The following is a 143,996-nucleotide window of genomic DNA, read 5'->3' as shown; positions in this document are numbered from 1 at the left end:
GGGCAGAGAGAGAGGGAGACACAGAATCGGAAACAGGCTCCAGGCTCCGAGCCATCAGCCCAGAGCCTGACGCGGGGCTCGAACTCACGGACCGCGAGATCGTGACCTGGCTGAAGTCGGACGCTTAACCGACTGCGCCACCCAGGCGCCCCCCTAGTGGGTATGTTCTAAAGGCAGTTGCATGTGCTACTTTATATTCCTGAAGTGGGATCTTAATTAGAGTTTGAGTTATGAAATCAACAGTAAGGAGATAATAATAACTATAGTCATAGAAGTGTAAGAATATTTTTATAAAATATATGAAAGGTAAGGGGGGAAAGAAGGAAGCTTGGGTCAGAACATCAAGTAAAACAAAAATATAAGTGAAAGATGAAGACAGTGGTCATGTTAAGTATAATGTAGCAAGCCAAAGAGTGATACTAAAGGATGAGAAACTTGTGAAACATGGTGTAATCATAATTTAAAATGTTGAGAAAAGCCTGTAAAAGGTGAGGAGAAATAGGTATTGAACTTGTTTGAAAATTAAGAAAATGAAAACTTTGGTGACTTTGGGAAGAGCAGCTTGTATCAGGTAGGGGTGTGGGATAGAAGGCAGATAGATTTAGGTTGAGAAATGTATGGAAAATGAGAAAACCAAGACTCCAAGTCTAGGTAATTCCTTTTGAGAAGTTTTGATAAGCAAAATTAGTGTGGAAGCAGGAATGGGAGTAATGGAAAGAGATGATTTTTTTCTATGTTTAATATATTTTAAAGATTTAACAGGTTTGTATACCTTTTTTTAATGGGGATAATATATATGGCTTATAAAGAGGTGGAAGATGAATACACAGAAAGAAGAAAGAGGAGTGGAGAAAAATCTTTAAAGATGGAAGAGTTCTGCACAAAGCACAAATAAAAAGGTCAGTCTTAGGCAAAAAACAGACTACATCTGTTGTAACTGGAAGAGGAGAAAAGGATCATTATGAATCAGTGTCAAGTGAGTTCAAATCTGGAGTCTTCTGCTTTCCCTGTGAGAGGGAAGGAAGGAAGGAAGGAAGGAAGAAAGGAAGGAAGGAAGGAAGGAAGGAAGGAAGGAAGGAAGGAGTGAAGGAAGGAAGGAAGGAAGGAAGGAAGGAAGGAAGGAAGGAAGGAGTGAAGGAAGGAAGGACACTTAGAATGAGGTCTAAGAAGTAGAATTGAAGGTTTGAGGTTTGAAATTGAGAATTTGAAGGTTTGGGAAAGACATGGCATTTTTATATCAAGAAAAACAATAATCTGTTCCAGTGATGGAACTTTACTTGGAACATGCCTTTCTTGCTTATAAATGACCTGGGACATTTGGTCACAAATGTCAGCATCTTCTAGGCAAACTAATTAATAATGGCCATATCTCTGAATAAAAAGGTCACAAAGGAGCCTTTCTCTAAACAGAATAATACCAAGGGGATCTATTCCCTCCACTGACAGATGGATGAACCCAGGCTTAGGAACTGGCTGCTTGCGCCTTGGATGAGTAGCAGGGATTTCAGCACTTCAGTCTCCTCCTTGCCCCAACAGCTGGCTATCATTGTGCACTGATCAAACCGCACAATAAAAATCCTCAATGGTCTCCATACTTCATTTTCTCTAGCTGGCTAAACAGTCTCAGTTTCTAGAACCAGGCTTCAGCCTAGGTGACAGTTTACTCTCTTAACTGACTCATTTTTTATCCAGGTGGTTTTCTGTCAAAATCAATCTATTTTACTGGTCATCTGGTCACCAACTTCAATCTATTTTATGTGATAAATAATTCCTGGAATGAAGAGGTAGATTTCATGTTAACATAAGATTTTTCACTACTGACAGGAAACCAGTGTTAAAGATTTTCAATATGTCATCTACCTTGTAATATAGCGAGTAAAACAGTGCTTGGCATAATATATTTAATCATAGTTTAGTGGCTGACAGTTTTTGGTATCAACTTTAGATTCTTATTTCTCAGGGATACTCTCTCAATATTTCTTAGTATTAGCCTTCATTTTTTTTAAAGGAATGATGAAAGGTTAGGTCTTCTAGCATAACTTGTGGATAAACTGTCATTTCACATCTTTTCCTTTACTTTTATATACTCCTCAATGCGTACACCATAATGTATAAAAAATAATAAATTTGTAGTCCAATTTCCTTTGCTAGTCTTCACTAAATGTTAATGTATTCTTATTTTCTTTCTTTAGTAATTTTTGTATTTAAGAGGTCTTATTTTGATTTTGATTTTGGCAATAAGGTATGAAGGTAGGAGAAAAATATGTTATCTTTAAATATAATAAATCTACTAAAAATACTGAAAACAACTTTCAAAGGACATACTTTTTAAAGAACGTTAGAGGAATTTTTTTTTGGCCAAATTGAAAAATGCCATAAAGGACAATGTTAAATAAGTAAGTATACTTATAAGTAAATACAAATTTAAGGGGTTTCAACATATACTGAGATGCTGATGGACTTTGGGGATGATTTTAGGCATATTCAAGGTGAGAACACTAGAAGCTGTGAGAAACAGAAGATTTAGAGCAATTCAAGATTTTGGGAAAGATATTTGGCTAATGATGGGATAATCAAGAAATTCACTGGAATACTTAACAATGCAGTGCAGAGTGGGCCATGAGAGGCTAGAAGAAGGCATTTTCCTGAACAGAATTCTTTTAGAGCTTAAATATGGTCCACTTTATTTCATAAGGCCAGGAACATCCTTTACTTTATCAAAGAAGGAATGGAAATTGGCTTTAAGATTATTCCTAATAGGTTCTGTGTCCAGAATATGGGCAAATTGAGTTCAAAGTTCAGCAGATTTAGGAAGGCATGAGAAGGAAAGTAAGCAGCAGGGATGCTAGCTAGTAAATTAAGGAAAATAATCAAATTTGTAGGCACTGTTTTCTTTCTTTAATGTTTCTTTGTTGTTTTGTTTTGTTTTGTTTTGTTTTGTTTTGTTCTTACAGTGGGAGAAACATATGCAATCTATGGTCTTAATGCAGTAAATACTTTGGAGAAGTAACCTGTTATTAGCCAGGATGAGGCAGGGCCTAAATGATTAGGTTTTTTCACAAAGACTGAAGATATCAACTAAAGACATTTTTAGAATTTTCATTACAAATAAATCTAGGCCAGCTTGCCCAACTATGTATAATTAACTCTAACTGATATGTTTTTAAATGGTGTGTTTTCTATTGTACCTTACTATATTTAATCAAACATGCTATTCTGAATGCTTCAACTTTATTTTCTATAATAAGAGTGTTGATTTGTAAATTCAGAAATAAACCTATACATTTTTGGTCGATTGATTTTTGACAGAAATGTCAGGAAAATTTAAAGGAGAAAGGATAGTCTTTTCAAGAAATGTTGCTGAGACAACTGTGTACCAACATGCCAAATAAAGGGTCCCCCTTCGTTACACCATACACAAAACTAATTCAAAATAAAGTATAGACCATATGTAAGAGTTAGAACTAGAAAATTTTTAGGAGAAAATATAGAAATAAATCTTTGTGATCTTGGGTTAGGCAAAACCTTAAATAAAGTAAGGAAAGGACAAATGACACAATAAAATAGATAAAATGGACTACATCAAATTTTTCAAAATTTTGTTCTGCCAATAACACTGTCAAGAAAGTGAAGGGCCATCTGGGTGGCTCAGTCAGTTAAGCGTCCGACTTCAGCTCTGGTCATGATTGAGATAGGGTTCTGTGTGGACAGTGCAGAGCTTGGAGCCTGTAGCCTTCCTGCTTTGACTTCTGTGTCTCTTTCTCTGCCCCGCTTCCACCCCTACTCACACTGTCTCAGTCTCTGTTTCTCAAAAATAAATAAACATTAAAAAAAGGGGGGTGCCTGGGTGGCTCAGTCAGTTAAGCATCTGACTTCGGCTCAGGTCATGATCTCACAGTTGGTGAGTTCGAGCCCCACTTCGGGCTCTGTGCTGACAGCTCAGAGCCTGGAGCCTGCTTAGGATTCTGTGTCTCCCTCTCTCTCTACCCCTTCCCTGCTCATGCTCTGTCTCTCTCTGTCTCAAAAATAAATAAAACATTTTTTTAAAAATTTAAAAAAACATTAGGAAAAAACCGTTTTGTTTTTTTTTTTTTAAGAAAGTTAAAATACAAGCCATGGAACAGAAGAAAATATTTGTAAACCATAAAAGACTTTTATAAAAACTGACTTCTATCTAGGATTTAAAAACACAATACCCCTACAACTGAAAAATAAAAAGAAAATCTAATTTAAAATAGGCAAAAAATATGAATAGACATTTCTCTAAAGATGATATATGAAGAGACAACAACCATGTGAAATACACTTAATATCTGTCATCAGGGAAATACAAGTGAGACAAGAAAGATACACCACTTCCCACCCAGTAGGGTAACTATAACCAAAAAGGCAAGAACAAGTATTAATGATGATGTGTGGAAATTGAGACCCTCATACAATGTTGGTGGGGATATATGATTGTGTAGCCACTTTACAAACAATTTGACAGTTTCTTAAGATGTTAAACAGAATTTACATATTAACCAACAAACTCACTCTGTGAAATAAATTAAAACATATATCCACACAGGGGCGCCTGGGTGGCTTAGTTGGTTAAGCATATGACTTCGGCTCAGGTCATGCATAATCACACAATCAGTGATTTGAGCCGCTAGGGCTCTGTGCTGACAGCTCAGAGCCTGGAACCTGCTTCAGATTCTCTGTCTCCCTCTCTCTCTGCCCCTCCCCTGCTCATGCTCACTCTCTCTCTCTCAAAAAATAAACATTAAAAAAATTAAACAAACACATATATCCACACAAAAATTGGTACATAAATGTGTGCTGCAACACTGTTCACAATGGCTAAAAAGTGGAAACAATCCAAATACTCATCAACTGATAAATGGATAAATAAAATGTAGTAGATCTTCATGACATATGAAGTTGCAACCAAATAAACTTACGCTGTAGATATTCCCATACAATGATTTCATATGTAACCAACTAATATTCTTTTCATTTCAGGATAAAAAATTTCCAATCAAGCTGAACTACTCTGCTAACTTGTTTGGGCTTTTCTAATTTTTTAAATTATATAAATCAATGAGATCAAGTATTGTGGCCTCTAGCTGTTCTGCTCACATATATGCATAAATTATTGCTAACTGCTTCCCTCAAATTTAGATATTTTCAAGTGCAGCTGAGCAAGGCAAAGATTTAAACTGTCTTCAGTGAAGGTAAAATTGCTTTGGTTACATGGCAGGTTAGTACAAGAGGACACAAAAACTTGGGCAACTGAAAATGATAAAAGTGTTCTTTGATACAAAGTTAGTTAAAATATAAAATTTACTTAATATATCTTGTATCCTCTGTGCCTGTTAAATACTGAGGCAAGATGCAAAGCAAATTCATGAAATTACTTGAACTTAAGTAATTTAGCTAGAAATAAAGCCCATCTTTAAAACATTTTGCCTATTTGACAAACAATAAATCTATATTTTGCAAAAATTAACTATTTCCATGTTCTTCAAATAGCAAACACTAAGTCAACATGACATTAAGATTTAATCTCATATGCAAGCAAGAGAAAGAAAGCATAAATTCCACTAATAGTCTGTAAATTAAATAATAGGTTGAGGGAATTTTGATATTTAAATGAATAAAAATATAAATCTGACTCTATAAATATCTCTTTTCATTCAACTTTAATTACAAAAGATGTAAATAATAATGTTATATAACAATTGGATATATCTGCTGATTATAGTTTATCATACTAATTAAAATCAGAACGATAGTTGTTTAGAAAAGTTATAATCACAATAAATTTTTCTTTTCTGATGTTCACCAGTATCAAAGCAAGTTATATAATGAAAATATTAATAAATTTACATTTTTTAAAACGTTTACAGTTTAAATCTTATTTAACCAACATGATTAAGCAAATATATTTACTGAGCAATTGTTAAACATAGGATATAATAGTAGGGAGAAAAAATGCATAAAACTAAGACCTTTAGGGATTTATAATCTAATTGTGAGATGAGAGGATTACACCCATATATACAAATGCAAAGAAATTTAATTGCCAAAGAAGTAGTCCAAATATTAGCCTGGTAAAAAGATGGAAAAATCTATCTTGTTTAAGAATGATAAAAAATAAATAAATAATACATATAAGGTAGTATTTGAAGAGGTTCTGTCCATTTATCTGCTTATTTAAAATACAGAGGCAAAAAAACTCAAGAAAACATACTTTCATAGATAATGGTATGTTCACTGTCATTTGAATCATAATGCTATCTAATGCTCTCTCTAAAGTCAAAGAAAGCCATAATATGTATCTCTCTGATGTCACAGGATTGAAACGCTTCTACTGGAAGTTGAAAGATCCTGAGTTATTTAGAGGAAAGAAAACACGCTACCTGACAAAAGACATTAACAGTTCCCATTCCACAGCCTCCTTATGTTCTGCTTTTACCTATTTCCCCAGTGTGATCCCTGAATGAGGTTTTATGCCTTGATTGCTTTGTTCTCTTTTGACCTCTCTTCATATCCAAATTTCAATCTTTCTTTTTTTTTGGTGTTTTAAGCATTTTATTTCAAAAGCATGCATTATAAATGATATGTGTGACTTGCTTATTAATGAATAGTGTGTGACTTGTTCATAACAAGTCATTGATTTGGATGTTAAATAATTTTAGCATTTTATAGAATTCCAACTTCATAAAATGTATTTTGCCTATAAAAACACTCCTAAAGAAATTGGATTTGAGCAATTATATTAAAATGTAAGAGGTTCTGTTTTCCTATCACAGTCTTTATTTCTTCATTTCTACCCTCACTCGTATTTCATATATTTTGAAAAAAATTTCCAGTCCTGGTAGGATTTATGTTGAATCAACAACACTCCATCCCTTATGTGAACAAAGTTACACACTCAAGGGTAAGATGCTATGGTTAGGTAGCAATCTATGCTGAAAAACAGAATACAATTAAAGTCTTAATGTGGTTGAAAATACATAAGATAAAATATATATATTAACACCTTATGTAAGCATCATATATGTATATTATATATATATGATAATATCTTATATACAACTCTAAAACCAATATTAATTTTCCTTCAAGTTATTCTTCCCAACAATTTAATTCATTTTATGAATTTTTAGAATACTTACCATCACCCTGATGAAAACAGGGCCAGGCAAGTGATATCTTTGTTGCTACTGAGAGAAAATTCAGTCTTTCATTGTCTATGGTCATATATTATATGAGATCAGATTTTTGTCTGAATTAGAAAAAAAATCTGGTAAATATTACTATAAATCTACATCAATACAGATTTCAATTAAAATTTTAACCTTCATGTATCGATTATGAATTGGAATTTTATGGATAGAGACATGTATTTGAATTAGTGGCAGCTTAAATGGCTCATGGATCTTGTAAGACAACTGTGCCTTCTGCATCTCAAAAAACTAGTTTCATTTCTCAGGGGTGTAAATGAATGGAAATAGTGCTAACTAGTAGTGTTTTGATCATCTTTATTAAACTAGAATAACAGATTTTTATTCATTTTTTATTTTAAAGTTTATTCCTTTATTTTGAGAGAGAGAGAAAATGGGGCAGGGGCAGACAGAGACAGAGAGAGAGAATCCCAAGCAGACTCTGAGATGTCAGCGCAGAGCCCGATGCAGGGCTCCAACTCATGAACCCATGAGATCATGAACTGAGCCAAGACCAAGAGTCAGACACTTAACCTGTTGAGCCACCCAGGCAAACCTAGAGTAACAGATTTAAAATTAATTAACTAAAAAACCAAAAATTTGTTCTGTCCTTCAATATCCTGAGCATCATTTTGAGTACTAGAAATACACAGAAATTTACTATCTCTTAATAAAGCTTTCCACATTGTGAGATATAATAAAAGTACTTTATATTCCACAAAGTAGTTTAATGAGGATAAAAGCAATATAAAAATGTATTCATAAATTCAATCTACAAATATTTGTACACACAAATTACAAATTAGGTATACAGTGGTATATAATACAAACAAATGTCCTTTCTCAGGCTGCTTCCTTAATGAATAAAATAGGTATGTCAGATCAGGCCAAAAAATTGGAATGATAAATCATGAAGTATTTTCCTAGATTTATTGATATATAAATGTCAGCCAAAGGTGTACATGTTGATTAGATATACTTACATATTGCTAAATAATTACCACAACATTAGTTGACATCTCCAACACATCACAAAATTATAATTTATTTTTTGTGGTGAGAACATTTAAGATCTACTCTCTTTAACAACTTTCAAGTACAGAATATAGTTTTATTAATTATAATTATGTTTTACATTAGATCCCAGAATTAATTAAACTGTACCTTAAACTGGAAGTCTGTGCTCTTTGACCAAATCTCCCCATGCCCCTCATTCCCTAAACCCTGGTAACTACCATTCTAGTCTCCATTTCAGCTTTTTTAGATTTCACATAGAAGTTATATCATACTTTGGTATTTGGTTTTCTATGTCTGGCTTATTTTATTTAGCAAAATGCCCTCAAGGTTTATCCATATCAGAAATGGCTGGATTTCCTTTGTTCTTAATGAGGGAGCAAAAGGCAAGCTGAGGGCAAAGCTCAGGCTAACACCCTGAAACCCCCCTCCCCAGGTGGCCTATGTGTGACATTCCTCAGGCACTCCTGGCTGCCCAAGAACAAAGGAAAGGGAAAAACAAGTGGTTACTGATACAGATCACACTCATGCAGGACATGAGTTTGCAACTATCTTAATGATTTACAAGAAAAAAAGCAGTTTTATCAATAAATAGACCCCCAAGAAACCTATAGACTCATTCCTGGATGCCTAACATCACTCTCCTATCCATAGGAGAGAAAAACTTTTATCATCAGTCACACCTCAGAACCCCAGTACAGTTCTTTCTGCCCACAGTTCTTGTCCCTGTGCTATAATAAAAACACTTTTTGGCACCAAAAACACTCAAGAATTTTTTCTTGGCCGTTGGCTCAGAACTCCACTACTTCAAATTACTTCATGGCTGAATAATATTCCATTGTGTATACACATATTCCACATCGTCTTTATGCATTCATCCACGGATGGACATGGAGGTTGTTTCTGTACCTTGGTATTGTGAATAATGCTGCAATGAACACGAGAGTGCAAATATCTCTCTGAAATCTTGTTTCCATTTCCTTTGGATTCTACCCAGAAGTGGCATTGCTAGATCATATGGTTATTCTACTTTTAAGGTTTTGAGGAATCTGTATACTGTCCCATAAAAGCTGTCCCAATTTATATTCCCACCAACAGTGCCCTTTTCTCCACACCCTCACTAACTGGTTATCTCCTGTCTTTTTTGATAGCCATTCTAACAGATGTGAGGTACCTCACTGTGGTTTTGGCTTGCATTTCTCTGATGATTGGTGATATTGAGAACCTTTCCTTGTAACTGTTGGCCATTTGTACATCTTCTTAAAAAAATTCATTCCTCTTCTGCATTTTTTAATCAGATTTTTTTGCTACTGACGTAACATGAGTGCTTTATGCATTTTGGATATTAATCTCTTATTGGACATATGGTTTGCAAATCTTTTCTCCCATTCTTTAGGTTTCCTTTTCATTTTGTTGATAGCTTCCTTCTCTGTCCAGAAGCTTTTCAGTTTACCATAGTCCTTCTTGCTTATTTTTGCTTTTGTTGCCTTTGCTTTTGGTATCAAATCCAAAAACATCATTTCTAAGATTGATGTCTAAGAGATTACCCACTGTTTTCTTCTACAAGTTTTATGATTTCAGGTCTTACGTTCAAGCCTTTATCGACTTTGGATCTATTTTTGTGTCTAATGTATAACAGGGTCCAGTTTCATTTATTCCCATGTGGTTGTTCAGTTTTCTCAACACCATTTATTGAAGAGATTGTCCATTCTCCATTGTAGGTTTTTGGCTTATCATAAATTAATTCACCATATATTTGTGGGTTTATTTCTGGGCTCTTTATTCTGTTCCACTGATCTGTGTATTTGTTTTCATAACAACACTAGATTTTTTTTGATGACTACAACTTTGCAGTATATTTGGAAATCAGAGAGCATGATGCTCCTGGCTTTGTTCTTTCTCAGGACCATTTTTGCTATTTGGGTACTTTTATGTACCCATTCAAGTTTTAGGATTGTTTGTTCTATTTCTCTGAAAAATACCATCTGGAATTTTGGTAAATATTGCACTGAATCTGCAGACTGCTTTGGGTAGTATGGGTATTTTAAAAATATTAATTCTTTCATCTATGAACATGAAATACCCTTCCATTTATTTTTGTCTTCTTCAGTACTTTCGTAAATATCATAATGTTCAGTGTACAGGTCTTCTACCTCAGTTAAATTTTTAATTATTAGTTATTTTAATTTTTGATGCTATTGTAAATGGGATTGTTTTCTTAAGCTCTCTTTCTGATAGAACATTGTTAGTACATCGAAAAACAACAGACTTTTGTATATTGATTTAGTATCCTGCAACTTTACTGAATTTATTTGTTCTGACAGTTTTTGGTGGAGACTTTAGGGTTTTCCATATATAATACCATGTCATCTGCCAACAGAGACAATTTAACTTCTTCCGTTCTGATTTGAATGCCTTTTATATCTTTTTCTTGGCTAATTACTCTGGTTAGGGCTTCCAGTACTATGTTGGAACGAAAGTAGCAAGAATGGACACCCTTGTCTTGTTCCTGATCTTAGACGAAAAGCTGTCAGCTTTTCACCACAGAGTATGAGGTCACCTGTGGATTTATCATATATGGCCTTTACTATGTTGTGATACATTCCTTCTATGCCCAGTTTTTGAGAGTTATAATCATGAAGGGTTGAAGATACGTTGAATATTGGCTAATAAAAGAATTTAATTAGAGATAACTAATGTGTTATTGATTTAGAAGACTTGCCAGTGGCACTGTTTACTAATGTGGAGTGACTATGGGACTGGTAGGTTAGGGAGTAATTAAGTTCTGTTTTGGCAATGTTAATTTGAAGATGCATATTTATACATCAAATTAGAAATGGCAAAAAACAGACAAATTCTTCAGAGTTCTTAATAAAAATGAGGATAGACTATACACACTGGAAATAATCTCTTCTCTAATGCTGGTATGAAATTATCCACAGTGGTATTTCTTCTGAATATATTTCAATATAAAATGTTAGACAAATGTATTTTTGAAAGATCTAGCTGGAGAACCACTTTTTTTTTCTTTTATTTTAAACTGTATTTTGGCCATTTCAGTGGCTTTGAGCATAATATAACTCAACATAGAAAAAAATTCTAAATTTCTCCCCAAATACACTTGTTACCTATTAAATAACACACATTATTATTAAAATTATTTTATGTAACAATGTGAGGACATAAAAAATGATGACACAATGGATAGATAAACCTTAATATTTTCAGGGGATCCTGGGAAGATGGTGGTGTAGGAGGTGCGCTGGGCTCACCGCGGGTCCTGCTGATCACTTAGATTCCAACTACACCTGCCCTAATAACCCAGAAAACCGCCAGAAGATTAGCAGAACGGAGTCTCTGGAGCCAAGCGCAGACGAGAGGCCCATGGAAGAGGGTAGGAAGGGCGGCGAGGAGGTGCGCGCTACACGGACTGGTGGGAGGGAGCCAGGGCAGAGGGGCGGCCTGCGGCCGGCCAGGCAGAGCCCCCGAGTCTGGCTGGCAAAAGCAGAGGGGCCAGACGGAGTGTGTTCCGACAACAAGCGGGACTTGACATCTGGAAGGTTATAAGCTAACAGCTCTGCTCGGAGAACAGGAGGGCTGGAGGACAACTGGAGGGAGAGTTGTTGAGCCCCGGACAACAGAGCGCAGCTTGGTGGGGAACGAAGGCGCTCCTCAGCACCATCTCCCTCGCCCATTACCTCACCCATCGCCAGCCAAAATCCCAAAGGGAACCAGTTCCTGACAGGGAACTTGCTTGTACCACGCAAACACCCAACACTGTGCTTCTGCGGATCCATCCCTCCAGCGGGTCTGACTCCCTCCAGGTGCCGCAGGGCCCCTCCCGAAGCAGATCTCCCAAGGAAAAGCAAGCTGAGCCTGCCCCTCCCGCCCCTGTGGACCTTGCCTATCCACCACAGCTAATACGCCAGATCCCCAGCACCACAAGCCTGGCAGTGTGCAAGTAGCCCAGATGGGCCACGCCACCCCACAGTGAATCCTGCCCCTAGGAGAGGGAAAGAGAAGGCACACACCAGTCTGACTGTGGCCCCAGCTGTGGGCTGGGGGCAGACATCAGGTCTGACTGAGGCCCCGCCCACCAACGCAAGTTATTCAAGACAGCACAGGGGAAGTGCCCTGCAGTCCCACACCACTCCAGGGACTATCCAAAATGACGAAACGGGGGCGCCTGGGTGGCTCAGTCGGTTAAGCGTCCGACTTCGGCTCAGGTCACGATCTCGCGGTCCGCGGGTTCAAGCCCCGTGTCGGGCTCTGGGCTGATGGCTCAGAGCCTGGAGCCTGCTTCCGATCCTGTGTTTCCCTCTCTCTCTGCCCCTCCCCCATTCTTGCTGTGTCTCTCTCTCTCTGAAAAATAAATAAACGTTAAAAAAAAAATTTTTTTTTAAAAATACAAAATGACGAAACGGAAGAATTCCCCTCAAAAAACGTCCAGGAAATAACAACAGCTAACGAACTGATCAAAAATGATTTAAACAATATAACAGAAAGTGAATTTAGCATAATAGTCATAAAATTAATCGCTGGGCTTGAAAACAGTATAAAGGACAGCAGAGAATCTCTTGCTGCAGAGATCAAGGGATGAAGAAACAGCCAGGAGGCGCTAAAAAATGCTATCAACGAGTTGCAAAATAAAATGGAGACAACTACGGCTCGGATTGAAGAGGCAGAGGAGAGAATAGGTGAACTACAAGATAAAATTATAGAAAAACAAGAAGCTGAGAAAAAGAGAGATAAAAAAATCCAGGAGTATACGGGGAAAATTAGAGAACTAAGTGATGCACTAAAGAGAAATAATCTACGCATAATTGGTATTCCAGAGGAGGAAGAGAGAGGGAAAGGTCCTGAAGGTGTACTTGAAGAAATCATAGCTGAACTTCACGGATCTGGGGAAGGAAAAAGGCATTGGAATCCAAGAGGCACAGAGAACTCCCTTCAGATGTAGCTTGAGTCGATCTTCTGCACAACATATCATAGTGAAACTGGCAAAATACAAGGATAAAGAGACAATTCTGAAAGCAGCTAGAGATAAACGTGCTCTAACATATAAAGGGAGACCTATAAGACTCGGGACCGATCTCTCTCCTGAAACTTGGCAGGCCACAAAGGAATGGCAGGAGATCTTTAATGTGATGAACAGAAAAAAATATGCAGCGAAGAATCCAGCAAGTCTGTCATTTAGAATAGAAGGAGAGATAAAGGTCTTCCCAAACAAACAAAAACTGAAGGAATTCGTCACCACTAAACCAGCCCTACAAGAGATCCTAAGGGGGACCCTGTGAGACAAAGTACCAGAGACAACACTACAGGCATGAAAACTACAGACATCACAATGACTCTAAACCCGTATCTTTCTATAATAACACTGAATGTAAATGGATTAAATGCACCAACCAAAAGACACAGGGTATCAGAATGGATAAAAAAACAAGACCCATCTATTTGCTGTCTACAAGAGACTCATTTTAGACCTGAGGACACCTACAGATTGAGAGTGAGGGGATGGAGAACTATTTATCGTGCCACTGAAGTCAAAAGAAAGCTGGAGTAGTCATACTTATATCAGACAAACTAGACAAGACTTCAAATTAAAGGCTGTAACAAGAGATGAAGAAAGGCATTATATAATAATCACAGGGTCTAACCATCAGGAAGAGCTAACAATTATAAATGTCTATGCGCCGAATACAGGAGCCCCCAAATATATAAAACAATTACAAATATAAGCAACCTTATTGATAAGAATGTGGTAATTGCAGGGGACTTTTAACACTCCACTTACAGAAATGGATAGATCATCTAGACACACGGTCAGGAAAGAAACAAGAGCCTTGAATGATACATTGGATCAGATGGACTTGACAGATACAGTTAGAACTCTGCATCCCAAAGCAACAGAATATACTTTCTTCTCGAGTGCACATGGAACATTCTCCAAGATAGATCATATACTGGGTCACAAAACAGCCCTTCATAAGTTTACAAGAATTGAAATTATACCATGCATACTTTCAGACCACAATGCTATGAAGCTTGAAGTCAACCACAGGAAAAAGTCTGGAAAACTTCCAAAAGAATGGAGGTTAAAGAACACCCTACTAAAGAATGAGTGGGTCAACCAGGCAATTAGAGAAGAAATTAAAAAATGTATGAAAACAAACGAAAATGAAAATACAAAAATCCAAAGGCTTTGGGATGCAGCAAAGGCAGTCCTGAGAGGAAAACACATTGCAATCCAGGCCTATCTCAAGAAACAAGAAAAATCCCAAATACAAAATCTAACAGCACACCTAAAGGAAATAGAAGCAGAACAGCAAAGACAGCCTAAACCCAGCAGAAGAAGAGAAATAATAAAGATCAGAGCAGAAATAAACATTACAGAATCTAAAAAAAAACTGTAGAGCAGATCAACGAAACCAAGAGTTGCTTTTTTGAAAAAATAAACAAAATTGAACAGACACATAACCAGCGAATAAATTGAATCGGTCATCAAAAATCTCCCAACAAATGAGAGTCCAGGACCAGATGGCTTCCCAGGGGAGTTCTACCAGACGTTTAAACCAGAGATAATACCTATCCTTCTCAAGCTATTCCAAAAAATAGAAAGGGAAGGACAACTTCCAGACTCCTTCTATGAAGACAGTATTACTTTGATTCCTAAACCAGACAGAGACCCAGTAAAAAAAAAGAACTACAGGCCAATATCCCTGATGAATATGGATGCAAAAATTCTCAGTAAGATACTAGCAAATCGAATTCAACAGCATATAAAAAGAATTATTCACCATGATCAAGTGGGATTCATTCCTGGGATGCAGGGCTGGTTCAACGTTCGCAAATCAATCAATGTGATACATCACATTAATAAAAGAAAAGAACCATATGATCCTGTCAATCGATGCAGAAAAGGCCTTTGACAGAATTCAGCAACCTTTGTTAATAAAAACCCTCGAGAAAGTCGGGATAGAAGGAACATACTTAAAGATCATGAAAGCCATTTATGAAAAGCCCACAGCCAACATCATCCTCAATGGGGAAAAACTGAGAGCTTTTTCCCTGAGATCAGGAACACGACAGGGATGCCCACTCTCACCGCTGTTGTTTAACATAGTGTTGGAAGTGCTAGCATCAGCAATCAGACAACAAAAGGAAATCAAAGGCATCAACATTGGCAAAGAAGATGGTAAGCTTTCACTTTTTGCAGATGACCCGATATTATACATGGAAAATCCAACAGACTCCACCAGAAGTCTGCTAGAACTGATACATGGATTTAGCAAAGTTGCAGGATACAAAATCAATGTACAGAAATCAGTTGCATTCGTATACACTAATAATGAAGCAAGAGAAAGACAAATAAAGAAACTGATCTTATTCACAATTACACCAAGAAGCATAAAATACCTAGGAATAAATCTAGCCGAAGATGTAAAAGATCTGTATGCTGAAACTATAGAAAGCTTATGAAGGAAATTGAAGAAGATATAAAGAAATGGAAAAACATTCCGTGCTCATGGATTGGAAGAATAAATATTGTCAAAATGTCAATACTACCCAAAGCTATATACACATTCAATGCAATCCCAATCAAAATTGCACCAGCATTCTTCTTGAAACTAGAACAAACAATCCTAAAATTCATATGGAACCACAAAAGGCCCTGAATAGCCAAAGTAATTTTGAAGAAGAAGACCAAAGCAGGAGGCATCACAATCCCAGACTTTAGCCTCTACTACAAAGCTGTCATCATCCAGACAGCATGGTATTGGCACAAAAACAGACACATAGACCAATGGAATAGAATAGAAACCCCAGAACTAGACCCACAAGCGTATGGCCAACTAATCTTTGACAAAGCAGGAAAGAACATCCAATGGAAAAAAGACAGTCTCTTTAACAAATGGCGCTGGGAGAACTGGACAGCAACATGCAGAAGGTTGAAACTAGACCACTTTCTCACACCATTCACAAAAATAAACTCAAAATGGATAAAGGACCTGAATGTGAGACAGGAAACCATCAAAACCCTAGAGGAGAAAGCAGGAAAAGACCTCTCTGACCTCAGCCGTAGCAATCTCTTACTCGACACATCCCCAAAGGCAAGGGAATTAAAAGCAAAAATGAACTACTGGGACCTTATGAAGGTAAAAAGTTTCTGCACAGCAAAGGAAACAACCAACAAAACTAAAAGGCAACCAACAGAATGGGAAAAGATATTTGCAAATGACATATCGGACAAAGGGCTAGTATCCAAAATCTATAAAGAGCTCACCAAACTCCACACCCGAAAAAAAAATAACCCAGTGAAGAAATGGGCAGAAAACATGAATAGACACTTCTCTGAAGAAGACATCTGGATGGCCAACAGGCACATGAAAAGATGCTCAATGTCGCTCCTCATCAGGGAAATACAAATCAAAACCACACTCAGATATCACCTGACGCCAGTCAGAGTGGCCAAAATGAACAAATCAGGAGACTATAGATGCTGGCGAGGATGTGGAGAAACGGGAACCCTCTTGCACTGTTGGTGGGAATGCAAATTGGTGCAGCCACTCTGGAAAACAGTGTGGAGGTTCCTCAGAAAATTAAAAATAGACCTACCCTATGACCCAGCAATAGCACTGCTAGGAATTTACCCAAGGGATACAGGAGTACTGATGCATAGGGGCACTTGTACCCCAATGTTTATGGCAGCACTCTCAACAGTAGCCAAATTATGGAAAGAGCCTAAATGTCCATCAACGGATGAATGGATAAAAAAATTGTGGTTTATGTACACAATGGAGCACTACATGGCAATGAGAAAGAATGAAATATGGCCCTTTGTAGCAACGTGGATGGAACTGGAGAGTGTGATGCTAAGTGAAATAAGCCATACAGAGAAAGACAGATACCATATGTTTTCACTCTTATGTGGATCCTGAGAAACTTAACAGAAACCCATGGGGGAAGGGAAGGAAAGAAAAAAGACAATAGAGTGGAAGAGAGCCAAAGCATAAGAGACTCTTAAAAACTGAGAACAAACTGAGGGTTGATGTGGGGTGGGTGGGAGGGAGGGAGGATGGGTGGTGGGTATTGAGGAGGGCACCTTTTGGGATGAGCAATGGGTGTTGTATGGAAACCAATTTGACAATAAACTTCATATATTGAAAAAAAATAAAATAAAATGCTCCTTTATGTAATAAAAGAAACTGTAATATTTTCATACCAAATATATATATATATATACATATATATATATATACGTATATATATATATATATATTTAATGCTTTCTTAGATTTTGATTCTATTTGAAATGACAGAATTTTGACCCTACAATTGGCATAGATTTTAGTACTGTAAATTCTACTGGAAGTAATAATTATTGGTATAAAATACAGTCATGTTCCTTTAAATAGGATCAGAAATCTAATGACTAAATTGTATAAAGTTCTTTTACTGCTTCCAAATATTGTATCTCATTTCTGCTCTGCATTTTAAGTGTGGCTTCCAAAGCATGATGGAATATGCACGGTATGAAAATAATGTGGATATGATGATTGCCTTGCCTGCTAAATATGGTCCATTTATAGTCTCATAATTCAATGCATTTTCCGTGGAATTTGCTGTGTTATAACTCAGCATTAAGCTCTCAAATCTTATCAAGTATCACTATAAAAATCATCCATATGAAAATCATTTTTCATGGTCTGTAATACTATTAGTTTCTTCAATAACAGAAAATGTGTGAAAGTATCAATTTTCTTTTCTTCTTCTAATCTCTGAAATACTCAGAAAGAAAAAGCAAACAAATGCCATCCAATATATTAAAATTTGCTGAGTAGCTTTCATATTTGCATTCTGAATTTCACTATACTATGTTTTATTCATTTGTTTACTCTTGATGCTATAGGCTTATCAAGGACGCTAAATATGTGGAGATATATATCTCAATACTTTTTGATACTCATACTTCTTGAAAAGTTCCAAAGGAATGTCCATATCTGGAAAATTATCTATAAAGTTGTGGTCATGTAATTCAAGGTGGGAAAAAACTTACTGTCAATGTCACCTTTTTGACCACAAAACTGCTTTTTCCAGTACAAGTTGGAAATATAGTCTAAAGTCATAAAAAAATGACTTACAAATGGAAGTCATTTAAATAGTTTAAGTGTAGAATCTTTATTTGTAGCAGAGAAAATTTTTGATGATATTAAGAATAGAGTTAAACTGGAAGCATAAATATTCTAAGTTGGAATGTGTCCAGAGATAAATCCATCTGAGCAGTCTGCTCTGGGCACCAAAACAATTAGCAACTGCATATACTCACTATTAGCTTATATTGCTTATAAAATCCCCTCTCTCCAATATTGTCTATAGCCTTTGTAGGATTTTGGAGTCCAACATAAATATTGCTTTTTGTATTTGGTGTTTTGTTTCTTTTTTTAATTTTTTTAATGTTTATTTATTTTTGAGACAGAGACAGACAGAGCATGAATAGGGGAGGGTCAGAGAGAGAAGGAGGCACAGAATCTGAAACAGGCTCCAGGCTCTGAGCTGTCAGCACAGAGCCCGACGCAGGGCTCGAACTCACGGAGTGTGAGATCATGACCTGAGCTGAAGTTGGCCGCTTAACCGACTGAGCCACCCAGACGCCCCTGTATTTGGTGTTTTTAGGGATCCATATCAAAGCAGAGCCTGAGAATAAATAAAGGAAAAAAAAATAAGATAAAGAATGAAAAGCTATATGAGAGTGATTTATTGAAGTTAACTCTGAAGCCAACTGATGCTTAATTTCTGTTTGAGAGCTTCAGAGAGTAAGATGCTTCATAGAATTATCAACCTAAGGATTGCCTTTGACAAGTATTTGTCCTCCACAGCTTCTTCTCTCTTAAGACTTTCCTCCAGAGGTGTTAACTCAAGCATACATGTAGAAAACAAAAGTGCAGGAGAAAGGCATGTCACAGTCTCTTTAAAAGACTTAGTAATGAAGGATTCGTGAAATAATCTAGCTGCAACTGGCCCTAAGGCTTTAATATTCATCATCTCCGTGTTCTACCACTTATTCTAGATTTTCCTCACCTTCACTCATGCATATCTGATAAGAGGACTTCTGAATGTTTCTGTACCATATGAGAAATATCAGCAGAAAAGGTGAAGTTACAAGTGGCATATGCTTGAAGTGAGATACTTAAAAACTATCCCCTGCAGCCACATCTGAAATTAGACATAAGGTCTAATGGTGTATATGAGAGTAGTAGAAGCATTGAATTAATTAGGAATGGCCTTTTGTGGTTGCATTTATAATTTATCAAGGCTTTCCAAGTTGCTTGGTTAATAGAGTAGTACTATTTCTTATTCAGCATTTTACCCTTAGTGTCTTATAGTTTGGGGACTTAGTAGACAGTAAATTAAGTCTCGAAAGAACACACAAGTGATGATATCTTCATAAATACCTAAAATATCCTTCTCTCATATCCTATGTCCTTCCATTCCTGGCCATTCTACTTAAGAAATAGCTTCCCAGTCAATCCTCTCCCTTTTATTACCTTGTTGTACACTCCTGGCCATGCTGTTTGCATTTGCCACCAAATCTAAATACCAGGTTTCAGGGAAAAAAATAGGACATAGAATCATATACACAGAATTGGATCACGTCCATCCTTCCGTAAAATAATCTGTATCCTCCTTATTCTTTACAGTATGAAATATCAACAACTCTGCATGATAAATTCATCCACAATCTAGAGATAATCTATAACATCCCCTCATATGTCAAATCATATTCCAACACCCTATGTTCCAGCACCACAAAACAAGCACACTTTTTTTGAAAACATCATACATTTTTGAACTTCTCTTGCTGTTGTTCACTGCCTAGAATGTTTTTCTCTCCCTTCTAAGTGTGAAAAACACTACTAAAGAATCTAGGTTAAAAGTTATTTTGTGAAGTGTTCTCTTATTTCCTTAGGAACAATCATTCATGCCACTGGCATTACAGTATCTAAGCCTCATTATATATAATTACACAAGTCTCATTATATAAGTTTCTTCTGTGGAATACACATGCCATTTTTCCACAAGTCTGAGAACTTCTTGAGGCCAGGAAACATTTTTCCTGATATCCTTAATATTATGCTAACTCATAGGAAAAATATATTTCTTGGTTAAAAAGTAAGGAAAGGAGGAAGGAAGTAGGTAAGGAAGGAAGGCAGGGAGGGAAGATGGAAGGAGAGAGAAAATGAAAAACTAAACTCCATAAACTTCCCCATAAATATCCCTTGGTCACAGATGCAATCTATATATGTGGCTACCTCATTCACACACATTTTTAAATCTTTCGATCTTTTCATACAAGAAGGTCATACAGAACATTCTTCTGGCCTCAAAGGTAAAGAAAGTCATCCTCTGCATTTTCCAAATTCTCCACACAATATGAACACAAACAGATGGTTAGCACTGGAAACTGTAACCTACATCCCATGACAGGGATTAATGGAACAGCAGACAGCTGGGAACTAAGGCTCATTGTGCACAGTGAAGGAATGCCCTGGCCAGAATTTTTTCTTTTAATCTTCTGAGCATTGCTCTGAGCACTACACCACTGTGGACATCTGGTATAAAAATGACAAGAACACTTTAGATGGTTTAGCCTTTTGTCTGTGCTGTAATCATCACACACACACACACACACACACACACACACACACACACACACCCTAAACACATCAGCTCTTATCCATTTTGTTAAGAAAGGATGCTTAAAGAGAAAGCTGTGTTCTACCATATGGTGGTCCTGTGGCACCTGGATTCAAACATGCTCTTTCTTAACCTACTCTCTGCTCTGATCTCTAAATGGCCCTTTATCCTAGACTGAATGTTAAAGTACTTCTTTTATCACATAGTAGGACTTCTGGCTCGATTAGGACTGATCCCAGACTGAAAACTGAGACCTATATTTTTCTGACTGAATTTCCTGGTTGTGTTCTTTACCTGTATATCTCTGCTTATCTACTCAGAATGTACCAGTGTCCTCTTTCTCTGAACTAACCTAAGATTTCAGGTGACATCTTCTAGATCTCACAATGACCACTACCACCATCCTAACTAGTCAATCTCAGACCTCTGAAAATTTGATCTTCCTCCTACAAAACCTCATACACAAGTGATGATGGAGTCTTATTAATTCAACCTTCTAAATATTCAGCAGCTCTGTGACCCACTGTAACTGCCTTTACTAAAGGCCTTTTTAAAAAAGAAATTCAGCTTATCTGATGGCTGGCATAATGTAAGCAATCAAATGTGGGGAATAAGTGTAGGAATTCCCTGCGCTTGCACCAATGGGTTAACAAGGCTTTGAGCAGAAAGTGGCCACAGGACAAAGCATCCAAGAATAGGTAAACAGCTGAACAGAGCGAGAATAGGTAAACAGGTAAACAGGGCTAAAGACAGGTGCAGCAGGGTGAAATTGCCCAGAGCTAATTAGCAAAACGGAAGTGCCTTGTTGACCTTGTGGTAGCATGCTTTGTCTGTCTTAGCCCCTAGGCAAGTTAAGATAAACAGACATAGTGCCTCACACCTGCCATAAACAGCCATCAGTTCGGTGCCAGGATTTTGTATTGACCCAAACACCTAACACTGCATATCTTCAAAACCCCCTTTCTCTCATACACTTGAATTAATGGTCACTGTGACATTGTCTCTTTCTGCATGTCCATCATGTTTGTAAGCCTTCTGATCTTAATAAATATGGAGCAAGGACCCTTATTGGGACTCTGCTCTCCTCCCAGACACTAGCCTCTCTCGCATTCAATTCTGTGTCCTCTCTCTTGCTGGACATGAGAGAACTCCAGACTCAAAGTCTGTGACATTCAATAAGTGTTTGACAAAGGAATTGATTAATAACACTAAAGCAGAGTAGTTTATCTTCATGACTCCAGAATTACCACACTCAAATCCACACACAACCTTTCTGTCAGTGTTAGTTCCAAAAGGAAAAAGAACATAATAATTTTTCCATGATCCTATTTTCAATAAATTGAAATCCAAACTCCTCTGAATGGCATCTGGGGTTACTTGTCACCTGAGCGCTGCTTATATTTCTTGCTTTGTCTTTTGTAGCCTCCACATAGTTGCAATTGCTCTTCCTTCCAGGGATTCTTGTTACCCAGTGAAATTGTATTTCATTCTTTAGGACTAAGTTCCTCAAATACAACTTATTTTAAAACATATTATTTACAGAAGCACTGATTATAATGCATTGTCCCCCAATTAAATGTAAGCTCATTGAATTAATGATTGCCTTTTTGTCTAATAATCAGCATAGCACCTGGAACACTGCAAGTATTCAAAATGCTTAAAATAAGTTGTATCCATATTTCTCATCTTTATGTTATGCTTTTCATTTGTCCTCAGAGACAACCCTACCGAACCTTACAAATATGCCATATTCTCCACCGTGTCTCTTGGCCTTTGCTTGCTTCTAGCTTAGCATATCATACTTCAGGGTTACAACAACATACCCTTCAAAGGCTAATATTTGAGATTTCTCAAGTTTGCACAAACCTTTTCCTTCATTCCTATTATCTAATTCTGCATTGGCATGAGTTTGGACACTGGAAGGGAGACTGGTTTCCTTTCACAGATCTTCAAAACCATGACTTTGAATATCCTCTCAGTGAAATATCATTTTATATGTATACAACATAAAAAGTCAAGAGAAAAGAATATATCCCTTGTTACTTGTTCATAATTGAGATAATCTCCAGTTTACAAACAGCATTATAGCGTTTTTAAACAACCTAGGACAATGCTTGTAAATCCCTATTTTTACTCCTTCATACAAAGAATAAAATCTAAAGGGTTTCTCAGGCTTGGCCACAAAGGGTAATATAATTTTTAGAAGTAAACCAGAGTAAACTAGCCATTAGCCTTTTCATAGATAATTCTCGAATGAAAGGAGAGCGTATTTTTTATAGAACCTCCAACTTGTGCCAGACAACACACGTATATATCACAAGCATGATCACTCAGTTAAAGGGAAAAGTCATTTGTTGAGTTACCTAGTAGGAGTGAGGTCTCATGATAGGTGCAGGAACAAAAATAATAAAAATAAAAAGAGACTACATATGAGCCTTTAGGAAGAACACAGTCTTCACAATACTCATTTGGGACAGGTAATATTATATCTTCACAGAAAATAAATGACAACTGAAGCCAGAAAGGTCATGATGGAAACCCACATCTGTTGGTGTCAACAATCCTCTGTTTTGCAAGTCATTTTCCTGCACCCTAGGGAAACATGCAAACATGACCCGCTCTGGTTAATCCAATAGGAATCTCCTGAGAGAAAACAAAACAAAGTTTAACTTAACACGTAGGTAATAGGAAGTAGTGAAAGTTTTGTTCAAATATGCAGTGTGGGCTTCTGAAAAATAGCTAATAGATTAATTAGCAGTGAAGATTCTGAAGAAAATACGTGAGGTTTATTTAGACTTAAAAGTACAGCAATTTTCTTTGTCTGACAATGATATTGGGGACAGTGAGTTTTACTTTGAAAGAAGGAAATCACAAGACACACAATGGCAGATTCTTTTAGTACTTCTGGATAAAAAAAAAAAAGAGGGTAAAAGATGGTTTCCTCAAGGTAAGTGATAAGAGAAAGGATATACAAAACATCCAGTCTTTCTGAGTATCACAAAATGAAGAGATTCTGCAGGAAAATTGAAAAGCTGAACTTCAAGGGAACCCTCTTTCTTATAACCAAAATATGAAGCCTTTTCAGGAACACTAAAGATCCAAGAATTTAGGGTAAAAGAGAGCATAAACTTTCCCTTGGAAAAGTTCTCTCTTCACCTACAATCTTTTATCTTTCTCCAATAATATGCAGGCATTATCTGTCCTCCTTAGTTTCTCCCAAGTGTTTCCTCCTCAAATGATTTCAGTGAGAGCCTTCTCCCCAGGAGTCAGAACAATCTCTTTGAACTACTTTTCTCTTTCATATTCACCCTACACACTGCATTTAGATTTGTCTTCTAAATCTTTTACACACATCAAATGATACTCCGGGATCTTATAACTATTTTCACTTCAACAAGTAACTTATCTTTTGCAGATATAGACTAGTACTACATTTAAACTCAATGGCATGCTTTAGGTTATTATTTACAAAGTGGAATGGAAAAAAAAGAAAAAAGAGGGTGGCAGATTTTTCTTTACTGCTATTAAACAATAGTTGAAGAAAACAAAGAGAACTGATTAAGAGTATGCATATTACAGTCTTAAATGCTTTCTAGGGGAGGTGTTCAATCAAATAGGATTCTCTCTTCTATCTTATTATTTCCAACACAATTGTTTCCTTTCCCTCTGTCTCCACTTATGCCCTGATATTCAAATCCTAAATATATTTAAAAGTAACTTGTAATCATTTCAAGCTATTTTTCTCCATTTCTGATCCTTCACTGCTACGTCTTTCAGAATGACAGTTACAATGTAAGCCCGTCTGTTCTTTACTTTAAAATTTGTTGATTTTTCATTTTTATCATTGAAATACATAGTTCAAAAAGTCCTAAAATTTAAAAATCATCGATACCTTACCCCACTCCTTCAACCTGCGAAGTACACTATCTATAGTCAACCACTTTGCATTGTCTGGATGTTTCTCCTGTTATTTAGTTATTAACGCTACATAATAGATACTACTTGGTTTTCTAATATTATACAGTATCTAATATCTTCTAAATATAAAAGAAGGAAATTTGGTTCTTTTATATCATTGTCTCCTTTTCCCCAAAACACATGACCCCTCTGTTCTCCTCCTCATGTTAGGTTAAAATTTATGGTTAAATCAAATTTTAATATCTTAATTATTTTACCAGTACATGTTATTCAATAACAACTTATATCATATAACACAATTTCATTTTCCTTCTTGTCCATCATCTTTTCTCTGAAGTTACCAACTGCTTCAACTTTAACTTAGTTTTTTTGTTTTGTTTTGTTTTCTTTGTTTTACTCAAATACCAATCAATAATCACAGGACTCACCTAACATAGTCAGGCACAGAAGGTAATTGATCCATTGCTTTTTTTCTCCTTAGAGCAATCTTGAGGAACACTTTACCTTCCTACTCCAATTGTATGACTTACCTCTCATTTTGTACCTTCTCTTCACCGTTAAGAGTAGGAATCTCTTTACTTCTCTCTTTATCATCTCTCCTTTTCCTAGATATTATGTCTGTCTTCTTTCTTCCACTCCTCTCTCTTCCCTTCTCTTCCCCTCTTCCTTCCTGTCTTACTATTATTATCTCTCATTTTTGGATCACATTCTATGGTAGCTTCCTTATACATGAAGGGTAATTTTTCAAGTATTCCACTTTTGAAATACCATGTTCCTACCCAAAACCCATAAGTGAAATTTTAGCTTGGTATGTAATTTTCCCAGAAATTTAATGGAATTCCCTTATTTTCTTCTATATTTTAATAGTTTTGTTATGAAACCTAATGCCATTTGATTTCTGATCCCTTTCTTCATGAGCCTGAATTATCAAAATAGACTTTATCCTTCCTTCCTTTACTTTGGACTTTTCAATCAGTGATTTTGCTAAAGTACAAATTTAATCATGTCACTCTCTAGTTGTCAGAATCATCTGTTCTTAGAAGAAAGCATACACTCCTTGGCATTTCTGACATAATTATTTATATTCTACCTCACCAGCCTCATTTCTTCCCACTCAAATCTTATACTTCATGCCCTGAAATACTATCTATCTTATTTCAGCTAGCTGAATATATGTTTTCTTTCACATTTTGGTTTTTGTATATGTAATCCCTCATCCTACAATACTTTCTGATTCACTCTTACCTTTAACTTCTATTCACCCTTCAGGTTGTAATCAATACTTGGTACCTCAACCTTGTGATAGCTTACCACATACATCTCTAAACTAGAAATTAGCACACTGAATTGTATTTTTCTGTTTATGTCTGTTTTTTCCCCCAGTAAGTTAACAATTTCTTTAGATAAAGACTGTGACTCATTTGTCATTTTCTTCCAAGTTCCAAGAAATGCCTGGATGTGAAAATATTTTTTCTTTTTTAAAACATTTTCTTTTAATTAAATGGATTCATACCTTTTTTCCAAGAGCCACTTCCACCCCCAGCCTGGCATGGTATCATTTCCTTAAATTTTTATCACTTTCTTATTAAATGCACACTCACAACTTACAACTATTTGAGATAAATATACATGTATCATATTTTACCTTGTACTAAACTTACTATTGAGTACACATAATTAACTAATTATCAAACATGATTTTTTTTAGCATAAAATCTTGCACCTACTAGTGACACATTGAGTTGATCTTTAAAAATTAATAGAAAGGAGTAAATAAGATATTCCCTCTTTTTTGCTACCAAATTGCACCATTCACTTGGGGAAATTGGTGTAGATCGATGTAAAAAGCTCTTGAGTAGCAGTGGCACTCTGCAGTTGTCTACAAATATATAGGACATTAATAAGTCAGGTGTGTGAAACTCAATGAAAGCCAATATTAGCAAATATGTCTGTTAAATATATTTCATTTAAAATTTTCTTCAGATAATTTCTCATCAAACTACAAAGATAAGCACAGAAGCTTATTATCCATTTTGGAAAAACAGATGCCATAAAAAGCAAGAACAGAGGAGTACAGCAATTTTGTTAAATAAGACATCTAGCAAAGAATATTCCATCTGGGATTTAATTATCAAAAGATTATGAGATATAAGACTTCTAGAGCACTCTGCCAGAGTGTTTCTTAATAAGTGAGAACAAGAAAAAAAAGAACAAATTCTCCCCATTTTAAAAAACACTAGTTATTTCTTAACTATTAGGAAAAGGAAGAAAAATAGATGAATTATAATTTGATTCAGATTTTATGTTCTAACACTGAACTTCTCTTGTTGAAAAATGTTAAGACTCTCTTTAAAACTTACAATGTTTTTACTAAAAAACAAACAAAAAACTCTTTATCAACATGCCGATAATGTATCTCTGTGAGTTCTCTAAGGCCCGTCACACCTAAAACTATCAGTGGAAACTTGTAACACTTCAATATAAGTTTATTATCCTTGAAAGTAGCCTAGAATGTGAGTTGAAAATAATAAGCTTCTTGGAAAAATGTATTTTCTTTTACTGATACAGGATTGAAAACATGAGAAGACCCTTGAGAAACTTCATATCATGCTAATAGAGACAATGAAGGGCAGAGGTTACAGGTGTAGACACTAGATCCCCACTAAGAAGGTTCTTATCTGAGATTGATAGACACCAGGGTTAGTCATGAACCTCCCTGTATCACATCCTCTATATCCTATAAAATAAGAATACCACTACCTCACGGGACTTTTTGCAGGGTTAGACGGGTAGGAGACACAGTTCAGATGGTAGCAATGACCCTTTTAGTACATGGCCATGCTTTGGAATAGAGGCCATCAGGTGAACTGTGGACCTCAGCAGGATGGTTTAAACCCAACGTTTAAGCTGTTTATTCAGACAGTTAATCATTTCAGAGGAAACAGTGATCAAGATGCTTCGCATATTCTGATGTTTTGGTTTTAATGACAAAATGACAAACTTTTATACAACCTCTGGAGAGGTCTCTAAGAAATGCATACTGACCTTATCAGTGTATCTTTGCAGGTTAAGAATTACTAAGACAAGACTCTCTCCTCATCTCAGAACCAACATAACAAGAGCAAAGACATTTATATTTTCTTAATACCAGTGGATCTATCACAGGGAAAAGTGCTACTTGCATGCTCTGTTGGTAGGTTAAAAACAATTAATACTTTCTTCCTAAAAACATATTATACTGCTCAGGTTTCCAGATGAGTATATAAGAACATGTTTAATCCATAAAAAATGGAACTATTATATACCAGCAATAATATTACGTGTTTCTATTTTATAGCTTTTTTTAAGTACCTTATATTTTATACACATTGACCAGTAAGCCATTATTTAATATTTTATATGAAAATTTATGAGCCAAAATTCTAATAAAATAAAAATGATTAGTATTTTATTCTAAAGGATTATATATATATGTATATATATGTATATATATATACATATATATATATATACACACTATAATTTCATTCTATTTGCTTATTTATCTTTTTTTTATAAAAGTTCTTTTAAGAGATACAACAAAGATACATAGAATACAGCAAGAGAACTAATTAGTAGACAGAAAATTTTACTTAAAATTTTGACTTTGTACATATGTTTCCCTCACCCTGATAAACTCTTTGCCTTACTTTTACCTTTACCTTCAGGTTCTAGTTGAGGCTGAGTAACTTGCATTATAACAGGCACCACATACATATCTAAACTAGAAATTAACTTTCTTGATGAAGCTCTACCACCTGACAGTTAACAACAAATAAATAAATAAACAAAACTCACAACACAATGGAAAACTAAATTTCTAATAAAATATCCTTTCAGAATTTGGAAGGAGTTTCCAGTAATTATAATTATCAACACCGTGGGGCTGAGTTGGAAATTGAGAAATATATCAATACCTTCCTTATGGCATGCCCAATTTTTAGGTCAAAATGAAGGCTCCATGCTTGGTCTGCATGAAATAGAAAAGTAACAGCCATCTCCCTTTCAGGATGATGCCACTGTTTAAGGTAGACAGATGCACTGCTGCTTCAACCCTCATTTTCATCATGGTAACACACTGAGTTACACATTATAAAGGCATATTATTTCTAATAAACACCACTCTTTTTGGCAGAAACAAGAAGAAATCTGTTGGCAAAGCATGCTAGGAGTTTTAATTTTGAAGACACTTCATTAGTTAAAAGTGATGGAGAACGAGGCTGTTGGCGAAGAAGCCTTATACCTTCATCTACTAGAATAAAAGCGCAACGCTGTATTACATAAGACAAAAGTCTACTGGACTTAGGGTTTTCTGCTGCATTTTAGCCACCACTGTAGCTATAAATCTCAGAAAAAGATTCAATCGTCATCCCAGTGTCATTCAGAAAAGCTACTAAATTATTAAGTAATCATACCATAGATGCCAAAATTACAGCCAATATACTAATCAATTTAATTCCTATATACTAGTTGCAAACAATCTTAAATTTAAAAATGCAATTTATAGCAACCTCAACCATGATATACTTGTCAATACATTAACACAATATTTTTAAGACCTGCACGCTGAAAATAGCAAATTATTGTGACGAGGAATTGAAAACCTAAAAAAAAGAAAAAAAATACATGAGCTATCTTTCCTGTATTGAAAGACAATACTTTAAAGACATTTACTCTTGGGGCACCTGGGTGCCTCAGATGGTTAAGCCTCTGACTTCTTAGGCTTAGGTCATGATCTCAGGGTTTGTGAGTTCCAGCCCCCCATCAGGCTCTCTGCTGTCAGCACAGAGCCCGCTTCATATCTTCTGTCCCTCTCTATCTCTCTGCCTATCCTCCACTCATGCTATGTCTCTGTAAATTTTTTTTACAAAATTAATTTAAAAAATAGACATTTACTCTTTAAATTGCTCTATATTTTCAATACAATCATATTTTTATCTGAATATTCTGTGGAGACTGGCCAGCTGATTCTACAATTTACATGGAAATCCAAAGGACTGAGAGCAGCTAATAAAATTTTGAAAATAAAGAGCAAATATTGAGTACTTAAACTAATTTCAAGACTTTAAAATCTACAATAGGCAAAACAATATGGTATGGATATGGACAGACATTTACATCAAAGGAGTAGAAGAGGGTCCAGAAATATATCCACACACATCTGTGGTCAACTGATTTTCAACAGAATAAAGGTAATCAATACAGAAAAAATATTCTTTTCAATGAAGAGTTTTGGAGTGTCTGGGTGTTCAGTTTACGATGGCCTGCAGTTTTTCTCACAGTTCGGATAGGGTTATGCATATTGGCAGCAATGCCACAGAAATGGAGCTGTGCTCTTCTCATGGCATCCTATGAGTATAGTGTCAGTACATCTTCCCACCTTGATCAATTGGTGTGAATAGTGTCTGCCTGAATTTATTCACTATAAAGTTGTACATGTTTGCCTTTAACAAGTACCTTTCAGGGAGATACTTTAAGGCTATGTGAATATTCCATTTCTCATCACAATTCTTCCAATTAATTTTAACATCCATCCATCTTGCCTGTAACATATTACTGCAGGGTTTTCTTTATGGTGATTTTCTTATTAACCTCATTACTTCCATATTTAATAATTAAGAGTTTACTTTAGGGAAAAGAGATTCTTCCCCATTTTTTTATTTATATAAGGATAACTAAGTGGTGTTTATCTTATAAGAATCTAATATTATAATTATTAATTTTTTGATCCCATTATTCCAGCTTCGACCACTGGAAACTTCCAGGTTGATTCCTGTATCTTTTCAACATGCCCCCATCATTTCTGAGCACTTTCTTACTTGCTGGCCCCATAAGATGTTTCAGGTTCATGGTGGACTTGCCCTGCCCTAGGACTGAAACTAAGTATTTCTTCAAAGAATCATGGCACTTAACAGGATTATGGTGTTAACAAATACAACCAGGGTCCTACATTTATTTATTGCTTCTGAGGTATCACTGCATTTAGTCTCAGCAGGTAAAACTAGGGCATATATGTATGTATGCTAACACATATTTATACATCTATTTTATCTTGGTAATTAATATTTATATATTAAAAAATAGACAAACCTGTATTCATACCAGTACTGACAATACCAATGTAACTCCACAAGGTTTATTCTACTCTTCCATCTTTCCACTTGTTCCCTGGAAATGGGAAAACTGGCTCTCATTAGCCATAATACATTTTCTTAATAATTTAATCATAGTTGGGGCGCCTGGGTGGCTCAGTCGGTTAAGCACCCGACTTCGGCTCAGGTCATGATCTCACAGTCCGTGAGTTCGAGCCCCTGTGCTGACAGCTCGGAGCCTGAAGCCTGCTTCAGATTCTGTGTCTCCCTCTCTCTCTGCCCCTCCCCTGCTCATGCTCTGTCTCTCTCTGTCTCAAAAATAAATAAACACATTAAAAAATAATTTAATCATAGTATACACATAAACTGGTTTCAGGTATGCTCATATCCCTGTGAGCATCATATTTACTAACTACAGTACATATTGTTTTGGGTTCATTTTCCTCTGACTTTACAATATACAGTAAAAATATTTTCCAACATCACTTTTTCCTCCCCAACCCTTTGAATATAATGATGTTATTCAGTTACAAGATTGACTTGTGTGTTACAGAGTTCATCCCATTTGGGCTTCCTCCATAAACTGGTTAATTTTCATTATTTACTTTGGGATATATGACACAATACCATGGTTGTAACAACCAGAGATATAAAGAAGAAACTCCAAGAGGTGTCTCCACCTTCTCACGTCTGTTATCTCATTCTTGTTTCTCCACTATTTCCATCCATCCCTGACAACTCTCTGTAGGTAATTAATATTTAAAGTTTCTGATATTTTTCTTGCATTCTTCTGAACAATATCACTCATACTACTTTGTAGTTTTCAGTGTATAGATTTTGTGTTTCGTGTGTCAAATTTTTATTTCTAAGTTCTTTTATGCTATTATAAATAGAACATTTAAAAATTTGTCTTTAGATTTTTTTGTTTATAATAAAGACAATTGATATTTTGTATATCAATCTGTATTTTTATAAATATACATGATCTTAAAATCATCTAAAATTCTAGTAGCTATTTTGTAGATGCCTTAGTAGTATCTACTTTCATAATTATATCACCTGCAAATAAAGTTTTATTTCTCCTTTCCAACCTGTCTTTTCCTTTTTTGCCTTACCATACCACCTAAGATTTCTAGTAAATCATGGCACAGAATTGGTACAGGTGCAAACACTTGTTTTATGAAATCTCTGGATTGTGTTTTGTTCTTTTAAATATTACTGGTTTTAGTAAATAATTATCTTGCCTGGATTTCAAATATGAAATATCTTCCCCAATAATGTAAAACTACAGATCCTTACTCTGTTTTTTGTTTATTTGTTTAAGACTAGCCCTCCTAGCTGTCTCTCCTGTGTCTATATTGTTTACCAGTCAGTAATTTCGGCAGTGATTATGCAAAACATTAATGCCAATAAGGCTTCCAACATACATCCTCTGAGTTGATTGTGGGTTAAGGGTCACATTCAATAGTTCAACAAGTTTGCAAATTTCCTCAAGCTTCCAATTTTCTCTGTGTTATCTGGGGTCTCCACCCTATATCCAGTTACTAGTTAGCCAGAGATATATAGAGAATTTATTAACTCACTTTCTATGGCCCTTCCAAAATAATGTTTTAGCTGCTCTATCAGACACACTGAAATGAGTCTATCCCCTCCAGCCAGAAAGAGGGCATGTTTCTGAACCCGAGCTGGGAGTAAGGTAGCAAACTGAGAAATCATCAAGACAAGAGAGCCACAAACATCTCACCAGCAGTTTTCATATGTAATTGCTTCTCAACTTCTTGTCACCTTTGGTTGATTTCTAGTGCACTGATTTTTTTTTAATTGTGTCCAGTTTTACACTTCTTTTGAGGGATTTGCTCCACTTCCTCACACTTCCACTATTTTTAAATCAAAGAATTGTGTTCATTAATAGATAACAATAAGAGAATAAAGAGAAGATATGTGTAACATATCCAACCAAGGACTTACTCAAATGTAGTTCTGCCTAATATGGTGGGACCACAAGAAAGAGAATAGTTGTAACATTACAGCCCCACTCATGATGTCCCTGAAGGATAATGGAGAAGAGAAATCTTTTCTGTGTGCAGATATCTGACAAATAATCTGGTGTTTACATTAAATTTGCCTTTAAGACAAAATGACTAGAAGTACAGATTTATACTGGTTCATTTTCTAGGTGGTAACTATATTATTCAGGGTTCTCTAGAAAAAAAGAACTAATAAAATGGGTGTGTGTATGTGAAACACACAGATACATATATGGAGAGAAAGAGAGAGATTTATTTAAGGAATTGGCTCACTAGATTATGAAAGTTGGCAAGTCCAACATATGTAGGGAGAGTGGACAGGCTGGATTCCCAGAAAGAGTTAATTTTTCAAAATTGAGAGAAGGTCAGTTTTTGTTCTTTAAAGGCCTTCAATTCATTGGATAAGGCCCACCCTTGTTACAAAGGGAACTACTTCCCTCAAAATCACATTTAACCTATTTAATGTTAATCTTATCCAAAAAAACTCCCTCACAGAAATATCCAAAATAATGTTTTTCCAAATATCTGGGTACTATGGCCTAGCCAAATAGATGCACAAAAATTAACTCTTACAATAAGAGACATGTAAGTGATGTAACTGAAAATTTGGTAACAAGTAGGTCTGAGGAAGAGATATTTTGATAGATTTTTAAGAATGAGTAGCAAGGTATTTACACCCATATAAATACACTCAAACTGGCAACCCTGCAGAGGTAGGTGTTGATAATCTTATAAACAAGATGAGCCCGAAGACAGCAGCATAGGCAAACAGCAGTCAAAAGTGGCAAGTTTATTAAATTGAAATTCTTCATAACAGAAGAAGGAATGTTTATCCTCAGTGGACTAAACATTTTCTGTAGTTTTAGGGGGTTTCCAGATTGCTCTTGAGAACCACCTTCTTTAATGCTTCTGACTGACTTCATTGGTCACTTGCAAAGTGTTGTGTAAACCTCTCTTTTCCTGTATTAAAGTCCTTATACCTAAAATAAATAGCCCTGCCTTTGATTTTTTTCCTCTTATGTGTCCTTTTCCTGTACTTTTCTTTTTTATATAGTAGTTATTTATTTATTTATTTAGAGACAGCACATGTGCGCAAGGAGGGGGAGGAACAGAGAGAGAGAGAGAAGGAGAGAGAATCCCAAGCAGGCTCCTCACTGTCAGTACAGAGCCTGACTCAGAGTTTGATCTCACAAACTGCAAGATCATGACCTGAGCTGAAATCAAGAGTCTGATGCTTAACCATCTGACCACCCAGGTGCCCTTCTGTACTTTTCTTAAACTTTCTGCATTGGAGGCATCTCTGCCAAATGAGAAGAATGTGAAAGGAAGGTGACATAGCTGGTCCTGTCTGTAAGCCATCAGTATCCATAGTCTTCTAAAGAATTTTAGTCAAGACCTCAAATGTTTTCTAAATAATTCTCTAATTTTATTGAAAATTTTAGGCATTTCTCTTAATTACAGAAGATTTAGAAGAACTTTAATTAAAAAAAAAAAAAAAGCTTCAGTGGGGCTATATTCAACTGTATGACTTCTTTTGTAATCATTGTTTTTTTCACCAGACACAAATATTTGTTTTTGCCATATAGCTAGATAGATACAGTTTGCAACTAGGGGTAATTTTGCCCTCCAGAGAAAAATTTAGCAATGTCTAGAGATAGTTTTAATTGTCAGAATTAAGGATAAAAGGGTTGTGCTACTGGCATATAGTAGGCGGAGGACACAGATGCTGTTAAACATCATACAGTGCAAAGGACAGCCCCAAGACAAAGCATTCTCCTGTCCAAAATGTCCATAGTACTTAGGTTGAGAAATCATAACCTAGATTCTTACAAGGATGATATAATTATTCCTAATTTAGGGATAATTAAACTAAGGTTCAGTGAAGATAACTTATGATCTACAGTTATACAACTACTAAGTAAAATAATCAGACTTTTGTTCTTTTCACTACTGGATTACATCTAAACCTACTATTAAGGAAGGTTGTTTTTACCAGCTGCTAAGTGAGAAAATTTTAGAAATGCCAGACTTCACACTATATTTAAAGTGCAAAGGATAAGAGACAACTTGTGCTGCAACCTTTGAAAACTACATGTAGTCTTGCCCATAAAAATGCTTTCTTGCCAGTGATACAGAATAATTTTCACTTTCAGACCTATTTTTCTGAACAGAATTATCTGGTTCAGTGTAGAAATACCCTGCATAAGTAAATGAATGTATTTTGTGACACAATTTTATCCTTGGAAACTAAACTTTATATCATTCTCATGTGTCCTACAAATTAATGATAATCGTTTTGTAATGATCACTCTAAAATTAGTAACATGTCTATACATATTTTCTAGATATTCCATATATATTCTTGTAATGAGCTGAATTGTGTCTCCCCAAATTTCATATGGTACAGTCTTTAATCCCTAGTACCTCAGATTATGACTGCATTTGGAGATGGGCCATTAAAGAGGTAATTAACTTATACTGAGGTCATTAGGGTGGGCCCTGATCCAATTCAACTTATGTCATGGTAAGAGGAGGCTGGGACATAGAGACACAGAGGAAAGCCCCTGTAAGGAGACAGAAAGAAGATGGCTGTCTATTGGAGGAGAGAAGCATCAGAAGAAACCAACCCTGCTGAAGCCTTGATCTAGGACCTCTAGCCTCCAGAACTATGAGAAATAAATTTCTGTTGCTTAAGCCACCTATTTTGTGACTTTATTATGGCAAACCTAGCAAATTAATCCACTCCCCAACAACACTTTACAGATCCATTTATACTTTAGATGAAATACGTGACTATTAGCACATTCCCAAATAATCCTACATAATTTTCCTCACTCTCATAATCATTGTCTCCCATTCACAAAACCCCAGCATGTTGTCTGTTGCCAACTAACATCAGCAACATTGGAAAATGGCAAAATCGGTAACCATCAGCCATGTTTCTGTGCTAGTTGACCCTTAGGTCAAAGACAAGCAGATGTTTAAATGAAGGTGGAAAGAGTAATTTTTCCTAATAATTAGCAATAATCAGTATAAAACCTCAAAGAAAAATGACTCTGTGACTCAAGACAGGCTCTGGAATTAATATACCACCCTCTAAGTGGCAAATGATCACTAATACTTGTTCTACCAAAAATATCTTTTCTTCATCAGTATCTTTGTCTTTTAAGATTTATTAAAAGAGTGAAATGGACTTTTGAACTATTACAGACAAAGGATAACCTCTAGGCTATTGGAACTAAAGAGTATCTTTTTGTTTTACAAAAGTGTTTTTTTTTTTTTAAAACTTTTATTTTAATAGGATTTTTTTTTTTTTTTCTAAAATTTAATTAGTAAGACAATATTTTATGACTGATACATTTACTGTATCTAGTACTTTTTGAAAACAAATTAAAAAGTTTAGACAAAGTAACTTCTAGTCACATAGAATGTTTAAAATGTTAACTGTGAATAAACCAACTGATAACTTTAGAATGACAATTAAATACTAGTTGCATGAATTTTCTTGGTATGTTTTAGGTTAGAGCTTATGTGCTTTCTATACAAAAAAAAAAAAAATTACTTCCTGAGTTTGAGTAATATACCAGCTCATGATTGTGAAATGAGTCAAATTGTTGCTAAACCAAAATTAGAAAGCTATCAAATGTACTTTGGAATAATATGACAAACCATCACTTAATCTGGCATAAGCAAAAACTGGTATAAGAAAACAAATTAATACTGGACAAAACTCATAGTATATCTAAAAACTAATTTTATTCAGAGACTTACATATGTCCAAAGTCTTTATGTGACACCGTCCAAAAAACTGCCTAAGTTTTCCACAAAATCTTGCTATTTCCACAAGCTCATTTTAAACTCTCATTCAGTATATATTCAGTATCTGCCAACAATTTCTCCTCCCTGTAAGAGGGTAACTGCATGTGATTTTAGATGGTATTAACATTCAACACTCTCCTGTATTCTTTTTACTCATTTCCTTCTCCTAAGATACAGTATTCAGGCCTCCCAAGTGCCAACACTTGACCTCGTCCAAGTCAGATTTAAAACATGTCTTCCACAACAAACATACCCACCCCTATTTTCACAATTTCAGTCACTTTTTGCCTGGTTATATTTTCTACTTCTGTAACTTCTCTATTGCCTCTCAAATTTCTTCTCATTTTTGTAACTGATACCACAAGACACTTAAGGCCAAGTTTTCTCTCATAAGTCAAATACAGTCTAACATTTTTTTTTTTTTTTGAGAGAGAGAAGGAGAAAAAGAAAGAGAAAGAGAAAGAATCGTAAGCAGGCGCAACATCCAACATGGAGCCCAATTCAGGATTCGATCTCACCACCATTAGATCATGACCTGAGCTGAAATCAAGAGTCAGACACTCAATCAAGACAGCCATCCATTTGCCCCATCTAACACTAAATTTCATACATTTGTGGTATCAGAAATAATTTTCAACTCAAAACATTCATGCCATGAAAAGAATAAAAATGGCATAAATTCTCCTCCATTACAAATACTAACTAAAGACTATAAAAATATAACCATGCCAACCACCATAATTATAACGTTTTTAGTATTTCAGAATTTCACTAATCTGATTATACAATATTTGGTACCTAAAAATACTTCAAAGCTTATTAAAAACAAATGAAAAGGCTACTTGTTTCAGCTTATACGGTATTAATTAAGTAGGAATGAGCATTGTTTCCATCTCGACAGAAGGAAAAAGCTAGAGAAGCAAAAATTAACGATTTTCATTTAACCAGTCAAGGAACTGGAGTTACAGGGAAAATAATAAAGAATCCAACATGTACAGCCATGATGACTGGTGATTTCCAAGTATTAAGTCCGTTTGCATAAGGAATCAACCTGAAAGTGAGCCCTTCTTCAGAGCCACTCCAGAGAACAAATCCAAACTGGAGGGGCTTCTTGCCCAAAACTCAATGACTGGTGAGTACAATCATGTGGCCTCCTAGGAGTCTACCTGCAGCCACATGAACACCCTCCACCAAAGGCCATAGGCCAACCTGCCACTTCTCCCTGGCCTTACTCCATGCCATCGATGAGGCTGTCTTCAAGTACATCTGTGAGACCTGCACGATCCAGGCAGGTTGGAACTGTGTTAGCATGGAGCTAGCCCTTCCCAAGGGACCTGTCAGCTATCCAAGCACATCTCTTTCCTATTTCAGGGAACAGATCTAGCTTATCAATCCCTACAGGGGCAAAGAGATAGTCCAGAACTTCATGGTGCTGATGTTTGCCACCAGGATCTTTGGCCCCATTTGGAACTAGAGTAACATAACTCTTACCTGCAAGGTGTCTTTCAGCATTGAAGGCCACAGGGGGCTACTTCGATGCCCTTGGCATCATCCTGCCCGTGACGCAGAACCACCTCCTACGGATGCTGTATGTGGCAGCCACGAGGAAGCCTGACTCCACCAACTCAGAGGACCTCCGCAATGAGAAAGTCAAAGTGGAAACGTATCTCATAAGTACTGGAGAACAATGCGGTCCTGTACACGTGTGTGGGGAACCCCACGGAGAGATGAGGCCATCAAAGGGTACTTGGACGACTCCACAGTGCACCGTGGGTTCACCATTTCCACCTTCGCCATGTAGAGAACAAAGAGGTAGGACGCTTTCCCACCCTGTGGCAGATTCCCCAGTGAGCACAAGGCTGAAGGGCGGCAGCAGTTCCGAAAGGTAGCCTACAACAGCTTCTAGCAGCACTACAAGCCCAGGGAGGCCACACACATCAAAACGATGAAGAAAAAAGCCGAGCAGGTTCTTTCAACCCCGAGGAGTAGGCGCTGGACCAGACTTTCGGCAGGAACCTGAAAAGCCCGAACGCGCCTGAGCCCTCCTCCTGAACGGCGTCTGTGGGGCCCTCCTGGCACCCCCCCCCCCCCCCCCCCCCACTTTCCGTGCAGTGAATCGCTCCGGAGGCCGGCGAGTCTTCACGCCACTGCCGCACAAGGTCGCAAAAGCAGCCCCGGCCCATCGCCTACATTTTTGGCAGCCGAGGCCTGCAAACAGAGGCTGGTGGACGGCTGGGCTTTCAGTACTCGGACACCTCCAGGTAAGTTCATGTGCACAAGTTTCCCTGCCCCCTCGTTGTATTTGTCTGTCTGTGTCCTTCTTACTTTCCTACCTCCAAACCCCACTTTGAGAAGACTTCAGGACCATGGGTCTCAGCCTCATATTCAAAGCCCCTGGCCAACCCTGCCTGCCCCTTGCAGCTGCTGCCCAAGTCCAATTACATTCAACTACTGAGCACTGAGATTGGTGCCAAGACTGCCCCTGCCGGCTCAGCCTGAGCCAGTCTTCGCCCACGGGACTAAGCCCCAATGGAAGGAAAAAGAAGAGAAGCCCTTCCGTCTATCCCAGGCTTCTCGGCCAGAACAGGATGAAAGAAGCAACAGGCAGGGATAGTGGGTGGGGCTCAGTGGGGCAGTGGCCAGCTCACATCCCTGTTGGCTGTGGGCAAGCTCCTCAGAAGACTAGGGAAGAGGGGAGAGCATCCACGTGAAGGCACTTACCAAAGGTCCTGAGAGGACTCCTGGAGCCACCGCAGCCTCAGTACCACACGGTATTCCTGATGACTAGTTGGAAAAGATCTTCATGCTGTCCAGCAATCCCTGTGTCTGGGGCTACCTGGATATCTCTCTGACCCAGCAGCTCCCTGCCACCACTCCAGCCTTCCACTCAGTCGCCACCCCCACCTCATTCCAGATATAGGTGGCCCCCTTGCTGCTGGAAAAGCAGAAGCAGTCGCTGGAATGCCCCCTTTCAATCCTTGACGTTAAATCCACACACTGAAAAAAAAGCAAAACAAAAACAAGAGCAAAAACAAACAAACAAACAAAAAAAAACACTTTTTTTCTTAAATATAGTTTCAAATAAGACCTATGCAACTGTAAAATATAACTTTTAGATGGAAATCTGTGTTGGTTTTAACAGGACCTCCCCAGGTGTAATCTGAAACCAGCCCCTGTACTCAGAGGGCAGGGAGAGACCTAAGAAACAGGCAGGTCAGTTCCTAGTTAGTAGATGGCAGTTTTAATAAGCAAAGGGAAGTTACATAGGAGACTTGTCTTGGGTGGCAGCAAGCAGATCCTTGCACCGTTCACCAAATCTTAGTTTATATAAAGGCCTTAACTGGATTCAGTTATGTATGTCATGCAGCTATTCACACTACATCTCTCTCTCAAGGCTATGTCCTTGGAGCAACCTCTGGGAGTGGGAAAGGCAAGGAGAACTCACATCCCAAGGACAGGAGAGAAAGTGAGGAGCCTTGGAGTGCCTGGGTCCAGTTCATGAGTCAACTGGAGGTCGCATTTTTTCAATGACCTTCCCCAACAGTCTGCAGGAAAGAATAGAACCTGAGCATTTGCTTACCTTGGGTGTGTGTCACCAGATACCATATTCATCCATAAGAAGTTTTGGTTAGAAAATTTTTAACAAATTGCTAAGGATGAATGTGGAGTAGCATAAAGGTATAAAACCCTTAAGGGCATGAAGATACAGGGCAGTAAACACCCTCTCGCTTTTTCTCCAGGACCCCTACCACTCACTCATGGGGAAGATGGAAAGAATCAGAGACAGTTCCCTATGGTGCTGGCTGGGAGAGGAGGACAGAAGGCCCTGCAGAAACTTCACAAAGAACACCTTTATAGAACACAAACCTTAATCTGCAGGGAGTAAACAAACAAAACAAAATACATAAAAACTGTAAACGTAGAGTACTCATGGAAACCCATTGCTGCTGGGAGAGACAAACAAGGGGAAAAAATATCTATTCCTGGGGAAGAGCAGGGATATTAGACCCAGCCTTGCATTAGTTTGGAGTAGGGACAAAAAGACCAGGGGGGAGAGGGGTGCTCCTAGACTTTTACCTATTTTCACAGTGCCTACCCAAGACTGAGGTTTTTCATATGAGAGTGTCCTCACTGCCACACTAATAAGAATCAAGTAAAAGTAAGAATGAAAACAACTAAAAATTTCTGCAAGAGCTTCTTTTGCAAAGAAATAAAAAGGGCAGACCTAACATGTAGGGGAGAGACCCAAAGGAATGCAGAGAGCGTTAACTGAGATAAATCCTCTGATATATTATCCCATATCATAGATACAAGATGCCACTATAGAAATGTAAGGTATCACTGTGGGGCACTGAGAGTGACCACAGAAACAAATAGTTAAAGCTCAGTCAATTCCTGACTAGATTAACACAAATCCCCACATTAAAGACAGCTGAAGAAAGAGCTCATCTAGAAGTAGAAAAGTATTAATCTCAATATTTACCATTTTGCAAAACATGTTGAATTTCAACAAGAACAACGTTATAAGGCATACAAAAAGCAAAAACACAATGTAAACAAGAACCAATTACAACACTGATGTTTAAACACTTAAGGAATTTAAAATAACTATGGTTAATATATTTAGGGCTCCAATTTCAAAGGTAAGCACCTCCATGGGGAGATAGTTAGTTTCATCTACTGGAAGGAAACTATATGAAAGAAGCAAATGGAAATGCTAGAAATCAAAAACAATGATGTGGGGATGAAGAAGAGATTTCTGATGGGTTCATCAGAAGACATGATATAGATGAGAAAACAATAGAATTGAAGACACACCACTGGAAATTATCCAAACTGAAATCAAAGAAAAATAAGTCAATAAGACAGAACAAATTATCTACAGTTCTAAGACAATTAACAAATTAGCATGGGTGTGATCAGAATCCTAAAAAGAGAAATGAGAAGAGATGGGGTAGAAGATATTTTTGAGGAAATAATGGTCAGATTTTTCCAAAATCAAGATCACAAACTACTGATATAAGAAGACTGAAGACACAGAAATGGGGGGAAACAAAGCTACCATATAGGCATAACATATTCAGACTTCTAAAAATGAAGACATAAAAGGAGACAAAAATGATTCATTATGTACAGAAGAATAAAGATCATAATACGGTAAACTTATCACAAACCACACAAGTAAGAATACAATGGAGTGACATGTTTAGATTGCCAGGGTAAGAAAAAAAATCTGTTCACCCCAGAATTCTGTATCTAGCAAAAATATCCTTCAAAACGAAGTAGGAAAACAGGAATTCACTGTCAGCAAATAAGCTCTAAAATAAAAACTAAAGAGAATTCTTTAGTCAGGAAAAATATAAAGATCTGTATTTGTAACATTTAAAGAACTCTTAAAATCATAAAACAACTCCAAAAATGAGTGGTCAAAGATCATAACACAATCTTTAATAAAATATGGGTGACAAACATATGAAAAGATGTCCAACATCAATCATTAAGGAAATAGAGTTAAAAGCACAAAATACTACTCTAAATCTATTAATATAGCTAAAATAAAAATAAAAATGCAAATGGGGAAAAATCTGAGAATACCAAATATTACAGAAGATGCAGGGCAAGTGGAACTCTTATTCACTGCTGCTTAGAATGCAAAATGTTATGGTGACTTTGAAAAACAGTTGGACAGTTTTTTAAAAAGTTGAAAAGTCGTTTACCATTGGAACCAATTATGTTACTTCTAGCTATTTACCCAAGCAAATCGAATACTTATGTTCAAACAAAAGCCTGTATATTGAAGTTTGTAGATTTATTCAAAATTGCTAGAAACTGGAAACAACTCATTTCCCCTTCAGCAGGGAAACAGTCTTTGTCTATTCATACAATATAATACTGCACAGGAATAGAAAGAAGTGAACTGTTGTTTCATGCATCAACATCGATGAATTTTAAAAGCATTTTCAAAGATCTAAAAGCCTGCATATTGTATGATTCCATCAATATGTGATTATGGAAAACAAAACCATTGAGACAAAATACCTATCAGGGATTAGAGAAGGAGAAATAATGTGACTAAAAAGGGGTAGCCCAACGGATATTTGGCCCAACAGGCCAATGGAACTGTTTAGTGGTACAAATAGCATATGTATATGCTAAAACCCATAAGATTGTACATCTCAATAAACTTTAAAAACAAGCAAACAGCCATAATAACTGTAAAAACATCAGATACCAAGATATTAGGAAAACCCAGGATGAAATCTTGCAGTCCCCAACAAACTAATTTAACTGTATTACAATTAATTGTTACATACCTCACTTAAAGACATGAAGAGGAAAAGAGTAGAACTAAGTAACTTTGGAAAACAGTGTTTTGATCAGATTATCTTATGATACTATAATGATGGATACATATCATTATATATTTGTCCAGACCCATAGAATGTGAACTTTAAGGTTCCAAGAGTGAAACTTAAGGCAAACTATCGACTTTGAATGATTACAATGTGTCAGTGTATATTCACAATTGTAATAAAGGTATCACTCTTAGGGGATGTTATTAACGTGGGAGGTTATGCATGTGTGGAGAAGGGGGTATTTGAGAAATCTCTATACCTTCTCAATTTTGCTATGAACCTGAAATTGCTCTAAAAACATGAAGTCTTTAAAAACATTAAAAAGATAAATGTAAAAATTTAGTGAATGCTTTAAACATTTCTAAATGATATACAGATTATCCTTAAAAACTTTATGTCACAATTTTACAAGCTTTTTTTTTTTAATCGAGAGGTTATATTTGTTTGTGTCTCCTGAGAAAAAAAATAGAATAGCAGGGTCATTCTTATGTGTAATTATTTGACTCTCATCTCTAATACTATGAGGTACCAAATTTTTTTTACACCCTGTCACTGACATTCTTTCCAGACACTTTGAGACTGCTGGTCATGAGAAGCATATGTGTTCCAAACTTCCCCCAACACGACTGAATGCTATCATTGACAATTATCTTTTATCTTCCCAAGAGATGACCCCCATGCCTATATAACCTAGAGCACACAAAAGACCCAGAAGTTGGAGCCCTATTGAGGTTTATATTTGATACAGCATTAAAAATTTATATATGTTGGGGCGCCTGGGTGGCGCAGTCGGTTAGGCATCCGACTTCAGCCAGGTCACGATCTCGCGGTCCGTGGGTTCGAGCCCCATGTCGGGCTCTGGGCTGATAGCTCGGAGCCTGGAGCCTGTTTCCGATTCTGTGTCTCCCTCTTTCTCTGCCCCTCCCCCGTTCATGCTCTGTCTCTCTCTGTCCCAAAAATAAATAAAAAACGTTGAAAAAATTAAAAAAAATTTATATATGAATAAATATCATTTAGATATTAAAATATTCATCTACATTAGGTATTTATTTAATCATTATTAAGTGATATGAGATAGATTGATTTTTACTGTTTCTCAAACTTTAATGTTAAACAGTATAAAATGGAAAGCATATTAAAACAATTTTCTAGACCCCCATTCCCAGAGATTCTAATTCAGTCCTTTGGGATGTGAACCATGGGTTTGCATTTCTAATAAGCTCATGGGCTATGCCAATACTGCTGGCTCAAATACCACAATTTGAACTTTTAATCCAAAACATCTCATCTACTTCAGTTAAGCTCTTTTATATTATATAATCTAGCATAAGAGATTTCTATATTTCTTATGTCTTATTCTTAGGAATAGGTTGTATACACAGGAATAGGTTGTCTAGATCTACTTCTAGGCCAGTTGTAGCTAAAACTTGTTTATGTGAGAATGCAAAAAAAAGTGATCACCATGATACTAAAATTAATTTCAAACATTTGAAAATTGTGTATCTATGAGAACAATATAAATAAGATACCTACATGGTATATAAATCTACATACAGAGCTTCATTTTCATTAATATTTCATTGCCATTTTGAAGCAAAACTTCCACGAACAGCATTTATTACTTCAGAAAGGAAAAGTAAATTCAAAACAATATACTTGAGAAGCAGAAGTAAAGGTGGTGTTCAAATTGAGAATCCGGTGATATGTAGAAAGTGAAATATCAAATATTTATATAAACTTCTATTTATGGATAGCCTATCTATATAGAATACAAATTACTGTATACTACCTTACTATAAATATTATCATGTTCTCTGCGCATATTTGAAAAATTGCATGGAAACAGATATCCTGCTGTTACAACAGGGTCTATTAGAACAATTTATAATCTAGGTTGTGAAAAAAAATAATTCCTTTGAGATATAAGTTAAAAAAGTGGCAAAATTCCTTTCTTGATCATGAAGGAAGTGTAGTTACTTGAGAAAATATTTGAGGCCATCTGGCCATCCATACAGATCACCAATGTAGTCCATTGTTATTTTGGAATATTTTTTACTGACTGCAAGCTGGTACTCTCTTCTTGAATCTGACAAGCAAAGGGCAAGTTAATTGTTCTGGAGTGAACACAGATTTAATGCAGCAGGATGTCATTTTTGTGTGCATTAATAATTCAACTTTACATTACAATTTATCACATACCATGGACTATTTTGTATTCAACAGTGCACAAAAACTGATTTACCCACAGGCTTGATTTCACTCTCTAATCTGGTAGTCCAAAAAGAGGAACTAAGGTCCTCAGACAGAATATGTGTGTCAAAATGCTAAGATGAAAGGGAACAGGACATTCACTGTTTGTAGCTAATCATAATCTAAACTATATCAATAATATTTATTTCGGAGCAAACATTTTCTTCTGATTGCTAATATGAATTCTTATAGAATGACCATTCTATTGTATGCGTTTAGAAATTGTGTCCTTCCAAAAATTAAACCCATTCAATAAATAAGAGTTCAATGTCAGAGCCTAGATGGGCTCTGACATCCAGGAGAGCAGAGGAGGCCAGGCTAGGGAAGTTACAATGAAAGCAAGGAACAGCAGAGCATATAGATACAGAGGAGTAGGCTGGCATTGGATGCCAGAGTCTGATCAGTGGAGGTCATGACATTTAGAATCAGAGCCAAAAAAGGTAAGCTGGGCAACCATGCAATAGGCTGAATCAGTAAGGGATGCTCAATAAGAGAGAGTAAGTAGAGTGAGGAGGGCATTCACATAGGAGGCAAACAGAGCCGATTGCAATGAGGAAAGTAACTGTGAACATGGGCTACCAGGGCATAAATGTGGTCATCCATGCATGGGGGCATCTCTGTATGGGGTGTTGGAGACCAAGCAAATCTCAGGGTGCTTTTCACAGAGAGAGGCACTCCGTTGTGGGATGACAGCTCTAAAGGGCTGAGGACATCCTAGCATGGAGAGCTGAAAACCATATGCAGTGAGGAAAACTGGTTTGGGAGGAGAAACTCAGAAAGAGGAAAAACTAGAATGAACCTTGTACTTTGTATCTAAATGGAGTATTTCAGTGTAAATTCATGGCTTTTAATATACAGAGATAGATGTAGAAATAAATATAGATGTTAACACAGATGTATATAGGTGTGTATGAATGCATACATGTACAGCCTAGTTATGTTCACTGAGATGGCTTAGGCCATGGAATAAAAATCAGCACATCTAGGAGGGCACCTTTTGGGATGAACACTGGGTGTTGTATGGAAACCAATTTGACAATAAATTTCATATATTAAAAAAAATTAAAAAAATAAAAAAAAAATTACACACACACACACACAAAAAATCAGCACATCTAGTACTTGTACCTTGGTTTCTACTTAACATTTTTCCTCAAAACAAAAACAAAACAGCTACTCAGTGAAATTGCTGGTACATGGACTGAGGCAAAGAAAGTAAAAAAGAACATAGAATATCTTCTGCCAGAAAGAATGGTAATGCTTAACAAAGGAGAATAGTATAAAAGAACACAAAATAATAGAATTTCCCTGTCCAAAAATGTGAAACGGTTTGAGCATCAAAATAAATTAAGATTGTAACACAAAATAATGCATTAAATAAATTGGGAAATCATAACCACATATAGATATAAATTGTTGAAAGAATTGAAATTTTTAATTAAGTGTGGAGAATTACATAATTTCAAAGCATCTCCCAGAAAAATGGTTGTTGTGATGGGGTGGCATAACTGTATACTGGAGAAGTCTAACAGACAATAAGTACCTTAATAATGTTAGCAAGATGAAGTTCATCAGTAACAGGCAAATTGAAATATTGTGCAAACCCATAGGATGCAATGAGGATACAGCAACATTTGGAATACTGTTCCTCTCATATTCCTATCTAAACTACATAACTTTGACTTAGTCATGATGAAACATCAGGCAAATGTGATTTGAAGAGCATTGTAAAAAATAGCCTATAATCTTCAAAATACCGAGGTCATAAAAACTGAGAAAAGCCTGAAGAATCCACCCAGACTGAATTAAAGTGAAGAGACAAGCCAGCAATGTGTGCTATAATCCTCAGTTGGAACCTTTTCCTCTCAAAGGCATTACTGAGACATAAGTTCATTCTAGGATCAGATGGTATTTATGTTAATTAGCTGATTTTGACAGTGTATTTAGTTACACAGGAAAATGTCCCTGTTTGTAAGAAATACATACTGAAGTAAGGAAAAAGATAAGACATCAGATCAGCAAATACTTTTAAGTACTTCAAAAGAGACTTATTTTACTGGACTTTGAATTTTTCTGTAAGTTTGAGATTGTTTAAAATAAAAAAAATGGAAAGAATATGGACACCAAACAAGTTCCCTTTACTTCTTAAGTAAAACTATTATTTTTACAATTGACTTTGTGGAGATTCAAATGGAAGTATGAACAAAATGTACAAATGGAATATGTACAAAAGTACAATTTTATTTATACATATTTTTTCAATCTTTTTCTATTTTGATCAGGTCAGGCCAACCAACATAAAATAGTCAAGTAGTTGATAAATTGATGCTGTCTTTTCTTTGCTCTGATTTTCCTAAACAGACTTCATATTCAAGTCAGTTTTTTTTTAATTTAAAGTATTTCCTTTATAATCGGTTTTTTTTTGTAAAAATAACCTATATGCATATCTTTCCTCATTCAATTTCCAGGTAACAGCTTTCTAAGAGCACCTGTGTAAATAAAAACACGCAAATATATATATGTTCATATATGCACACATATCTTACACATTCATCTGTATCCACACACATATATATAAAATATGAATATATACATATACATGTGCATGTACTTTTTATGCATGTACATATATATTTTCCCAAAAAGGATTATAATACATATATTTTTCTGAAACTTTATTTTTACTTTCCAGGTAACCACACACATATTTCCCACACTGTTTTCTCCTAGACGTTTAATACTTTGTTATAGGTATGTAATGAATGAAGTTGAAATTACTGGTTTTGTTACAGATTTTAATGTAACATATGTGTTGTAATCAATATCTTACTGTATATACGTGTATACACACACACACGTATATACATATATACACACATATATATATACATAAAGTTACTATGAAACATATTCAGAAAGTTGTACTCATTAAATTCATAACTACAGGCAAAGAGAAAACCGGTTTACTCACATCCTCACCATTATTATTATCAATATTTTAAGTATTTGCCAAACTAAAATTTGAGAAGTATTATCCATTATTGTAGTTTTCATTTCTTTACTTATGATAAGCCCGGACCTCAGAAGCTTTCATTTTTTATAGTTTTGGCATTATTTAGGGATCCTTTTAACTCTTGGTTCTGAGAGTTTGAAAAAAATGCTTATTTAGCTATTTAGCATAAGGGCACATTTCTATGTCACCTTTGTCAGATGCCATGGCTATTGAGCAGTGTTATTAACCAAACTGAAATATTAATGAAAGTATATCAGTGTATCCTTGTAAAAACAATCAACCACCCTTGACATATGTATGGAACTCTTTCTTCAATCAGTCAACAGTCAACGCATATCCACTGAGAGCATAATGGAGGTCAGACTCTAGTATGGACACAGAATATGGCAGTTAACAAAACAGGCAAAAATATTGCACTCACAGATTGTATTCTACTGAACAGACTGTAAATTGGCTGTCTCAAAATTTAGTAATACATTATACATTATAATGCTTATAAATGCAGTTTGCATAAAAGGGAAACAAGGCTGTCCAGGATTTTGAATCTGGAAGTCTGTAAGCATTGGAATTCTCTCTGTTGGAGGGTGCTCAGGTGAACACTGTTCGGTTAAGACACTGTCAATTTGATTCAGATAGTTTCTTAAAATATGATACCATCATTTATTTTACAGCCTACTATTGCCTAGTTAGAAGCTGCTATTTCATTCTTTGTCACCTGATAAACTTGTAACAAGATGTATTATGTGCTGGCTTTGATTCTGCAGTTTCTAGGCAGAAAGTCAGAAAGGAATTGCACTTCCAGGTGCTAGGAACACGTCCCTGTTTCCTCTATGTATCAGGTTTGGAAATACATTAACTACTATATTATATTAAATAGTAATATGTATTAATTTAATGCTAAATGTAATTTTTCAGAAATTTTAAATTTTTTCCTGATGCTGATTATATAATTTTTCTGCACATCAAATATTTCCATTTTAGTGCATTCACGTTTTACAATGAACAGTCATCCTCTACAAATTGATTTTTAAAGATGGCATGAAGTCAATAAATATAATGCCACTAAATTTAATAATTTTCCATTTCTTGTTACCTAGAATAACTGTCAGTTAAAACATTGTATTGCCACAATTATAATGACTATAACTAAAGTTTATTGTCCAACTGTAAGTTTTTAGTGGATTCTATTTCATAGCATTTGACCACACCAATATTTTTCCTTCCAACAATAGAATAAGAAGGATTAAATAATTTTTAATTTAGAAAATAACTTAGAGTTTAGAGATATTTTAATATTAAAAAATGTTTATTTATTTTGAGAGTGGGGGGAGAGACAGAGATAGGGAGAGACAGAGAATCCCAAGCAAATTCTGCACTGTCAGGGCAGAACCCCACATGGAACTCAAACTCACAAACCGTGAGACCATGACCTGAGCTGAAATCAAGAATCGGATGCTTAACTGACTGAGCCACCCAGGAGCTCCTAGATATTCTCATATTTTTAATAAAATCTATGAAATGTAAATTTTTTTGAGAAGTATAATAATCACAATAAATGAAGTTTGCAGATTTGAAGTTTGGAGATTACTTAATTACATGGAGAAGGTTACCTATACATAAAATTAATAGGATACATAAAATAATTTTGTTATTACTTATTTTTTTAAATCCGTAGTTAATTTTATGATTTCCTCAAAATAAGCACTGAATTTAAATGCATTAAGCTATGAAGAAAAAATATCAAAGGATAATGGGGATGCAAAAAGTTTTAATATTCTACTAAAGATGTTTTTATACTTTTCAAACTATTTAGTGTCACCAAAACCAATAGTAACTACTTCTTGAATCCTAAATCTGGGCTAGATACTTTCCATGAATTTTAGAGACAATGTATAATTTAAATTTAATCATATAACTGCTTAAAATATTAAATTACATAGCATCCTATGAATAATCTATTGTTTAAAAACAACACTATAGGCACTTGTACCCCAATGTTTATAGCAGCACTCTCAACAATAGCTAAATTATGGAAAGAGCCTAAATGTCCATCAACTGATGAATGGATAAAAATTTGTGGTTTACATACACAATGGAGTACTAGGTGGCAATGAGAAAGAATGAAATATGGCCCTTTGTAGCAACACGGATGGAACTGGAGAGTGTTATGCTAAGTGAAATAAGCCATACACAGAACGACAGATACCATATGGTTTCACTCTTATGTGGATCCTGAGAAACTTAACAGAAACCCATGGGGGAGGGGAAGAAAAAAAAAAAGTAGGTTAGAGTGGGAGAGAGCCAAAGCATAAGAGACTCTTAAAAACTGAGAACAAACTGAGAGTTGATGGGGGGTGGGAGGGAGGGGGGTGTGGGTGATGGGTATTGAGGAGGGCACCTTTTGGGATGAGCACTGGGTGTTCTATGGAAACCAATTTGACAATAAACTTCATATATTGAAAAAAATAAAAACAACCCTATGAAGTAGTATTTCTCTATAACTAGAAATTGTAGAGTGAGGATTTTTACTAATAAAGTCTTTCTTCTGAGTCTACCCTAATATCTACTACTTAGTATTCACCCTGTTGTTTATTTATTAGTTTTACAAATGGAAAACTTTAGTACTAAAATAAAGTTTACCAATTAATTAGAAGTAGCACATTTTAGGGGGGCCTGGGTGGCTCAGTCACTTAAGCTTGGATTCTTGGTTTCAGCTCAGGTCATGACCTTGCAGTTTCATGAGTTTGAGCCCTGCTTCAGGCTCCATGCTGGCAGCTCAAAGCCTGCTTGAGATTCTCTCTCTCTCCCACTCTCTCTGTTTCTCTGTCCCTCCCCCACTTGTGCTGTCTCTGTCTCTCCCAAAATAAATAAATAAACTTTAAAAATGTGACATATTTTCACTTAAATAATGGACAATCATGCAGCAAGAAATTGAGTCAGTTCATGACACTGTATCAATAGAAATAATAGAAAATTCAGACGAGTTTTAGTCAAAAGTTAATTCAGTGAATATCATCCTGTCAAAATGTAAGACAAATACAGAAAAGTTTATTTTATTGACTAGAAACAGTGAGGAAAAAGCAAATAATCAATAGTGCCTGAAAAACTGAACTGTTCTGAGAATTCAGTTGTTCAATACATGTTAATTAATTTTTAAAAATACTTTTTTTGTACAATGATTTTTATCCACTCTAATGTGTGATTTATACACACTCCCACACATACATAGGCCAGATCATTGTGAAAAGAGAAATCTCCAAATAATTATAAATAAGGCAGTAAATATTAGTATCTTAATGGAGGTACATATAGAAATGCACAGTGAATTAAAAGAGATTACTGGAGCTGTGCAAAGGTAAATGAAGGGTGCTTCGAGGTTGATAAAGTCAGTCTTTGATATTTGAACATCTGTGAAGAGTACAGAATAGCAGTTACTGAACAGTGAGTTAACAGGGCACATTTAGAGGATCCAAATATATATATACAAATATGTACATGTGTGCACACACAAAATCAAAACAGCTTAATTTCAAAAGAGGGAGCATGAAAGATAAAGTTTGAAAAATAGATGTAGATAATATTGTGATGGACCTACAACAGACTAAGCATTTATATTTTATTTATTGGATAATAGGCAGCCATTGAAGGTACCTGAGAACAATAATACTCTTAGGATTGAATTTATCTGTGATTCGCAGACAATTCTAAAATAAGAGTTTTGACCACACTCAGATATCACCTCACGCCAGTCAGAGTGGCCAAAATGAAGAAATCAGGAGACTATAGATGCTGGAGAGGATGTGGAGAAACAGGAACCCTCTTGCACTGTTGGTGGGAATGCAAATTGGTGCAGCCGCTCTGGAAAGCAGTGTGGAGGTTCCTCAGAAAATTAAAAATAGACCTACCCTATGACCCAGCAATAGCACTGCTAGGAATTTATCCAAGGGATACAGGAGTACTGATGCATAGGGGCACCTGTACCCCAATGTTTATAGCGGCACTCTCAACAATAGCCAAATTATGGAAAGAGCCTAAATGTCCATCAACTGATGAATGGATAAAGAAATTGTGGTTTATATACACAATGGAATACTACGTGGCAATGAGAAAAAATGAAATATGGCCTTTTGTAGCAACGTGGATGGAACTGGAGAGTGTGATGCTAAGTGAAATAAGCCATACAGAGAAAGACAGATACCATATGGTTTCACTCTTATGTGGATCCTGAGAAACATAACAGAAACACATGGGGGAGGGGAAGGAAAAAAAAAAAAGAGGTTAGAGTGGGAGAGAGCCAAAGCATAAGAGACTGTTAAAAACTGAGAACAAATTGAGGGTTGATGGGGGGTGGGAGGGAGGGCAGGGTGGGTGATGGGTATTGAGGAGGGCACCTTTTGGGATGAGCACTGGGTGTTGTATGGAAACCAATTTGACAGTAAATTTCATATATTAAAAAATAAAAAATAAAAAATAAAAATAAATAAAAATAAATAAATAAATAAAATAAGAGTTTTGATAGCAGGTTAATTCTCTCTCAGTAAAGGATTCTTGAGGTGGTCAATTCAGGGAAGATTTGGTGTTATGTGATGTAAAGGTCCCAGACCTTTTCTATCTTCTTGCACTGTCATGCTTGGATTCCATTTCCAAGTTGACCTCATGATCTTATAGGTCTTCTGCCAGTCTGTAGTCCAGTCAGAAGGGAGTAGGAAGTAGGATATGTCATCTCACTAGATTTATGCATACCACTTTCACTTATGTTCCATTAGCCAGAATGTAGTCAGTGAGCCACATGTGCATGCAAAGGAGGCTTGGAAATGTATTCATTTTTCTAGGTGGCCATGTGCCAAGCTAAATATCAAGTAAGGGTTTTATTACTAAGTAGAAAAGGAAGAGCACAATATTGAGAGCAGTTAATGTACTTTCCAACAGTAGATCTATGATCTGAATTTAAAATTATTGGGAGTATATATATTTTTTAGTTGGATAGGAAAGAATCTACATTTGGGAGAATTGTTTGAGAGACCTCACATATTCAAAATGAGAGGAAATATAAAGCTGGATGTAAATGTGATAACACAATATTTTAAAAGAGTTAATGATAGAGGAGAAAAATTTGATGGTAGAAAGTAACATCCATAGTCAACATAGCAGAAATCAGCCTTTAAAAAAGAAGTTGAAGAGAAACCAGAATAGTGCTATGTTTCAAAACCGAGAAAAAATTTTTGAAAAAGAGTGGTCAATTGTATCTAGTAAAGCAGCGATTACCAAATGCATGTGGCTTAGATAAAAATACTAGAATTGACAGTTAAGAATACTGGTAACATTCAAGAGTCTTCATAGCAAATGGCAAGAATTTCATTAAATTTTATACTGTAAATTTTTAGAAAAGAAGGTAGGATAATTTTTTTTTATTATTCTTAAGAAGGGAAGAAATACTTCCCTTCCCTTCTCCCACCCTCTCTTTGTAAGAATGTTCTTACCTTTTAATATGAGTGTTAATTTCTCTACAGTTTTCTCTAAGCCCTGCCTTAGCTACATGCCACAAATTTTATATTCAGTGTTTTCATTTTTATTCAGTTCAAAATATTTTTCAATTTTACCTTTAATAGATGTCTCACATTGGAAATTTTATATTGTTGAGTGCTGCATTTTGTTGAATTGTATAAAATACTTTTGGATTTTGATTGGTATATCGTTATGCAGTTTGAGGATCATTTTGTCCCCTTAGAGGCTTTTGAAAGACTTTTTCTATGGCAGATCCAGAATAGTCTTTAGTCTAGGGCCATTTTGTTCTCTCTACAAAGGTATAACCTTTATGAGGACTCTACCGAATCCCTGTGTGACACAGGTCTCCAGTTTGGGGAACCTAACTTCCAGCCCCTTTGGCCTACAACTTTTCAGTGGTTCTATCCCGTGATTTCACATATGCACCGGTCAGCACCCAAAGACTCAGGAAGGCCTCTACAAATCTCCAGTGCGCTTTCTTTCTCTTCCTCCCTCTCTGTGTAGCTTTCTTCTCTCTAGTCCTCATGTTGGGAATTCTGACAGGTCCAGCCTCTCCAAATTAATTTCTATCTGTTTCATTCAACAAGCCCCCTCACCCCCACCCCCACCCCCGCCCAGGCTGTCGTAATTTTCTATCCCTGAGTTCTAATTTGGAGACTGATACTGATGAAATAACAGGGCATACTTCATTGTCTCCTTTGTGTCAGGGATTCCAGCCCCTCACTGCCTACTATCCAATGTCTAAAAACCTTTGCTTAAGTTTTCTTTGGTTTGTTTTATTTTCTCCATTTCCTTGTAGCCAAATGGCAGATTTTATAGAAGTAAATCATTAATGGGCAGAAGTAGAAGTCATTCTCTCACTCTCTCTGCCATTCTGTCTCTTTCTCTTTCTTCTCATTGTCATTTGAGAAGCAAGTGGACATTGATAGGGAGAGGAAAAAAGGTTCGGTTGATCATAGCCCTAATATGAGAGTGCATAATGTAATTGGTACAGTGATATCATAGGAGAATTGGGAGAGGATGAGATAGTAAATTATAACTGTAATTTCTTTAGAACTAAATATGTGAAAGGTCAGCTAATGTAATACACATTAACTAGTTTTCAAACAGGTCATTGAGGAAAGGACACACTTATTTGTAAGCCACTAGAAAATTCTTCACACATAAAAGCGTAACTTTATGTTACATATAGATAGATAGGTAGATAGATATAGATAGATAGATAGATAGATAGATATTTAAATTAAGAGAAAAAAAGTATTGTTAAAGCAGGGATATCAGCAAGTGATTATGATGAATCTTTTCCATTTCCTTCCAATAATTAGTGTTTAATCCTTCTAACTTCATTGAGTTTCTCAAGCCAATTCCACTGGCATCAGCAGCCTCTGTCTCAATCTAAAATGTGAAAGGCTATGTTGCAATAAATAGATTTGTACATTACTGCATAATGCCAACTTTATTAGCAGTTTGGCTTTCATGGAGTGTGCTGTATTAATCACATTCCACAAGTGTACAAGGCTTTCAGTTGTTTCCCTGTGGTGATTGGTAAGCCTTTAGTGCCAAAGTCACCGGCTGAGTAAGCTGAACAATAAATCCATGAGGGTTTATTATTATTAAAGGCTCAAAATAGAGAAGCAACACAAAGACAATCAGTAGCAGAAAGTGGTGGAGATTCACAGATGTCATATAAATGTTATATAAAACATTAAGATTTCATTGATTAGTCAAATATTAATATATTTTATTGTAGACTCATGAAAAGAATTGACTTTCCTTGAGAAATACAGAGTTTTATAACTCAAGAAATTTTTAAATTTGTGTTGGGACAATTAAAGCAAACTCATGATTAAAAATTATTTAAGATGCAAAATCAAAAATCAAACATGGGTGAGTCAGAGTGAGTCTGCCAACTAGAGAATGGACTAGATTAGCTTATTGAATCTTTTAGAAGTATGACAAAGAAGCAGAAACTTGTGGATAGAAGATAAATTTTTTAAATCTTTTTGTTTACACACTCTCCTGATCCTCTGAAAGATTTGGAGCTGTATATTGATAACCACTTTGCATTAATAATAAAAAAAGAAAGACAAAAATGCAGAGTCCACTTTTAGACAACAGGCTTGAGCAATGGAGACTTGATCAAGGCAAAAGGGCCCACTGTGACTACCTGGCTGAATACAGACAGACCCATCAGGCAAGCCACCTCAAATATTCCATAAGCCCTAACTAAGCAATAGGCTACTTACAACCAGGCACAGGTACTAAAAAAGGGAAAATTTCATAAGTCACCATACCTCTTCATCTTTCCCCTTTAAAATTAGCCCCCACCCACTGCCTCCTTGTGCACAGTATCTCCTTTGCTGCCCTGCCTTCTGCTCCCTTGGGTGTATTCAGTAAACTTCTATCTCCTTTGTTCTGCCTCTGGTGAATACTTTCACTGTTCCTGACACTGGCTTCCACCGAACAGTCACCCCACATTTGGGGGCCCCTATCCTATCAGAAGAGACACCACAAAAAAGTAAGAAAATGGTCCTGTGGTAAGCAGAATAATGATCCTTCAAATATGTCCACATTCTAATCACTGGAACCTGTGATTATGTTACCTTACATGGCAAAGGGAATTTGTGGATATGATTAAGTTAATGACATTTAGATGGGGTGATTATCATGAGTTACTCTGGAAGGTGCAATTTAATCACAAGGGCCCTTAAAAGTAGAAGAGGGAGGTAGAAGAGAAGAGAAAATCAGAGATGTAGCAGCATGAGAAGTGCTCAACATGATATTGTTGACTTTGAATAGGGAGGAATGAGACCATGAACCAAGGAAAGTAAGAAAATGCAAGGACATCAATTTTTTCTTTAAGTTTCTGGAGAGGAATGCAATCTACTGATATCTGGATCTAAGCCCAAGGAAATCTCTTTTGCACTTCTGATCTACAGCACTATAAGATAATAAATTTGTGCTTTATTAAGTCACCAAGTTTATGGTTATTTGTTACAGCAGAAATAGAACATTTAGCATCACCATAACCAAGGAAGGTAAGACACATGGTACATCAGTGCAGCTGATACATCAGTATAATTCAAGAAAACTTTTAGTTCCTAAGAAATTTAATCTTTTGTTATTTATATCCTTTGAAATTTACGTAGGAATGGTATGTTAGTCAGTACTACTATAGTAATAAATGATCCCAATATCTCAGGTAGGTTTCAATAGAAAGTTATAGGTGCTGTTCATCTTAAATGTAGAATGTTGGTGAGCTATGGCTCTACACCAGGTTGCAGCTCTGTGTCTTCTTATTCATGAAAGCAGGCAAAATTCAGGTCTATGAATGGGAATGCCCGTCCCCCATGGCCAATATGAAAAGCAAGAGAGCTGGCAGAAAATTAGGATGCTACTTTTAGTGCTTCTGCTCAAGTGTGGTATTCATAGAATCAACTCAAATTCAATTGATCAATGCATATCATGCATCCTAGCCAAAGATCAGTAAGGCAGGAAATTACTTTCTTCCCACAGGAGATAAGAAAGTCACATGACAATTAGCAGGGAAACACATAATCATAATAGGGGAAGAGTAGGTGAAATAGCTAACATAATAAAATCTACCTTGCACTGCTTTATTGTAGCTTTGTGTGTTCTTCTTATAATAAAGTTGCCAAAGGGAGGTAAAGTATTTGGATTTTTCTATTAAAAAAATGATTATATGCCATGACCACACACACACATACACGCACATGCACACACACTTTAATTTTTACATATATACATATGTATATATATATGTATATATACATATGTATGTATTTATGTATATATGTGTATGTTTCTAAATTTATATTTTCCTGTCCATTGATGGGTTGAACATAGTCTTTTGTATTCTTTATTTCCTGTATTTCCTGGTTTTAGAAAACTGCTATATAGTTTTCTGGGTATGGTAGAAATCAGATTAAAGCTGCTCAGTATGTCTCAGTTTACTAGGATCCTTTAAGTCAAATGTGAATTTGCATAGAATTTATCTAAAGACAATGCAAATGAAAGTTAGACATACTCAAAGATGTTAGGTATGGATGTGATTATATAGTCTGACAGAATAGCTATCTCCTCTTAGAAGTACACAAAAGACTTTGATGGGAAGCCTTTTTTTTTTCAAGATTTTGTTTTTTTAAGTAATATCTACACTCAACATAGGGCTCAAACTTAACAACCCCAAGATCAAGAGTCACATGCTGTATTGACAAAGCCAGCCAGGCACCCCACCTAGGAAGACTTTTAGTATACCCAGATGAAGCTATATTTAGAGGCAGAAGATACCCAATTGACAGTTTTGTTGGGTACTCAATATTTGATTGTTCATTTTCCCAACATTTACAATTTCGTAAATGTATAATTGCACAAAATATGTGATAGCTTGATCACCATTTGATCCAAACCAAATGTTTGGTAGAGATATTAGGAACTGGTCATGGTATACTAAGTGAGGCTGAAAAAATAATTATGGATAAAAGAGAATAAACATTAATTCCCTGATTAAAGAACATCAGTACACCTATGAAGAGATATAAGTAACAATTCACATTTTTTGTAGAGGAAATTCCTGTACTCCATTGGAAAACAAATATTGGTAGTCACCTACCAGGGTATTAATGGTCTTATGCTATTATTTACTGCCACTATAGGAACAACAGTGCTCCGAAAGGAGCGAAAGGAGGAAAATCATCCATTCTGATCTTATTGACTTTGTAAATGAATCTAAGGATTTTATGATATCCTTATTTATGGAAAGCTTTTAATGGAGTATTTCTGATTAAAGATTATGGAAAGTAAATAAATCCAGAATCTATAGTTTTTTTTTTGTTTTGTTTTAATTTTTTTCAGTTTTTTATTTACTTTTGACAGAGAGAGAGAGAGACAGAGCATGATCAGGGAAGGGGCAGAGAGAGAGAGAGACACAGAATCTGAAACAGGCTCCAGGCTCTGAGCTGTCAGCACAGAGCCCGATGCAGCGCTTGAGCTCACAGACCGCAAGAACATGACCTGAGCCAAAGTAGGACACTCAACCAACTGAGCCACTCAGGTGCCCCATCAGAATCTATAGTTTTATTAGGCTTAACTTGAAAAATGTCATATACACAGCTGTATAAATTGAAAATAGCTATAAGATAGTCATTCAACACTAGGTGAGGTGAAGTTATATGCCATGTATGTTATTAGAAGTATTGTGTATTTTGGAAAAGAAAGGCCTTTCTGCTGTGGGAATGAAGAATTTGAAACCTATGTGTAATATCTAAGATCACTTTTTACTTTATGTGGGCTATTCCATTGCCTGTATCCTGGAAATTAGTTGTAAAATTGGAATAATGAAGATCTCTCATCACATGAATCTAACTTGACAATCATATTGCTATGGATTGAATTGTGTCTCCCCTCCAAATTCATATATTTAAACCCTACCCCACTATGTGATAGTATTTGGAGATGGGGTCTTTGAGAAGTAATAAGGGTTAGATGAGGTCTTGAGGGTAAGGGTCCCTTAATGGGATTAGTGCTTTTATATAAAAATAGACCATAGAGTGTATTTTCTCTTTTCCTGCCATCTGAGGGTATAGCAGCAGGAAAGGGGCTTTCTGCAAGCATGAAAGAGAGCTCTCACCAGAAAACAAATCTGCTGGCATCTTGATATTGGACTTCCTAGTCTTCAGAACTGTGAGAAAATAAATTTCTGTTGTTTAAAACACTCACTCTGTGGTATTTGGTTATGGCAGCTGGAGCTATCTAAGACATATCTTTTGTTAGCTCAGGAGCATCAGATTTGTAAATTCTTTATCAGTTTATGAAGATTCTTAGCCTTTATGTATCTTTTACACTCTTTTTCTGGTTTTCTCTTGTTTGTTTGTTTGTTTGTTTGCATCTTGTTAATCTCTCCTATACTGCAGTATGGAGACAGCATCTGACCTATCATTAAGTTCACTGTTTTGTTTTTTTTCAGCTATGCCTAATCTGCTGTTAACTGTATCTACTGATTATTAATTTAGTTTTAATTTTCACTTCAGAATTTTTATTTGCTCTTTTTTATTATATCTGTTTTTCTGTTGGAATTTTGAATTTTGTTATTTAATTCCTTCAATATTTTAATTATAGTTTCACAAAATTTCATGTGTGATAAAACCAATATCCATATATCCTGTATTTACTTTTATTTTCTATTTTTCTCTTGGTTTTCACTAAATTATTATCTTTTTATATGTTTGGTTACATTTAATTGAGTGCTAGCATTGCATTTAAAGAAATGGGAATAATTTGAGGTCTTGGATGTGGTTTTCTTTTGCATTTGGCAGAAACAAATGTTCTTAATTGATCAAGAAATGGAATTATTTAAATTTGTGTTATTTGAGGCCATATGATTCCTCGGAAGACTTATTCTACATAGGCTGCTCTACCAAAGTAACACAGACTGGGTAGTTTCAACAACAGACATTTATTTCTCTGTTATGGAGGCTGAGAAGTCTGCAATAAAGTGCCAGCAAATTTGGTTTTTTTGTAAGGGCTCTCTTCCTGGCTTGAAGACAATTGCCATTTCACTGTGTGCTTACATGACCTCTTACGTGCATACAGAGAGAAAGCCCTGGTGTCTCTTTCTCTTATTATACGGCACTGATTCCATCATGAGGGCCCCATCGTCATTACTTCATTTAAACCTAATTGTTCCCTGAAAGGCCCATCTCCAAATACCATCACATTAGGAGTTAAGGCTTTAACATGAATTTCAGGGGACATAATTCAGTTCATAGTAAAGGATGCTGTTGTGTTCCAATCAAAATCCTGGGCTGTTTACAAAGCTTCCTAACTTTTTACAGTTTCTAAAAGCTCGTTTTTGTCCCTTCAGCTTAGTGTCTCATTCTCCTAATTGCGTCTTTTGCTTTAACAAATTTTGACTCAAGGGCAAAATTTAGCAAATGTCAGGTTCATATTTCTTAGCTTCTCTTATCTTTATCTCTTTCCTAAAAAGTTCTCTAAGCATTGGATTCCTTTTCACTCAGAAGTGTGATAAGGAGCATGGTGGGAGTGAACTGCAATTTGATGCAGTGTAATCACATTAGATTATCACACAACATCTGCCAGGAATTACTTTGTTTTCCTCCCCATGTATTATGTCATTATTTCACTTTCAACAATATTTGCCACAACTCTATTTGGTGGAACAGTTATTATTCTCATATTGCAGTTGATAAGACTGCGTAAAACATTTTAAGTAATTTTCCCAAAGTTGCATATTATTAGACAACAAATTTAGTGCAGACTTCCCTACTATAAAAAGCCTCATGTTGAACTAAAACTTAAAGATCCAATGAATTATGACATAAAATCAATATACTATGCTGAGTACTAACTTATTCTATAGAGGTTTTTCTAATTTCAACAATAATTTTCAAAGCCCAGCAATAAGAAAAAAAATGTATTGAAATTCACATCTTATATATGTGACTTTCAAATTATAAGCTTAAAATTTATTCTTTATCTTAGCAATAGAATTACCTTTTGATTTTTTTTATCACATGCTACTTTCAGTACCAATAATGAAAAATGAGGAACTTTACTTAGAAAAAATAAAAACTACTGAAATATTAGTCTTATAAATGCCTAATTCTGCTTTTTCTCATTTTCATTTCTTTTGAGGCTTTTTTTAAATTTCTTTTATTCTTGTTCCCACTTCCCTTCTTTTTAACTTAAACTTTAAAAAAATACTTCTGTAATCAATTAAAATCCTCTTTAATCTCATACTTAATATGACAAGAAAGTGAAGTGTTTTACAAACTAATTAAATGATTAATGAGACATGACTAAAAGACTGTTTGTTGCTCCAAAGCATAATATGGCTAGAAGCAAACCTTAGGTGTGAATTAATCAATGATGATATATATGATAAGGATAAATACCTATTTTTTCTTTGAAAAATTTTTCTCCACTTAATATGTCTGAAATAGTATATTACACTCTGAAAATTCTCCATTTGTTATCACTGTACTAAAATATTAAAACCTCTATAAATAGAATTCTGTAAATTCATATAGAACAGAAACTTTTGGCTGTAGCTTTCAATGTACATAAGAGTTAATTTTTCCCTAACAAAATACAAATCTACTTGTTACCCAACTGAAAGAAATAGTTCATTTCATAGTAGGAGTGAAGTGCATTAATTGTATTTCCATTAATTTGGAACTAATTTTCTCATTTGGCCCAAGAAACTTACTGTTAATAATGTCTATTCTTAAATACCAAAGAACCTATATTTACTGTACGTACCATGCAAAGCACACACAAAAAGTATCTCAGGAATGTCAGATGATGATAATACGATAGTATCATGAGGAAGTTACCAAAAAAGAAAAATTTAAATGTAAAGTAAATAGGTAATTTTCAATGCCTAGGAATGATTAAACCATGCCCAACTGCTGTTGGTCTAATGTAAGTGTTCAGTCCTTGATATCATTTCATGTCATGTCTTTCTATGGCAAGGATAAATGCCAGACCTCCCTCCCCTCAAAAGTCATTTATTTTCATAACTCTGCACATTACAGACATAATCAAATGTATTTTTAATATTTCCTTTAGCAAAAATGTATATTATTTGAATTTTATCCCAATGCTTTGTTTCTATTTTAAAAAAACAAATATCTTACATTTAGATGCTGTAATTTCTGTTTCATGTCTAATCTTGTTGAGAAAATAAAATAAAGCCTGATGCTTGCTCCCTTGTAGTGAATACTTTTTTATAACAGGACACAGAAACAAAATTTCTAAGCATGATCAAAAGTAAAATTTTATTATATGGCAGAGATATTAAGTAAAAGAAATACATTTCATCAATAATTGAACTCCCACTATCATTAATCAATTAATGTTCTTGAATACAGCTGATTTTGACTCTTTAGTAACTTATATTTTCAGTATGTTAGTAATATATTTATATTATATGAGGTAGGAAGGGAAAGCAGAATCATATATCTTCACATCCAGTTATAGTGATTATTAATAATTCCTTATCTTGATTCATGTTCATCATGAATCAAAATACAGATTTTAGAGTTAAAGTCAAAACTTTCAAACTTGCCATTGTTACTTAATTTTCTTGATTCAAATACAAAGTAAAACTGGAAATCACCTCAGGATCAACTAATTAAGATCTAAGAGCACTGTGGAAAACATGAGGCTCACTACAAACTTATCTCAAACATTTAAAATATTTTATTTGGGGAATCTTAGATAAATACAAACATGAGGGATACTAAGGAAGAATGATATTCTTCAACTTTACAATAAATGTTATTTTATAGGAATAACATGAATTTTGTTTTGTTTTAATATTGTATCTCAATATTAACTAGAAGATCACATAAAGAATTACATTTTATTTGTGATAAATTCATAGCTTCAACTGAATCTAATATGGATTATAAATTAATTATTTCATAAATATAATCTGTGAGATGTATAATATTTTAATGATTTGTAATAAATATGAATCAATAGGATATGTGAGCCAGGAAACTTCAAAAAATGACCAAAAATGATATTAAGTTTATAGGTAATGTATAGAGAGATATGAGAGACAATATGTAATATGGCTGTTTCTTAAAATACGAGAGATGGTTTGTGAATGTAGGTTAATATACTTTCTGTTTAAATTTTACAAAGTCAAAATAAACCACATGCAAAAAAAAATAGTGGAATGAAATGCAATAGCCTATGGACTGGGTTGATTAGTTCCCCTCAAAAATTCATGTGTACCTGGAACCTGTGAATGTAAACTTACTTGGAAATACTCTTTAGCAATGTGATTAGTTAAAATGAGGTTATACTGCATTAGGATGGGCCCCAAATTCAATATGACTGGCATTTCTAGAAGAAGATGAGAGGAGCAGACATAGAGACATACACAGGGAAAATGCCATGTGTAGACGGAGGCACAGATTAGCATGATGTATCTAGAAGACAACACCAAGGATTGCCAACCACCCCCATAAGCTAGGGGAGAGGCGTGGGATAAATTATTTCTTTTGACACCTTGATTTAAGATTTCTAGCCTCCAAAACTGTGAGACAATAAATATCTCTTTTAAGAAACCCAGTTTATGTCCATTTGTTATGGCAGCACTAAGAAACTAATACAACCCATATACATAGAGAACCAGATTTTAGTTGACTCATGCTCAGTTGCAACAAGGCCCATAGAAGTAGAGTTTTATTTTCAAGAAAATGGTAACCAGAACTTTTCAGCTAATATCAGCATTATAGTTAGCAAACGAAGAAAAGAGTGAAAGAACCCTTCTTAATAGGACAAGATAAAAAGGATTGGGATAAAGAACATTTGTCTAACTCAGTTCAGATGCACTTAAAATAGTCAAGATAGCCAAAAGATTAAGAATTTTAATTCATGGGGCACCTTGGTGACTCAGTCAGTTAAGTGTCAAACTCTTGGTTTTGGCTCAGGTCATGATCTCCTGGTTCGTGAGTTCGAGCTCTGCATTGGGTTCCACACTGACAGTGTAGAACCTGCTTGGGATTCTCTCTCTCCCACTCTCTCTCTCTGCCCCTCCCCTGCTCGCTGTCTCTGTCTCTTTCTCTCAAAATAAATAAATAAACTTTAAAAATTTTTTTAAAAATTTAATTGAAAAATCCTGAGGCATATATAAATTCTATAGACTGGGGCCACATTGGAGGAAAAGAGGTTGTTGCACTTAATGAAGTTATGTAGAGTCGAATCCCCTTCTAAAAAATTAGCAGATATTCTCACTAGAAAAATACCTGACTCTCTGATATTGTGTAGGAAATTTTATAATGAAATGGAATTAGTGAAACACTAATTATTTATATTCATTTGAACAGTTGAAAAGAGCTGCAGAGAATTATTAATTTCCTATTAAGTAAACTCAAGCATGCCCTCATAATAAGACAATTCATTTCAGTTCCTGTAAAAAACTAGGGAAATTTACAGTTAAAAAGAAATCATGGGAAGAGTGCTGAAAACTCATTCCACTTTTTCTTATCTGATATTTATGTACTGAGAAATCGTCCATATATTCTGCAGAGCACTTTTCCTAACTAATCTATGCAGAAACATTTCCACCATCCTTGTTTAAATGAAGGGTCACAAATTTAAATCACAAAAAAAGCAACTGAAATGAATGTAATATACTTAAAATATTCTTTGACTATTAGAGGCAAAAACACATATATACACATACATGCATAAAAATATGGTCAGCACGGACGCCTGGGTGGCTCAGTCCGTTAAGCGTCTGACTTCAGCTCAGGTCACGATCTCACAGTCCGTGAGTTCGAGCCCCCCGTCAGGCTCTGGGCTGATGGCTCAGAGCCTGAAGCCTGCTTCTGATTCTGTGTCTCCCTCTCTCTCTGCCCTTCCCCCATTCATGTTCTGTCTCTCTCTGTCTCAAAAATAAATAAAACGTTAAAAAAAAATTAAAAAAAAATATGGTCAGCACTTGTAACTTTTAAAGGAAACAAATACACAAAAATTTTGCTGGAAATTTCCCACTTTTAAATGTTTAGAGATAATTCTAATAGATAATTCTTACAGATATTTCAAAGTTTTCCCTTTTTCTATCATTTTACAAATTCTGATCTGTGTTTATAAATTGTTTGTATTTTTTTCTTATTTGTAATATATTCCTGTGTATACATTTAAACTACAATCTAGTGAAGCATAAATAAATGTGTATCTGTATATACAAATAAATGACAAGGATATATTAATTTTTGTATAAATGTACATAATTACCTGGATAAATGAGTAATCAATAACCTCATTTATTTTTTCACCAAGTAAAATGCCATGATCACTTTTGGTTAATGGGAGGAAAATTTTTCAGCTTAATCTCAAAAGGTAGATCAGTGATAAGTATAACATGACGTTAGTGAGAACACTTCAGCGTCTAAGGTGGGAGTAGGGAGAGAATAAGAATGTAAAGAATAAATCTACCTGAGAAAAAGGACTAGTGGGCTTGAAAAAAGCAAAACAAAATAAAACTGAGAATACATAGCCAGGTGTAGGGTCTTAAAAGGGGCGTATTGATTTTGGTTCTATTCCAAAGAACATTTGGAACTCTGCTGTGTGCATTAAGAGAAGGGTGTGAATGTTATGCTAAAACTATGTGTGAAGAATAGAACATAAGGAAACAATGCAATTTCTAGAAACAGGACTGTTTCAAAATGATAGAGAATGTTTTCTATGATCAACATACTTCCATCCTGCAGATGTGAGTGCCCAGAGGGACTTCTGTTTTACACTGCACTGAAACCTTTTTATATGCACCAGTTTCATGTCTTGGATTTATAATTTCCTTGACAAAGACAATTTAATTTATGTTAAATGAACTCTCATCACTCCAGTAACAGTGGTATGTTAATACCACTTTAAGCCTTGCTGGGTTTTTAAACAGAACCAATTTGTCAAAAGCATAAAATCCTTACAGCTGACCATGAAGTTTACTTAGGAAAAAGAAACTTTGGAATCAGCTATTGATATTATCAATATTATGCATTGTAACAACTCTACAATTCTCTTACAATCTTTTATCAAAAATTATTTTGGTGTAATATTTCAAACCTATTTTTGGAAGACCTTTTAAACTTCAAATGAGAAAGAAATCCAACTGTTGCCTACCTAATTTCTTTTCCCTAACCTTTTTATCCTTTTGCTTACCATCTCTTCCAAATTTTGCCATTAAAACACAGGCACATTTATCCACAGTATAAAGTTTTCCTCATTAGGATACTCTGCTAAAATGGAGAAGCACATTCATGTACATCAGTAACTAAATCAAGTGTGTTTCTGTATGAAGAGAGGAAAAGCTGTGCCTATGATTATACCTGAGTAATTTCTCATGTAGTAAAACAGAGAAAGGACTCAGAGTTCCATTAGGTACCAAACAGTATGATACTGGGGTAGGAAATAATTTATAGAAATAACCAATGAAAAATTTAGGGCCCAAGCTCCATAAGCTATGGTTAGAATAAAGTAACCTAAAGTTACAACATATAACACTTCTACACATTTAAAAATAGCAAAATCATTAGCAAAGTATCTGTTTACTTTCTCATTACCACAGTACTGCTGTGGTGTGATTTGTTTTTGTTTTTTTTTTCCTCCCTTTCTCTTCAAAAATTTTTTGACTCAGATATTTACAAAATGTTTACAGCAAATACAGGAAATGTGAAAAACATGATAGGTAGTCTTATTTTTCTAAGACTCTAAACCCTATTGAGAAGGACTGCTTTACTTAAAAAAAAAAAAAGGATATTAATTACATGAATATATTTGCTTTTTAAGAGCCTTTTCAACAATTTTTTTTCTTTTCCAGTACTATAAATGTTTATAATATTAAAATTGCTTTTCGTTTCTTGAACTAAATAAACACTGAATAGCCATGATCTTCATGGCTAAGAAGAATGGCGTTGGCATTAAATAGTGTAACAATGAATTAAATATTGTAATAAGATAATATTAAAAGGGTTTAAAAATAGAAAACAATCAAGATTTGAAGGGAACACTTAAAATTTTAGCCTAAAAAGACTATCACAATTCTTATATTATCTATTTCATTCTTTGTTTGCCAAGTGTTTGATATTTGCAATCATGGCAGAGAGCATAAACAAGCCAGTAGTTATACCCAGAAAATAGGACCCTCTCAGATATTTACAATTTGAGAATTTTTTTGAAAAATAAAATAACTTTCTAGATTTAGTAGTATTTCAAGTCTACAATTACGCTTAGTGAATTCTGAGCTACAATTGTCTATATAGTTGAGCTGGTCTCTTAATAATATAAATACATTAGACTAAGTATATTTTAAACATATGCAAGTATTTTTCAAGATTCTAAATGAATCATAGATCAAAGAAAAATTATATGAGATACTATAGCAATATTAATGACATTTAAACATTGACAATATGTAAGATTAGGATATGTCTTCTGATAATTCCAGAGATCAAAGATATGTTCCCTTCTTTTAGTATCATTTCTTATTTCTCTTTTTAAAAAGTAAAACATTATGAAAAACTAAAGGCTCTCCTGTTTAATATGAAGAGTTTATAACCCATTTAAATATGAAATCTATAGCCTAAAAATACTACTTTTGTTGATTTGGATGCTTATAGAGTTATCTGAAATGTTTGGAATGAGCCATTAATTCATTAACACACATAAATTACATATTTAAACAGGTATTTAAGTTCTAGTAATAAGTTAAGAATCCTAATGTAATTATAATACAGTAATTATGTCTCCTTCAACTGAAATAAGAACAGAGTTGCCTAAATTGAGGAATATATCTTATTAAGGGAAATTAATTTGATTTAATATTGTAAATACATGAAGTTAATTCCCAGTCTTTATGGAGAAAATTTTGTTGTTAGTATGATTTAATGTTTGCCATTAATGTTAGCTTATGTCTTGGTATTCAACTTGAAACTGTTAGGATAAAAATATACTGAATCAAAGTCACTATCTTGATGTGAGCTCAGATAACAGCAGCAAAAATGTTTACTAATGTCAATAAATGTTCTACAATGCTTATTAAATTAGTTCCTAAAATACTAATGGCTTATATTTTAATTTGTGTCATTCTGCTTATCCCACAGATTCACAGTTTGTTTGTTGAAGGCAGTTATTCTCAACCTGGGAGAATAAATTGCCCCCTAGGGTCTCCTCTGAAGACTTGAATATTTGTACTATTTTTAAAAACCAAAGATGCTTTGGAGGAATATTTAAAAATCAAATAAAGCAGTGTAGGAACAGTTTAATGAAATGTCAATTAGGTCAAAGATTCCATTACATGGTGTGATTCTCAAATAATTGAAATTTAGTGCCAAAACATTTATTGAATGATACTGTGTATCAGGGACTATTCTTACTCCTGGTGATACAGACTTGAAAATGCCATGGAAGGCCTTGATATTTATTAATTTGTTACCCACAAAGCAGAATAGCACACAATAAACAATTATATAAATAAATTAAAAAACATATAAAATAGGGTTAAGTGCTATTATAATAGTGATGCAGTGATTAAAGAGCATCTTTACTTTGGTGGTTAATAACGACCTTTTACTAAATTTAACCAAAGACAAGGAGTCAGCCTCAAAAATAGACAAACAAGAACAAAGATAAAAAAAGAAAACAGTCTGGGATAAAATAAAGAAATATTGAACAGTCTCTAACCTGGATATGCCTTGGTAGTTTTGGGAAACACAGAGACATGTGTGGCTTGATCAAAGGGAGCAAGTAAATGCATAAGGTTGGAGACCTGGCCATACTCCCAGATCATATCATATGTGTTGCGAAGCCTAGATACTGAATTTGGATTTTAAGCAAGAGAGCAGTATGTTTACACTAATATATATAATTTTTTTAAGTTAATTTATTTTGAGAGAGAGTGCAAGCTTGAGCCAGGTAGAGGTAGAGAGCGGGGGGAGAAGAAAATCCCAAGCAGGCTCCACATTGTCAGCGCAGGGCTTGATGTGGGGCTGAAACATCACCTGAGCTGAAATCCAGAGTCAGATGCTTAAACAAATAGAAGTAGTGAGACAAGTTTTATTACTTCATCTCTCCAGGTGAACGTGATAGTGAAACATAGAGAAGTGAATTGCACTATGGTTAGAGTTGAAGTCTACAAGATATTCTGATGGATGAAATAAGAATAGTATAGTGATAAGAGTTAGGGATAAATCCTGTGGCTTTGACTTTTATGGCTAGATAGAAAGTAATGCTATTTACTAAGGTAAAAAAACAAAAAATGAGGGAAATAGCAAATTAAAGAGCTATTAAAGTGAAAACTATTTTAGATTTGATAATACTGAGGTCTCCTAGATTAAGTGGGGATTCTGAATAAGCAATTAGATATATAAGAATGGAGTACAAAAGCAATGCCAGGACTAGAGATAAGAACTTGGAAGTCATAAACATGTAGATGAAATTAAAAGTCCCATGACTGTATGAGATTACCCAGCCAGATTATGTTGAAGTAGTTCCCAAAGATGACTGAGAGGGAGAAAATAGCAAATTCCTTGTACGCATTGCTCTAGATTCAACTAGTCCAAGACTTCAAGATTGGTTGTGATAAAAATGATGCAAAAGACTTTCACTCTTATGTTCTCAATAGTATAAAACCTGATAAAATAAAAGTCAGAGTTTCCTATGGTGTTATCAAAGAGCCATGGATAAAGGAAGGCTTAATAGAGGGTAAAACTTTGCAGGCACAAATTCTTCCATTCACATGTTGTCCACATTTTTAATTAGATCTTTTTATATATTATGCATAGTTATTTCAGTATCTCAGTTTGTTAATTTCAACACCCAGACCATGTCTACTTCTCTTGACTTCTTTATCATTTAACAATAGGCTTTTTTTTCTGTGTCTTATAGGTTTTGTTTGAATTTTAGAGATTGTATGTAAAACAAAAATAGATATTGAGGTAAATCACTTTTTAATTGGATACAGGTATGCTTCTTTTTCTGCCAGGCTCTTAGTATGGGGAATTAAGTTGAGCTGGATTTGGGTATTTGTTGTCATGGTTTCCTTCAGTATTAAAATGTTCAGATCAGTCCAGGAGAGTGATGTTACCAACATGGTAGAGTAGGAGACCCCACCCTCTATCTCCCAATAACAATCAACATTTAGACAGCTATCCATGAATAAAATTAGCTCTGGGAGAGCTCAGGAGTCCGCTTAAGAAGCTTCAGCAAATCAGTGGAATGAAAAAACCTAAGAATAACCTCATAAAAAAAGAGATTGAGAAACAGTTTTATTTAGCCTGCAACATCCCATCCCCAGGCCAGCACTGCCAAGAAGAAAATCCCAGCTTGACAGAATTCCCGTCATCAAGAAAGGAAGAATGGGGTAAACAACCAGCTTCCCCAGTCTTTTGGGGCATTGAACAAAGGACCCACTTAGGCTTTAGCCCACTCAGACTGCCAAGCCAACATGTCTAGAGAAGTCTAGGAAACAGAAATAAGAGGGCAGAGGATATCAATATCAACAATGTAGGAGTGACTGTGGTTCTTATTGGCCTGCTCTGCAAAGGACCCCAATAGCTTCCACCACTGAACAAACCAGCAGCCAACACAGTTGCCATGAACCTCTTCACATTTCATCAGTGAAATTTTTGGCTTACAGGTTTTTGTGTTTGCAGATGTCAGCTGCCTGAGTCATATCCTGCTCTGCCTCTCTCTAGTCTGGATCCACACTGGCAGCCAGCCCCTGTCTCTGCAGCTGCATATATGCAAAATGTTAGCCTAGACCCTTGTGGCTGACTCCCACAGCTATGTGAGCTTTCAGGGCTAGCTCCTCCAGCTGTGTGCCTCCCATGTATGCCTATGTTTAGATTCTGTAGTCACAGGAATGCACACTGACAGCCAAGGTCCCTACAGCTGCTGGTGGGCCTGGGCCTGGCCCTGTCTCCTGTCACCAGACTCCACTGCTATTTGTACAACCATGGCAATACCCTGAGGCCATAAGAGTACACACCTACAACCAAGGACCTCACAACTGCTAAAACAACTGCAATTGGTCCTAGCCTCTGCTGCTGGCCATGACCCTTGCTACTATGTGTATATGCAACCAACCTTTGCCAATACATAGGCATGTGGAAATGGTCCTTACATATGTATGTATCTGGCCACCAACATTTCCTGCCTTGGTCCCTAACTGCTGGACCAGGAATCACCACTTAGAACTCCTAAAGCACTTGCAACCACTGTGCCCCACCTGCAACACCCATGAGGAATTACTCAGTTGTAGGTGTTGTGGACCTCAGTGGCTTGATCCAACAATACAATATACCTACCTGGATCACAGATGCCACATGCCTCCTTACTTGTCACCCTGCATCAATCACTAGACCTGGGAGCACTGCACTCCAGTGTGCCTCCACCTACAGGTGAAGGACTTTTCTTACCAAAATAGTCTATAAAATCTGGAAGAGGTGACTGCTTCTTCAAAGTGCAGACACCAAAAGGCTACAGGGATCATGGAGAATCAGGGAAGCATGACACCACCAAAGGAACACAGTGAAATTCCAGTAACTTACTTCAAAGAAATAGAGATACATGAATTACCTGACAAAGAATTCAAAATAACTGTTATAAAGTTGCTCAGAGAGTTCTGGGAATATAAACAATTTTTTTTTTAAATCAGGAAAACAAAGAACAAAATAAGACGTTCACATAAAGGTAGAAAACATAAAGAGAAACCAAACAAATCTTGGAGTTGAAGAATACAATGACTGAATTGAAGAATTCATTAGAGAGCTTCAGTAGAAGATTGGGCCAAGCAAAAGAAACCATCAATGACTGAAATACACATTAGCTGAGATTATACAATCAGAGAAGCAAAAAGAAAAATAATGAAGAAAAGCAATGGGGCTTATGGGTATCATTAAGAAAAGTAATTAATGCATTATTGTAGTCCCAGAATAAGAAGAAAAAGGGAGTATAAAGCTTATTTAATGAAATAATAGCTGAGAATTTGCAAAAACTGGGGAAAGATTTGGATGTCTAAGTTCATAAATCTCGTAAGTCCCCAAAAAAATTCAACTCAAAGAGATATTCTTCAATACACATAATAACAAAACTGTCAAAAAATCAAAGACAGAGTAAATTATGAAAACAGAGAAAAGAAGCTTGTCTCTTATAAGGAGACTCCCACAAGGCTATCAGCAGATTTCTCAGCATAAATTTATAGGCCAGTGGAGAGTTGGATGTATATTCAAAGTGCTGAAAGAGAGAAAAAAAAAGCCAACAAAGGATACTTTATCCAGCAAAGCTGTCTTTCAGAAATGGAGACATACATACTTTCCCAAACAAACAGAGGCTGAGAGAGTTTGTCACCACTAGACATGCTTTATAAGAAATGATGAAAGGAGTTATTTAAGCTAAAATGAAAGTAATATTTAGTAACTATTTAGTAACATGAAAACATGTGAAAATGCCTGGTAGAGGAAAGTATATAGCAAATTCAGAATACTCCTACTATAATATGGTGATAATAATTATTAACACCATAATTAATAATAATTAACAATAATTAACTCTAGTATAAAGCTTAAAGGACTGAAGTAATAAAAATAGCTATAGTTGTGCTAATTTGTAAGGAATACACAATATAAAAAGATGTTCATTGGGGCACCTGGATGGCTCAGACTGAGTGTCCGACTTCGGCTCAGGTCACTATCTCATGGTTCGTGAGTTTGAGCCCCGCATCTGGCTTTGTGCTTACAGCTCAGAGCCTAGAACGTGCTTCGGATTCTATGTCCCCCTCTCTCTCCGCCCCACTCTTGCTTGTGCTCTGTCTCTGTCTTTCAAAAATGAATAAACAAATTTTTTTTTTAAATAAAAAGATGTTCATTGTGACGTCAAAAACATAAAAAGGCAGGGGAAGTAAAAATATAGACTTTTTGTATGCAAGAAAATTAAGTTATTATCAGCTTAAAATAGACTAGTATCCATAATATATTTCATGTAAGCCTCATGGTAACCACAAAGCAAACACCTTAAGAGACACACACAAGAAAAGGAGAAGGGAATCAAAGTATACCACAACATAAAATTATCAATTCACAAACAAAGACAGCAAGAGAGGACGAAAGAAGGAAAGGAATTACAAAACATCCAGAAAATAATTAACAAGATGACATTAGTCAGTCCTTGCCTATCAATAATTACTTTAAATTTAAATGGATTAAATATCTCAATTGAAAGGCATAGAGTGGTATGTAGATAAGAAAAAAAGGCCCAACTATATGTATCACATAGACTCGCTCTAGGTTTAAAGGCACACAAAAGTTCAAAGTGAAGGGATGGAAAAAGATATTCTATGCAAATGGAAACCAAATGAGAGCAGGAGTAACTAATATCACACAAAATACTTAGTCAAAAACTGTAACAAGAGATAAAGAAGATAATTATGTAGGGATAAAGGAATTGATTCATTATGAGGATATAACAATTGTAAATATATATTCACTTAAGTCAGAGAACCTAAATATATTAAGCGAATTCTAAAAGATCTAAAGGGAGAACTAGAGAACAGTACAATAATAGTAAGGACTCCAACTTTCCATTTTCACAATGGATAGTTCGTTCAGACAGAAAATCAATAAAGAAACATTGAACTTGAACTACACCTTAGACCAATGGACTAAACAGACATATACAAAACATTCCATCCAACAGCAGCATAATACACGTTTCTAAAGTACACACAAGAACATTCTTCAGAATAGGGTCATATGTTAGATCACAAAACAAGTTTTAGCAAATTTAAAAGATTAAAATCATACCAAATATCTTTCCTGACCACTGTGGTAAAAACTAGAAATCAATAACAGGAGAAAAACTAGAAAATTCATAAATGTGGAAATTTAAACAACATACTCCATATGAAAAAAAAAGTCTTACACATGAAAATAGAACACAACAAAATATACAGTATGCAGCAAAAGCAGTTCTAAGAGAGGAATTAGTAGTGATAAGTTTCTACATAAAAAAAGAAAAAGAGAAAGATCTTAAACAAGCAGTCTAACTTTATATATCAAGCAACTAGGTAAAGAATTTCAAATTAATCCCAAAATTAGCAGAAGAAAGGAACTAACAAAGATCAGAGCAGAAATAAAAAAAATAAAATGGTGACTAGAAAAACATGAAAAAAAGATCAATGAAACTAAGAGTTGGCTTTTTGGAAAGATAAAATTGACAAACTCTTAAGAAGAAGTTTCAAGAAACAGAGAAGACTCAAATAAAATTAAAAGTGAAGGAGGAGACATTACAACAATTGCCACAGAAATATGATCATAATCATTAAAAACCACTATGAGCAATAATTTTCCAACAAATTGGACAACCTGGAAAAAACTGATAAATTCCTAAAACATACGACATACTAAGACTGAATTATGAAGAAATAGAAAATCTCAACAAGCCAATAACAAATTAGCAGACTAAACCAGTTTTCAAAAATCTCCGAGTGAAGAAAAATTCAGGGCCAGAATGCTTCACAGGTGAATTCTAACATACATCTACAGAAGAATTAATACCAATCTTTCTCAGACTCCAAAAAAATTGAAGAGACTCTCAAACTCACATTATGAGTCCAGACTTCCTCTTGTAGCAAAGCCAGACAGGCTACTGTAAGAAAAGTAAAGCATACCCAGCATATTTCACAATTCGATTGAATCGTTTTGGAATCCCCCTCTATTAGGTACTGAATTATGCCCCACCAAAATTCATATGTCAGAGTCCTAATCCCTAGTACCTCAGAATGTAACTGTATTTGGAGATAGGGCCTTTAAAAAAGTAAATTAAATAAAATGTAGTCAAATGCATGGGCCCTAATTCAACGTCTAGAGCCCTTATAAGGGGAGTTCTGGACATAGGCACAAAAGATCAAGGGGTGATTATGCAAAGAAACAGTGAGAATGCAGTTATCTGCCAGCCATGGAGAGAGAACCTCAGAAGAAACCAAACCTTCCAATACCTTGATCTTGGACTCTGAGCTTCCAGAACTGTGAGAAAATTAATTTATGTTGTTTAAGCCAAAAAAAAACAAAAAAACAAAAAAACAAAAAAACAAAAAAAAGAAATAAAATAAAAATCCCTCCAGTTGTTGGTTGTTATTATCTTGTTCTTAATGTTAGTCTTGGAATGTTGGTGACTTATTATTCAATTTTCCCGCTCCACCCCTAGCTTTCAGCACAGCCTGTATTCCTGTGACATGGAGTTTGTCCACACTCTTGTGTCTCCCTCAACATTAGCCTGCTGCTGTTGTTTCTCCATCCATGGCTTATGGGGAAGGAGAATTCTCATTATTATACTCTTTAACCTGTTCCAGACTCGATTTTAAGCAGTCCCTGAATGCTGACCCTCAGAGATGAGAATTTCTGTTTTTCTGCACTTTGTTCCTACTCAGAGTATAGAACACAGGCAGTTATCCAGCCCTTCCTGCAATGGTAGCTGATCTTTCCTGTGTATTGGTAAAGGATCCTGATCAGGAGTAGGTTTCCTGCCCATCTTCCAATGGCATACTTTTTTTTTAAATTTTTTTTTCAACGTTTTTTATTTATTTTTGGGACAGAGAGAGACAGAGCATGAACGGGGGAGGGGCAGAGAGAGAGGGAGACACAGAATCGGAAACAGGCTCCAGGCTCCGAGCCATCAGCCCAGAGCCTGACGCGGGGCTCGAACTCACGGACCGCGAGATCGTGACCTGGCTGAAGCCGGACGCTTAACCGACTGCGCCACCCAGGCGCCCCCAATGGCATACTTTTTTTAAAAATGACTTCTGCCAGTGCCATTGTAACCAGCAGTCAAGACTAAAACCAGAAAAGGGAAAATTTCCTACACTTTTTCTTGGGGCAGATAGCTTGCCTATCAAAAGCAAGTCCATTTCCTAGGAGTGAGCAAGTTTCCTGCCCTTCCTGCAGTGACAGACACTTCCTTCTGTAAATCAGATGAAGTTTGAGGTATGAGTAGGTTTCAGGTCTGCCTTCTAGCAGCCACCAATCACTGCCTTTTATTCATCCAGAGCTCAGTACAAATAAAATTCTCTACCCTTAAATCTTGCCACGTCCTTTGTACCTGCATCACTAAGGTAGACTAATAAATTAAAGATGCATATTTCAATCCCTAGATCAACTACTACTGGGGAAAAATAAGTAAGAGTGATAGCTAGAAAGCCAATAGAGAGATTACAATAGAATAGTAAAAAAAATAATAATAATTTCATCCATTCTGCCTCAGTCTATCTCCTTGGCCTAGGCTGCTCACCATGTTTCTGGCACTATTCTGGTACTAAGAATGTAAACACTGTCTACTGCCACCATGCCTTACCTCACATTGTTCCATCTTTTCCTAGAGGCAAATGTTTCAGCAGGGCTTCCATTGTACTTGATAAGCTTGGGACTTCAGCAACTCCAGAGTCCCTGTAAGACTTGATTATACTCATAGAAGCTCTGTCTTTTCCTAGAAATGCCCAGAGAATAACACATATATAAGTATAGAGGTGGGGGGTGATTTCCCTTGGGACAAGCTTCAAACAATAAGAGACAGGATAGTGGATAAACTGATAGATAAATTGCTCTTTTTCCTTGGCAGTGCACTGACCTCAGATAAAATCCTCTGTAACGTTCTTCTTTGGGGGAAAAAAGAAGCTGTGTTTCTTAAAAACTGTTCAGCTTAGTAATTCATCTTTTTGTATTTGCTTTTCTCTTTTTCTCTGTCTCATTTTCAATTTCCTTTATTTTTGCTTTCTTGGAATGTATCTTCTAATAAAACATTAGCACAGAATCTTTGCTTCAGGTTCTGTTTTCTAGGGAAATTGGGCCGAGACATAGAACCTAATAGAGTAATAGGGAAAGAATGAAAGCATGAGGTTAAAAAGTTCAAGGGAAGAAAGTGATTTTAGGGAGTGGTCTGTCATAGACTCTGGGTCTGGAATTCTCTCTTGTCTAGCAGGAGAAGGGACACAGGATTGAAATGCAAGAGAGGCTAATGTCTGGGAGGAGACAAGAGCCCCACTAAGGGTCCTTGCTCCGTTTTTATTAGAATCAGAAGGCTTACAAGTGTGATGGACGTGCACAAAGAGACAATGAAATCATGAACGTTAACTCATGGGCATGGGGAAAAGGGGGTTTTGAAGATATGCGGTGTTAGGGGTTTGGGTCAACACAAAACAAAATCCTAGCGCTGGGCAGATGGTTGTCTACAGCAGACCTGAGGTGCCACCTCTGCCACCTCTGTTTACCTAAACTGGCCTAAGGGACAAGACAGAGCATGCTAGGGTACAGTCAACAAGGCACCTTTCTTTTGCTAATTAGCTCCACTCTGGGCAACTTCAACCTGCTGTGATCTATAGCCCTGTTTACCTGTTTACCTGTTTTGCTCCTTCCTTCCTGTGAAAGCAGCTTTCTCCTATTGTACTAAATTGGGCGCATTTCTGCCCTGAATACCTACTCTTGTTTACCTCATTTTGTATGCTTCCATCCTGAGATTTCCTATTCCTATACTTTTGTCCTATACTGGTGGCCTTTGCCCTGGTTACCTAATCTTGTTTACCTAATCTTGGATGGGTACATCTTGTGGCTTTCTATTTCTTTATGCCTTGTTAACCCATTGGTGCAAGCTCAGGGAATTCCTAAGTTTATTCCCCATATTGGTCAACTAAGTCAAATTTGCCTATTAAGACTTTGTGTAAAGATAAGATGTAACATTAGATTTGTCAATGTGAAAGTCATTTATGATCTTAGTCAATTCAATTCAGGAAGATTATAATCATTTGTGGCTGTAAAATAAAACCAACTATCACTATAGCCTTCAGTACATACTTTAAAAAATTTTTTTAATGTTTATTTTTTTTTTTTTGAGAGAGAGAGAGAGAGAGGGAGCACGGGGGAGGGTCAGAGAGAGAGGGAGACACAGAATCTGAAGCAGGCTCCAGGCTCCAAGCTGTCAGCACAGAGCCTGATGCGGGGCTCGAACCCACAAACCGTGAGATCATGACCTGAGCTAAAGTCAGATGCTTAACCAACTGAGCCACCAGGTGCCCCCAGTACATACTTTTTTGTTTTCAATTAGCTCCATTCATATACAGGATTAAATTGTTAGTGTGCCTTCCTGTTAAATGATCCCTTTAGTGTTAAATGTTCTTACCTTTTAAGTGAATAACAATGCCTCATTGAATTTTATTGTTTTGGCAAAAACCAAGTAGTCGTATTAGATATACCTAATTTAGGTATGCCTAAGAAATGTTGCCTTAACTTGCTTTCAAGTTATTTCTACAACATCAGAACTTTGTATGACATAGACCAAATATTTTTAGCTTAAATAGAATCTTCCAAAGGAAAAAAAAAGCAGCTGTTGACTAGATTGCTGACCAGAATTAAAAATTTAGCATATTGCATTCTCAAATTCGTACTGAGAAACCAGTTATTGATTGGATTTTTAAAAGTAAGACCATTTTAATTGGCTACCAAAAAAATGTTCACATTCCAGCCAACATATACTTTTGGTTAGCTATCTCTGTGTAATCAGAAAGACAGAAAGATGGGAGGCCTGAGTGGCTTACTCGGTTAAGTATGTGACTCTTGGTTTCAGCTCAGGTCATGATCTCATGTTTCATGAGTTCAAGTCCAGCATCGGGCTCTGCACTGACAGTGCGGAGCCTGCTTGGGATTCTTTCTTTCCCTCTCTCTCTGCCCCTCCACCACCTCTCTCTCAAAGTAAATAAATAACCTTAAAAAAATACAGAAAGTGGTAGTGGCTTTATTACACAGAACAAACAATTCAGTTCTGCACTGTAATTGAGAAAATAAAGTGTAAGTAAGGCTAAGTTATGAGAGTTATGCAAAAGCTTGTACATTTATCTCTAGGATCCAAAAATAACCAACTAAATATTAAGGTCTGTATAATGGAGTGAAGTATTTACCCCGGGGGATTTGCAGTCAAGTACACGTGATGAGGCCTTTCCTTTTCCAACCACTGCTACTCCTTAGAGTGTACACCCATTCTTTCTGTTTTGGAGGTTAGGAAGATTATGAATTTCTAAGCCAGTGAAAGAGAGATATAGACATATAAATGGTATAAGAACATGTAAAACTAATCAATGGGCTAACAGCAAGTTGTTCCTTTGGATAGGATGGAGAGTGTTTACTAGAAAGAAGTGTGTGGGAATTTTTTGGAGTGATGGAAATATTCTTTATCTTATTTTAGATAATGGCTACTTGGATATATACAATTTCAAAACTCATTGAACTCATCACTTGACAGCTGTACATTTTTTTTATGTTAACTAGACCAGTTAAAAGGGATCTTTTTTATCTTTGGATTTCTGATACATCAATGTTGTTTTGTTTTGTTTTGTTTTGTTTTGTTTTGTTTTGGAATGTGTCAAATGCTTTTACTGATGATTATGCCTCTTCTTTCTTTCTGCAATATTTAAGTGGTTATTTTTGTTACAGTCTATTTCATTAACTTTTAAAGCCTTATTATTCTCACTGGGCTTCCTACCATACTCCCCATTTTCTCCCCACCATGCTGAAAATAAAGGTGCTCTCTTACCTAGAAACAATTTGTCAGAGCAGTAGCTTCCATGTACCATACAGCCTGTGACTGTCAATAATTTACAAGCTCTTCAAATGTACTGGAACTGAACCTACATACTGGCTCTTTCTTGACTCCTCTATCTGTGGCGAGGCCTCTTCATGGGTTTCTAAAATCTTAATTCTTTTGGGACCCCATAAACCTCTTGCTTATCATTAGGTGTATATCTTGCCTCAAACTATTTAGATCTAGCTGTGAGCCTGAACTGAGCTTCCTCTCCAATTTAGCAAAACATCACCTTCATTTTTACCAAAGTAACTTATTGTTCAATCTTCCCCCTCATTCCTGAAGCACTAGAATATAAAACATATATTTTCTCTTTGAGAAACTGACCCCTCCCTTGGATACATCTTCTCTGCACAGAATGAAATAAATGAGTATGGAGAGAACATTACCCTTTGAATTTACCTGTGAGAGTTAGATTTTTCTGTAGGTAACAAACTAGCTTGTCTCAGTCTTTATCATTTTGTATACAAGTAATACAATAAAGAGAATAAATTTTCAGATACTTTTTCTTTCTTTTATCTGGAAGTCTACACTATTATAACTGAAAGTAGTCCTTTTCTATGGTAATCATGAGGGCTGTATAAAGTATTCCAGTTCTCCTAGGCATGAGGCAGAAATGTACTTGCATGCTGTGTTGAAGTTGGTCACAGCTGTGTAACTTTCTTTGGCCAATGAAATGTGAGCTGAAGTAATATGAAATGTTTTTAGCTATAGTGTTCTCTTTCCCTTTACCATGGTGATAGGCAGTATTCCCCATAGTGACCATTTCATCAGTCTCTGTAACAGAAGGAGAAAGTGAACAGGTGGCATGATGTACATATAGAGTCAGAAATATTATTGCTTTAAGCTCTAAGGTTTTGAGTTTATTGCTTACCACAACATAATCTAGAGTCATCCTAACCAATCAGATTTCTTTTATTGATTTTATATCAGTCTTATACCATTCCATTTTTCTCATACCATTCCATTTTCTCATACCATTTCTTTTTTTTCATTCTGATATTGCTCTGGATAATTTCAGTCATCGATGAGAATTACTCCTGCACCTTTCCCCTCTGATTAGCTACATACTGAGTAACATTTCTCAGTGCCTTCTCTCAGTCACCTCAAAGCAATGATCAATATATGCCCTAATTCCTGCCTAACATTAAGAAACAAGAATGAAAATCAATAATTGCATTCATAATATCATCACAGGTATGCAGTGGGAATTCTGCATATTAGCTCCATTGTCCTTCCTCCTCTGGGAAAAAAGTTTCTCTAGCTTATTAAGTAGCATTCACTTAAATTCCCAGGTCCTTTTGTATGTCTTCTTTGGAGATGGCTGATATATTATTGAAGTTCTTCACCTCAGAGGGCTGAAACTCATATTTCCAAATTCTCTGAATTCTGGATGTGTAGTAAAATGATCACTTCCAAAGTACCTGAGAAATGGTGTGTGTCTTATGATCCCATATTGTATAAACCTGTTCCTTACCAGTGAAGTTATTAGACATGACTAATATTTTCTGTAGATTTTGGGCATAAATTTCTAAAGGCAGGAAGCTAACACAGAATATTCCATAAAGCTATGACTCTGAATTCTTTTGCAGGAATCTGCCCTATTTCATTCAATGCAGTGGGCACAGGTTCACACTGGGTCAAACCTTTAGGCTGTTTTTTTCGAAAGTTCTTTAACTTCCCGTAGAGCTAAAAGTCCCATTTTGCTCTCAAAACTGCGCTTCAAGTGGGAGCAGTGAAATGTTCAGCCCACAATTTTTAATAAGTTCTAGTGAGTTCTTTAGAGAATAACTGGCCCCTGCGAACCCTTAATCTTCCCATTTATTGCCTCTCTTTATCAGCTTCCCATAGCCCATCATATAATGGCTATTTGCTTAATATAGAACACATGACAAGTGTTAGAAGAGATGCTTTGGAGTCAGCTCAAAAATCAATTAAAGTATCGTCTTACAAGTTTTACCCACCTTTGGAGTCCCAAATTTCCTTGACCTCTCCCATCAGAGTAGTTATATTTTCCTACACATGAGAAGAGTGGAATAAGTCATTTTCATCTTTGTTCTTGATCTATAATTTTAAACTACTTATGAAATAGATTATTGTCATTGCCAACTTTATTTTTTTTTTCATTTTTATTTTTATTTATTTATTTATTTTTTTTAATATATGAAATTTACTGTCAAATTTGTTTCCAACTTTAAAATGTAATTAGTATGTTTTGTCCTTGTCAAAAATGGCCTATTGTAGAGCCATAAATTGTTTCTCTTTACAGTGAAAAGAATTTCCTTCAAATTCTGGTTATTTAAGTACTACCTATTTCTTATAAATGATTTAGCACTATAGACAAATACACTGAAGAAAGATGAAATTCTACCACTTACAGATAAAATCTATTAACATTTTGAAACATCTATTATATGCTTATTTTCAAATATGTACAGTTTTGTACACATATATATGTATATATACATGCAAGTAGATGAATAAACAACTATTTTTGTTTATCTGTTTTATGAGAAGGTAAGACATTTTAGTAATGATTGTGACATAGTCTGAGGTCATGAAGCAGTCAAAATTAGCATTGACAATATGTGCCAAAAATGGTATCCTCAGCAAATTCTTCTTACCATTTGCTTTGATTGTCCATTGACAAGACTTTCTTGGTTCTGTTTTATGGCACTAACTTTTTAGTCTCCCAGAGGATTCTATGAGCCTTAAATCTCTTTCCAATAATTATGTATTTTTCTATTTAAACTAATCACAGCAAGTTTTTCTTGTAACCAATAAAACTTATTTATAATTATTTACTTTGCTTATTCTTTCTAAGTTTGCTTCTGTTCTATTCTGGCTTCTCAGTTTGTTAGAATGGGAAAACATGGAAAGAACAGGTAAATACTTAAGAACTCTTTTTTCTCACACATATTGCATTTTTCTAATTTTATTTGCTATCACTAACACAGCTCATAGTTAGCAATATCCCAAAACTCTATTTCATGTTCAGCTCCTACTAACTAGTTCATGTTCTTTTAATTACCCAGAACATCCAAACCACAAAACATTTTCTATTATAAAAAGACCAAAAAATGAAACAAGAAAAGTCAGATAGCTACTACCTAAGAGAGTACCATTAAAGATACTTTATATGTGATGTCTTCTAATAACTTTGTGAGATAGAAATTATGTTATCCATTTCACAAATGAGAATGTGAAACAGGGATGATTTGCTGAGACTCACAGATACATGACAATGCCAGAATGTAAACTAGAGTTTTCTGACCCTACTTCATTGTAATTTAAACTATGTAACCGTTTTCTTTTAAATTTTGCAAACATATTTAATTTTGCTTCCCCTTAACAAGGCACAAGTCAAAATTAAAGAGTGTGCATATAAATATATAACAAAGGGAAATCCTATAACCCCTTTTCTAATTCACTGTTATTATTAGCAATAAAATCATCAGTACATCTTACAGGACTAAGTATTACTTTAGGACCAGTTTTATGCTCTAAAATGGCCAAGAAATTTCAGATCAGAGTTAATAGGGGTCAAGACCGGCTGCAGGCCTGCTCCTTTGAAAACTATTACAATTTTTAAGACAATGATATCAAACCAAGCATGGGTCCCTTCAAAGCCTGAGAACTTGTATTACTAGTTGTACACTCATGAAGCCCTGATAAATTTGCTCCTAAATAATATAATTTGGGTTAGTAATTGAATAAATACATTATATATATATATATATGTGTGTGTATATATATATATGTTACAAATTGATCATTGTTAAAGCTCAATGAAAACATGGGGACATTATACTATCCTTTCTAGTTTGCATATGATTAGAATTTCTATAGAAAAAAGTAAAAAAGAGTGTATTGAAAATATTGAACCCAGAAACACTCAGGTATATGGAAGACTAAAAATGTACACATAAGCAAAACAGAAAATAACAAAAAAATAAGTAATTAGGAGATGATAAATGTGAAAGATAGATAACAAATATCTTTATACACATAAATGTTCACAGGAATAGAACAAAAAAAATTATTCAAAAAAATAAGAATTATTATTCTTCCATAGGAATATAAAAGAATATGTCCTGAAACGGAAATATTTGAAAATGTGCATCAAAAGAAGACCCTCTGTATGAAGACAAAAAATGACAGCAAGATTGTCATCTAAGTACATACAGGTAAATTTGCTGAAATATAATAAATAAGAAATCCTAAAGAAATCCAAGTTGAAAAACCACTAAAGTAATCTATAAATGAGAAAAACTGAGACTGGCCTCGGATTTCTCCTTAATAAGAATTTATGAAAGAAGATTATATAAAACACATCTTCAACATTCTGGATCAAAGAGAATATGGTCCAAAAATTTCTTTCAAGTAAAAAATAGCAAACAAGTATTTAGGCCTTTAAAAATCCAAGGAATAAAACACGTTTAAGTCCTTCTTGAAAACAAACAAAACCTTTCCTGATAATAAATACTAGCCAATCAAGAAATGGCGAACTAGGAAATAGGAAAACTATGGTAAAAGCATGGATTGTGAGTATCGAATGTTAAAATGCAGAATAAAGATTAAAAAAAGACTTATAGTTACAAAAAATTGACAAAATCTTGCTAACACTGAAAAGAGTTTCTAATAAACCTCCAGTATTTACAGTTTAGGTGAGCTGGACAAAGTGCATATAACTTCATATTTCATTGTAGGAAGTGAATACCCTAAGTGTCTAAAGCTAAAATTTGTAACCAGGAAGAAAAACAAAACACATATGTTTACATATTTTCTTCATGTCTTTATATTAAAGATGTCTTTTCTAAGGTAAATTTTTGTTTTGTTTTTAAGAAGAAATGTAAATAATAGATACATCTTTAAAAGAGTCAAAGATACTGAAAATAAACTAGCAACAACATTCAATATTCCACCTTCTGCAACTAGCCTTTGACAACATTTGGTGAATATCACCCCAATCAACCGTTCATAGGTATGCAGAGAATGGTCACAATGACAGAGAAGTGAAGAGATAGCAAGTTTGGCAGGATTCATTGTTCTCAACTGGATTATTTCTCAATATTCCCATTGCAACTAAACTAGAAAAGATAAATGTTATAAACTTTCACTGTTGGTGGGAATGAAAACTGGTGCAGCCACTCTGGAAAACACTATGGAGTTTCCTCAGAAAGTTAAAAATAGAACTACTCTCTAATTCAGTGATTGCACTACTAGGTATTTACCCAAAAGATACAAAAATACTAATTTGAAAGGATACATGCACCTCAATGTTTATAGCAGCATTACCAACAATAGACAAATTATGGAAAGAGGCCAAATGTCCATCAACTGTTGAATGGAATGAAGATGTGGTATATATGTACAATGGAATATTACTCAGCCATTAAGAAGAATGAAATCTTGGCATTTGATTGTTGTTTGAGCCTTTGCTTTTCTCCTTCCTTGATAGATGTAGTTTGTCAGTTGTGACTTGGAATCTGCCCCCTTTTCTAACCCTAACATACATCTTTAACTCTAAAAGGTATGGAATAAAAAAATCCATCAATCACAAAATAAAAATTTAAATAGATATAATTGTGAGTTTGTAGTGATATCACAGTCATACTATCACATCTGCTTCTGCTCTGAGAGACAGTAAGATCTTCAAATTTTCTTTTTTTTTTAAATCTTCAAATTTTCACAGGCATTTTTCTTCTAATGGATATATTCTCAAGAAATATTATCATTAAACATACTATAAAAAGTCTGTGAAAATCTGCCAGTATTTCCCACCCCAAACTAACATTTTATCACATATCTTTTATTTGCAAGACCTAGGAAATACATGTTTTCTGGTCATTCTCCATGCCAGGAGAAAAATACATATTTCAAAATATGATCAGAGTGTGATAATATAGTATAGTAAAAACGTCAGAAACTAAAAACTAAAAGAGCAGACATTAAGTGCAAGCTTTACTACTTTCTAGTTTTTGGAGTCACCTGGAATTGATTCAAGTGTTCTGTTAATGGTCAGGCAATCTGTTGGGGAAAGAGGGACTGTCATATTTAAACTAGCCTTAAAGCCCATCTCCTGCTTCTCTCCTGTTCTTCTGATCTTCTTATCATGTATGCAGGAATTGATACTCAGGTCCTTGAACACACTCCTTAGCTGTGCAATCTGGACACATCATCCCTATATGCATCCTTGTTCTTTTTCTGTTCTAATTTAAGACACTTGAATGTGACTTTTATCCTATTCCCAATTCACAGGCAGTCATTCCTGATGCACTTGCAGGATTTGGTGTAATCTTTGGTCACTTCCTAATTTCTGCTTTTGGCCATGATTCGTGTTCTTAGTTACTCCATTATCTGTATCAATTATGGCCAATATGGAAGTCTATCAAAAGAAAACTAACTTGCAAATTTTAATTAATATATTCTTGGGTTGGAAGAAAAAAGGTTTTATTCCGTTGTATATCCTATTACACCTCTTTACTGATGATGATATTTAATATAAGTTTGATATCTTTGATATATTAAAAATGAATTAAACATATAGTTAATCAAAAAAGCCAGTAGACCATAGACAGGGAGCACTGCAAATGCTTCTGTGTCCATTAATATTCAGGAAAGCAAATGAGGACAGAGTCAACGTAAAGCCATATGCTGCTGATGAGACAACCACCCTGAATCCCTCACACAGACAAAAGTGTATTGGTGTCAGATAAAATCTCTTTGCATTTATTCTCCCAGAGCACCGAGCTGAGAGAAATGAAAGGATTCTAATCCAAGGGCTCTACCAGGAATGAATTATTCATTGTACATACTGATTAATTTATGGTTATTATAAATCATGGATACGTGGTCTCACAGTAACATTTGATTTGTGTGATGATCTGCAAGATGGAGCTCCTGTAATTCATGTGTTTAATAACTGTCCTTGATTAGCTGAAGATTCGTTTTTATGAGGTAAAGGAAGTAAATATGATCAAAGCAAACTCCCAAAACACTAAGGTTTTATTTCTAAAAAGAAACATGAAGGTATTTGGAGCACTAAGACTAAACTCAACCATGTATGTTCATTCAAACATTGTTACTCAATACAAATGAGGTTGTCTAAATTTTAAAGTCACAACAAAAGTATGTCACACAAATTTTACAGATAATTGTAATGGGCAGCGTGTTTTACAAAACATATTTGTTTAATTATTCCAATTAAACGTAATGAAATGTTAGGTTTCCATGCAGGATTGGGTGGGAGAATTCGTATGCAAAAATCTATATGGTTTAAATGGCTAAAGCAAAACTGATAAAGGGAAGTACACACCTTTAAGTTTATGGATAATTTTTCACTGCTAACTATTGACAAAATGGACAAAATCTATCATTTTATTGGTGGCCTATCATAGAACTTTAATGCATTAATTTTCTAGGGCTGTCTTAAAGTATCACACACTTAACAACAGAAACTTATTTGTGCACAATTCTAGAGGCTCAAAATTTGAAATCAGCCTATCAGTAGGGTCTGTGAACTTTTTCATTGGTTTGTCAGTGAATGTCTTCTCCCTAGGTCTTCACATGGTCTTTCCTCTTATGTTTGTCTGTGTACAAATGTTTTCTTCTTTCAAGGACACCTGTCATATTAGATTGGAGTCCACTCTAAGACCTCATTTTAACTTAATTATCTCTTTAAAAACTTGATATTTACAAATAGTCACATCCTGAGGTATTGGGGATAAGAACTTCAACATATTAATTTTGAGAAACACAATTCAGTCCATTACATTCTTTTTACAAAAAGCTTTATTTCCTTTGAGGATAACCTATTTAATTTGAAAGGATCTGGGTTTACTTGTATGAAAATAACTAAACTCTGAGATTGGAAAAGTGAAAAATCATTTAGAATCTGCCTTCAATAGGATTACTTTGTAGTAAGAAAAATAGGTTTGTGGATTACTAAGTCATATTAATTTAATTTAATTTAATTGCTTAATTTTGTTAATGTATATTTATTTTTGAGAGAAAAAGAGACAGAGCATGAGTGGTGGAGGGGCAGAGAGAGAGTGGCAGACACAGAATCCGAAGCAGGCTCCAGGCTCTGAGCTGTCAGCACAGAACCTGACTCAGGGATCGAACCCACGAATGGTGAGATCATGACTGGAGCCGAAGTCGGACGCTTAACCGACTGAGCCACCCAGGTGCCCCCAAATCATATTAATTTTAAAATAGAAGATCATAAGAGGTAGAGACATTTTGATAAGGGTTTATTATTTTAAGAACAAGATTTTATAGGAATGCATCACATGTAATTAATATTTAGTAGGTTTCTAAGAAATTTAGTATTTCTGGGTAGCTAAGGAAGAACTTTGAAGATGAGGGAAACTGCAAAAGAAGAATAGTAGAAAAAGTTTTAACAACTTGCAATATGCTTAGGTATAACTGCACTCCATTATGCAACTGGAGAAATATCAATAAATGAGGCAAAGGGGTATAGGAAGCCTTCCATGGAAAACATTTCAAAATAATTATGCTGCGTGAAAGCTAAAAGTCAAACAATGACAAGAAAGAAATCTATTCTATTATTTGATTTTATAAAATTCTACAGAATGGAAATTGATTTATAAGGAATGAGGAAATTGGTGGGAGAGGTCACACACACATAATCAGTTTCTTGGTTATGATGAAGTTTCACAGATAATCTACATATGTCAAAACTCATTAAACTTTCTACTTTAAATAAGGATAGTTTTGAGGCGCCTAGGTGGTTCAGTCGGTTAAGCGATTTGGGCTCAGGTCACCATCACGGTTTGTGAGTTTGAGCACCGCATTGGGCTCTGTGCTGACACCTCAGAGCCTGGAGCCTGCTTCAGATTCTGTGTCTCCCTCTCTCTCTGCCCCTGCCCCACTCATGCTTTGTCTCTATCTTTCAAAAATAAATAAATATAAAAAATAAATAAGTACAGTTTTGCATATGTACATTATACACCAATAAAACTGTTGAAAGAAAAACAATTATAGAGGAAAAGGAATTATGTTGTTGCCATTTAAAATGATAACATTTGAGGGCACCTGGGTGGCTCAGTCGGTTAAATGTTCAACTCTTGGTCTGGGCTCAGGTCCTGATCTCACGGTTAATGGGATCAAACCTCGCATTGGGCTCTGTGCTGACAGTGCAGAGCCTGCTTGAATTTCCTCTCTCCCTGTCTCTCTAACCCTCTTCTGCCTGTGCGCTCTCTCTCTCTCTCTCTCTCTCTCTCTCTCTCTCTTTCTCTCTCTCCTTCTCTCTCTCTCTCTCTCTCTCTCTCTCTAAAAATAAATGAATAAACATTAAAAAAAGGTATCGGGGCACCTGGATGGCTCAGTCGGTTAAGCGACCGACTTCAGCTTAGGCCATGATCTCAGTTTGTGAGTTTGAGCCCCACATCATGCTCTGTGTTGACCCCTCAAAGCCTGGAGCCTGCTTCAGATTCTGTGTCTTCCTCTCTCTCTGCCCCGCTCGCCCTCTCCATCTCTCAAAACTGAGTAAATGTTAAAAAAAAAAAAAGGTATTATTTGTATGATATTCGTAAGATGTGTCATTATTCTTGAAAATGTCTCTACTATTTTAACTTTGCTAAACTTTTAGCAGGAACTGATGTTAGATTTTTTACAATTATTTTTCTGCATGGACTGGATGATAATATTTTTATTATTTAGTATATTAATATGGGAATACACTTTAATTAATATTTTACTTTTATAGCAGTTTTATGTTCACAGTAAAATTGAGGGGAAGGTATTCCCAAATACCTGCTACCTCCACACAGGCAGAGCCTCCCCCATTATCAGTACCCGCATCAGAGTGCTACGTCTGTTGCAGTTGATGAATGTACATTAACACATCATAATCACCCAATGTCCATAGTTTACATTATGGTTCACTCTTGGTGTTTTATATTATATGGGTTTGGAGAAACCTATAATGACATGTATTTATCATCATGGTATTAGAGTAGTTTCATTGTCCTAAAATTCCTCTGCTCTCCACCTACTAACTTCTCTGTCCCAACTCCCAATCCTTGACAACTATGATCCTTTTTATTACCTCCATTGTTTTGCCTTTTCTAGAATGTCATTTAGTTGGAATCATACAGTGTATATACTCTTAAAATTGGCTTCTTTCAGTTAGTAACATGCATTTAAGATTCCTCCATGTCTTTCCATAATTTGATAACTCACTTCTTTTTAGTGCTGAGTAATATTCCATTGTTTGGATGTACCACATTTATATACCAGTTCACCTACTGAAAGGACATCTTGGTTGCTACCAAATTTGGCAGTTATGAATAAAGCTGCTATACATATCTATATGAGGTTTTGTGTGAGCAGAAGTTTTCAACTGTTTCAGGTAAATACCAAAAAGTGTGATTGCCAAGCCATATGGTAAAAGTATGTTTTGTTTTGTAAGAAACTGCAAAACTGCCTTTCAAACTTGCGATAACATTTTGTATTCCTATCGTAAATAAATGAGAGTTCCAGTTGTACATTCTTGCTAGCATTTGGTGTTGTCCATGTTTCAAATTTTGGCTCTTCTGATAGATGCGTAGTGGTGTTTATAGTTTTCATTTGCATTTCCCTGATCTGATGACATATGATGTGGAGCATCTTTTCATACGCTTTTTTGTCTTCTTTTTTTTCTTTTTTGTGAGATGTCTTTTAAGAACCTTGGTTCATATTTAAATTGGGTTGTTTATATTTTTTGTTGTTGAGCTCTATGAAAGCTTTTTAAAAAATATTTTGGGTAATGGTCCTTTATCAGATATGTCTTTTGTAAATATTTTCTGTCAGTCTATGATTTGTCTTCTCATTCTCTTGGTATTACCTTTTGCAGAGTGGAAGTTCTTAATTTTAATGAAGTCAGTTTATACATTATTTCTTGCATGTATCGTGCTCTTGGTATTTTATCTGGAAAATCACCACCTTGCTCATGGTCATCTAGGTTTTTTCTTATGTTGTTTTCTAAGAGTTTTATGGTTTCACATTTTTATTTAGGTCTACAACCCATTTGAAGTTAATTTTTCTGAAGAGTTTAAACTCTAGATTCATTTTTGGGGGGAGTGGATGTCCAGTTGTTTCAGCACCATTTGTTGAAAGGACTATCAATATCGAGGACTTATTAAAAAATATTTACTTATACGCAATGTTTTTCTTATACAAGATTTATTGTATCTTTAATATTTCAATTTACTCCCTACCTGGGGTTGATTTTTATGTATAGCACAATTTTCAGAATAAGACTTAGTTTTTCATTATGGGTTTTTATTGACTGGCACCATTTTTTGACAAGATAAAGTAAAATTGAAATCATTGTTAATATTGTTATTGTTGAAATAGACAACTTTATTTTATATTATTTTTTAAAATTTATTTATTTTGAGAGAGACAGAGCATGATTAGGGGAGGGGCAGAGAGAAAGGGGGAAGAGAGAGAGAGGGAGGGAGAGAGAGAGAGAGAGAGAGAGACAGAGACAGAGACAGAGACAGAGAATCCTAGGCAGGCTCAACACTATCAGTGAGAAGCCCAGTGCGGGGCTCGAACTCACAAACTGTGAGATCATTACCTGAGCCAAAACAATGAGTTGGATGCTTAACCAACCGAGCCACCCAGGTGCCCCTGGATACATTGATTTTAATTTTTATGTGGAAATACAAAGCAAAAAAAAATAGCCAAGATACTCTTGAAAATGAAAATTTTCTTGTACTTATATTATGAAATATAAAGTATTATTATAAAGCAATACCATTAAAGACAACACTGTCCTGGCATAAAGATAGACAATAGATGATTGAAACAGAATAGAGAACTTAGGTACAGACAACACAGACATACATACGAACACTTGATTTTATGACAAAGTGGCACTGCAGATCAACATTTTATAAGCATGCTTCATAAAACTAGAAGAAAGTCCTAATAGCTCCAGTTTGTTTTGTAAAACACTAGATCTCTATAGAATGTAGCATAATTATCACATCTTTACCAATACATTTTGACTGTAGTGAACAATCACAGGGCAGCACTGAAGATTTAGTATTTTTTTTAATGTTTATTTATTTATTTTTGAGAGAGAGAGAGCATGTGTATGTGCACGCAAAGAGGGAAGAGGCAGAGAAAGAGAAAGAGAATCTTAAGCAGGCTCCTCACTGTCAGAACAGAGCCTGCCACGAGGCTCAAACTCATGAACCCGAAGATCATGAACTGAGCAGAAATCAAGATTTGGAAGCTTAACTGACTGAGCCACCCAGGAGCCCCTAAAGATGTAATATTTTGATTAAGTTGTCTAGGATATGAGAGAGTTGAATATGTTTATGGGCTATTTTTCAACAAGTAGATTTATAGAAAATAGTTCATGGATCAGGAAATTCAGAGACAATAAGAGGATTTTATGATTTATGAGATTGCAACATATTTCTGGTTAGAGAGGAAGACTAAGAAAGATATAAAGAATAAAAATGCATAATGAGCACTTTAAAAAATGTATTTGAGAATACAGTTTCAAAATTACCACTAAGCAGGAGGCATGTAACATCAGAGAGGTTTAATATTAAGATTATGTTCACTTCAGCTAATAAAACAGAAGAAGAATCTTTACACCGCATGGAATACAACAGTATATAAATGCTAAATTACATGTTTTTGTATGGTAGTTCTTTAGTATTTTTATTAAAGTACTGTAAAGTTAATTTAACAAAAAATAGTGTGCTTGTAATATTCACCACAAAATGCAATGCTATGGTCTTTTGAAGGAAACCACAAGTGACCACAAAGGAAATCACAAGTGAAAAAATGAACATAAATACTTTAAAATATAAAATTAGCCTTTTGAGGGGCTCCTGGTGGCTTAGTCAGTTGGGTGACTGACCTCGGCTTGGGTCATGATCTTACGGTTCGTGGGTTCAAGCACCGCATCGAGCTCAGAGCCTGGAGCCTGCTTCCGATTCTGTGTCTCCCTCTCTCTGCACCTCCCCTGCTTATGCTCTGTCTCTCTCTCTCAAAAAATGAATAAATGTTAATAAAAAAATTTTAAATATAAAATTATGCTTTTGATAATAATTTCTATATGAAAATATTCATCAAATTAATTTGAATGTATTCATGTATTTAGAAATCTTCAAGGATTTTCATTATAAATTATTAAAATACACAGAAAATTACAGAAAATAATAATGTAGACATTCATGTACCATGACCCAGATATAGCAGAAAAATCTTCTTAAAATACTTTAATTGTAGTATTTTAATTAATCGTTTGTTATCTTTATTAGGGTGCTAGTTTATAAGTGGTCATTGAAAGATTGCATATTATAGATAGGTTGCATTTATAAATGTAAACCATGCCCTTGATAAAATGGCATAGTTGTTCTCCAATAAATGAAAGTAACCTAAAATTGATTAAAAACTTAGAGGATAATGATGGCAAATGAGCACTAAATACAGGGTGGTCTATGTGACAAAGGGGGGAAGTTGATCAGAGGGAGTTTAATATTAAGATTATATTCACTTTGAAAGCATAATTGGAGGTTATAAAGAGAGCTTAATTTGCAGAATTTGGTACATGCTGAGAAATTCAGAAATTGTTTATCATGACATTTCTGTATATTCATCCCATTATTTCTTCATTCAGTAGTGTCTCTATCCATATACTCTTCAGTGTTTCACTCTGTGCTCTAAAAGAGTTGGGAAGTAATGCTTAACCCTCTCACTAAAGCTACTTGTGATGCAAACACACAACTATAGGGCTGCAATTATTTGACAAATGAATAATTAAGCTGAAATTTCAAAATTATTGATTGTGTGAGATGAAAGACTTAGAGGGAGAACAGAAAAATGACAAGCATGGGTTAATAATAAAGATCAAGTCAGTGCCTGGGTTAAAAACAATAAAGTAACATCCTAAAAACCAATTATTTTTACCAATGATTTTCACCACTTATGTTTGATTATACATATGAAGCTATTTAAGATAGCTTTAATTATAGGCAATAGAATTTTGGCATCATATTCCTTTACAATTTTATTCTTTGTGCCTTTTCTTCCTTCTGCCTTTCTAAACCATCATCTATGTTACATAATTCATATGTATTAAAATAAAGTATGTAATGGCTAAATTATTTCTATCATTGGTTCAAAGAATTTCTAAGATAATGTCTTTGTTTTCAAAATGAGATTAATAAATTATTTATATCAGATAATGCCTCTAAAATTATAACTCAGGTTTTGCTTCTATTTTTAAAATAATATATGTATGAATTTTATTACATTTTTAATATAACTGGCACAGGAACAAAATCTCATAAAACAGGTTTTGGAATCTAGAAATATAAGAGTATAGTAAGAGAATATGGTGCATATGCAGTATACTTTCTAAGGTGATCAGGAGGGTTAAGGGCAACAGCCCATAGCAAAACATTTCCGTAGGAAAATATGTGAACATTCTAACCAACTAGCATAAATACAGACTATAAATAATTTCATACTTCTTTTGGTCAGGGTTTATAACAAATGAGATCAGGTCAGGTCACATTTTGCTGCCACATGTTACCAAAAATGATATTTAGAGCAGTTTGGACTCCATAAATTAAATAATGTTTGTGTCAAAACAAAACAAAAATAAACTTTGTTATCTTTGTGTAAATCTGAGTTCATTATCCCCTTCCTCCTTCATTCATTTTTTTTCTTCCCATCATCCTTGGTAACACCTTTGCTGGTCTAGGTTGCTTACCTGTTTGCGTGATACAAATCTAATCCCTGAGAAGCTGGGGTACCTTTACACCATGCTCTTCTCAAGCTGTACCTGTTGGGCTTGTGCATTTATGGTCAAAGAGCAGGTGAATATCAGGGGACACACCAAAAAATGCACTTGTTACTAAAAGCATTCTTCCCTGTCTTCATTGTATAAAGGAACTCTACCTGTTTCTGATTATTAGCTTTAATTATCCTTGCTGGGATTCTGACTTATGTCTGTTTGTCTTTTAGCATCAGGAATCTGACATGACCAGATGGTGGCTTATCTAATGGTTTAATGGGACTCTTGCTCTGCTCCTTGTTAGAAACATCTTAACTATAAGGAACAGCAACTGTAAACCCACAGGGCTCAGAGTTATAGTGACGAAGAGGACAAATTCTCTAAGAGACTCACTGGAATTGACGGTCAAGGATTTACTCCTGTTCTTATCCTTCTACCTTTCGGCAAAAGGTCCATTCTGTTATTGTAGGAGGTCAGCAACATCTGGATCATATGATATAAGACCAGAAGATCACATACCAGGTGCCCACTGTCTTACCTCCTCTTCTGAAAAGTAGGTTCCATACTTTAGTGTAACTTATGTGGAATCCCATACTTGTAGAAAACAACAAAATGGAACTCTTAACCTCTTGGATAGTAGTACAGTGGTCAAGATGCTGGAGGCATAAAAGCAAACTCATGCCTACAATACATGTAGCTTCCAGTCACTGTTAATCACCACCCTTTCCAGGGTTGATGGAGTGTAAAATAGTTTTCTATCAAGTAGCTGGTTGGTCTTTGAACTGGATGCTTTGTATTGGAAAATGAACACTGGTCTCTGTTGCTGGCAGGTTGGGCTCTCAGTAATGGTAGTAACAAGGTCAACCTTAGTGAATGAGAGACTGGACCCTTAAACCCCTGCTTAGCTTCAGTTTCTGACATCATGGCTGAATCATTCCATCTACATAAGTATTTAGTGCTTTTTCTGTAGTGAGTGCTTTCTGGGGAGCATTAGTCAGATACATAAAGATTTTCATACTTAAAATCCTTCCCCAAAGATCCATTCACATGCCATTTTCCTTAATCTCCTTGCTCCAATATTCCAATCTTTTCTTTTCCAGGATGCTGGTAAGTTAGTAGTCAACCAGTCAAGTTATTTGCCACTCCTCATGAGTACTATATATTATAACCTATGACCATTTTTTGTCCAGACAGGGATATCCTGTGTGCCCATTCTGAGAGTTTCCTTTGCACTGTTTCTCAGGGCCACTGCTGAATGGAGCTAACATTTGCAGTCATATACAGAGCTTAGTTGAGGGTGAGACGCCAGTAAAATAGTAGTTGAAAGGATAGGAGTCCAGACCACCTGCTTATACAGCTTCTATTTTTTGGCCTTGTTCGCATCTGATTCAAAATATAGTACTTCCATTTTATAATGGATTGCTACTGGTCAAATCTGACCTTATGATTTGGTTGATATGATAGAACTTGGCTTATGAAAAGTGATTCTGACTACAAGTTCACTTCATGTTCCTGGGTCCAGTTATAAAACAGGACATGTTTCTCAAAAAGTGTAGGGGCGCCTGGGTGGCTCAGTCAATTAAGTGTATGACTTTGGCTCAGGTCATGATCTCACAGTTCGTGAGTTCGAGTCCCACATCAGGCTCTGTGCTGACAGCTCAGAGCCTGGAGCCTGTTTTGGATTCTGTGTCTCTGTCTCTCTCTACCCCAATCCTGCTTGTGCTCTGTCTCTCTCTGTCTCTCAAAAATAAATAAACGTTAAAAAATTTTCTTTTAGTGTATAAATATTGATTGTATATGACAAGATCTTGACCTATTAACTTACAAGTCTATCTTATAATTCTTCTATTGGGGCTTTCCATAAACTCCACATGGTATCTTTTCACTTCACAGGTACCTATAATACCACTTAATCTGCTAGGTCATGTGGTACATGTGGCAGAGCCACTTCTATCTTAACGTAGACCTCCTTAGAGCCCTTTTCTGCTCTAGGTTCCACTTAAAGCTGGTAGTATTTTGTGCCATTTGGCATATAGGTCAGAATAATATTCTTAAGTGTGGACTATGTAATTTCCAAAATCTGGAGAGTCCTCTTCCTTCTTAGTGGTGGGAAATACAAGATGCAATAATATGATCCTTATTTTCGGAAGATGGTCTGGAATACCTCAAACCTTGGGAGCTCTAAAATCTATAATGATGTGTTAATATCCTGATCTTGATCTATCTTGCACTCTCTGAAGTCTATGTGTCTTACCAAGCACTCCAATAGATTTGTCACTTCTTGTTTATCAATCCTCTTAACATGATTTTATTTTTAGAGTATGTCATTGTGTTGTTCTTGCATATGTCCAGATGTTCCAGGTCCCTTTGGATTGCATTATGACAGAGGACAGAGGAGATAACATAGCCTTGGGGCAAGACCATGGAACCGTGTAAGGACAGACTGTCTCAAGAAAATGCAAACTGTTTATGATCCTGCTTTCAAGTAGTAATGAAAATAAATAGATTTACCACATTAGTGGCCATATATCATGTGTCTAAAGTTTTGATGTGTTCAAGCAAAGATAGCACCTTTTGGCATGCCACCCATAATAGAGACCACTGGTGGTTTGTATTTGCAATTGTCAATTATCCTCCAGAATCTGTCTTTTGATGGGCCACACTGGTAGATTTAATGTTGTTTATCAGTATTTAAGGTTGACACTAGTCTCTGCTACTCCTTCAGAATATGGCATGGTTTTATCTTCTTTGTGCATAGGAGGGGAAGTAGTTTCAGAGACTTCCCACTGAACTTCACCTCTGATAGCTCCTATCCCAGAGACAAAAAAAAAAAAAAAGTTAGGGTTTTGGCCCTTTTATTGAGTATATCCATTTCAATTGTGCATTTGACAATCAGAAAATATCACCAGGGACTCTTTAGACCTATTGAATATACTGTGAAACAAACTTGATCACAGACTCCATTTATTATCTAGTTCTCATGTACACCCACTCAACAGAAATCCATAAGATACTGTGGATCCTCCAGCATCAATGTTAATGTGGATTCTGGGTATTCCTCTTTCCTAGGATATGAGTACTAAATTAAAAGGCGGGGTGTCTGGGTGGCTCAGTTGGTTAAGTGCTAAGTGTCAGACTTTGGCTCAAGTCATGATCTTGCAGTTTGTGAGTTTGAGCCTTGCGTCCAGCTCTGTGCTAACAGCTCAGACCCTGGAGCCTGTGTCTCCCTCTCTCTCTGCCCCTCCCCTGCTCACACTCTGTCTCTCTCTGTCTTTTAAAAATAAATAAACGTTAAAAAAAATTTTAAAGGCAATATATCTCTTTGGAAAGTATTCAGAACTCACTATCAAATGTCCTTGCCATGGTGTTGCATGATCCTTGCATCTTGGTACCAGGATTTTCCTATGCTCACTAGGTTCCAGGTCTGAAAACTAGCTCAGATCCAGAAATTGACAAAAGATAAGTTTTTATTTGGAATGGTTGTCCATGGGATCCTGATTATTCATTTTAAAAATTTATTTTGAATCATATTCTAGCCAACTATTTATTTATTTTGCCCTTGAGAATGCTGTTTTATTAACTATCTCCTTTTGTCTTTATAGGTAATGATACTGTGATTGAAACTAAGCCTTCCTCGCTCATTATAAAAATCCTGCCCACCTTTTATTTCTGATGGTGAAGCACCTTCCCTTTATTTTTCAAGATTCTGTCAATCCTACTGTTACCAGGGAGCTCAGTTATTTTTTTTTATTTTTTTAATGTTTTTTTTTTTTTTTATTTTTGAGAACGAGAATGAGAGAGAGACAGCAAGGGAGGAGCAGAATGAGGGGTACAGAGGATCCCAAGCAGGCCTTGTGCTGACAGCAGAGAACTCAGTGTGGTGCTCAAACCCAGAAACAATGAGATCATGACCTAGGGCAAAGTCAGACACTCATCTGACTAAGCTACCCAGGTGCCCCAAAAGCTCAGTTCTATAACAGCATATCATACTATTAATGGCAGCCTATGGAGAGCATCCACCTCTGATCTTTTCAGTGTCCATATCACCAGTATATTCTTTATTTCTTTGATAAAGTGAAGTGTCTTCTAAGACCACTTATCATTATATTCATCTGGTGGATTTTCTGGCCTTATATAGTATACCTACTTCATCACAACTACTTCTTTGAGTCTTTCTATTTCTTCTTTCAACATCTCTCATGGTAGATTTGGCTTTACTACCCTATATACTGTGGGCTATAACTTTTCCCCAAGCTGCTAAGAGCCACCCTAACAGTTTGTTATAGTTTGTTACAGTTTCCTTGAGTTTCTTGCTAGGATGTTGCTTTCTCTATCATGGGAGAAGGTTTTCATATTGATAAAATCTCCTTTGCCAAATTTTATGTTCTGCCTCTTTAGTCCCATATGTTTTCTCTTGGCTCCTACTGGGACATTTTGGCAACATCACACAGATCTGTCAGTGTATATCCTTTTTTCTCTTAGCAAACCCAGAGTTTACCTGGCTGTTTTATGTTGTAAATTGGCCCTTGTTGTTGGTCTGGTAGATAAGAGGAAGGCTATAAAAAGATTGTAGGGAAATATTCTTCCCTTGAAAGGCAGAGGTATCTGCATTATCTTCAAGGAAGCTGGAATCGCTTTTAAAAGGGAAGAAGCCTAGATTTTTTTTTAATGCAATGACCCAGATTTCCCTATCTCATGCCAAATAATTCCAACCTTTCCCATTCATGATCCTCACTTTGGTATAGCATAACTGTTAGTCTCAAGAGTTCAACTTTCTCTGGAGCAACATTACACTTACAATAAAGTGCTGGCCCTGATCTGAAGCTTTTTTCTGACCTCTGAGAGCAGGAGATACTATTCTCTTCTTGCTATCAAGGAGACTCACTGGTTTTCACTTTTTGCAATAAATCAATGATTGATCATTCTCTTCCTTTCATGGCCTGTCATGGTCTTTTCCTCCCTAATTAATCATTAATACCCCAGTAAAGTTCACTGGACTCTATAGTCTTTATAATTATTGTTTCTGCAGTATTTCTCAAATGTCTGATATACTGCCTGCATCAGGACATTCTCTTCTACCAGTGGTTCACTTCCAAAAAAAATTTTTTAACAATTGCTGCACTGAATGCACATGGTACAGACTATGTGTTCTCTAATGACCAGGAATGATAGGGTTTTTATTACCAGGCAGCTGGTGGATAATACAGCTCCCAAATCCTATTTAATAGTCTGCTTTCTTAAAACACTTCTGGTGCTAAATGTTGCAGTGTAGGTCTCCTGAGAAGCACTCTGAGAGGGAGATTTGTGTGCAACACTTATTGGGGAGTGATCTCAGGATCAATATCAGTAGGGAAAAAATGAATGCGATTCTGTAGAGGGATAAATTGAACTATAATCTTGAATTGAGGTAGCTCTCTAATGTTGTCTGCAAATGAGTTTAGTCCCACATTCACCAGTCATTGGAATGGGAGATATCCTTGAATGAGAAAGCTTTCTTCACAACATGGGAAGTCTCAGAGAAGGACTCTGGGTGAAAATGGTTAACCACCTGCACTCCTGGGAGATCAGGGACTGAGTGCCTCTGTTCTGAGTAAAGGAAAATTTGGTGAAGCATTGTTTATAAATTGGATATCTGGAAACAACATAAATGCACATTAATAAGGAACTATATAAACATTATAGAGCAAGAGACAATGATATGCAATGGTTAAAAAAACAATGAAAGTAAATCTTCAGATCTTAATATGGATGGTTCTCAAAAAAGATAAAATTGAATACTAAAAATAACATACAGAATAATGAATGTATGTATTATTTACCTAAATAAAAAATGCACAGACTAGTTATGTGTGCTTTTCATATATAGTCAAGTCGTCATGAAAATAATAAATTCACTAAAATGATCAAAATAAAATGATTGGCAGCACTTTTCATTGGGGAGAAAAAGAAGGAAACTAACCTGGAGAGGAACACACAGAGAACTGCAAGTTTCTCTGAATATTTTCATTCCATTTCTATGAAAATATGAAGCTAGATCTTGAAATTACAAACATTTAAACTCTGATTGCAAGGTGAATATACTTTCCATAACAATGTTAAATAGCCTCTTGAAACTTGTTTCTTGATGCATCCCAATGCCTCCCATTCTAATTTTTCTCTTCATCCGCATGACTACCACCTGAATTCAAATCTTACCATGTTTGCTTAAATGATATAATGGTATCCCTGCCTACTGGTTACCTCCTCCAATCTATCTTACATCGTTATTACAAAAAGTAATATTTCTTATATATACCACTAATAATATCACTACCCTGGTCAAACCTATCAATTGTTCCTTGTTTCCCACTAAATTATGACCCCCCAAAAAACCCCACAAAGATTTAAAAAAATAATGAAATAGATGATAAGAAACAATCTGAGGTATCAAGCACCTAACTAAAGGACCCTAGAACAGGCGTAAAGAGAAAAGAGAGAAATTTTTTTCACATAAAAAGCATCTTTAATCTTAAATTATGCTTATTTATTCATTTTTTTAACAAGACATCTTCAAATATGAATAGATAACATTCATAGTTCTTGTAATTAGGGTAAACATATATTTTGCTTTGCTTAGGACTGTCCTGGTTGACCTAGTTATCTTGCATAATTATTAAGAGTTCTTTGTACTCTCTGAAATGTCTCAATTTGCACTAAAATTAATATATCCACTGTATATCAAACCTTGGTATTTTGAAACCAAGCATACTTGTAGCCCTTAATTATGTTAAATTATTACATTTAGGCTCCAACAACTCCAACTGTAGTAAAAATTATTGTAAAATGTCATACTAAGTTAAAGAACATTCTCAAAGTATTCAGAGGAAAAAATGGATACACTGCAGAATAATGAGAATAAGACAGACATCAATATCTCATCAGTAACCTCTAATACTAGAAAATAGAGCAAGGTATTCACAGTTCATATAGAAATTTATTTCGAGACTAGTATTACATTTCAATAGTCAAGTGTAAAAACAGAATAAAAACATCTTCAGAAGTGTAACAAGACAAAGTTTATCTTCTATATACTACTTTTTGGGGGGTAATTTAAGAGCATTTAAAAAAAAATTGTGTGAACCAAGGATTACACATGAGAGTCCAGAACTGTGGATCCACAAGGGGATAGATAGAAGTATTCAATGCCACCTAGATGAAAGGACTAAAGAACAACCTTCACAGTTTGAAACATAAGGACAAAACTTCAAAAGTCTTTAAGGTTAGATAGGGGATTTGTGAGAATAAACAGTAAGATTGATGATTTAGAAAACCATAGGAATATGCTTTATCTTAGTCAATAACAGATGGAATAAGAAACAGAAATATAAATATGTGGCTTGAAATTTTAGTGATGGTTGATGAAACAACTGAGAGTAATGTAATTATTTGGGGAAAAAAGAAGAGAGATACAGAGTTGTGTAAATGAGGTAAATCTCACCTATCAAAGTAGAAAATAATAGATAATAGATTAGATCAAAAGTGCAAAAATTAACATATAGAAGTTAAGGTACGTTATTCACAGATATGGGGATAAAGAATAGAATAACTACACTAAGTAAACCATAAAGTAGTTGGCTCTGGAAAAATACATTAAAGGTGGAAAGATTTGGGGAATAAAATGTTTCTCAATCTAGAATTTTCTAAGTTATGTATGTATATTTCCTTGATCTAGAAAATAAAAATGAGCAAACAAAATTATGCATGATGAGAGATATTATTAAACACTGCTTATACTAATATGTAATATGGCTTGGCTTTCTGGTTTTTGCAATCTCAAAATGCAGTCACATGGTCCATAAATAATATCTACTCTTCTCAGAGGAGAATTTTACTAGATTAGTATTTATTCACACATGCATTCATTCATCTGACAAATATATATGAGGCATCTTTCATATGCTCAGTATTCTACTACATGAGAATTAAAATGTAAAACAAACAAAAAAAGCAAAATAATTTTTTCTAATTTCAAGTATTTTATACTAGTGAGAGCGTTATACAATGAAATAGATTATGGAGAGCATGATTGATGAATGTTAGTGTATTAGAGGGTACTAAAGGAAAAATATATATAAAACTGAATTCAGGATAATGTACTATTTCTATGGAAATGATAATTGCATTGACTCAAATATCACAGTGATACCAGAAAAATAAATATTAATTTCCCGGGATATGTTATGATAATGAAAATCCAGCATTATGCAGATGTACATGTACATTTTACTCTATTGAATGCTAGTCAGGGAGTAAACCCAAGTTTTTCCTTTTATAATAAGATAAATGACTATTAAATGACTATTAAAATATAGTCCTTTTATAATAAGATATATATAATAAGATATATATAATATATAATAAGATAATATAGTCCTTTTATAATAAGATAAATTACTATTAAATGACTATTTATAATAAGATAAATGACTATAAATGACTATTAAAAGACTATTTAATTCACTTAACTTTTCAGATTAAGGACTGTCTAAATATTCAGAAACAAAAATTGATTGAATATAGTTTGGCTTTATAACATGATACTTTAAAGAAAAGCTACTTATACTAGAAAGAAAATGAAGAAGTCTTAGATGTATTTAAAGAGTCATTGGTAGAAGAGAAAAAAAAAAAAAAAAGACATGCCCAGTTGCACAGTAAAGTACAGAGTGCATTTGAACCAGATAACAACAACCCTTGAGATAGAACATAAAAACAAAACAAAATTGCTGCCGGTTGGTGAGAAAGGAATTATTCAGTTGCTGCAGCTACACTGATTATTGAGTGATATTCGAGATCAGGTATGCAGTGCTGTTTGGATGTTCATTCAAACGTATGTATACAAAGATGGCTGGAAAGAGGAGCAAGTCAAGTAGTCATGGTGTGAAAGACTTTGGAAACCGGCATAGGCACTGAAAAAAAATTCTGACAAAGACAATAGGCAAAACGGTTTGAGAGTTGGTAGAGGAGGATAAAATATAAATGGAATTGTTAAAGACTTTAACAATCCAGATTTGAGTATATTCAGCCAGCTCCTCTCTTGTTAAGAGAATAAACAAAATTACTAGCCATGGAAGTTAAAAGAACAGGAATATTTAAGAATTATGTTGAAGGACGAAAGAACAAGCCTGGTGGCTGAGTGAATGCTGGCTGGGAGTGAAGGAAGCTGGAGGGATTACAGTGATTTAGTTTTCCACCTGGGTGGCATTACAGTGATGTTACCTATAACAGAAATAAGGAGGATGGAAAAGGAGCTCATTTAAAAGAACATCATGGAACCAATCAAAGGAAAAATAAAAAGTAGGTTGAATTTTAAAATGAATCAGCATATGACTGTTAAATCATTTTAAGCTTAATAAACTGACCAATTAATACAAGTTCTCCAAATATAAGAAAATTTTCTCAGAACTGGATTAATTTTCTTTTTTCTTTTTTTTAATGTTTATTTATTTTTGAGAGAGAGAGAGAGAGCGCAGGAGAGGGGCAGAGAGGGGGACAGAGGATCCAAAGTGGGCGTTGTGCTGATAGCAACGAGTCCGATGGCACTCAAAATCACAGACCAGAGGATCATGACCTGAGTCAAAGTCGGATGCTCAATCAGTTGAGCCACCCAGGCACCCAAATTTTATTTTTTCTTAAGGCAGAATTGAGTTTTAGAGACATTCTATAAACATAAGACATTATATGACAAGATATTCACATATGACAATATATGTCATAATTCTCTGTCTTAATATTTTTACAAGTTTAATTTTAAGTACTTAATAAAACTTTGTTACTTTTCCTCTAGTATTACATTTTCAATGGCTGAAGTTTACACTACTTTGATGTTTTTCCAGGAAAAGTTTTCCTTTTTCTCTGATGACATCTGAATTATTGAAAGATTGCATCTTGACTATAAAATTAACAGAATGTTGAAAGGCATGTAAATCTTTTTGATGTGATATATAATTCATGTTTATTTCCTTTCTCTGTTACGGAAATGATCCTAGTTATTTACAGTTTATGTAAGGAAGAAGTAAGAAAACCAAAATTTGTTCTTATTAAAAGTTTGTTGCTAGGAAAAAGCAAGTTATTGCTAACCTTGTCCCATTCCCAAACTATGGTAACACACATGGAATTTTAACAAAAAGAACTACCAGTGTGGCATTTTGTTTTTAATTTCAAAAGGCTTGATTTTATTTTTCAAATTTTCTATCTTCAATTGTAAGCTTTTTTAAAATACAGCACACACACACATAATATATTAGAGATAATGTTAGAAAAATCCAAGAAAAATTGTTAAATTCCTTTTATCATATCTAGAAAACTTATGCATATCTGCCAAATATTATACCTAAATCTTTGAGGACAAAGCAAAAGTTTCAGGATAAGACTTGCATATAAACTGAGGTAAACATAATAATCAAATTGCGCTTATACCTGTTTTGCAGGGTAAATATGAAGGAAACATAAATGTGAGAAAAAATACACATTCTTAATATATATATACAACATATATATGGTGTTTATATATGTAAATATTACTTTAACTGGTGAAATAAAAGGATATTGAAAGGCCACAAGGTCATTTTTTAGTAATAAATGATTGAAATGTAACAGTTTATAAATGTGCTTATTAATATGCTGGTACATGAAAATTCAAGTTCAAGGGAAATAACTGAATTGGGCTTTTAAGGTTTAACTTCAGTGAGCAAATAGAAAAACATTGCAATTCAGGGGCACCTGGGTGGCTCAGCTGGTTAAGCATCCAACTTAGGCTCAGGTCATGATCTCACGGTTTGTGAGTTCAAGCCCCTTGTCAGGCTCTGTGCTGACAGCTCAGAGCCTGGAGCCTGTCTTTGGATTCTGTGTCTCCCTCTCTTTCTGCCCCTCTCCTGCTCACACTGTCTCTCTCTTTCTCTCAACAATAAGTAAAACATTTAAAAAAATTAAAAAAAAAGAAAAACATTGCAATTCAGCACAAATATCTTATTGTTCCAACATAAAAAAGAAGACCTTGTTAACTGAATAATGCCTGTCTTCTCAGCCTGTGTTCACTTGTTTTCTTCTCCTTAACATATATTAAAAACATATAGACTTGTTATTTTTATAACTTTTATATAATAAAGCTATATTATTGAATTTTAAATCAAATAAGCATTTGTAAAATCACCTGTCCACTCAGGTTTGTTGTTGTTTTATGACTGTTTCTTATGTTCTCATGCTAAACTGTTATAATTTGTGTAGGAGTGACTTTTAAAACTTTGTATGACAGAAATATTCAAGCACATATACAACTACAGAAAACAGGTAATGTACTTCTTTGAATCCATCTTGAGCCACAATAATTGCTGCAATTGAACTAATACTGTACTGATTCCTTATTGCTTGAGGATGTTAAAGCAAGTTCAAGAAAACAACTTATTTTACACTTAAATAATATAATATGTGTCTCTCACCAAGATGTGATTCTTCTTTAATATAACCATACCAAAGAAAGTGTATTTTTATCACTTCAAAATTAAAAAAGTAAATTACTTAGTATGAACTAATACCCAGTACATGTGCCGATTTTTTCAAGAATCGAAAATGTAATTTTTACTGTTGGGTATCTGAATTATTATGCATTTTTAATCTTTATCTTTCTTACTATAGTTAATGTAAATTATAGATATACATATGTGAATGTACATAAATCTATATATTTCTACCACAAATATTTGCCCAAGTGTTTGAAAACTACATTATTTAACTCATATATATTGGATTTTTAAATTTTTTGAATTTTTTAAATGTTTACTTATTTTTGAGAGAGAGGGTGTGAGCAAGGGAGGGGTAAAGAGAGAGGGAGACACAGATCTGAAACAGTCTCCAGGCTCTGAGATGTCAGCACAGAGCCTGAAGCGGGGCTCAAACCCATAAAACGAGAGATCATGACCTGAGCAAAATCAGATGCTTAACTGACTCAGCCACCCAGGTGCCCCTGGAGTTTTAAATTTTATTAAATGAAAAATATGTGGGTATATGTGTTTGTGTTTGTACGTATACAATTTTTACTCTAATCATATCTAGTAGGATAGATTTCATGCTATAACCTAAGATACATAACATGAGTTTGATGGCTCAAAATGCACTTTCAAAATTAATTAATTAAAACATTCCATAAGTATTCACTGAAACTTAAGGACTTATTGCTGTGCTTCCATTTGTGTCTGAAAAAAAATCAAAACAACAAAAAAAAGAATTTGTAATTTCCTTGAATTTTGTTGTGCTAGAGCAATGTGGAAAATCCATTAAATATTATATAAAATGGAAAGATGTATTTGATAACATGTCGAGACAACTAATATGCCAAAAGTAGTAGAATTTTGAGGAAAGAGATGTCATCATTGACTGGAAACAACTTTTCCAAAGTAGGTTGTAGTTTCATTGGTTTTGGTGGTAACAACTTTCACAGACTAACCCAACTTAAGTACGCTTAGGATCTGTTTAGTGAAGAGAATAAAAAGCGACTAAAAATTTAGTATTTATTTGAAGGAGTAATTAAAATGAGAAAATGGTGCATTTGTATTGTAAAAGTTCTTTAATTAAAAATTTAGATATCTCAATTATGCTATAATGATGGGAACAATCCACCCTAGGTATTTTAAACAGAAAGGATTTTATGTGAGACAGTTCATAATTATGAAATGTTTGGAAGAACTGGAGAAGAATGATGGAGTATCTGCTAGCACTACTGAGTTAACAAGTAAACTCTTTAGCTAGGATGCCAAGTCAAAAATATCAGAGTGTCTATATCAAGAAAAAATGTTTGTTTTAGTAATTAAAATAATTCATTTGTTCAACATGCCAACTAGATATGCCAGGTTGGTACATTCCAGGGTGTGGTGCCATATAAGGGACCCAGCATTTGTCTGCTCTGGTGGAAAATTAAGCACCAAGCAGGAATAGGTTTGATGAAGAGGAATCCATATTGTTGAGTTCATACATAACCTCCATCTCTGCCACCATGGCCATTCTATTCATGAGCTCTTTGAGCCGACGCTGCTATGGTTTCAAAAACTGGCTGATGTAAATCCATGGCATAAGTTGCCTGTTCTGTAATTTTGGGGGGAGTTTTCTCTAAAGGGGGAGCCCTTTTGTGCACCCAGAAGACTTAGAAATATTGCCAGAGTCTGGATACATTCTGAGAAGGCTTTTTTCTTAACTCCATTTAAGGGCTTTTGTGACCACACTGCAAATCTTGTTTCTTCAAGCTCCTCACCATTTTGCAACCGGACTTATAAGTGTTCATGAGAAACTATAAATATACCTCGTCTATATACCATTCTAGGCAAAGTAAATAACTTGATGGGTTAGCTGAGGTTCTCCCTGCCAGGATGATTTTCCTTCCCTACTGTTCTTCAGGGCTTCTCCTAGGTGGAAATGTTATGTTATGATAGTCCACTTCTGACAAGTAGTAGGATATACTGCATAACTATCTATAAATCAGACATGATTATTTTCTTTTTGGACAACAACCACGTAAAACACCATTTGAGACTATAAGCAGTAACAGATATGAGTGGCTAACGAATCTTTCTTGTACTGTTACACTGCTGTCAGGACATGCTGTGGAGCCTGTTCTTAAATATATCACTTTCACTTAATGATAGAATTCTGCTTCATGCACATAGCTGTGTGACTTGAGACATAAGATAATATCTTGAGATGGTTTGGGGATAGTCGGCTCAATCATCACTTGATGTCCCATGGTCAGGTCTTTCTTGCTTGCTTATGGGACTCAACAAGGACTGTTTCTCAAAGCTTGAATAATTTTTTGCCGAAAGGAACATTGCTTTGCAACAAAACACTGAATGATGTTTCTTCCATGGGGGCATATCACAGGCACTATTATACTTACAAATGTTCCACTGATAGTCTGAACTCCATCGTATCTACTGAGACATGAAACTGAAGTTCAAGTGGCAGTTCAGCTTCCCCTGCAGTATGAGAAAGCCAGCATTCTTTTCTCCTGGGAAACACTTGAGCGGACAGCCTGACAGGTTCTTCATTAGATAAAGAGGAGCAACACAACCAAAATGGTAAACGTTGTATCAAAATCTAAAAATGCCCAGCAGTTTATGTGACTATTTCTTAGTGGTAGTCAGTGCAAGATGCAGAACCTCACCTTTCACTTCTGAAGTAATAGCCTGACCTTGGACCTCCAGAAAATTCACTGAGATGGCAACCTCTTCGATGTTTCTGACCTTAATTTCCCACTCTCTGGTATTCGTATTTCTTACCAAGGAAGGTAGAATACCTGCTACTTCTTGGGTCACTAAAGCTTCTGAGCAAACTGTCATCAACACTGTGAAACCTCATGATGATTGTGGGATGGCAAAGTTTCTTTGGAAGTAAATTATAAAGAATTATGAATTTTGACTTACCCTAGAAACTCCAGTGAAAATTTACATCTATAGCCTATTAAAGTAATCATAATGGTCTTGGCTCTTTTAAGTGCTGTCTTTGGCCTCTGCCATTTCTGAATGCTTTTTGTGGTGTGTTGTTATGGTAATAGCCACCAGTAAATAACACCTCCGGTATCCAAACCTTTGTGTTGTTCCTTTCCACAGTGACTCTGGGTTTGATCATGACTCTTTTTTGGGGCATTGGGATATTTACATATATGACAAGCAGAGACCTGAACATCCTTTGTGCTGTAGGTCTTGCTCACTTACTTCTGGAAAATCTTCTGACCGGGTAAGAAAGTGAGGTTAGGCTCCTGGGAGAAATGAGAGCATATGGATAAAAGTACTAGTAATTCTAACCAACTCACTATTCCAGTGGAAGCCCAAACACATGAAGAGCCCAGCTAACACCATGTGGAAAAGAGGAAGCATCTTGGCTGCATGTGGTCCAAAGTTTAAACCTTCAGAATTATAATTAAGTAAAAGATTGTTTAAGGCCGCTGAGTTTAGTGTAATTTATTAGGGAGAAATATATAACTAATAAAAACTTGGTGGCTAGAATAAGGAATATAGCAAACATCCAAAACATATGGCAGAGTCTGTGGAACTGGGTGGTAGGTAGAGGCTGGAGAGGAACAAGGAAATAGTTGATGAAGGCAGAAAAAATGTCAAATAAAGAGTCTATGTTGAATAAACAGCGGGGAAACAATTTTTGGAGACTGGAAAATGATGACTCGTAGTTTGAAAATAATTGTCAATCCACATAAATATAGTCAACTGACCTTTGACAACATAATGGAACCAATACAGCATAGAGAGTTTTTTTTCTTTTTCTTTTTAAGTTTATTTTTTTTATTTTGAGAGAGACAGATGGATAGTTGGGGAAGGGCAGAAAGAGAAGCAGAGAGAATCTCAGGCAGACCCCTCATTGTCAGCACGGAGCTCTATGCAGGACTTGAACCCACGAACCATGAGATCATGACGTGAGCCCAAAACGAAGACACTTAACTAACTGAGCCACCCAGGAACCCCCAAAGAGAGTTTTTACAGCAAATTATGCTAGAACAAGTAGACATCCACATGCTCGAAAATGACTGTAGACACAAATCTTATACTCTTTGCAAAAGTTTACTCAAAGTATATCACAGACCTAAATAAAAATGCAAAACTATAAAATTCCTAGAAGACAAACATAAGATAAAACATTGATGACCTTGAGTACAGCAATGATCTTTTAGTTACAACACCAAACACAGTCAATTAAGGAAATGATAGATAAACTAGACTTCATTTAAATTAAAAAATTCTGCTCTGCAAAAGATAATGAGAAGAGAATGAGAAAACAATTCATAGACTGAGAAGAAAAATTTGTAGAGGACAAATTTGATAAAGGACCCTTATTGAAATATGCAAAGAACTTTTAAAACTCAACAGTAAGAAAGACAATCCAGTTAAAATATAGTCCAAATCCCTTAACAGATCAATAAAGACATACAAATGACAAATAAGCAGATGAAAAATTTCACATCATATGTCATAAAGATGAGGGAAATGTAAACTGAAACAATGGTATACCACTAAATACCTATTCAAATGGCCAAAATCTGAACATTCACAATATCAGATGTTGGCATCAGGAACTCTCTCTCATACGTGACGGTAGGAATGCAAATGGTACAGTTTGATGATTTCTTATAAAATTAAACATACTTTCCTCATATAATCAGCAATTGCATTCCAGGGTGTTTAACCAAAGGAGTTCAAAATTTATGTCCACACAAAAACCTGCACACAGGTGGTTATAGCAGCTTTATTCATAATTGCCAAAACTTGGAAGCAATCAAGATGTCCCTGAGTAGTTGAACGGATACAAAATCTGTGGTATACCCAGACAATGGAATATTATTCAACATTAAAAATAAAGAGCTATCAGGTCCTGAAAAGACATGGAGGAATCTTAAAAACATCTTGCCAAGTGAAAGAAGCCAATATGAAAAGGCTACATGTTATACGATTCCAACTATATGGTATTCTGGAAAAGGCAAACCAATGGAGACAATAAAAAGTTCAGTGATTGCCAAGGGGAAGGAGCAGATAGGGAGAGCACAGAGGATTTTTGAGTAGTGAAAGGAAAATGCACTGTATGATACTATAATGATGGATCCATGTCATTATACATTTGTTAAATCTATAGAATGTATAACACCAAGAGTTAACCCTAAGGTAAATTATGAACTCTGGGCGATTATGATTTGTCAGTGTAAGTCACTCAACTGTTAACTAGTGTACCACACTGATGGGGAATATTAATAATGGGAGATTCTATGAATGGGGCAAGCAGGGAGTATATGGGAAATCTCTTTACCATCCCCTCAATTTTGTTTCAAACCTAAAACTGCTCTAAAAATTAAAGTCTTAAAAAGCATTCTCAAAAGTGGCCTGCAATAACTGGGGGATATAAAGCATACCTAATAAACACATGGACCTTTATTTCCGGGGAGAATTTCTCTAAGTTGCTTCAAGCCATATAATAATGTTTAGGGAATCCAGAGGTTTTTTTCCCCCTCCTAAGATACATATCATTGTTAGTTACTATTTCTGAAAATGTTGAACTACTTTGAATTGTATTTCTGAGGTTCAGGAATTATTGTTCTATTATTTGGGGAATTTCTCTCCCAGAGTTATTTTGCAAGTTGAAAAATATTATTCTTTTATTTGTAAAATTTACGGATTTCAGTGGCCATCCTCAGTACTGCTGCCATTTTGGTTATCTTGTCAATATAAATATGTACGTCATTCTACTTTCCCAGCTGCCTCCCTTTCAGGTCACATTTAGTTATTTTAATAACTTCAGAGATGCAGGAAAATCCCTCAGAGGTATTTTCCTGATAAAATTTCAACCTTGAAATCTTGCTTCTTAAACTCTATTATTAGTATTACTGTTTTTGCTAAGCATTAACCATCTAAAATTCAATCTCCTTGTTTGTCCATTTTAAGTTTTAACACACGTGTGTGTGCATTTGTCAAAGCTTAGTAAATAACCAGTATTTGTTCATTTTATTGTATGTAAATTTTATATGAAAACTATAAACAAATATTAAACTATGAATGACATGCAGGACAAAATATTCAGGGGAAATATACTGATATCTGAGATTTGAAATGCAACAGAAAATAAGATGGAGTAATGGATGGATAGAGTATTCGATAATAGGTAGGTATTTGATAAGCAAGCATAATAAAATGTAATGGTAGAATCTGGTTGATGGGAATATAAAGTCTTCATTGTAAAAAATTTCAGGGGCGCCTGGGTGGCGCAGTCGGTTAAGCGTCCGACTTCAGCCAGGTCACGATCTCGCGGTCCGTGAGTTCGAGCCCCGCGTCAGGCTCTGGGCTGATGGCTCGGAGCCTGGAGCCTGTTTCCGATTCTGTGTCTCCCTCTCTCTCTGCTCCTCCCCCGTTCATGCTCTGTCTCTCTCTGTCCCAAAAATAAAAAACGTTGAAAAAAAAAAAAAATTTCAAAACTTTCCTCTATGTTTGAAAATATTCAGAATAAAATGTTGGAGGGAAAGTTCCAGGACAGATTTATTATCCTCCAGAAGGTATGGAAATTATTCTTTTAAAGACATTCTCTGATAAGTCTCTTTTCTTGTTTAAGGCTGTTACTAATGCAAATGGTGTCTAGTGTTTTGAGACTTCATAAGTTACCTAAGTTACTGCTTAAAAATACTTCCTTGTTTTCAACGTTTGTGTTTGTTTTGTTTGGGTTGATGTTTGAGATGTGATTTGCTCAATGAAAGATTCTGATTCATTGTCATGTTCTCTAAAACATCCATTAGAACTTTATCAGCAGCAACAGCAGCAGGAGCAGCAGCATTACAATTACACAAGTGGTTTTTGTTCTCCTGTAGTAATTGGGATTTAGGCAATCTTTATCTTAGGGGATTTGCAAGTTTAGTAAACAGGAAGCAATGTGACAAGTCATCTAGCCCAGAGTGTCAGGTGACCCTAGATAGAGACAGAGGTAGGGGAAGTTGCTAGGCCAAAGCACCAGAACCCACTGTCTTCAGATGGAACAGCCCTCACAATCCTCCTTTCTGAGCAAATAGTAGCAAAAATCCTTTATTTCACCCTGCTTGTTTACCCAATGAGAACACTGAGACTTTATTATGAGGATAGAGTTCATATGGTTAATTATGACAAGATGGAAATAGAACAAAATTCTCCAGTTTCCTTTACAATGAAAATTACACTGAACCCATTGAATATTTAAAGGTGTAAATTTAGCCAGTACCTCTATTCATTTGCTTGCTTTTGCATTCATTAAAAAAATAAAATTTTAATAAAGTGGGATAATATAAGTTTATTTTGTTATAAAAATGAGAAATAAAATTAAAAATTAAAAAATAAAAACTAACAAATGAGAAAGGCAGCCAACAAAGAAAATGCTAATGTATCTTTACTAAATAACATATACTTTTTTTTTTTAACGTTTATTTATTTTTGAGACAGAGAGACAGAGCATGAACGGGGCAGGGTCAGAGAGAGGGAGACACAGAATCTGAAACAGGCTCCAGGCTCTGAGCTGTCAGCACAGAGCCCGACGCGGGGCTTGAACTCACGGACCGCGAGATCATGACCTGAGCCGAAGTCGGCCGCCCAACCGACTGAGCCACCCAGGCGCCCCAATAACATATACTTTTATAACTACAAGAAAAACATATATAAAACAAAGCAGAATTTTTGGCAACTTGTATCCTTAAAATACAATGGAAATTTTCCATTTTTACATTGATACCAATGAATTCATTCCCAAAATTTGTAACAATCTCTACAGTTGGTGCCACATGGATTCTGGTTATCTTTGTACCATTCATATTTTGGGGTCAGTCTTCGTTCAGAGATTGTTTTAAAAGCCCAGTTTGATAGTTTATGGTTAATGAAGTGACCTGGGATTATCTGAACTTGAACTATAGATGCTATTGTCCACATTAAAGTTAGGAGTCACCTAATGCTCTCTCAATATTGCTGTTTCATAAATTCCATGGATTTTCATTATCCCTATAACTACTGACTCTAAAAATGGAAATTATGGCATATAATTTCAAAGGTAATGAACTAAAGATAATCACAAACATTTGTTGAGCTCTAAGTGCAAGGAACTATTTTAAATGCTTTGTATGCCTTAAGTGAACTATTATTATTCTCATTTTATAGATAAGAAATATGAGGCTCACAACATCAAAAATTTTCTGAAACTTTAAAATGCTAATAAGAATCAGAGTTGGGTTTTTTTTTTTTAATTCAGGTGGTTTGGTTCCAAATTTATGTTTTTATCACTGCAATGAAGTTTAAATTAGAGGTTCAAGAGTCTGGCCTTAATGATTTGTAAGTTACTCACTGTTTTATTCTTTGTGTTTAAATCTCGAGAAATCAGTTCTAGCAACAAGGTCACTATCTCATTATTGGTCACTATATGCCATTTCCTTTCAAATTGCACAGTCCAATACTATGAACACTATAGACCTTTATCCCAACAATTTTTATGGTAATAATAAAATATTAATATTTATTATTTATCATAGGCCTCACATATAGATTTTACATTTACATTCAAGATCTCTTGATCCTCACAACAACCTCAAGAACTTCTTACTATTATAACATATATAGAAATCATGTACATGAACTTATGGAAGTTCACTTGCTTCACTAAGATATACAGAAATTGGTTACAAATATATATGTAATATCCATGTAGATGTCTACCAATTGCAAAATTTGTCAAGGAAAGGAAATGAGGTCACATAGATGTAATTCAGTTATTATTATTATGATTAGTTGTTGAGTATAGTTGACCCACAATTTTACATTAGTTTCAGTTTTGGTGATTTGACAAGTTTATACATTATGTTATGTTGACCACAAGTATAGCTACCATCTATCTGATTACATTCCTATTATAATATCACTGACTATATTTCTTCAGCTCTGCATTTTATTCTCTTGACTTACTCATTACAGAACTGGAGACCTGTATATCCCTCTCCCCTTCGCTCATTTTACCTAACTCCCAATCCCTTCCCCTCTGGCAACCATTAGTTTGTTCTCTGAATTTATAATTCTGATTCTTTTCGTTTATTTTTTTCAGATTCCATTTATGAGTAGAATCATATGGTGTTTGTCTTCTATAGTCTGACATATTTCACTTAGCATAACACTCCCTCCAGGTTCATCCATGTTGTCTCAAATGGCACAATCTCATCCTTTTTCTATTGCTTTGTAATATTCCATTGTGTATATATGCCACATTTCCTTATTCATTCATCTATTGACGGACTTCCATGTCTTGGCTACTGTAAATAATGCTGCAGTAAACATAGGGGTGCCCGTATCTTTAAAATTAGTGTTTTTGTTTCTTCTATGTAAATATCCAGTTGTGAAATTATTGGATCATATGGTGTTTATATATTTAAAGTTTTGAGGAAACTCCATGCTGTTTTCCACAGTGACGCCACGAGTTTCCCTTCCCACCAGCAGTGTATGAGAGTTCCTGTACCTCCACATCCTTGCCAACACCTGTTGTTCCTTGTGTTGTTAATTTTAGCCATTCTGACAGGTGTGAAGTGATAGCTCATTGTGGTTTTGATTTGCATTTCCCTATTATTGAGCATCTTTTCATTTGTCTATTGGACATCCATATGTTCTCATTGGAAAAATGTCTGTTGAGGTCCTCTGCCCAGTTTATATCAGTTTTTTTTTCTATTTGTTTTGTTTTGTTTTTGCTTTTGTTTTGGTGTTGAGTTGAATGAGTTCTTTATGTATATTAACCCCTTATTGGATATATCATTTGCAATTATCTTCTCATATTTAGTAGGTTGTATTTTTGTTTTGTTGGTGGTTTCCTTTGCTGTGCAAAAGCTTTTTATTTTGATGGAATCCCAATAGTTTATTTTTGTTTTTGTTTTCCTTGCTTTAAGAGATACATCCAAAAAAATGTTGCTATGGCTGATATCAAAGAAATTACTGCCTGTGTTCTCTTCTAGGATTTTTATGGTTTCACATCTTTATTCATTTTGGGTTTATTTTTTGTGTATGGTTTAGAAAGTAGTCTAGTCTCATTCTTTTACATTTAGCTGCCCAGTTTTCCTAGAACCACTTATTGAAAAAGACTGTCTTTTCCCCATTGTATATTCTTCCTTCCTTTGTCATAAATTAATTGACCATATATATGTGGGTTTATTCCTGGAGTCTATCTTGTTCTGTTGATCTATGTGTCTTTTTTTGTGCCAGTACCATACTATTTTGATTACTACAGCTTCATAGTATCCTGAAATTTGGAATTGTGATACCTCCAGCTTTGTTCTTCTTTCTCAGGGTTGCTTTAGCTATTCAGGGTCTTGTGTGGTTCCATACAAATTTTAGTATTATTTGCTCTAGTTTTGCCAAAAAAAAATGCTTTTGGTATTTTGATAGGGATCGGATTGAATCTATGACTGCTTTGGGTAATATGGGCATTTTGACAATATTAATTGTTCTAATCCATGGGCATAGAATATCTTTCCTTTTGTTTGTGTCATCTTAAATTTCTTTCATCAATGTTTTATAGTTTTCAGGGTACAGGTCTTTCACCTCTTTGGTTAAGTTTATTAGTAGGTATTTTATTCTTTTTGGTGCAATTGCAAGTGGTGCTGTGTTTTTAAATTTGTCTTTCTGCACCTTTGTTGTTAGTGTATAGAAACACTACCAATTTCTGGGTATTGATTTTTTATCATTCCACTTTACTGAATTTGTTTATGATCTTCTATATATAGTATCATGTCATCTGTGAATAGTGAGAATTTAACTTCTTGTTAAATTCTGACTGCTTTGGCTAGGACTTCTAGTACTCTGCTGAATAAAAGTGACAGTGACACTTTTATTCACACTCTGTTGAATAAAAGTGACAGTGGACATTCTTGTCTTGTTTCTGACCTTAGAGGGAAAGCTCTCAGTTTTGCACCATTGAGGATGATGTTAGATGTGGGTTTTTCATATATGGATTTTGTTATGTTGAGGTATGTTCCCTCTAACCCCATTTTGTTGAAAGTTTTTATTATGAATGCATGTTCAATCTTGTCAAATGCTTTTTCTGCATCTATTTAAATGATCATATAATTTTTATACTTTGTTTTGTTTATGTGGTGTATGACACTGATTGATTTGTGCCTATTGAAGCATCCTTGCATCCCAGGAATAAATCCCACATAATTGTGGTGAATGAACATTTTAGTGTATTGCTACATGCTGTTTGCTAATATTTTGTTGAGGATTTTTGCAACTCTGTTTATCAGGGATTGTGGTCTGTAGTTTCTTTCTTTCTTTCTTTCTTTCTTTCTTTTTTTTTTTTTGTGATATCTTTGTCTGGTTTGGGTATCAGTGGAATCCTGGCCTCAGAGAATGTATTTGGAGCCTTTCTTTCATCTTCTTTTTTTTTAGAATAGTTTGAGTAGAATAGGTATTAACTCTTCTTTAAATGTCTGGTGGAATTCAGTTGTGAATCCATCTGGTATTTTTGGTATTTTTTTGATTACTGATTTAGTTTCATTACTTGTCGTCAGTCTATTCAGATTTTTTCCCCCTAGTTCAGTTTTGGGAGATTATATGTTTCTAGGAATGTATCCATTTCTTCTAAGTTGTTCATCTTGTTGGCATGTAATTTTTCATAGTATTCTCTTATGAAATACTTTGTATCTGTGGTATCATTTGTTACTTCTTTCATTTCTCATTTTACTTATTTGGGTCCTTTCTCCTTTTTTCTTGATGAGTCTGGCTAAGGGTTTGTCAACTTGCTTTATCTTTTCGAAGAACCAGATCTGGGTTTCATGAACATTTTTCTATTGTTATTTTAATCTCTACATCATTTATTTCTGTTTTGAACTTTATTATTCCCTTTATTTTACTTACTTTGGGCTTTGTTCTTTTTTTTTTTTCTTTTTTTAGTACCTTTAGGCATGGGCTTAGATCATTTATTTGAGTATTTTCTTACTTCCTGAGGTAGTCCTGTATTGCTATATACTTCTCTCTTACAAATGCTTTTGCTGTATCCCAGAGATGTTTGACTATTGTGTTTTCATTTTCACTTGTCTCCATGTATTTTTTTAATGTCTTCATTGATAGCTTCATTGACCCACTGGTTGTTTAGTATTATATTGTTTAGTCTACATATGTTTGGGATTTTTCCAGTTATTTTTTCTTGTAATTTATTTCTATTTTCATACCATTGTGGTCAGAAAAGATGCATGGTATGATTTTAATTTTCTTTAAATATACTGAGGCTTGTTTTATGAGCTAACGTGTGATCTATTCTGGAGAATGTTCCATGTGCACTTGAAAAGAATGTGTATTCATTGTTTTTGTATGGAATGTTCTGTATATATCTGTTATGTCCATCTGGTCCAATGTGTCATTCAGACATTGTTTCCTTAATGATTTTCTCTCTGGATGATCCATTCATGTAAGTGGAGTATTAAAGTCCCCTCCTATTATTGTATTACCATCAATTTCTCTCCTTATGTCTGCTAATATTTGCTTTATGTATTTAGGTGCTTCAGTATTGGGTGCATAGATATTTGTAATTATTATATCCTCTTGTTGGATTGATCCCTTTATCATTATGTAATGCCTTTCTTTGTCTCTTGTTACAGTCTTTCTTTTAAAGTCTATTTTGCCTGAATTAAGTATTGTTACCTCGGCTTTTTTTTCTTCCATTTGAATGGTGAATGTTTTTCATTACTTCTCTTTCAGCCTGTATGCATCTTTAGGTATGAGATCTTTTGAAGGTAGCGTATAGATGAGTCTTATTTTTTTTTATCCATTCTATGTCTTTTTATTTTCATCACTCTATGTCTTTTGATTGGAACACTTAAGCCATTTGTATTTAAAGTAATTGTTTATAGGTATGTACTTATTTCCATTTTAAAAATTTGTTTTCTGATTGTTCTTATAGTTTTTTTTTTTCTTTCTTCTTTTGCTTTCTTTCTTTGTGATCGATGAGTATCTTTAGGTTTTGTTTTACTTCTTTAGTTTGTGTTTACCTTAAGGTTTATATATAACATCTTAAGTGAATAGCAGTACCTATTAATTTAATGGTCATTGGCATTAAAACACATTCTTAAAAAAACATAAAAATAAAAAATAATTTTTCAATTTCTCTTTTCCCCTTCTCTTTTTACTCCCTTCTTCATATTTTATTTATATGTGTCATATTTTACATCTTTCTATTCCTATTTTTCTTATGTCTAATTTTGGTTGTTTCTTTTTCATTTAAAGAAATCCCTTTAATATTTCTTGTAAGGCTGGTCTAGTGGTGATGAACTGCTTTATCCTTTGTTGTCTGGGAAACTCTTATCTCTCCTTCAAATTTGAATGATAACCTTACTAGGTAGAGCATTCTTAGTTGTAGGTTGTCTCCTTTCAGCACACTCAATATACCATACCACTCTTTTCTCACTTGTAAAGTTTCTGCTCACAAATCAACCTTACATGTTTTCCCTTATAGGTAACTTTTTGTTTCTCACTTGCTGTTTTTAGGATTCTCTCTATCTTTAACTATTGACATTTTTATTGTTATGTGCACAGTGTGGACCTCCTTGGTTTCATCTTGTTTAGAACTCTTTGTATTCCTTGGACTTAGGTTAGGGAAGTTTTCAGTTATTATTTCTTCAAATAAGTTTTTTTACACTCTTTCTCTCTCTTCTGGGACCCCTATAAGACAAACATTTGTTGACTTGATGTTGTCCAAGAAATCTTTTAATCTATTTTAATTTTTTAAAAATTCTTTTCTCTTTTTGTTGTTCAGCTTGTGTGCTTTCCATTGCTGTCTTCCAGATTTCTGATATGTTCTTTTGCATCCTCTAATCTACTGTTGATTCCCTCTATTGTGTTTTTTATTTCAGTTATTATATTCTTCAGATCTGATTGGTTCTCTTTAATATTTTCTTTCTCTTTATTGCAGATCTCACCGAGTTATTTTATTTTTTCTCCAGCTGAGTATCTTTACAACCATTACTTTCAGATCTTTATTAGGCAGATAACATACCTCTGTTTCTTTTCATTCTTTTGATGTTTTTGTTTGTTTGTTTGTCTGTTCTTGTTTTGTTTTTTGTTTTTGTTTTGTTCTTTCTTTTGGAGCATATTCCCCTGCCTCCCTATTTTGTTTGAATTTTTGTGTTTGTTTCTATGGATTAGGTGATATAGCTACTTTTAAAGTTGAAGGAGTGGTCTTGTGTTTAGTGACCCTTATGCAGGCTATGTGTGCTTGGTGATTTTTGCTGGCTGTCTGGAGATATGCCTGTATATGCTGTTTACTCTTTTAAAACCGTGGCATGTCTCCATTTCTTTTGATGTTTTCTTTGTCTTTGGTTGTTCAGTAGTCATTCAGTCAGCCCTCAGTTCTTCTTCAAGGGGAATTGTTCTATTATTATGTGTAATTTTGTGTGTTCCACAGAAGAGGTGAGTTCAGACTCTTCGTATTCACCATCTTGAACTGGAACTGAGGTCACATAGATTTTAATTGGTTAGGTCAGCAACTTTAACTGTATGTTCTTTCTCTTCTGTACTATATATCATACTTGCATTTTGTTGCCTCCTTGTATTAACTTCTGCTTGAATCTGAATTATCTGGCCTGACTTGTGTTGTCTGCTTATTCTTTAGATCTCAGGTGACTCTCTATGAATCATTATAGTCCGGGGACGGTTATCTCCCATTATGTGTTAATGGAAAAAAAGTGAGGATTTGTGTTTTTTCAAATAAGAGATTCAATATACATGTCAAGATATGAAAAGAGAGGGAAGCATGAATCAGGTTTGTCTTGGGCTCTCCAACTTTATTTTCCATTCATATAATAATAATCTCACCATGTTTTAATTTTGTAGAGGAAGTGAATAACGAAAACAACCTTTCCTCTACACTCATATTTCATAACTGGGTCCTGCAAATCAAACTGATAAAAAACAGATTAATGAAAGAAAATTTTATATTACATGAATACAGGGAGCCTCACTGAAAAGAACTGAAAACTCCAAAGTAGTGGTTAAACCTGGAGTTTATATATCATTTTAACAAAGGGCAGTAAATTGTGGAGAAGTAAGTAAAGAAAGTGAAGGTTGTTCTTCTAGTAGTAAATTGTGAAAAGTAAATATATGAAGAGAAATGAATTAAAGATAGGGATAATTTAGGAAACTTTGTTATGTACACTCAACATTATGCCTTCTCCATTGATGAGCATTGTTTCTTGTGTTCAAGATTCATTCTCCTCTCTCTGGTATTGTAGAGGGAGACAACTTTATAAATGGAAATTTATGTTACCTTTACAAAGGGAAATTTATGCCCTGCTTTTAGACAGAAAGGGAGAGGGGAGAGAGATAATTACTTTCAGCTCAAAACAATCCTTATGCCAAAGTCGAATACTTTGGGGTAACATATTCTTATCCCCTTTAATATTTAATAAATGTCATAAAGTTTTTTTACCTCAGACATGCCTATCCAAATTTAAGGCATATGAAATTAATATGCTAATGGCATTATTTGAATCACTAAGCCAGAATTTTAAAACATCTAATACTAACATATATTTATTTCTTTATTATAATCCCATGGTAAGTCACTCAGAGAAGTACCAGAAAAGAATAGGATATACATTGAAGAAAGTGAGTTATGTGATTTATATACAACTTCTCTAGAAGATAATTTTTGTACTGTTATTTAAAAGTAACTCAAATATTTTAAAGTTAAAAATATCTAATCTAAATTAATTTCCAATATAAATATTAAAACCATGCATTTGAGAGACTTTGGTATACCTTTTAATTACAGATGACATTCTTAGAGTGCATTTTCTGTTTATAATTGGTACTATCTTATTTAATATATTATTCAGTTACATATTTTAAAACTCATTAAAAATTATAGAGGAAAGTAGTATATTATTATATAGTTAAAGCTCCAAGCCTACTTATACATGCATTGGGTGATAAAAAATTATTAAATTTATTTGTTTATTTTTTAAAGTTTATTTACTTATTTTGAGTGAGAGAAAGAGAGAAAGCTGGAGGGGCAGAGAGAGAGAGGGAGAGAGAATCCTAAGCAGTCTCCACACTGTAAGCACAGAGCCTGACCCAGGGCTTCATCTCATGAACCCTGAGATCATGACCTGAGCCAAAATCAAAAGTCTTATGATTAAGCAACTGAGCCACCCAGGCTCCCCCCACAACACAAATTATTAAATTTAAAAGGAAACATTATTTAGTATGTTACATTATATAAAAGTGTCTAGTTTCCCCTAACTTTAATTCATAATATTATAAAACAATATTATATACCTTTAAGATAAATGCGGAAGGATTGCAAACTTTCAAATTTAAATATAAAGACAGATTCAACTACTTTTTGTTCCAATATTTCTCTTTTACAGTCTTATCATGTTTGTTACAGTGAAATTTCTCAACAACCATCTGCTATAAAGATTTTCTCTTGGGTTATAGTTCTTTTCATATTGTATTCTAATTAGAGACTTTTAATCTTTAAGAAAAATTCTTATAACTAAATACAAAATGGAGTAAAACTATTCAGTGCTCTTGGAAATTCCCACAACATCTGTTCTATAGTAGCTATCCCATTCCTTTGGTTTTTCCTATTCCCTCCAAAAAGTATGTTGAGATATTGACATTCATAGCAATTATTTATAATAATCATCCAAGAATATTCTGAATGCTTCCTCAGATTTTTATGTTTTCTTTGTATTGTAATCACATTTTAATTCTCAATCAATATTATAAATTTCTTATCTTTTAATGTAGTTTTTCTTTTCTTTTTTTTATTTAAATTTTTTTTTAACGTTTATTTATTTTTGAGACAGAGAGAGACAAAGTATGAACAGGGGGAGGGCAGAGAGAGAGGGACACAGAATCAGAAGCAGGCTCCAGGCTCTGAGCCATCAGCCCAGAGCTCGACGCGGGCTCGAACTCACAGACCGCGAGATCGTGACCTGAGCTGAAGTCGGACGCTTAACCGACTGAGCCACCCAGGCGCCCCAGTTTTTCTTTTCTTTTATATTTAATTATGAACTTCATATAAGATATACATATAAAATATAAGGTATATATGCATGTGAGATATATGTGGTAATCTATCCCTCATAAGTTTGAACCATCAGTTAGCCGACTTTGTATTTATTCTCTTTTCACACAGTCTTAGATACAATATACCTCTTTTCACTCAAAACTTTTAATTATAGATGCACCCATAAAGGGCATATTTGTTAGTTTTGCCTAAAGCATCAACATAGAGTGATAAGAATTATCATGCATAAGTGTTTTTATATCAACTAGTCATTCTTTTTTGAATTCTAGAGTGATTACCAGTTGCCCCCCTGAAAATTCTGAATCCATAACTTCAATATTTCTTCGTAGTCAACTTCCTTTTTTTAAAGACATTTATTGCCCTAATAGTTCAATTTACTTTTGACTTTTAAGCTGAAAAAATTCTCTTTGTCCTCTACTATAAATGATTATCATTATTTTTCCCAAGTGGACAATTTGGTTTCAAATTGCCATGTAACCATTTCAGATAAGTTACAGTAGAAAATAGTTTCTTTGATTGATACAGAAATATTTCTGCCCAATTATTATTTTCTTCTAAATTGTATTACATTTAAATCTACAGACTAATTTAAGTTTGCTTTCATTTGTCTGTACTTGGTGTTTGCATGTAGGCTTATTTCTAGATAGCAATGTTCTCAAGTGGATAGATGTATCATCTCATTATACAGAAGTTTCTGTAAGAATGAACAGTGAAAGAAATAATTTTTTTATCAAACATTAATTTCTTATTAGAGAATAGTTAACAACTTAAATAATTTACTCATTAAATATTTGGAATTATACTAAGGCAGCTTTTGAATTCTAACCCACCAGAGAGTGATCAGCTCTTTTTATTTACATTTTTATCTTTCCACATACAATTATTTTTTTTCTTAAAATGCTTCTGTCTACTCAGTTAAAGTTTACATCTTTTCATACTCCATGATGAGTTTTGTTACTTCTCTCTTTGGAGCAAACTAAAGATTTCCATGTGAGCACTAGAAGATGATCTTGGAGGTCTAGTTCCAGTAATATTATACAGCATATTCGAAAAATAAAATAAAGAGCTTAAGTTTTAAATCATTTTTTGTCTGACATGCTGGAGTTTATAAAGACATCTTGCTACAAACCTAAATGTAAGAAACTTAAGATTTAGTGGTAAATCCACCACTAACACAGTTATAAGACAACTCTTTTTACTAAACTGTAGTCTATCTGGTCTAAGTAAAATAAGTATTATTAGAATGGAGTGAAGAAAAGAAAGAGGGCTTAGGTTAATTTGCTAGATCATGGCACTTTCCATTTAAAACCCTCTTCATATATTGTCTAATAAAAATATGTAAATTAAAACTTCTCTTTCCCCAGGGAGACAATAATCATATTGCTTTGAATTCCTTTTTCCCAAAAAAGTAAATATTTTTATATTTCATATTGGCTTGACAATGTTCAAGAAATAAAAATATTATCATGAATTATGGTAGTCTTATGCTAAATTAACTTTGACTTGTACTTAGAAATGGAAGAATCTGAGGACTTCAGAATTTTCTCAAGGATATAGCTAATTAGATTAAAAAAAAAAAAAAAAACCTGGCATGAATTAGAAATATTCCAAAAGGCAGCTCAATGTAGTGATAGAATGTAATAATTCAGCACTACCTTAATGCCTCAGTGACAATGGCAAATGCCTAACTGCTGTGAAATTATCACTGCTTTTGTACGATAAATTTTGATGTTTCAATCATATCTAAGATTAATATGTAGTCTGGTCCAAAGCACACAACTTTTTATATTCCAATAACCTCAATATGCCTGGTATAAGAAAAACAGATATAAATAGATAGTCAAAGACATTTTGGCAATATAAATACTAAATTATATCAGATTTTTGTTCCTTTTCAAAAATAAATGTTTAAATAATAGACTGTTAATGCCGTTTACTACAAACAAAATTTGTCTAGCACTTGTATATTTAGAAGTATCAGGGGGCACCTGGGTGGCTTAGTTGGTTGAACTTCCCATTTGGGCTCAGGTCAAGATCTCACAGTTCCTTAGTTGGAGCCCCACATAGGGCTCCAGGCTCAGGTTCCCTGCTGTCAACCTGTCAGTGCAGAGCCTGGTTCAGATCCTCTGTCCCCCTCTCTCTGCCCCTCCCATGCTTGCTCTCTCTCAAAAATAAATAAACATTAGGGGCGCCTGGGTGGCGCAGTCGGTTAAGCGTCCGACTTCAGCCAGGTCACGATCTCGCGGTCCGTGAGTTCGAGCCCGCGTCAGGCTCTGGGCTGATGGCTCAGAGCCTGGAGCCTGTTTCCGATTCTGTGTCTCCCTCTCTCTCTGACCCTCCCCCGTTCATGCTCTGTCTCTCTCTGTCCCAAAAATAAAATAAAAAAATAGAAAAAAAAAAAGAAAAATAAATAAATAAATAAATAAACATTAAAAAAAAAAAAGAAATATCAAGTTAATGAAAACTTGATTTGGAGTTACAATGTAATCCAATTTCAGTATAGTATAAGTATAAATGACCCCGGGGTAGAGATTTAGGTACGAGAATGGTATACTGTAGGGCTTTCACACTCCTCCCCTTCTTCTTTCCTTTCTCTCTTTCAAACCCCCTGAGCTGAGAGATTTGGATTTTTGAAAAACTGAGTGTCCCTATATAGAGCTAAAGTTCCTAGGTGAGTTTAGTAGTGCTTCCTTTCACAGTGAATATCCTGTGGTTTTATTTGTGCATGGCAGGGACAGTTCCAGATTGTCCTACCTTTTTCTTCTTATTTTTCATCCATTTTTTCATCTTTTTATTCAAGGTCAGTAAATGCCAGGTAGATCAACAGTGGAAAGAGGATAGATTATAATGTACTTTTAAATTCTTAACCTGAATGGTTGGCACTAGCTGGGATTGTTACAGAGCCCTACATTAAAGCTCTTCTCTTTCCATTGTTGTGTCTGTAATATCGTCCCATGACCTTGCTCAAAGTTGCCCTTCAGTAATTACTGAAACTTTACCCCCTGTATTGGTGTCTGCAGGGACATGTGAAAATTTTACATGCAGACCATCTCCAATACAGAACTCAATTTTCTTTTGTTAGAGACTCTCCTTGGGTGGTCCTAATCATGAAGTCTTGCTCCTCAGGGCTTTCTTCTTTGTTTTTTCTGTGTAAGAACATTTTTACAAGGGTCATGATGGCAATGGTCTGTAAAATTTCTTTCAGATTTCCCTGCTCTGTAGTGCTAATTTGGCACTTTTTCCCCTTTCATAACAGACTACTGTGGTCCTGTTTTTCAATTAGAATTTTCTGATTAATTCTTCATGATTTAGAGCATCTTTATCTCTTCAAAGAATCTGATTCAGTTAACCTAGAGTAACCTCAATTTTGTACACAACATAAGTAATGTTTTATTTACTTCTACCTTTTAATACAGTCATGCTTAGATGATCTTTTTCTAGTAACCTTAGGGGAACTTTAAAGGAAGATTTAGGTAAAACATTGTAAGAGCAGAAAGCTAATTGGAATCTCAATAAAAAAATTAATTGCCATATCCTACAACAATAAAGAGGTCAAACAAATCTCCAATGTATTTTGCTAGCTATACATTTGCATTAGAATAGATCAATGAAAGGTAATATAACAAATTAATTTAGAAAGGTTAAATTGATTTGTTAACCCTTATATTACCATTAGGACTGATGCTACTGGCAGAAATAAAACTGATTTTACCATAAAATTGGTCTTATTTCTGCTTTGTACTGAAGTTTTGCAGACCACAAACAGCCTTTATCACATATTCTTTGTTTCATTTATATGTTTATGTTAGTTCAAAACACCAGGAGCTTCTCAGAAGAAATATGAAACTGGTTCCGATACACAGAGGGCAGGCAGAGAAGAAGGGGGCAGGCCACTGCAGATTGGTAGGTGACAGGTTTAATAAGCCAGGGAACTCCATATGGGTTTGTCTTAGGTGCTGCAAAATTAGTAGAGTTTAGTACCAGAACCTTTTTTTAAGTTTATATTTAAATTCTAGTTACTTAACATATAGTGTTAATATTAGTTCCAGGTGTACAATACAGTAATTCAACACTTCCATACATCACCCAATGCTCACCACAAGTGCACTCCTTAATTCCCATCACCTATTTCACCCATACCCCCACTCACCTCCCCTCCGATAACCATCAATTTACTCTCTATAGTTAAAAGTCTATTTCTTTTGCCTGCCTCTTTTTTTTTTTTTTTTTTTTTTGCCCTTTGCTCATTTGTTCTGTTTCTTAAATTCCACATATGAGTGAAATCGTATGGTATTTGCCTTTCTCTGACTGACTTATTTCACTAAGCACCAGACTCTTAAAAGTTTAGATCGAGACCTTAACTGGGTTCAGTCTCAATGGTCACAACACCTTACTCTCTCAAGGCGATTTCCTTGAAGCATCTCCTAGTGTGGGGATTATGGGTTGAATGTACATTCCAAGGACAAGGAAGGGAGGAGCCTATGATGGCCTGGGTCCAGCTTGCAATTCAACCAATGGTCACGTCATCTGAATGGCCAACTCCAACAGTTTAAAACCCTCTAAAAATGTTAAAACAGGGGCTCCTGGGTAACTCAGTCGGTTAAGCAACCGACTCAGCTCAGGTCATGATCTCCCGGTTTGTGAGTTCGATCAGCTCTGTGCTGACAACTCAGAGCCTGGAGCCCGTTTCAGATTCTGTGTCTCCCTCTCTCTCTGCCCCTCCCTGTATTTCTTTCCTTTAAAAATAAATAAACGTTATTGCTCATGCTTTGTATTTCTTTCCTTCAAAAATAAACGTTAAAAATTTTTAAAAAAATAAAAATGTTAAAACAGTGTTTAGCTAAACTGGATTATTTGTTTTTGTGGTTTATATACACAATGGAGTACTACGTGGCAATGAGAAAATGAAATATGGTCCTTTGTAGCAACGTGGATGGAACTGGAGAGTGTGATGCTAAGTGAAATAAGCCATACGGAGAAAGACAGATACCATATGTTTTCACTGGATCCTGAGAAACTTAACAGAAGACCATGGGGGAGGGGAAGGAAAAAAAAGAAAAAAAAAAGAGGTTAGAGTGGGAGAGAGAGCCAAAGCATAAGAGACTCTTAAAAACTGAGAACAAACTGAGGGTTAATGGGGGTGGGAGGGAGGGGGGGGGTAGGTGATGGGCATTGAAGAGGGCATCTTTTGGGATGAGGACTGGGTGTTGTATGGAAACTAATTTGACAATAAATTTCATATAATAAAAAAAAACAACAGTGTTTAGCTAATGGGTCTGTGTGATATGCCACACATCAAATATGACCTAAAGGCAGTAGTTTATTGGCTTAAGGCTAAGATAAATCCTACTTTTTTTACTTCTATTGATAAATGTGAAAATCTTTTGTTACACTATATAATTGTATCAGAGATATTAAAATAACATTTGCTACACCATACATCAGTATAATTTGTGTCATTTTCCAATCCTTTCCAATAGAAGCAACCTTTTCCCACATACCACACATTGCTAGTGACTACACTGGTGACAAGATGTTATTATTTTGTCAGTTCTATATTCCATCTGGTTTGTGGATATAATAACCGTACTTTATAAAATAAGTTTTTACAACCAGCAACCTTCAGTTGTCATTATGTAGTAACACCAACCATTTACCTTCTTTAGTATCTCTAAGGGATGTGTTTTTTTTCTTTTATCCAATCACAACCAGTTATGACATAGATAAGACAAATTATATTTTCATCCAGAGGACAAAAAATAAATGCACTGTCTTAGTGACAATCTGCCATAATGTTGGTTTACCACTGACTTCCTATGGTTGGTCTTCCTTAGCTTGACTTTCTAAAACTGCCAGCCACTTTAAATACATTCCATGCCATGGTGATAAGAATACCCAGTAGTCTTTCCAAGGTGAGATTACAAGCCTGCTTTCAGCATGGTTGAGGGATGGGATGTTTCATTAGAATCACTATCCTATTTATCCATTCAATTAGATCTGTGTTGTACTTCCAGATCAATTTCTAGCTGTGGTCTGTCTCCTAAAAGAGACTTCCCTCTTGTGTCATTATGAGAATTTGAAAATACTTTTCATCATGATGAAAAGCCTGAAATAACTGATTAGTACCCTAAGATCAGCTTCTATTACACTTGTGTCAAAGTGGGACCAGTGGTGACAAAGCCATCACACATGCACATATTGCACACTAATGGATTTCAAACTACTTGAAATAATAGTGTACATGTAAAAATATTTTATGTCCCATATGAATATCATTTGGGTGTACTTTTAACTCCTATAACAGCTCTGGTGGGGAGGGTCATAAATCTTTCCATAAATGCTTTTTGCATCATTATGGAGTGTAGTTATCTGTAACTTTGAGCCACCAAATCATACCCAAAGAGATCTCTTTTAAAACTGTCTACATTTCATTTCCACTGTCTTTAAATACATTTTTTTCACTTCTTTAGCAGAATAGTGGTGACACATTGGTCAGGTAGCTTCATTCTACTTTCCATCCTATTGATATTACTGTCTCAGTAATGTTTCATCTTTATTTATGGCCACCCAGAGTGCAGAATCTCTGTTATTCTGTCTCTTATTCTCTGTTCAATTTATTGGCAATATTCCTTCAAATCATCTGATAATTAACCAGACTAATGAGTATGGCTTATAAGCTGAATGAATCAGTTGATGGCTATTTTTGACTCCTGGAAGTTGCATCATTCGAGGGTGCTTTGTCATTCCTTTACTAAAACTTATTAGGATGAACTCCTTTAGGCAGAACTTGAAATTCAGCAGTAGTCTATTTTCCCCACTCCAGAAAGGACAGTTCCAGAAGTTTTACCCACCATTGGTCATTAGTCAGTACCAGATCTGAGACAGGTAGGAGTATTATTATAGTGCTTCATGCACTTGGTGAAAATGGAATGATTGCCTCCCCCTGTGATTGTAATAGACTTGTAACAGCCTCTTTTCCCTATGCTATGATCTCGTACTTTTTCCATTTATTACCTCTTTTAACCTTCACCCTTATGATAGTTGGGCTTTCTAGCTCAGCAGAAATACCATTTATGCACAAAAATTACAATAACAGCAGACCAGCTCATACTTTTTCCCAGACCAACTTAAAGGCAGTATCATAAGTTTTGACATGAAAGGAATTAGGGTTTTCCTTTGCACTGAGTAATGGAGCCACATCCTGAGCTAACTAAATTTAGCTAGAAAGGAAGAAATTAGAATTGCCCCTAAGGAACCCTTACAAATACACTATTTCAATTGTTTAAATGTCGTTTATTGAGCATTTGTATCACATCTCTTGCATACATGTAAATTTGAACCTTGGTCTAGTACAACAGACAGAAGAATTGTATGAGATGATGAAGGAAGGATTTAAAGCCACTGGCCTGTGATCTATTCACTTAGTTTATTGAAGGATATGCCTCTGGTAAAAAGAAAAGAGAAAAAGTGTTGCAGCTGATCACTGACCTGGAAGATCACCTGGTCTTCCAGGTATGTAGACTAGTGGTAGTCTCAGGTCAAAGAGATATTATCTACACACAGGTCTGATGTGACAAGGAAAACAACTACAAGATGTCTTAGACCACTTTGCTTGGTTTCATTTACTTGACTGCCTATATCCTTGAAATTATTAGTAACACTTGTAACATTGTAATTTTATATTTTATATTTTATATTAGGCAAATTGCTAATTTTTGTGAGTCTGATTCGGCAATCTGATTTTTAAAAATTTCCTATATTTACAAAAATTATATAATTGCACATATTTAAAGTGTACAATATGATGTTTTGATACATACATAGTAAAATAATTAATGCAGTTCAGTTAACTAACATTTCCATTTCTTAGGTACCTTTTGTGTGTGTGTGTGTGGTAAGAGCGCTTGAAATGTACTCATTTAAGTGTTACCTCTGTTAGGAAAAATAGAAACTGTGTAATTGCATCCTCTCCAACATCAAACAGGGGTGTTTTTAATTATCTAGTTTATCTGAGGCCCATGTGCATGACCACACAGCAAAATCATTGGCTTCAGCTCCAGGGACCTCTGAATGTCTGAACACTTTCCTGAGGGTTGATACCTAACTCATCATCAATTCAAGCAACCCATACTCCACTCACTCTTCATATTTTCCCTTGTCTTGTAAGTCAAGATTTTAGCATTTGCATCATCTGTTGCTGATTTCTAAATGACATAGACCTCAATCCTTGGATTCTATCTGTGAATAGGCAACTTATTTTGGCACAGCTGGAAGAGATTTATAGGGTTCTGATGGCCTATGCATCAATGTGAGTGGAGAAGAAAGTCTTCAGAGTACTCTAGTGTTGGTCCAATGTGCAATGAAGCAACCACCTTTATAGATAAGATGAAAATGCTCCCCACAGCTTATGCTGTACTGCTTTCTTTAACATACTACTTCCAATTCACAATTAAACTCTGTCACACTGCCCCTTCCATATTTTAATGATTTTCTCGCATCATCTAAGACATGATGGCATTTTCCAAGCCAGAATTATCTGATGCCCTTTCAGAATGAAAAGAATCTTGACTAAGGCCAAGTGATATGCCAACAATTTCCTTTCAAATGAGGTATATTGAATAGCTTTCTGATGTAGCTTAGAGTCTCTACTTGGTAGCATTTTTCAATTTAAGCCAAAGGCTCCCATATGCATATATTGTCTCTTATCATCTTAGCAGTTAGAGCATAAGTACCTAGTTGGACTGCCTGTACCTTTTTCCTCTGTAAAATATTGTTTCTGCTCAGGATGATGTATAAATTCAGATGTCTTTATGTTGATTTTAGGAAGAGAGGACAATAAGATTCCTAGGTGATGGGGATAATTTTGCCAAAAGCAGCTAGATTAGCCACTCTCTTAATTTCTTTATTAGCAGGATCTTGAGAAATAATAATTAACTTATCATAATTTGATTGTTATATTTAGTTGATCTGGCCCTTCTAATTCCCCAGAATTTTACAGATTCACTTGAATTTCAGGAGGGTTTATAAGCTAGACACCGTTTGTCACAAGGATGACTATGGTTCTTTCCTCCTCCTAAAACTCTTCCTGAGCAGTCATTTACCATGATGTAATATATGTTGTATACTGACTTGCCCTCAAAGTGTTCATCTCCAACTCAAGTCAAATCCTGCCACACTAAGTTGTGCCAACATATTGTGGCATTTACATATGCCTTTGTCATTTAGCAAATGTATACTGGGATTTCCATTTCATGAGAGTACAAATTTTGCCTGACTGGCTTTCAAAACTGTGATGACAAAGAAGTAGTAGCCAGGTCTGTAATGTTAAACAAGCTCTCCTTCACCTAGTGAACTTCCTATATAGTCTATCTACATAGCTACAATGGACTATTAGGAGGAAATACTTTGGCTAATGTTTCATAACTTACAGTTTACTTTTACAGAAACATCTTCTGTATATACACTGGCTAAGTAAAAATATTAAAATATGAGTTAGTAAGTATCAAAACTCTTACCCAATTTTTTCCCTAATCAGAGCAAAGATCTTGTTATCCCTAGAATTCTATATGACTTTATGTTTACTACTGAGAAAAATTCAGGCAGTTCTATAGATTTCCATTTAACATGATCAATTAAAAATGAGGTGTGAAGTGTGATCTTAATAATATGCCCTATAAGAAGGGTAAAGGCAGCATCCCTATTGACCTATCTAGACCATGTATGCATCAGCATGCAGGTGAAGGTGACTTAACCATCAAATGGTGTCTCCAGTTACACTTTGTGAATAACTTCATCCCTATATGAGTGTTTTTACACAGTAGCGTATCTATATTAATTCTAATTTTATCCTTTAAAGTGCATTTCCTATCCCTTCTAAAGATTACTGTATATTGAATTACCATATGTAACAGTAAAGGAATTTTATATACCCTCATCAAAGACGTTTCAACCAAATTTTTCATTTAGCCTCGGATCACCACCAGAGTTAAGTGAGCAGATCTCAACATCAAACCCAATACTTTACAGAGTCTGTAGCTTTAACTGAGGGTATAAATTCAGCCCCCTCTTCAAGAGTTCTTAAATCAAGTCCTAATACTTGGATTTGAATTCCCCAAAACTAGGGTAGATATAAAATATTTGACCTGCTACTTTAACAGCTTAGTATGGATGGGGTTGGAACTGTTTCCCAATTTCCAAATATTGATAATGCAGTAGCAATTACTTAATGAATATCCCACCAATTCTCCATTTTTTATCCCTTTCTTTAAAAGGCACTTCTACAGGGGTGCCTGGGTGGCTCAGCCAGTTAAGCCTCCACCTTCAACTCAGGTCATGATCTCACAGTTCATGGGTTCAAGCCCCGTGTCGGGCTCTGTGCTGACAGCTCAGAGCCTGGGGCCCACTTCCAATTCTGTGTCTCCCACTCTGTCCCTCCCCTACTTGTGCTCCATCTCTCTCTGTCTCTCAAAAATAAACATTAAAAAAAATTTTAAAGGCACTTCTACTATTCAACCAAGTCAATCTGGTTATTATTTCCTCATATAATTTCCCCCCAATTTTTTTATTTCTCCCTTTTGTACCAAATTTCATTGGTTGCAAAGAAATTTTTGTCTTTCAGGCAGCTCATATATGATAACTGATTTAGCAAGCCAGTTATTGCCTTGCTAGTACTTTCTTTACTTGCTCATAGCAAGGTACCCAAGACTGAGGAGCCCCTAAACCAGTGTATACACACACACATACACACACACACACACACACACACACACACACACAAACATACCCTCATCTAAGTCAGTAGCTGAGACTTAGGTATATCTCTCTAATCATCACAGAGCTTATCTAAGCCCACTTGTACTTATAGTATTTCAACCATATTGAAGGAGTGCTCTTTTTTTTTTTTTTTTTTGGTTAGGGACAAGTTACCTTTCTCACAGTAGGACTGCTGGCTATGGCTTCTCCACCACAGAAAGTTGTGTCATACCATTCTGAAGCATCTGCTCACAGAAGTTTCGAGGCTAGTCAAGGACCAATTGGTAGCCCAAAGAAACCCACATATTTAGGAAGATCTAAAATTTGTGAGAAAGTGCCAATTATTAACTCTAAGAATCCAAGATAGTAATTATTTATTAGGCTTCTGCTGGCCTTTCTCAGTAAAATGTCCTAATTTTTCAACAGAATACACATGAGATTCTAAGTCACCCGCACTTGGTCTCAGTTTTTAGTTTATAGTTTTACTGTATGGTTTTATAGTTCATTTCAGAGTTTATAGTCCATAGTTATGTTTTTAGTTCACAGACTAGAGTTTCAGTCTATAGTTTTTCAGATAATCCACTGCTTTAACGGAGTTGCTTTGCCAGGGAAAATGCTATCTCTCCCCTTAGTGCCAGAGTCATGAGAAGGTCTTCCAGTGTCCAGAAAAAAATATTAAACTGATTTTTTCCTCTTGCTAACCCTCCAGATTTAGGGTTCTGGCTCTTACCAGAGTTGTTAACAAGAGCAAAAAAATGTAACTATTTTTTAAAAATAGTTTCCATTTTGTACTGGTATTCTCACTCTACTCATTTAGATAGAGCTGTTGGGTCTAAGTCTGTCTTCAGATTTTATTAGTAAGGCTACTTTAAAAATTTAGCCACTTCATACCACAGATGGATAAGCAGAAATTCTAGCATCTCATTCTGATGTTGTTTTCCATCCCCTCCTTTTTCTCTTATGATAACATGTCTTAGCTACTATGCTTTAAAAGTCTGAAAGACAATTCTTACAGTTTCAAACTGCTATAACACAAAAGATCCAGATGTCAAATCATATTCATACCAACTGTATGATATTTTCTAATATCAAGCTCTGTTAAGAATTTCAAGGGCACTAGTAATCAAGATGCATATATGAAACAGTTTAGCACCCAAGCTTCTTTTCCTCTCATACATCTTCTAGGCAAGTACACAGAAGGTGCTGTATCAATTAGAAAGCATCTCAATACTTTTAGAGATAGTAACATAGTCATATGAAATTGTACAGTGAATACCATAACTCATAGATTTCTATCATTTAGATAGATAGATAGATAGATGATAGATGTTTACCATAAGATAAATATAGTCCGCTATAAGCACTTCATAGAAAATTACTCTCCTGCTAACAGAAACCATTTAGTTTGTTTCCAAAGAAGCCTACCTAAATTAGTATGGTCACAGGAAGGGTAAACCAAATCATTTGCCCTATTTTTCCTCCAGAGCATCTTCTGCCCATTCCCCCATTCCCAAGCCAGGAAAAGTGAGAGCAGAATTTAAGGATTGTAGCTATGTAAACTTTTCTAATGCTTCTTTTTCCTCTGCTAGTAGCAACTTCTGTTTTTATAGTGATTCTGGGAACTAGAAGAATGGAAAAGCCTTTGATATCTTCCTAAAATAGTGATCTGTTTTTAATATAATTTTTGCTTTTTGGAGTTGATTATCATGTTATATTCTTATGCTAAACCTAAGAGATAGCCCAATCAATCTATTCTTTTGAAAGTGGGATTTAATAAAAGTATTAGTTATTTTAGGAGAATAACATCAATTCTCAACATATTTTCAAACTTTTAACCCACAGTTGCTTGTGAGTTCTTATTTAAAATAATATTATCAGTGTTGGCAAAATTTTGACTTTGAAGTTTGACTACATTTTTCAAAACAACCAAAATATTTTTAAATCATTTTATGATTTTGGTTAATCAAATTGATTTTTAGAGGGTTGAGTCTAAATCAAGAGATTAATATGATAAAGGAAATTTTCCCATAGTCTTTGGAAATTTATATTCAAGTTCAATTCAAGAAATTAGTTAAAAACATTTGAGATACAAATACCTGAAGTGCAATATGTTCTTACTTGATATAATTTTTTAATGTTTATTTATTTTTTAGAGAGAGTGAGAGAGCATGAGCAGTGGAGGGACAGATAGAGGGGGAGAGAGAGAGTCCCAGAGGCAGACTCTGCATCTGCAGGGCTTGATCCCACTGATAATTATGACCTGAGCTGAAATCAAGAGTCAGGTGCTTAACCAACTGAGACACCCAGGCGCCTGCTTTTATTTTAAATACTCTTCTAATATATAACTATTATATCCTGTGACCCCCATTGATGAAATCACAGTTTAAAGAGAGAAGTAATTTATCAATCTTCCAACTAGAATAGAATAGAATAGAATAAATAGAATAACACACATGCACACACACAAACTTTATTGCTTAGGTAAATTAAGTTTATATTGTTAAGTATATTGTTTTGGGGGACTGCTTTTTTCTTATAAAAATTTGCTGAATATCTCAGAATAATGAAATATAATTTTACTTATTTAATTTATAAATGAATAAAAGTATTCTATCTCTATGGGAAAGAAGGGTCAAAATCAATATTAGAATAAATTCAGATAAGATGATCTTTAGTAACTTGTATATAATAATTATTACTTAATCTTTGGCCTATTAGAAAATGCATACATAATACTGTCTTACGTATATTATGTTTTGAGTTACATGTTTCTGCAATGAAAATCTAAGGATAACAATTTTTTTAAAAAATCAGGTTAATTTAAGAATATTGCTACATGTTTTAAAATAGAACTGGACATTTCAATTAAAAATATTTATATTAGGGATAAATAGCTCACTTGAAAAATATTCCATGTTATGTTAAAAGTGAACTACCTATACATCTTCCTTTGGGTAAAGTTGGCAAGGATATTTCAGAAACAAATGAAGTGACAGTGGATTGTAAATTGCCCTCAGTTCAAATTTTCACTCCCAAGTGGAAAGACATAAATGACAAAGAAACCAATTTACTTTCATTTATTTGCTCTCTAAAATGTCTTATTGCTCAAAAATCTTAATTTAGTTCTCAGTAAAATTGTACTAAAATTACTAGACATGAACAGCATTCATTTTTTTTAGTATAATTTATTGTTAAGTTGGCTATCATATAGTGTGTGATGAGTGCTCTTGGTTTTGGGGGTAGATTCCCGAAGTTCATTGCTTACATACAACACCTAGAGCTCATCCCAACAAGTGCCCTCCTCAATGCCCATCACCCATTTTCCCTTCTCTCCCACCCCCATCAACCCTCAGTTTGTTCTCTGTAAAGAAATAAATCACAAAATAGCTACCTGTATATTCTTCAGATGAATGTTATAAAAAAGCAAAGTAAGCCTAGTCCTTAGAAAATAAACTTTTTTTTAAATTTAGAAATATACTACAAAACAAACAAACAAACAAACCACCAAGGGGTGCCTGGGTGATTCAGTCAGTTGGGGCAACTGACTCTTGATTTTGGCTCAGGTCGTGATTCCAGGGGCATGGGATTGAGCTCCATGTTGGGCTCTGTGCTGAGCGTGGAACCTGTTTAAAATTTTCTCTCTCTCAGTCTCTCTCTCTCTCTCTCTTTTTCTCCCTCTCTCCCTCTCTGTTCCTCTCCCCCACTTGCTCTCTCTAAAAATAAGATAAATCTTTTATAAAAAAACCCCACCAAATCGAATCCTGTCTAGAGTAATGTCTTAGAAATTTGATAAGTGTGGTGTACCTGGGTGGCTCAGTTGGTTAAGCATCTGACTCTTGGTCTTGGCTTACATCATGATCTCCCAGTTTCATGAGGTGAATCTCTGCATCAGGCTCTGCAGTAATGGTGCAGAGCCTGCTTGAGATTCTCCCACAATCTGCCCCTCCCCTGCTCGCACCCTCTCTAAATAAATAAAGTTAAAAAAAAGAAATTTGATAAATGTTTATATAAAATGTCAATGACTTCTATTAAGATGTTATTTTCTGAAGAAAAAAAATTAGTCTTTTCCTTATGTGGAAAATGAGTGGGGTAGAAGTAATTGACCCTTTGACTCATTTCCAGTTTACCAGATCCTGTTTGAACTGTTTTAGATCCATACAACTCATCTTCAACTGCTAATTTTATGTAATATTTAGACATCAGTGAATAATACTTATTTTTCCAATTTCTGAAAATACTACAAAGAAAATGAATTTACTGTGCCAATTCAATGGTGATTGAAACAAACATCATTCATCCTAAAAATTAATCTTTCTAATTCTTTACTAAATGAGTGCTTTCTTCTTGAGAGCTTCATAAAGCACAAAAAAGGCTCTGAAATATGGCAAGCACATAAAAGTGAGAGAAATAATTCTCTAATCTTTTTTTTAACAGCAATATTTGCAAGGTGATTACATGCTCAAAAAAGGTTCTCAGAATTTCTGGGAAAAACCTTCCTTTCAACTGGAATTATCTCTTACAGGTATATCAACCTGGATTTTTTTTTCACATTACAAAATTTAATAAATAGATTTGAGTGCAAATAAAAGTAGTATTCTTTACCATTAGTGTGGTGTTTTGCTCATGTGTGTATACTAAAATTTATGTTGAAACACTCTTATTTTAAAAAGTGATTGGAGAAGTAGAATTTCACCCCATTTAGCCCATTTATTAAATTATCCAATAAATTTAGCCCTTTTATAACATTATCCAGCCAATTAGCTTGTACTGACAGCCTCCTGGTTACATCATTTTTGAAAAAGAATGAAAAAATGAAAAATATATGCATGACAGCATCTGAGTATTTGCAATCAAACAATAAAATATGCTTTTTTAAAATCTAGAATTATTGTGGAAAATCAGGCTATAGAATGTCATCCTAAAGGAAAGGGGTACCTATCTATTTATATTCTAAAAGTGTTTGTTATTCCATTGATTAAATGAGTAACATGCACTAGAATATCAAGTTACATACATTTTACTCTGAAGAAATTAGCAAATGCTTCTTTGAGTAATCTTAGAATAATGAGTTGCGCTAAAGTTGCTTCAGGATCACTTGAGCCACGTAGAAAACAGTGATGAAGAAAACAGTGATGAACATAGATTACCAAAGGGAAGGCAAATTGTCAAATATTAGATTAATAAACACACATCTTCATTTTTTTCCAATTTTTCAAAATTTTTATCTTATATAAATATACAACAACAATGTATTTCATATATGAAATATTCAGTCTCTGTTTTGGGTTTAATATGCTAATATAAGTACATAATAATAAAGCATAAATTAAATATCATTACTTTAGAAAATATGTTGTACTCACTCCATAGCAGTCTCCAAAATAGATCTGGAAGAATTGCTATGTGATACTTCTCTTCAGATATGATTTAAGTTTAAAACATATCCCTGGAATCCTCTTCTTCTCCCAGTTTCATCTAACAACCTCTAAATAGGACTGTACAATCCCATGCTAATTTTTGGATCATATGGTGTATCCTGCCATAATCCTCATATGTATTGTTCAAAATTTAGTGAATGTTAAGCTTGACAGCCAGAACTGTCTGGAAATAAGTTGGTTCTTTGAATGAGCGTTTTAATTATTGGTTTTACTCTGTACATATCCATGAAGTTAATAAAGTACTCCACTTGTCATCAAGTCTGTTATAAGAGAGACTCAATGAGAAAGGTATTTCGTTTTTGCAATTAACTAACAGCACACTTCCCTGTGTCCCAAAGATATATTTTAATTTTGTTATATAGCAATTAAAGTATGTCAGAGATGAGAATAAAATTAGTAAGACAGTATCCCAATTAAGAATGTGATTTTACAGATTTAAAAATCAGGGTTTCATTTATATTTAATTGACAGCAACTAAAATAATGCAATGCATTTTTCATAATCAAGCAAGGCAAAAATGTTCCCTTTTCTCTATAACGCTGTCGTAGTAATTTAAAGTTCTGAACACTTAGAGGAAAAAAACTTAGAAGATCCCATCATCAATTGAGGTATAAATACTTAACAGCCACCTGCTCTACAGCTCAGGTTACAGAACATTAATGAAGATAGTCCACAATAACTCATGTATGTCTGGATTTTCCACAGTGGTGTACCCCACCTGACTTGATAAGTAGTGTATTCTGATGGTTTTTTACTATTTGTAATTTTATAGGATTTTAATGATGATGAGGGTATCAGTCTTCACTTGAGGTTCAGTCCTGTTTCAAACTACCTATGTGACAGTGGGTAATTTATAAAACCATTGTGAGACTCAGTTTCCTCACTTTAAACATGGGGTACAATAATAGTACCCACCTCATAAATTTATTTGTGAATTAGATAATGAACATCAAACACTTTGCCTAGTGTTTGGTATATAATGGTTGCTCAGCAGTGTTTTCTTTCCCTGGTCTAATTTCCCTCCTTTCACTGACTGGAGTGAGAACCATCATTCCACCATGGCATCTCTTTTGCAGATTCCTAAATGATGATAGTTTTAACAAGTTGGCCATAAAGTAGTTACAACTCAAATATTTACAACGTGAAACAGAAATCAGGTGATAATCTATCTTTTATCACACAAAACACACCCCTACAAAATCCTACCTGTATCTGAGTCAGTTGACCATCTTTCTATTCCATCATGGTGTCTTATGCAGCAGGCAGTGTGCTAAGTATAACATGGGTTTAACCTAAATTTCTAAGAATAGCTTGGAAAAATGACACATTATATAAAAGAGACTTTAGTGTCATTGCTGTTTCACTGTTCTAACCTTCCAATCTATTAATAGCATCTAATAGTCTTTAAATATTTTTACACTAGTCACTTGCTTGCCTTTTCCCTTCCATCTAAATCAAAGTGTGACTTATTTTACTAAAATAAAAGCTCTGCCAGCATTTAGAGCTACTGATTTTATTGAAAAAGTAAACTATAAGACAAAACTTAAATTTTTTTCTTCCTTCATCACCCATCATCACTCTGTTTTGCACCTATGCTTCCCTTCTTCTCTTTTATCCTGATAGAAAACATTTATCTCCTGTTCATGTCCAGCCACTTTGGTAAGACTTTATATCAGTAGTCTACAAAAGAGTATCTTGTGTTCCTGCTAATTTTTTTAGTTCTTTATGAAAAACATTGCACACATTTTTAAGTTTAAATAAAAATATTTTATGTATTTAAATGGTTAAAATAGACTTAATTTCCAATGTAGTGCAAATGTTGATGGTTTAAAACATGTATGTTACATTAGTCTTTTAATCATATTTAACAAAATGAATATAAGTGAATCCAGTCAACAAGCTGGTTTTTAGACACAGAAAGTTGATGATTTCTCTTTTATCATCATGAACTTGTATTTACATTACATTGGCTCAAAGAAGTTTACCTTAAGGTAATTTATTTTGTTCTTAAATTATTAATTGGAAATAAATACATACTCATATACACAACAACAAATTTGTTACTGTTGTTTTCTTAAAGGTTTCCTATTACCGGGGTGACTGGCTGGCTCAGGCAGTTAAGTATCTGACTCTTGATTTCCACTCAGGTCATGATCTCATAGTTTGTGAGTTTGAGCTCCCACCTCACAGTGTGGAGCCCACTTGAGATTTTCTCTCTCCTTCTCTCTCCTGCTGCTCTCCTAATTGTGCATGTTTTCTCTCTCAAAATAAATATATAAACTTAAGAAAATAGTAATACAACTGATGATGGAATGACTCATTCTAGCATGTCAATTAATAAATCTATTTTTATCTCCACTTTTCCAATTACATGGTAAATTTCCAATTAAATTTTTCAACCTAGTTTTTTATATTTAATTTTGACTTTGTCAGTTAATTTGTGGTAATAATAATAGCAATGATAATTCAAATTAGAAGACAAATTTTACACCTATATAATTATGGTAATAGGAAACTTTTAGACAAATACAAAATCTGAGGCCCTCTTTCCAAGTACTATGCAAACAATCACTGTGGGTAAATTATTATATTTGTTTTTCATATTATATCGGTTGATAATTCTATTAGGTAACGCTAACGCTTTTTGAAAGTGAAGAATTGGAAAACTTCTGTTTCCACAGTAATTTACTACCATGTCATAAGAATCATTCATCATTTTCAGCACTACCACCAATATTGAGAATGTCTCTTCATTTGGACGTGCATATTCCCTGGAACAATGTCCCTTGTAGGAGGAAAATGATTATGAGAAAACTCAGGGCAAAATTGATCAGGTAGATCAACTTAAGGAACAGGTACATGTAGAAGGTGAGGATCTAAAACTGAATTGCTAAAACCATCTCTGTCTCAGTCCCTGTAGAATGTGCTCCTGAGTGTGTACAGACTTCAGTGACAAGACTGCATTTATGTATCCCATCCCTTTTGTACTCCTCACACTCTTCTCTGTCTTTAGTCCTCTCTACTCTACTGTTTTTTGTTTTTGGATTTTGTTTTTTGTTTTGGAAGCATAGTTGACACTCAATGTTACATTAGTTTCACGTGTACAACACAGTGATTCCTCAAGTCTATATGCTACGCTATGCTATGCTCACCACAAATATAGCTCATCTGTCATTGACCATGTACCATTGACTATATTCCCTATGCTGTACATTTATTACCAAGACTTATTCATTCCATAACTGGAAACCTGTGTCTCTCACTGCCCTACATCCATTTTTTCCATCTCCCCACCCCTATTATCTCTGGCAACCTTCAGTTTGTTCTCTGTATTTATAGGTCAGTTACTACTTTTTGTTTATTAATTCATTTGCTTTGCTTCTTAGGTTCCATATGTAAGTAAAATCATATGGTATTTGTCTTTCTCTGATTTATTTCACTTAGCATAATGCCCTCCAGTTCCACCCATGTTGTCACAAATGTCCAGACCTCATCCTTTTTTATGGCTAAGTAACCATTCCATTATATGTTTATACCACATCCCCTTTATCTCTTCATCCATTGATGGACATGTGTGTTGCTCTCATATCTTAGATATTCTAAATAATGCTGCAATATTCATTGGGTGCATATATCTTTTTGAATTAGTGTTTTTATTTTTGGAGGGGCAGAATAACCAAGACTGGAATTAATTGGATCTTATGATATTCCTCTTTTTAAAAATTTTTTACAATATTTTTGTTTATATTTGTGAGAGAGAGAGACAAAGTGTGAGCAGGGGAGGGGCAGAGAGAGAGGAAGACACAGAATCTGAATCAGGCTCCAGGCTCTGAGCTGTCAGCACAGAGCTTAATGAGGGGCTCAAACTTGTGGATCACGATATCATGACCTGAGTGAAGTCAGATATTTAACCGACTGAGCCACCCAGGCACCCTGGAATTTCTCTTCTTAATTATTTTTTATTTAAAATAATTTTAATGTTTATTTATTACTTTGAGAAAGAGAGAGACAAAGTGTGAGCAGGGGAGGGGCAGAGAGATGGGGGAGACACAGAATCCGAAGCAGGCTCCAGGCTCTGAGCTATCAGCACAGAGCCATGATGCAGGGCTCGAATTCACCGACCATGATATCATGACCTGAGCCAAATCTGGATGTTTGACTCACTGAGTCACCCAGGTGCTCTTCTTTTTAATTATTTGAATAACCTCCACAGTGTTTTCCACAGTGGCTGCACCAGTTTACGTCCTCACCAATAGTGCTCTAGGGTTCTTTTTTCTTTTTTGTTTCCTACATTCTTGCCAACACTTGTTATTTCTTTTTGTTGT

At 35.0% G+C, this 143,996-nt stretch overlaps 1 long non-coding RNA gene across 1 annotated transcript; it reads left to right on the top strand.

Moving 5' to 3' along the window:
* Positions 1–38,974: 38,974 nt before the first annotated feature.
* Positions 38,975–97,529, top strand: LOC125923205 (uncharacterized). The gene is made up of 3 exons (XR_007457936.1): positions 38,975–39,080; positions 84,194–84,305; positions 97,247–97,529. It is a non-coding gene; the product is annotated as an uncharacterized LOC125923205 (long non-coding RNA).
* Positions 97,530–143,996: the final 46,467 nt, after the last annotated feature.

Source organism: Panthera uncia, chromosome B1 (genome assembly GCF_023721935.1).
Source record: "Panthera uncia isolate 11264 chromosome B1, Puncia_PCG_1.0, whole genome shotgun sequence".
Classification (NCBI taxonomy): Eukaryota; Metazoa; Chordata; class Mammalia; order Carnivora; family Felidae; genus Panthera; species Panthera uncia.
This window is presented reverse-complemented; position numbering and strand designations above follow the sequence as displayed.